The following is a 144,179-nucleotide window of genomic DNA, read 5'->3' on the forward strand; positions in this document are numbered from 1 at the left end:
ATTGAACTCAATAAACTTCTTCTGTTAATACAGCCCTGATAAATTCAAAGAGGAAATCTGGGGCACAAAATTATCTTGTACCCAAAATTCCTTGACCACTTCATGATTCATTCGTGCATAAGATTTGACCCCTTTCATGGGTTAATCAGAGCTTCAGAGGGCCTCTGACCTGGTTTCTTCTCCCTCCTCCTTCAGTCTCACTGAGTCACTCATCATTCAGTTGATACGAATTCAAATGTTTAATCAAGATTTCCTCTACCTCACCCATGAAGCATTGTCATGACTAAATATATTGGTTTAATCCTGAGACCATTTTGTCAGAACTTCAGCCTTCTATAACATTCTTCTCTTTCTCTATTCTCAGGGCACAACCTTCAGTGGCAGAACAAATCAGTCTAGCAAGCAAGCTGCCAAGTCTACTTGCTCCTTGTCAAGAAGAGCAGCTGGGTCCATTTTTAATCAGTACATCCCAGCCCGTGTCTCTGGGTCACTGAAGGAGACCAGGCCAGAGCTTGCAACTTTCTGAAGACCTCCAAATAGACACTGAATGCAAAATAACTCTTAGGTAATCTTTGCACAAACCTGATTGTCTTGAGAATCAAATAGGAAGAAAACAGGTGTGACTTTCACTCAAGAAGACACATGAACATATTCTATATTTAAATCCTACACACGGATGATGGTTATTGGAACAGCCCAAACCTCTACCACAGAGCAAGAAATATAGCTGAGAGATAACTAGGCAGCCCCAGAGTGAAGAGATGGATGACTACAAGTATCAGGACAATTATGAGGGATATGCCCCCAGTGATGGCTATTACCGGGGCAATGAATCCAACCCGGATGAAGATGCGCAGAGTGATGTTACAGAGGGCCATGATGAGGAGGATGAGATCTATGAGGGCGAGTACCAGGGCATCCCCCATCCAGATGATATCAAGGCCAAGCAGAACAAGATGGCGCCCTCCAGGGCAGATGGCCTTCGGGGCCAGGCAGATCTTATGGCTGAGAGAATGGAAGATGAGGAGCAGCTGGCCCACCAGTATGAGACCATCATTGATGAGTGTGGTCATGGGCGCTTCCAGTGGACCCTCTTTTTCGTCTTGGGTTTGGCCCTGATGGCTGATGGAGTGGAGGTATTTGTGGTGAGTTTTGCCCTGCCCAGCGCAGAGAAGGACATGTGTCTGTCCAGTTCCAAGAAAGGAATGCTTGGTAAGTAGAAATTTCTAAAGATCATTCTTCTTGTGCATTCAAAAATGTGAAGAGGCAAAAAGTAAAATACATGTAATGCCTGTCACTGGTAGACACCTTAAAATATACCAGAGTGTCCCTGCAAAGTTGTCATTTTATACTCATTTTGCAATTAAAATATTTTTATCTCAGGGAAATCAACTCATTGGCTCAACTTTACACAGCAAGTAAGTACCAGAGCTTGGTTTCCTATCCAGGTCTGTTAGACTTCTGAGCTCTTAATTTGTTCAAGTCTTGTTGCCTCCCTGAGAGTCAGATTTATCTCTAAATATTAACCATATTCCATGTCCAAATTACAAATACACTTTGGAAGTGGAAGACCAGAAATCTCTTCCATTCAGTCCTTCTTTCTGTGTCTTTCCAGAATCCAGTAGCATCTGCTCCTGGTTTCTCTTGTATCTAAGTATTAGTGGCTGAATGCCCATGTGCCTTGGGGATAAGTGACGGGCCTGAGCACACCAGCAGATCCCCTGAAGGCTGTTGGGCATCATTCTGTGAAGCACAGATGGATTCCAAAGATGGAGGACCAGCTTTGCAAGTTAATTATGAGACTAGCACCAGCGGTGCCAAACTTCAGAGAAAATTTTGTGAGGTTAAAGACAGGGTGGGCACAAATGGTGTGGTATAGAAGAGATTTATCATAATAATGACAAGGGTTTGTCTTGATCACCAATGTCCTGAAAAAACATGTCTACGTTCTACATTTAGAGTCCATGAGATTTAGAGTTCAGAAAATATGCTGATATTGAGAAGTTTCGATGGCTCGGGTTTTCTTTCAGGACCAAGAATATTTATAACACTCAAGAGCTCAAACCTATCTAAAAATGTAACTCATTCACACAACTAATAGATATTAATTTTTCATCTACATTGTGCTAGTTTCTGTGCTTAGGCCCTGGGAAGAAAATAGCTATTGTCTCTCAAAGGAACTTATAACAGGACAAGCAGGCACTCACAAACAGAGAATTATTTAATTACTGTAAGGATAAGTGCTATAAAATACCTTGTGTGATTCTGAACCTTACTACTTGCTTTAGAGAAAGAGTTGGCAAACATTGCTTCAAAGACCTGAATAGTAAATATTTTAGATTTTGCAGGCCCAGATGGCCTCTGTCACAACTACTCAGCTCTGCCACTATAGCACAAAAGCATCAATAGGCAAATGTAAACAAGTGGATGTGACTGTGTTCCAATAAAACTTTATTTACAAATACAGGCAGTGGGCCAGATTTAGTCTGTGGGCTGTAGTATGCTAGTCGCTGATTTAGAGCCACTATAAATAAGATTGGGCATAAAATAAGGAAATGTTCTCATAAAGAATTATCCTGGAGGCTTTAAAATTATTTTTTACATTCATATTTAACAAAAAGGCAATTTAAAATAATTAAAACTGTGTCAGACATGACCTTCAAGGAACCAAAAGAGACTAAATACATGTACACAAAAGCAATGACTTGAGAAGCAAGGGTATCAACCAGGGATTTTAAACACTAGCAAAATTTGAGTACAGTTTTAAAAATGATAGATATATAGATTCTGATCGCTGCCTTTATAATGTTGCAGGTTATTAAGGATGAATGCCTACAACAGTTTTATTTATTTATTTATTTTTAGTTGTAGGATACAATATCTTTATTTTATTTATTTATGTGGTACTGAGGATTGAACCCAGTGCCCCATGCATGCAAGGCAAGTATGCTACCACTGAGTCACAATCCCAGCCCTACAATAGTATTTTTTTTTAAGAGCAAACAAAATCCAAACCAAACCAAACCATTGTCAACTGATCTAAGCATTTCCAAGACATTAATTTCTTTTACATTATTGCCACCTGAAACCTGGATCCCTATAACACCAAGTTGGCAATGATCCAATAATGATTTCATGCCCTGCCAGATTCTCCAGCACCATGGTGCCTGGAAACCTCAGTAACAGGGCTGTAGTATGTTTGCAGCTCCTGCTGGCTCCCAGGGCAAATGCTAGTGGTGGAAGAAATGCAGTCCTGAACTGGAGAGCCCATGTGTGGGCAATTGTGCCCATAGTGTTTGCTAAGAAGATGCTATGACTTGGCCCAAGGAGGGTAGACAGTCCTCCTGAGCAGAGACGGACTTACTGTGCACTTGTTGAATTCTTTGTAGTCAAAAGATGTGTAAGTGGATCCAGGGAGGTAGATGGTTTGAGGGCCTCTGAGACCAGAATTTCCACATGCCATCACACATGACACTTAGAGTCACCTTGAGGATTAGACGTGAGGAAATAGATGCAAAGAGTCTTATTTAAGACTGCACAGACAGTAAATGCCAAGCAGGAGTTTGACCCCAGCTTTGGATGACTGCAGTCTGTGCTCATTCTGATACACCATACTGCCTTGCTCTCACACATGCTCTGTGGGAAAAAGACCATGCCATGCCCAGGCTCCTCTCCATGTCATCAAGCACGCACAGATTGCTGGGATACTGCAGATTGCTTGCAAGAAAGGGAGCGTGGTGCAGTGCATAATGATTTGGGTACTGGACTCTGACCTCCAGGGTTTGGTAACTGTCTATGCCATTGATCAGCTAGTGACCCTGGGCACATCATAACTTCTCTTGTTCTCAGTTTTCCCATCTATGGAATAAGGAAGGGTCATAATACATTTGGAATGAAGACTAAGTGAGATAACACAGATAAAGCAATCAGAACTTAATGCCTTCTAAACAGCTGTCAGTTTCCTTTCTACTTCTAGCATTTGCAGTGAATTATAGCTGCAGTCAAATAATGGGTCAATGTGGATGCTGGACCAGTTGCTTGGGTTTGAATTCTTGCTCTGCCAATTCTTAGTAGAGTGACTTTAGAAAAATTATGTAGTTTCTCTGTGCCCTAGTTTCCTCATCTGTAAAATGGGGATGATGAGGATGTCTGTTTCACAGGGTTATTATGAGAATCGATGGAGTTTAATATAGTAAACTTGGCTAAAATACTGGCCTGCATATAACAGGTACTCAAGATACCTTAGTTATTGTTATTGTTGATTGAAGTTGTTATTACTAACCTGACTGTTTAAAATGATGAGCCACCCAAGTTCAGGACCAGATTTTCTCAGATGATGTTGTGCATTTTTTCTCAGCCAAATCATGTAGTATAGATTTTGAGGTCAAGCTATTTGACCTTAGCTGATGAAAATACCTTTCCTGCTCAGGTGTTAATCCAGTGCTTTTTCTCTTTCCCTTTCCTTTCTCTTTGCTGGGGGTGGGGAGGACCCTCTGAAATAATGCCTCTAGGCTTGATTCCTAGTCAATGACCCAGGAAAAGAATGCTGTAAGAGAACTCCCTGCTCCCAGATTCAGGTCTCAAATCACAGGATATTTTGTTTTCTTCCTGGAAAGGAATGAATCAGTTCAGAAAATAAAAGAAATGCCCCTGGGCCAGGTAAAAGAGATATCTGGGCCACTTCTATGAGCTTTTTGGAGAGATGAAAGTTTCTTTCTCTCCAGCATTGTGTTTTAGTGAGTTCCTCACCTAGAACTGTCTCACCTGGGGAGGATAAAGGTCCATGGACATATTGGTAGCATCAGAGACTCAGCCCTGCTTAGCATCTAGTGGTTGGTCCCCTTCAAGACAAGGAGAATGCATTCATTTTTTAATCAAACCTTTCCTTCATTATTTAAAAAAAATTCTTGAGCATTACCATGCTTCTGGTCTGCCTCCAGTCTGTAGCAATACGAGGCAGACCAAGTCCTGGCATTCAGGGAGTTTTAATCTGCTGGCAGAAATAGAGCTCTTACAAGAAACAGAAAATACAGCATGGCTCAAGACAATTGTGCAGTGTATATCCACTCTTATCATTTTGATTAAGATAGGAAAGAAACAAAAACAGTATAAGAGATAGAGCCTGGGGAGTACCTAGAGTTACATGACTTGTTTTTGCATCATCTCTACTGTTGTGTGTGACCTTGGGATTATCTGAAGCTCCATGATTTCAGGTGGCTATGAATGAATCCATGTGTCTTTTGATTTCCCCTCAGGTGAAGTTTATGCATTTTCTGGATATTTGCTAAAAAAAAAAAAAAAAACAAAAAAAAAACACCCCCAAACGAACAAACAAACAAACGAAAACCCCAAGTCCAATCACCTAAAGAAATGACATGAAGGTAGGAAGTCAGTGATGCCTGGCTGACAAACCATCTGGTTCTTTCGAATGACCCTGAATTATTGGCAACCCATTTTTTCAGCTAGGACGACTTTTAGTATACGTGACATTTAAGACAAACCAACAGCATCTTTCTCTGGTTACATTTGATAAATTGACACCAAAGTTTTTTCAGAATTGCAAAAGTACTTCTTAACTATCGGATATTTTCCACCTTTATGCTGATCAAAAGAGAGCCCCACTGTTAGGCATGTGTTCTGTGTTTGCTTGAAAAGTTTTGATTTCTTGGAAGGGTCTAGTCCCTTGGGGTGTATTTTGTTGGCTGTTAGTTTTTCTTACCATCTGTAGTGGCTTCCCAAGACTCAGGGAGTCTTATGGTTCAGACAGTAATTTAGAGCCTAATAGGGGACTCCCTGGGGCTTGGGGTCTGTGCCAGCTATAAGGAGGACAGAGAGCAATGTCAGATAGGGTGAATCCATTAGCATAAATTATGAGTTGAATTTTCATAACATCTCAGAGATGGATATATTACTCTGCTGTCATGAAAATGATCTTTTAATTGTTTTATATGCAAATGCTAGCTGAGCCTCTGGGGAGAACATTTGATTGATGAGCTACTTTGTCCTTAGTCCTGAATTCAGTGAGTCGGTTCCTGAAAGAAGGGGCCATTCTATGTCACAAACCCTGACATGACATATGCACCTAATAAACAGCTACTCATGATAAGGAGACCTACAACTGGGAATTTTCATATATTCCTTTATGTGTTTATGTCTGTAATTTTTATTTATAGATCATAGGATGCTTTAGAATAGAATGAAAGCTCAGGGCTCCCTTACTGATTGCCACCTGAAGGAGTGTGGACTTGGTGCCACAGGCAATAGGGAGACACTGAATGTCTTCGTGGAAGGGAGTGACGTGGCAGGAACTGTGATGTCCACTCTCCCCCCAGTGATGTTGGTCCTGGGAGTGATTCCAGAGGAACAGAATCTTAAGGTTCAGGTTTCTGAATTGGATCTGGGGTTTCTGGAATTTTTTCTTTAATCTGATTAGATTTTTTCTCTCTCTCTCTCTCTTTTTTTTTTTTTCCAGGATTGGGGATCCAACCCAGGGTCTTGCACATGCTAGGCAAGCATTCTACCACTGAGGTCGAATGAAAAGGCCTATTTATCTATTTTTTTTTAAATTTATTTTGAGATCAAGTCTCATTAAGTTGCCCCAGCTGGCCTCAAACTTGCAATCCTCCTGCCTTAGCTTCCTGAATAGTTGAGATTACAGGCATGGTAATTTGAATAGATTTGAAATACTATGGATTCTATTTCTAGTGGTAATGAGAACACTGATAATCTCTTGTGTGATGTGCAGTAGAGATTATGTAAAATATTATCATTGAATACTCCTAATCAAACATTTATAAGAGGCAATGATCTGGTTGGCCATGTATATGATTCATTGCTGTGACCAAAAGACCTGACAGGAACAACATAGAGAAAAGGAAATTCATTTGGGTCTCACAGTTTCAGAGGTCTTAGTCCATAAACAGCCACTCCTTGGCTCTAGGCCCGAGGTGAGGCAGAACATTACAGTGGAAGGGCATGGTGGAGGAAAGCAGATCAGAACATGGCCCCAGGAAGCAGAGAGAAAGCTTCCCTTACTAGGGGCAAAATATAAACCCCAAAGGAACAATTCAGTATTGAAAAAATTAAATTATGAGAGCTGTAACCTTTTGGTAGATTAATCCAGTTGATGGATTAATAATTTGAATGTAGACAGGTTGGCATGTCTGAAGGAAGTAGGTCACTGGGGCTGTGGCCTTAGACTATATGGGTCCCTGGTCCCTTCCTCCTTCCCCTTCTCTCTCTCTCTGCCTCTTGGCAGCTTTTCTCCACTGGGTACTTCTGCTGTGGTGTTTTGCTTTATCGTGGGCCCAGAGCAATAGAATTGTCAGTCTAAGGACTGAGACCTCTGAAACCATGAGTCCCAAATAACTTTTCCTTCTCTCAGCTGTTCTTGTCAGATATCTTGGTCATAGTGACAAAAAGCTAACACCTACTCAATTCTTACTTGATCTGTGTAAGCAAAACCATTCTAGGCTAAGTGAACAAAAGTCTAAAATCATTCCCCAGATTGGAGCCAGTTTATAGACCCAGAACTCCTTGAATGAAGGGGATGCCGGGTTTGCTTGATAAAGAGCCCCAGTATACTACCACAGATTAATACTGCCAATCTTTCTCCCATGCTCTCCAAAGGGACCTACAAACTTTTACCAGGGTAACTATGCATTGGGGAAAGGAAATAAAGGGAACTTTTGGGAACTACTGGATATTGGTTCTGAACTGACTCTCATTTCAGGACTCCCCAAATTTCACTGTGTTCTGTGAGGTTGAATATGGGCTTATGGAGGTCAGATGATTGATGGAGGTTTGGTTTAGGTTCATCTCATCATAGGCCAGGGGGTTGGGGACCTGCCGTATTTCATCAGTTCTGTAATGTGTAAGCTGAATAGACAGACTTAGTGCTGGCAGAATCCCCTTATCAATGAAGAATGGATTACTGGGAACAGAGACTAAAGGTGGGAGACCTGATAGAAGGTTATCTGAGAAGCAAACTGAATGTTTTGAAAACTGAGATTTTAATATAGGGCTTAAAAATAGTTTGAAAATTAAGTACCATTATTTTCTTGTACAAGTCATGTAAATTTCTCTATATCTTAGAGAAATTTATGTTGTTAAGCCATGCATGGTGACACACACCTGTAATCCCAGCTACTCAGAAGGCTGAGGCAGCAAGTTCGTAAGTTCAAGGCCAGACTCTGTAATCTAGAGACATTCTGTCTCAAAATTAAAAAATAAAGTACTGGGTGTGTAGCTTAGGGGTAGAGGACCCCTGGGTTCAGTTTGCAGTATAAGGGTTAGGGCTGGGGATGTGGCTCAGTGGTAGAGCACTTGCCCAGCATGCATGAGGCTGATATTAATCCCCATACCTCCAGAACCCACCCCAAGAAATTTATATTTTTAGATTTATATAAATGTGTTTCTTACAAAATTGGAGAACTCATGTTCAGACAGTTGATTATTACAAGGTTTCTGAGTAAATTCATTTTTCTACAACTAACATAAAATGAATAAAAACAAATTCTAAACAACCTACCAACTAACCAAGAACCAAAAGACAAGCATGGTAGCTTCATGATTAAGAGCTATCATGAAATGAAAAAAACAAACAAACAAAAAAAACCCCCAAACAAAGCTCAATAGGAGATCTTATCAGCAACCCACTTTGATGATATAGATGTAGATTAAGTATGAATTTGGTTTAGAGTGGGATGCTTTTCCCACTTGTCTATAGCAATTTTGCTTTTATGCTTTTTGACTTACTCCTACATCAAAAGATTGAACCCCTGCCTCAGTCTCAAAAATGCTTGTGTTGACAATTTCCAGTGATTAATTTCTTGTTCAAATTTATAGTTTCTCAGTTGTTACGTAAATTTTGACCAAGATTGAATAAAAAATATTTGAAGCTTAAAGTGTGTGTATTTTAGTTTTGCTGGGAGTAAAGGGAAGTGTCTGAAGAGGGAGGATGTGGGGAGAGAAGAACAGGGTGCAAGGACAGTGGAGAATGGTAGGATGGTTCTTAGCTCTCAGGATTTTGGGAGAGTCAATGAAGTCATCCAGGCTAACTGTCCAGCCTTAGGGTCTGCACATGGTAGTTTCTCAGTCGATACTCATCCTGCTCTTTTGATCCAACTGCAATCCAATCCGATGCTTTAGTTTCTCCCTTGTATTAACTTTATGTAGGGCAAGGATGTACTAGTGATGGGACTTCAAAGACTTTAAGGAGTTTTTAAATTATGTTCTTCCCAGTTTGATGCATACTCCTAGAAGACCTAGTAAGTAAAAGATGTTTGGTAATTATCGATTTTCTATTTATGGAATAAGATATTATTTATTTAGATTGATTCCCTTTATTATGTCTATATTTGTTCCCATTCACTAAGAGTAAACCATATGCTTTAAAATATGACCTTCAGACCATGGAAAAAATAGCAGGTATGGATGGAAGAACCTTAAGTAAACTGTATTTACTGAGAATGGAGATAGAGGTTGCAGGATTGTGTGTGGGCTGGAAATATGTAAGTAGCTCACTCTCTATGTGAGTACATGCAAGCATTTAACTTTGGTGGCCTAAACAAGGGGGTGGATCTTTTATAGAATCATAACAGATTTTGTTTTGATTACCTATTGTTGCATATTAAACAAACAGACTCCCTGGAGAACCAAAACCTCCACACCATTCGCTTTGCTCGTTAAGTCTGCAGTCTGGGTGACACAAGGCCTCTGCTCTAGTTGCCATCACCTTGTGCAGCTGGAAGCGGGATGCTGGACTCCTCAGTAAGGCTCACTCACACTCTGGGCCCTCACTGGGAAGACAGACACTGGGGCTCCTTGTGGGCTTCTCTATGTGTGATCTTTCCAAGACGGTAGCCCATTGTAGCTGGGTTTTCCACTTGTCAGCTCAGGGCTTCCAAGGTGCCTACCCCAAGAGAAAAAGGCAAACCAAAGCCACATTGCCTTTTGTGACCTCACCTCAGAGGCTGAGAAGCGTTACTTCCTTTGTACAGTCATAAAGACTGTTTGGTTTCATGGACAGGGGAAGTACAGTCCACCTCTTGAGGTGGGGAGAGCAGATGGGAACAGAAATATTGCTGAGTCATTTTTGTATAGTACAATTAGCTACTGTTTTTTTTTTTTTAACCAGTCTTCTGATGCTTTGGGCTGGTTAATTCTTTGTTCTTGGATGGGGTTGTCTTGTGCATTGTAAGCTACTTAGCAGCATCCCTGGTTTCTACCCACCAGATAGATGCCCATAGCAACCTGCTCCCAGTTGTGACAACCAAAAATGTCAGACATTGCCAATGTCCCCTGGGGGGCAAGATCACTTTCATTTGTGAACTGCTGCTCTAGAAGAGTATTCTCAGCCCTGACTTTCCATTACAATCATCTGAGAAGCTGTTAAAAATACAGATCTGGCTCTGGAAAAATTAAGTCAGAATCTCTGTAGGTGAGTTATAGGCATATAGTGATTTTATTGTGCAGCCAGGATAGAGAGCCAGGTCGTTTTACACAGAAACTCTGTGTCAGTGGGAGCTACACAGATGCCAGGACTTTTTCTTTTTGTGCTATATAAGGTGTAGGCACTGACCCCACATGACTTCCTTTTTGTGTTTGCAGTGATGGTTTTTGTGTGTACATATGTCTTGTCCAGCATAGTGAAATGGAGTTGCACCTGAAAACCTTGTACGGTGCTTGACAGATTTTCAAGTTTCCCTGGACACTCTCATTTGATCTTTGAATGACCCTGTGAGATGGGAAGAATGCTAATCCCAGTTCCCACAGTAAGGGAAGTGCTGCTTTGAGATCTTAAGCAATGCATGGTGGACTCCAGTTCCTAACGAAGTTTTCTGGCCCTGTGATCCACTCGTTGCTATTCATCTTCGCTATGGGTTACTTTATACTAATGAAGTTGGAAGATTTATTCTATTATGTACAGAGTTCTTCCTAGAAAGCAAAAGGAACTGGTGGTAAAGAGTCAGTAATTTCCAAGTGCCTGGTTCAACCTCTATTACCTTTCTTCTACTTTAAAAGAAAATTATAATAATTATACCACCACCACCAAGAGTTATAATTTGATAAGCTCTTTCCTTGCATGCATTCTGTACTAGGTATTTTATATAGGGCATTTCTATTTCTTATTACAACCTGCAAGGTAAACATTATTTTCACCATTTTACAGATGAGGAAATGTAGGCACTAAGAGTTTAAAATAACTTGTCAAAACTAGTCAGTGCCAGAGCTAGGATTTGAAACTGTTATATTTGACTTTGTCCTCTTGCTTCCCCTGTACCTTGCTGAACCATCCATGGAAGATTTTTGCAGGTGCCCATGACATATATAACCTTCAGCAACCTTTCATGCAAAATACATCACTCCCATAAGTTACGAGTATGATTCAGGGCTGGGTCTCCAGCAGAGTGCTGAACAGCTCATCTCTCTAGACAAGAGGATGTCCCAGACAGCTAGATCACAATTCCCAGGGGAACTTCAAGGGTCTGCAATGATCCCTAAGGCATAGACTTTCTACCCAGAATAGGCTGTCCAGAGAGCTGTACAGAAACACTGCCATCATCCTGAGTCAGGCCATGAAAGGTGTCCCAAGGCACCATCTGTCACCAGGTATAGATCAGAAGCGCAGAAGCACAAATGACTCCTCCAATCCCCTTCTCCAGCAACCACATCAGACAGTGAATTTGCAAGTTCTCTGTGGATCTCATGATTGCACAGCCAAAATGGTCCTTTGTGGGTCAGTGGGTGTGAAATCTCTCTCTCTAAAATAAATCTTAAGCAGCACTAGCCCAGGTGAGCTGATTTTCACTTTGCAAAGTACTGATTTAGTTTCCAGAGAAGGAAGGTTGAAAGTCAGATGTTAGCAGGGGAAGAGGGAAAGGAGAGTAGCCTTTGGTGTGCCCCATGGGGTCCACTGAACAGACTGAGTGTAAACATGCTTCTCTCCCTGTGGGCTGCCCTGGGATGCTCAAAAGTGCAGAGTGAGCGTGTTGTGTTTCACTGCTGGAGCTTTTGCTGACTCAGAGCACACATTAATCTCTACTGGGGATGTGCAGAAAATAGCCCAAAGAAGTCTCTCTCATTCTTTCTTTGGCCTCCATGCCTCATCGCTCAGTGGGTCTTAGAAAGGGAACTTATCCTTGAAAGATGTGACAACAGATTATAAGGCAAACAGCATGGGGTTACAATATTATGAAACCACCTGATATTAGATGTGAAAGGGATCAAGATCTGGCATGTTCTTCATTTCTAATTCATGGGGAAACTGAGTCCCAGAGATGAAGTACCTTGGTCAAGTTCACATATTCAGAGACCAGGACCTGGGACTCCTGTCTGTTGCCACAGAGGTCTTTCCTATACTAAGTCATCTTGCCTTTCGCTATTAAGGAGTGACTATGTAAATCAATCAGATGATCTTTTATCTGGATGATTTCTTTTTTTTTAAAGGGTTGTATGCCTCAGTTGCATTTGGCTGTTGGTAACCATGACTGTGGATCCTAAAGCTCTTTATTATTTACTGAACAAGAATGTTCAAGTAGGTGTGGTTCCAGAGTTGGTTCAATGGCCCATTGATGTCAGTCCCCAAGGTTGGCATCATTGTGATTCTCTTTGCCTTTTTCTTCAAGTCATAAGATTGCCACCCTAGCCCTTAGCTTTACATCCTTTCATAACAGCTTTCTAAGTAGGGAAGAAGAGAGATGATGGTGAGAAAGTGCTTCCCCCATAATGCTCCTCTTTAGGCATGAAAATATTTCCCAGAAGCCTCTGGATGATGCCTTCACAAGGATGACTGCTTCCGTGGATTAATCACTGGCATGAGACTTGCTGAAGATGACCGTCTTAAATTACCCATGACTCTTCTCCCAGCATTGAGTCTGTATGGAGGTGATTCCTCTGAATACATTTTAAAACCTGGATAAAAAACAAGGTTCCCCTATGTTATGGTTTGCATCTAGAATGTCCCTCAAAGTCTTATGTGTTTAGAGGTGGGTTTTTTGGGGGGGAGGTGATTGGATCATGAGCACTCAGATCTCATCAATGGATTGATGGCTGAATGAAGTACGGGGAGGTAGAACCTGGTTGGAGGAAGTAGGTCATTGGTTGCATGCCTTGAAAGGGTTCATCTTCTTTCTTTCTGCTTCCTGGCTGTCATAAGCTGAGTAGTTCTCCTCTGCCACGCCTTTCTGCCATGATGTTCTGCCTCATCTCGGGCCCAGAGCCATGAAGCTGGCTGACTATGGACTGAATCCTCCCAAATGATGAACCAAAGCCAATCTTTTTCTCTTCTAAGTTGTTCTTGTCAAGCATTTTCATCACAGTGATGAAAAGATGACTATTGCCTTCCTTGGATTAATCACTCAGCATACTATAGTGATCCATCCACATCAATGTTCATAGAAGCTCAATTCACGAGAGCTAAACTGCGGAAGCAACCTAGATGCCCTTCAACAGATGGATGCATAAAGAAACTGTGGTATATGTACACAATGGAATGTTACTGAGCATTAAAAGAGCATACAGTTATGGCATTTGCAGGTAAATGGATGGAGTTGGAGAATATCATGCTAAGCAAAATAAGCCGATCCCAAAAAAACAAAGGCTGAATGTTTTCTTGGATAAGTAGATTCTGATCCATAACAGGGAGGGAGAGGCATGGGAAAAATGGAGCAACTTTGACTGGGCAAAGGGGAAGGAGGGTAGGGAGGGTGCATGGGGACAGGAAAGATGGTGGAATGAGATGGATATCATTATCCTAGGTACATGTATGGCTGCACATATGGTGAGATGCTACATTGTGTACACCATGGAAATGTAAAGTTGTGCTGAAATTGTGTACAATGAATCAAAATGCATTCTGCTGTCATTTATATAAATAAATTAATTCAAAAAAGGAAAATTAGTTGAAGATAAAGATGACCATCGTAAATTAACTACGACTCATCCCCAAGGTTTGAGTGTGTATGGTGAAAATGTCTCTAAAAAATATTTTAATACCTAAAAAAAAAAAAAGGTTCTCCTACCAAGAAAGAAGAGAGAAAAAGGCTGCTGGGAATGTGAGTAATGGAATGTACCACATACACAAGTTTTTAGAGATGGACTTGATTTCATAGCTTGGCTACATCACTAACCATTTTGACAAGTCACTTAAGGTCCCTGAAGCTGAACTCTTCTTTCCTTCCTTCCATCCTTCCTTCCTTCCTTCCTTCCTTTTTTCTTTCTTTCTTTCTCCCCACCAAGCCCACCTCTCTTTTTTGGTACCAGGGATTGAAACCATGGGCACTTGCTACTGAGCCACATCCTCAGGCCCTTTTTTATTTTTTATTTTGAGAAAGAGTCTCACTAAGTTGCTTGGGATCTTGCTAAATTGCTGAGGCTGGTCTCAGACTGTGATCCTCCTGCCTCAGTCTCCCAAGTCACTGAGATTACAGACTTATGCCACCACCCAGCTATTTCTTAATCTATAAAATCAAGATATTATTAGTATCTACCTCCTTAAACTATTATGAAGACCAAATAAGATAATGCACATGAAGTATTCATCAGAATCTCTGGAACAACATAAGGATCCAATACAAATGAATTTATAATATTAATTATAAATTAATATTATTAATTTATAATATTAATTTGATTTTTTTTACAGTCGTAGATGGACAGAATACCTTTATTTTATTTGTTATGTGATGCTGAAGATTGAACCTGGTGCCTCACATGTGCTAGGCAAGCACTCTGCCACTGAGCCATAACCCTAGTCCTATAGTTGCATATTTTTAATTTATTCACTTTATTCAATAACTGTTTAAGGAGTCAACTCTTTGTTCACTTGTTCCTTGATGACCAAGACACACAAGTCCCTCTTCTCATGAAACTGACATTTCAATGGAGAAACAGATCATAAACAAGCTGACTCCCCTGGACCTCTACTCTTCCACTGGCAGGAGTGAAGAGAATTCCAGAGCTCAATGCATTCTTGATAGGATCCCAAGCATTTTTTCCTTCACTACACTACCAGCCTTGCCATGGAAATCAAGATTAGTTTCATTATGCATTTTGTCCCTGTAAATGTCAGTCATCCTGAGAGGCCCTTGTCTCCCAAGACATCACTTATCACCCAGACTTATTCCTGTAGAACACTCTATAACCTTCAATCCTCAAACTTTTATGTCAAGCTTTTCTCCCAATGCTGTTGGTCATGGGACCTGGGTGACACCTCTGTGTGGGTGGTGAGAATTCACCAAGACAAAGAGAACAGTTAAGAGAGTTTTTTGGAGAAAGATAGTCTGTAAGAACACAATGGGGACAGAACAAAGACATTTGCTTGCAGGTTCACAGTGGGTCTGGGCTTATATGTGCTTCTGAGTCCTTTATTTGCCTTTGGCAGGCTTTTTGTTAGAGTGGATTGTGTTAAATGGGGGGTGATTGACAGATTACAATGCTTTGCCCACAATGCCTATTGCACATGCGCCAAATGCTCATTCCCCAGATGTTACATTAAATGCATGAGATGCAAGTAATATGTATGAGGTCGTATGTAGGGGATTCTGCTTCCTAGATTATAGGTCAAACTTGGGGTTTGTGTATACTCCTTGGGATGTTTGGACAATCTTTCTGAAAAACAGTGTCTTGCATTTTGGGAAAGTTAGCCCCTGTGATAGAAGCAAGGGGGCAAGGTGACAGGGAGATCCTTAGCCTTATGTCAGCTCTGCTGATGGAGGCAGGGTCCCTAGTCTGTCCTACCTCACCATTTACCATGTTGTTGTAACTGAAACATTTTCTCCTCTGAGGACATATGTAAGCTGTGAAGTCTTAGTCGTACCTCACACCCCATACCTTAGCACTGTTGTCTTCCTTGATATTCATTGACCTTTCTAGACAATTTTCTCTCTCCTCACTAAAAACCCCACAACTGAGTCTTTTGTCATCAAAGTGTATCACTTCTTATGCATTCTTGTAGTGATCATCTGCCGGCCACCCGACTCAGGCCCTCTCATATCTTAAGAATTTTAGTTCCAAATTCACTGTCACATTCCAACAGTATTTCTGTTATAATTCTTGGTGATTTCAATAGCTATTTCCCAATATCTTGTTCTCTAAATTCCTTCAAGTCTTCTCCAATGGACTTTTTTTTTCTTTGCAGTGCTGAGATGGAACCCAGGGCTTTGTACATGCTCGGCAAGTGCTCTACTACTGAGCTACACCTCCAGCCCGCTGTGTAAAACAATTTAAAAAAATTTTTTGAGACAGGTTCTCACTAAGTTGTCCAGGCTGTCCTCAAACTTATGGTCTTCCTTCCTCAGCCTCCTGAGTATCTGGAATTACAAGTGTGAGCCACCAGTCCTGGCCTTATAGCTTTTAATCAAACTGTCTCTTATTACCCTCTTGTCCTCACTGAACTTAATTTCAAGGCCCATTATCATAACCACTCTTTGTGTATGCCATCAATTTCCTTGTGCCTTTCTGACTTTGCTGTACTCTCCAAACCTAATTGCACCTAAGTTTTCATCAGTCTGTCCCTGTACCCTATACGTGGTGGCTGGTGAGAAACACACTGTGCTGACTGGCTTCAATAAATTCATTCACTAAGGTCATCCACAAAGGGGGCCCTTTGTGCTGCCAGCCAGCATACTTCTCTTCCCTGGACCATTCCCTCTCCCATTCTCCTCAATAACTATTTTGTGCATTATCTACTCTCCTCCATTTTCTAGCATCCCATCCCCATCCTCTCACTCAGGATGGTGACCTCAGTTTCTCTTTCACTAAGAACAATAGAAGCAACCAGAAAAGCACATCCTACCTCCACACCTACCTCCCTGATTGCCTCTGTGCTTCCATCTGTCCCTGTGGCCCAGGCGGAGGTATCCTGTCCATTTGCACACCAGGTCTCATTCTCTCTCACCTCCCTGGGACCTCACTTTTTAAGTTCTCACCTTCCACCTTGTCATCAGATTTTCTCTCTGCGTGGAACCATTCCCACCTGCACACAATGCGATCCTGACCCCACACATACCTTTCCTATTCTCTTTTTAGCAGAACTCACTGAATCTAATTCCTTAGTTCCCATCTGCACTTGAACCCACTTTGAGGAGGATTTGGTCCCTATCAATTTAGAAACATGCTCTTGGCTAGACAACTTGTGGCCCTCACTTACTCAACCCTGTGGTCAGATCTTAGTCCTCAGCTCTCCTGACCTGTTCACAGCCACTGTAGCCATTGACCACTTCCTTCTTCATGATGTACTTTTTTTTTGCGGGACTTCTAGGCTACCCTTATCTCCTAGCTTCCTGCTGCCTCACTGGCTGCTGGCCATTGTTGAGTTCCCCCCATTTCCCTGACCTTTGAACACTGGAATATTTTGATCCTGGGTGCTTGAATTTCTACTCTGTTGCCACCCACTCCTTTGGGGATCTCATTCAGTCCCAACTTTAAATACCATTCTTCTTTTTGATGTTACCCTTAACATGCATCCATTATCCAGCCACATCTTACCACTTGTACTGCTACCATCCTGGACCAAGTTGTCGATATCACTCACTTGGAATATATGTAACAGCTTCTACCTGGTCTTTGTGATTTCTTTCATTGGATGAAGTGGCTATTGAAGATGGAGGGTTAGGAAAGGCTCTCTGAACTTGGGCTTGAACCTGGGCCAGCTATGCAAAGATCTGAACAATCAGCATTGGCGAATCACTCGACTTGGATTCTTCCATCCATACTGGAAGCTTTACTTCAATATTCTAGTAACTGTGGACAGAAAGGAAAATTCCTAACCTCAGTTTCCTCATCTGTTAAATGAAGATATTAATATTCCTCATAAAGTTGGAATGGCAAACAGAAATTACTGTACGTATTATCTAGTAAAGTAACTAGCACATGGCAGAGACTTCCCAGATGCTAGTTCCTTTGTCCTTTCATTTCTCCTCTATACATTTGTTTCTGAATATTTTATGTGACATTTAGGAAAAAATTCCAATTTCCAATGGACTGGGAAAGTTAACCTACTCCCCAAAATTCATTCAGTTGAATGTGTTGGACACATAAAGGATTAGAAAAGTCTAGCATGGTGATTCCAGGTTGTTTTCTACTGGACAACAAGGTAAAGCCAAACGTTTTCTTGTGCCAAGAAATACTTAGCCCTCATAGAAAATGTTTACACAATTGGAGGTCTCCAAGCATCAAAATGTCATATAAATAATTTGCCCAAATCTCAATGCATTTGATTTCATAGGATGTGCAGACAGATATCCTGATGTTCTTCCATGATTTGATATCCAAGTGAGCCTTCCCTAGGGGATTCCCATGATTCCCTTATCACATTTACCGCTTGTGAGCCTGTGAATCCTAGACCCTAATCCAGGAGAGTATCATCTTTCAAGAAGATATATTTTATTAAATAATAAAGAAATGGAAAGGAGTTGTCAGGAATTTTCTGTTAGAAATTGTAAGTAGAATGGAATAGTCTAGTTGGGAGATGCTGATTTTTATCCCTGCAAAGCAAATGTATACAGTCAAATAAATATTTGAGTGGTTGCAGGAAAAGGGATCTCAGAATCCTCCCAGCATAATTAATGCATTTAATGTCTATGTATTGAAGCAAAGAAAGCTAGAAATGGCTTCTTTGTCCTTGGTTAATTGCTGAATAAAGATGATCATCCATGCAGGGGCCTCTTTTTTCACATTATCACTATAAGCCAGTGCAATCTGATTGTGTGCCTCCTCCTCCCACTGCCTCTGGTGCAGAGAGGAAATATCTTGTCTGTCTGAGGATAAAATCATCTGGAGCTGGCGATAGGTTTATGATATGTGTCAGCTCTCTGGAAGAAAATCGGTATTGCATCTCAGGAACCACAAAGCTGTTGATCCCTTTTTCACCTTATGATTCTGTTTCTATTTTGAGCAAATAACCAGAATTGCAGATGAGGATATTATGCACAAAGATGTCCTTTGCTGAGTTACTTATGAAGTGGAAAAAACAGAGTAGGTTTTTATATAGAATGGTCTCAACCAAGTCAATACAGTTTGATTTAAACATATAAATACAAAAATAAAACATGTGGCCTGGGATTGTGGCTCAGTGGTAGAGCACTTGCCTTGCACTTGTGAGGCACTGGGTTCTATCCTCAGCACTACATAAAAAAAATAAATAAATAAACAAAATAAAGTTATTGTGTTCATCTATAACTAAAAAACATTAAAAACAACAACACACAAACATGCAGGGCTAGGGATATTGCTCAGTTGTTAGAGTGCTTGCCTTCCATGTATAAGGCCCTGGGTTCAATCCCCAGCACCACAAAAAACAAACAAAAACAAACAAACATGCTAACAACAGCTGTCCTTCAATGGTGATGTGATGGATAGTTTTTGTTTTACCTTTTATTTGTTTCAGGGATATTTTCAGATTTTTCTATAGTTAATATGAATTTTTATATCATTTATTTGTCTCTTGAACAAATGTTAATGGTGCACCTACTATGTGCTTTGTATGTGCTAAATTCAAGACACAATAAGGAACTCAACTTAGAACTAACACTGTCCCCACCTCCAGTAATTGATAGTCAACAGACTTTGATAAGCATTGAACCAATAGATATCTACTAGCAAATAGAGATATATGATATGAAGAGATGGACCAATATATTATGGAAAGAGGAGCAGAGATGACTGAATTTTGTTTGGAACAAGGTTCAGCAAACTATGACCCACAAACCCATGATCTGCTTTTAGTTTTACATATTTAAAGGGTTGCAAATTTAAATTTTTTTTAAATGATCCACAATAATTGTACATATTTATGGGGTACACTGCGATAATTTGATGTACATACACACTACATAATGGAAATCGGGCTAACTAGCATTTTCATCTCCTTAATCATTGATCATTTTGCTGTGTTGAAAATCTTTGGCATCTTTTCTTCTAGTTCTTTATGAAACAAACAAAATGTTGCTGTGAAATGTAGTCACCCTTCAATGCTGTGGAACACTAGAATAGTATAAAGGGTTAGACATTTTATTTATTTTTGGTACCAAGGATTGAACCTAGGGGTGCTTTAACACTGAGTCACATTCCACCCCATGCTCTTTTTAAAAAAAAAAATTTTGAGAACAGGGTCTAAGTTGCTGAGTCTGGCCTCAAAATGTGCAATCCTCCTCCTTCAGCCTCCCGAGTTGCTGGGATAATAAGCATGCACCACCTCACCTGACAAGGGCTGTAAATTTTAAAAGAAAAGGTGACAGAGACTATCAGAGGTATACAAAATGATTATTTATGAGTAAAATATTTACTTTCTGGCCCTTTACAGAAAATGTTTGATGGAGGCCCAGTTTCTAACATCAGGGTTGCCTCTCTAAGTGAAGAGAACATTTAACCAGAGGATTTGACAAACACAGAGTTAGAAAGATAATTCCCTGAAAGTTCTGTTAGAGAAAACTTGAAAACTATTTTAGTCAAAGAAAGGTTTTTATTGGAATCTGGCTCCTTCTCCAGGTAGAGAGAAAGGGAAGTCTATTTAAAGGGCATGTTGCTAAAAATAAGTCTCATCTGCTCTTCTCGATCCTCTTTCTTCAGATTCCTGTAATATGTGGCTGGTTTGACTTTAACAGGCCACCATCTTATTTTCACTTTTCTGAGCCACACTACTGATAACAATAGCAGCTCTTATTGACTGTGGATGTACTTGGTGGCAGGCATCCTGCTGAGTACTTCCAACCCCTTCCTCTATGTGATCCTAACGACTCTGCAGAATGCAGGCTGTGGTCTGAGTCTTACAAAGGGCAATGGTGGCCAGGAGAACTGAGTGGGCTGCCTGTGGTTGTGCAGCTGGTGATCCTGGAACCCAGAACCCACCAGACACCATCTGTTTTACAACTGGGCTCTTCCTTTCATTGTTCCCATCAGCACAGGCTCCCCCTTCTTCCAAGGAGGGGTAGTCCTTTTCCTTTGTTGCTTTATCACCAATTAAAAACTTTCCCCAGGGGCTGGAGTTGGAGCTCAGTGATAGAGCACTTTCTTAGCACGTGTGAGGCAGTGGGTTCTATCCTCAGCACCACATAAAAATGAATAAGTTGGGCTGGGGATGTGGCTCAAGCGGTAGCGTGCTCGCCCGGCATGCGTGCGGCCCGGGTTCGATCCTCAGCACCACATACAAAAAAACAAAGATGTTGTGTCCGCCAAAAACTAAAAAATAAATATTAAAAAAATTCTCCCTCTCTCTCTAAAAAAATGAATAAGTAAAATAAAGGGATTGTGTCCATCTACTAAAATAAAAATATTTTTAAAAACTCTGTAATCCTAACTACTTTGGAGCCTGAGGCAGAAGGATCACAGCTTGGGCAATTTAGTGAGACCCTGTCTCAAAAATAAAAAAGGCTGAGGATGTAGCTTAGTGGTAGTAGAGTCCCCTTGGGCTCAATCTCTAGTACTGCAAAACAAACACAAAGCAAAAACAAAACAATACTAATATATTAAAAAGAAAATCTAGGGCTGGTGTTATGGCTCAGTGGTAGAGTGCCCCTAGGAGGAGGAAGAAGAAGAAGAAGGAGAAGGAGAAGGAGAAGGAGAAGAAGAGATTTTCCCATCTCTATATACCCTTTCCCTTTGATTTCATCCTCTCTGCTCTGCAAGTTACAACCATAGTTTTTAATTTCCTTAAAAATTCAGTGTATTGGGGACATTTCCCTAATATACCACTCAGCTTGTTGAGCAGAATTGAAGGATGATAGTTCCTAGCTTTCCCCTCATCTGCTTCATGTAATTTTTGATAACTCCATTGCACTCTAATTTTCTAAATTTATTGTCTTAATTTCTTCAGCTAAAGACAGATTTTAAATGAGTTTAATAGCACAGCCATTTCAGAGGCATCGTTAATTTCACATTTTCCTTCCCTGGTGGAAAGACTCATTTTTCTTCCATTCCTTCTTTCCCAGCCTCCAAAGACAGCATTCAAGAAGCTCGCCTTGTTCTCTCTGGTGCCTCTGTGCCTTGGACAGGGAGGTTTGCTAGCAAAACCACTAGGCTCAGAACCAGGAGACCAGGGATCAGTGACAGCAGATATTCATCCACTGTCAAGGTTCTGGGCGAGTCACTGACCTTTCTGGGGCTCAACCTCTTCTTCTGGTAAAGCTGAGGGATTGGATTCCATATCTGATTTCTAATATTTGTTAATCTGCCCCTGTGTCTGGATCAGCCATGGCATGGTTAGGAGACAGAACTCATGCTAGTGACTTTGGAATAAAATATTAATGGTGTAAGAGAAATATTTTTAGAAAGTATCACTAAGAAAGTGAAAGCAGCAAGCAGCTACCACCACTAGGGCTGCAGAAATCATGAGAAGGGATTGGAATTATTATAATTTGGCAGCTCAGAGAAGGTGCCCCAATGAGCGGCAGCTCAGATTGCAGAAGAGGGGCCCCAGCTGGCTGGTGCGGGAGAGGAGGGTGGGGCACACTGTGGCTTCTATTCATTGCATTCAGCTGCTGCCTTGGAAAGGCATTGCTGCTGCCAGGGTGAAGAAGTAATCTCTACAAGTCTTACCAGGAAAAGAAAGCACAGTTCCTTTCTTCCTCCTCCACCCTTGGAGCCTCTGTCTCATGTCCTATTGGCAGATCCTTGTGGGGAGCAGCAGGCAAAGTCAGAATCTAAAAGTAGGGTCTAGAAGGGTGCTTTTACTTCTCAGAGGTGCTGAAGATTGCCTTACTGGAGTAAAAGAAAAATGAATTTTTATTGGATAATAATGTTTTTCTCCAGGTTGGGGGCCAAGGTAGAGCAGGTATAGATTGGTTCTTAGCCAAGCTCTGGACTACACCTTTAATTTTTCCCTTTCTTTCCCTCCAATTTATGGACCTATGTAAGCATCCATTTGTGTACCCACACATGGCATACATCCATACATGGGCGTATTTTTTCTCCTCCTCCTCCTCCTCCTCCTCCTCCTCCTCCTCCTCTTCCTCTTCTTCTTCTTCTTCTTCTTCTTCTTCTTCTTCTTCTTCTTCTTCTTCTTCTTCTTCTCTCTCTCTCTCTCTCTCTCTCTCTCTCTCTCAGACACATACATATAGAGCCATTTATCATTTTTATGTTATGGCCTCTTTTCTACACTTCAGCCTCAATCCCTCATTGGGTTCTCCCACATGAACTATGCTTTGCTTACATTAGACTATACTAGTAGTTGCCCAAAGGTATCAGGCTTTCTTTGTGCCTTCCTGTCTTTGCACATGCCATCTGCCACTTCCCTGAGTGCACTCCCCCAATCACTGAATGGAAACTTAGGTTTTGTTTTTCCTTCAAGAATAACTCAATGACTCTCTTGGGAGCCTTCCCACATTGAGTGTGATATGTCTAAGTTCCGCTCCTTCTCTGTGTCTTAGTAACAATTGACACATACCTTTATTGGAGCATTTTTCTCACTTGGTGATAATCATACATTTAATTGTTTATCTCCTTGGAAGAAAGGAAGCCACTTAGAAAGCAGTCCTGAAGTTGAGCAAAGAAAGAATGAATTAATATAGAGCTGAGAAATCTGACCCATTAGTAGCTATAAAGATCAATAAAGTGTAATAGTTAAAGCATGGAGTTGGTTATTTGAAAAGACAAACAATGTTATTTGTTGACAATTTAGTTCAACTAAGAAAAAGAGAGAAGACTTAAATGAAATCAGAAATGAGAGAGGAGACATTATAAAAAATATGAAAGATCATGAGAGTAATGTGAACAATTTTACAGAAACAAATTGGATAACCCAGAAGAAATGGATGAATTCCCAGAAATATACAATCTGCCAAGTCAGAATCATAAAGAAATAAAAAATTGAAAGACCAAACATGAGTAAGAAGTTTGAGTCTGTATTCAAAGACATCTCAACGAAGAAAAAACCCAGGACCAGATGGCTCCATTGGCAAATTCTACCCAATATTTGAGGAAAAATTAATGCCAATCCTTCTCAAACTCTTTCAAAAAATTGAAGAGGAGGAAACACTTCCAAATTCATTTTACAAGGCCAGCATTACTCTGATACTAAAGCCAGACAAATACACTACAAGGAAAGAAAATTATAAGCCAATATTCCTGATAACATAGATGCAAAAATTCTCAACAAAATACTAGCAAGTCAAATTCAACATCACATTAAAAGGATCACACACCATGATCAATTGGGATTTATCCCTGAAATGCAAGGATGGTTCAACAAATGTGTGTCAATAAACACTGTATACCACATTAACAGAATGAAAAATAAAAATCATAAGATCATCTCAATAGCTGCAGAAAAAACACAAAATTAAACATCTTTTCATGATTAAAATCTTTCAGAAAATCAGGTATAGAAGGAACGTACCTCAAAATAATGAAGACCATATATAACAAACTCAGGGTTAATATCATACTTGATGGTGAAAAGTTGAAAATCTTTCTTCTAAGATCAAGATCAAGGTGAGAATGCCCATTCTTATCACTTCTGTCAAACACAGTATTGGGATTTCAAGCCAGAGCAATTAGACAAGAAAAAGAAATAAAAATTATCAAAATAAAAAAATAAAAAAGAGAATGTAAAATTGATTCTGTTTGCAGATGACATGATCTTACATACAGGAAACTCTTTGACTTCACCCAAAACTGTTAGGACTTATAAACAAATTCATTAAAGTTGCAGGATTGGAAACTAACAAGCAAAAATCAGTATAATTTCTATATACTAACAGTGAATTAACAAAGAACTATCTGAAAAAGAAACCAAGAAAACAATGCCATTTATAATATCCTCAAAATTACTTAGGAATAAATTTAACTAAGGAAATGAAAGATCTATACATTGAGAACTACAAAATATTGAAATACAAAATACTGAAGAAGAAGCATATAAATGGAAAAATACCCTGTATTTATGGATTAGAAGAATTAATGCTGTTAAATTAAAAAGACACCAAATAGACAAAGCAATGTTGAGCTAAAAGAACAAAGATGAGGACTGAGGGTGTAGCTCAGTGGTAGAGCTCTTGCTCAGCATGCAGAAGGCCCTGGGTTCAGTCCCCAGCACTGCAAAACAAAACAAAAAAACAAATCTTATGGCATCAACACTACCTTATTTCAAATATAGTTTGATTACTGTAGTAATCAAATAGCATAGGATTGACATAAAATATATATAGACCAATGGAACAAATTTATGGTTAATTGCTATATGATCAAATTTGCCAAGAAAACACAGCAAAAAGTACAACCTCTTCCAATCAATAGAATTGAGAACACTGGATATCCTCATGCAGAATTAAATTGGACACACCTCACATTATATTCAAATTATGTTACATTCCCCTAAGAAGTCTAAACATTGATTATAGCTCCCAGAAGCTTCTCTGTGGATGTGTAATATGATAGTTGACCCTGTAGGCAATTGCTCTTTTACACTTGTACCATATCCTTCCTTCCCAACCTTTCCCCTACCCACATTGCCACACTTTACGTTGAAAATTCTCTCTCCTTAAATATCACCCCTAAGGTGAGGACTTTTTTTTTGTACAAACATTTTTTCTTGATTCAAAGTAAAATTACAGCCTTTCCCTTATTTGAGAATTAGGCATTTAAAACAATTGTCTTTAAGAGGGGAACATCTGTCTTAGCTTCAGTTCATCTATGCTGGTATGTATACAGTTATTGTATTGGTGAGGTTATTGTTGTTGGACTAACATTTGTAAAAGGTCATATTTGTACAGAAATGTTAATTTTCCATGAATATCTTGTCACATTTCTTTTTTGTGTGTCTATGATGTAGAATTTCTAGGATGGATAAAAAGGGGCATTGGATTTTCTAAACATCAAATGGTCTCTAATGTCTTATCTTTTCTCTCCGTCTTCTCCCTTTCTTTCCCCTTCTTACAGGACTGATAGTCTACCTAGGAATGATGGCGGGGGCCTTCATACTGGGGGGTCTGGCTGATAAGCTAGGAAGGAAGAGAGTCCTCAGCATGTCTCTGGCCATCAATGCCTCCTTCGCCTCCCTCTCCTCCTTTGTGCAGGGATATGGAGCCTTCCTCTTCTGCCGACTCATCTCAGGCATAGGGTATGACTCAGAGACCTTGGGCTGGCCTCTCTGAGACCAAGGGTCTAGGCACTTTGGTACTCTAGCTATGTTTGCTAACTCCAGAAAGCTCTGGATTGTTTGTGATTGACTTTCAAGATACTATATTAAGGTTGAACATTAGAAAAAATAAGGGTTAGGGCTAGCAATTGTAAAGTCAGTGTATAAAGTCAAACGATTGCTTCCCATAGGTAGAGAGGAACTGCCTGGCTGGTCTGTCACATTCCTGGGTTATTTCACCACAGGGCCTAAGGGTGGGGTCTGAGGAACTTGGTTCCTGTTATGACCATTTTCAGTATATAACTTGATTCTCTCTTTCCTGGCATTTTCCTTTCTGCAGCATTGGAGGCTCTCTGCCGATTGTTTTTGCCTATTTTTCTGAATTCTTATCTCGAGAGAAGCGTGGAGAACATCTCAGTTGGCTGGGCATCTTCTGGATGACTGGGGGCATCTACGCATCTGCCATGGCCTGGAGCATCATTCCACACTATGGTGAGTCATTGGCTTAAAAAATGCCCAGGGGGCCCTGTTTCTATGGTACCTGCACCCAAACAACCTTTCCTGTTCTCAACTTTATTCCCAGTATTCACACAAGGTTCCTATATGTGACTTTGATCTTCCTAAGGAACATATTGTTAATTTCAACACCCATGACTTTTTACACATAGTATACTCTGTCCTCCCTCTTTACCTCTGTTCCTTTTTATCTCCCCTTTTTTATCCTTCTTTTTATCTGAAAGGATTTCACACTTCATGTCCTCCAGCCCTCCTCCCTCCAGGGTTAGGCATTGGTGACCCCATTTTATAGATGACAGATGTAACAAAAGCCAAGCAGCCCTTGTCCAAGGTCATGCCCCTGGCTTAAGGTGGGATGGGGGTTAGGATGCCAAGCCTCCTTCAGGTGCAGGACACTTGCACACTTTCCACTCTGGTATCTGCTGTCATTCTTGTTTGGCTGCACGGTGAAGCAGCCCTTGGAGACAAGGTCATGGTTTTAGCTGGGACAATTTTATTACCCTGGATAGTTGTAACAACTGTATTCTGTAAATAGAGATCTGCCAACATTAACATTTACGATTGGTTTTCTCAACAGTAAATTAGGGAGGAGGCAGCAGTTTTGAATTTTATTATGAATATAACTGGTCATGCCATCAGCATCCTTCAAAATCATTTTTGGTAAACCATGGATTATGAGTCTCGTCTTTGCCATGATTTAGAATCCTGAGGACCCTTAGCTAACCTTGTCCCTGAAGATAACCAACACTTACCTCCCATTCATTGTTTTATACCTGATCCTCTCAGCTAGGTGTTCTGAGATAATGGCGGCTCAGTTCTATATCTTTTTAGAAAGCTTTTAAAGTGAACAATATCTACTGTATTAGTTTAAGGTGATATTGGGTGCATTACTGCAATAAACTGATAGGCCCTGAAATCCCTGTGGTTTAATACAGTAAAAGTAAAGTCCAACTGGTGTTTCTATCCTGTGGATGGCTCTGCTCCATCAGTAATTCTGGGGCTCACGCTCTGCCATCATGTGATTCCACCTTCTTGGCTCACAAGGTCTCTGGTTTGGGAAGAGAATATGAGCAGTTATATGTTTGTATGTTGGTGTTTTAAAAGTTAGGCCAGGAAGTAGAGCACAGAGTCTCTGCTCATACTCTACTGGCCCCACATTTGTGGTATGACCACATGCTATTGTAATGACAGTGGGAAACAATCTAGCTGTGTGTGCAGAATGTGGGGGAAAAGGGTGTGAGAACATCATGTAGCCTTTGCTATATCTACTATTTGAGAACCTGTTGGGTTTTGTATCAGAAACAGAGAAGAAATATGAACAAGAATAGTGAAATAAAGTTGAAGAATTTCCAGCTAATTCTGGCACTAGGCAGTTCTCTATAATTTTAGGCACATAATTGTATACTCCTAATATCAGGTTCTGCATTCTACCCTTTACTCAAATGTACTGTTTAATTTTCCTTGTGAGAAATTGCCTTTTTTTTTTTTTTTGGTTACAATTCTTGACATAACATCACTTCCTCTGTTAACTGCTCCAAATGTGTTAAAACTAAGAAATGATTGCCACCTTTAAATGAAGTGATTGAAAAGCCTTTAGGGGGAGGGGAAAAATTGAATGAAAGTCAAATCAATATAGTGGTGTTATGTGATATGGGACAAGTCACTCCATCTTTTCAGCCTTTGTACCTTCACCTATAAAATAGAGAGGGGGAGAGAAGGGAAAAGAACTAACTGTAGTATCATTATAGGATCATGGAATCACATGTTGGAAGAATGTGAAGTTTCAGCAATTCCTGGGATGCAAAGGAGTGTTGAGAACATTTTCAATATGGTTCCAGTACTTGGCTAGCTTCCTTCCGGGAAGCAGTAGCTACTCCAGGCTTTCTGTTTGCATACTGTCCTTGCACAAAGGAAGCACGCCCTCGCCTTCAAGCAATGAGTGAAAGTCTTTGACTTCCCTTCAATTGGATCATGTGCCTACCTCAACCATCAATATACCACAGAGAATGCAGCTCTTGAATGGTTTAGATATAGTTTCCCATCCCTGGAATTGGGGGTGGGGTCAGTCTCATGTCCCGTAGTGGGAAAGGAAGGGCAGGGAGGGTGTTGTGAAGGCAGGCGACAATCCATGGTAGTCACTATAAACTAGAAATTATACTTACTCCAGTATCAAAGTGCCTTATTTCTAAGAAAGCATTGAAAGAATTCAGGTTGGATTGAATGAGAGCCCATGGTAGAGGGACCGCATGGTTGCTGGCTGACCACTGCTGCTTTGAGGGCAGAGCTTGTGGTTAAATATTTTACCTCAAGTGGACAGGACGTATCCCTGTTTGTATGCCTTATGAAATCTGTGACTTTGACACTGTATTTGAAAATAGAGGCTTAATCAAATAGCCATTAGCTTGGTGAAAAACTATTTTAGAAATATGATGGACTAGAATTACAATATAACAAGAGTGATTATTATTTATTTTAAGCCTCCTTTTACTAGGACCAGATGTTTTTGTCCACAGGGAACCAGACATGTGATGATATTTCTCAATATGCTTAAGTTATTAATCCTCTAACAAATGCAAGGGTGACTACAAAAAGGAGACTGATGTTTGTGTACAGCTTGTGTAACCCATATAATTGCTTTTGCAAGAATGAATGATGGGAGGTCTTGGCACCAGAAATTTGAGTGACTGACTCATTGAGTGAGAAAATTACGAAACTCAGAATGTTTTCCTGGGATCTCATGGGCATAGCCCAGAAAAAGATAGATATATTATGGAAGATTAATTCTCATTGTAGCCAGCATCACCAGATGTTTGTGAAATCCTGACAGAAAAGTAGGGCAAGCTAAAAGATCAGTGAACAGAACAATCCCTGCCTCCAAATGAATATTGTTCCAAATATTTGGAGGCAGTTCACCATTTAATTTTATTCAGTTTAAGGTCCCAAGGATGTGCCTAATGAATGCAATAAATGTAGATTACTGAAGTCACCCTAAAAACCACAGAGGCATGAGGGATAATGGATTTTGGATAATTTACACATATTATCATAAAGAAAAACAATTTCTGAGGCAGAATACTTGATAAGCATACCTGCTTCTGCTCCCTTTCCTGGTTTCCTAAGTTTGACTACCGTGCAGTTCTAATCAACATTACTTCTAATGATGCTAGAGCAGTTTTTGGACATGAGCTGAGAATGTGTCAATATTGCTATGGTTTTTATCTTCCTCTTTCTAGTGTTACTCCCAGGAGAATGGAAAGGCTTTTTAATTAAAATTAAAACAAATAAACAAAGCCCTGTGAGATGAAAAGCAACCAAGCTGTGCAAAATCTGATTGTGTTGGATGGGGTGTGTTCTCTGTTGCTGGGGCCAAATATGCTTGAGTGGCTACAGTCCCACATTTTGCTACCTGGTTTCTTTCTTCTTAGTCCTTTAATTGTGCAGAGTAGGAAATACTCGCAGGAGCACCCATATTGTTTAGGAGTAAACTGTGGCAAACAAGTAGAAGCCCCAGGGGGAGCCAATGAAAATTCAAGAGGTAAGCTTCCCCCACTGGAATAAGTCAGAAAGTATAGTTTTAAGTAAAAGAACTAGAACTTATATATCCAAATAATTATTACCTTCTAAAATTTAGGAATGGATGTATTTATGTGGTTTTGATTTACAAAAATACTTTTTGAATTGTCTTTGGAGATGCGTTGAGTGGGATCATTTTACTTTATAATCTCAGCCTTTTCTTTATAAAAAAAATTCTTTTGCTGATCTTTGCTGAAGTTCATCCATTTTGTCTATTTTATTCAACATATTTGATACTAAATGTCATTCAGCTATTTTGAAAACAGCAGTTGAATTTTCATGGGTTGCTAGGGGGTTTGCTCTTAGCAAATTTGTGGAAGTACTATTACCTGCCTTCTACAGTTGGGAAAACCCATCATTATCATTTGGTGTGATAAACTCAGGATCTGAACTCTGATCTAAATGGTTGTAAAAGTCCAGGGTCTTCCTATTGTGTTATGGCTTCTCAGAAAAGAAAAGTTAGCTACCCATGAGGTATTAAAAAATAATGCTTGAAAATAACTTCTGAGGGCTGGGGATGTGGCTCAAGCGGTAGCGCGCTCGCCTGGCATGCGTGCGGCCCGGGTTCGATCCTCAGCACCACATACAAAAAAAACAAAGATGTTGTGCCCGCCGATAACTAAAAAATAAATATTAAAAAAAAATAACTTCTGAATATGAATTTTAGCAATACTTTGTAGAATGATAGTTGCTTTTCCCTTTCAGTGCTGGTGAACTTTGAGTGAATCAGTCCACTTTATTATAAAAAGTGTATATATATATATATATATATATATATATATATATATATATTACAGTGTTTTTAAAAGTGTGGTACCTAATTCTTTGCATTGAAATCACCTGGAGCTGGTATTGTCTTTTTAAAAATTATATATATATATATATATATATATATATATATATATACACACACACACACACACACACTCAAACAAATATATATATGTTTACATACGAATATTACAAATATATATACGTATATATATATTTGTAGAATGGACACAATTACAATTTTATTTATTTTTATGTGGTGCTGAGGATTGAACCCAGTGCCTCACCTGTGCTCTACCACTGAGCTACAGCCCCAGCCCTGGCATTACCTTTTGACCTGGGTGAGAGGCATCCTTAAACCCTGGCCACATTAAGTCCCCTTTGGTCTTCCAATAAAATGAGGGGTTCCTTGGGCCTTGACTTCCTGCTTCTGATCAGATCATGCTATGGACAATCAGGATCCAGCCTTTCCACTGAATTCAAGGAATCAAGGCAAGAGTGTCCCCTCTTATCATGGTGATGTGTCCCTACATGTTGGCATGGGGCCCCTGTTCAGCAGAGGAGCTGGAGGAGAAAGAGAAGTTCTTCTGGCAAAAGTGGATGTAATTCTGGGCCCAGCCATCTTGTCAAAGCAGGTGGATAGAACATCTTTTATGTAAATTCTTTCACTTGAAATTAAGCACCCATATAGAAATATGGGGTTTTGTACTCTTATCCAAGGCTTTGTAAATGTCAGGCCATCTAGACCTAGGGATTTGTCCAAATGCAGAGGATTCCCAGGTTCTATCCCAGAATTAGGACTCATAAACTTTGGGGGTGCCGCTGGGGAGGTGGCATGTTAACCAGCTGCCCAGGCCATACTGTGGTACCCTCAAGTTGAGAGCTGGTGCTTCTGAGTTCAGTCTTCTGCAGTGGAAAGACTGCCGGAAATCCTCTGCTTCTTTACAGGCTGGGGGTTCAGCATGGGGACCAATTACCACTTCCACAGCTGGAGGGTATTTGTCATTGTGTGCGCTCTGCCTTGCACGGTGTCCATGGTGGCCCTGAAGTTCATGCCAGAGAGCCCCAGGTTTCTGCTAGAGGTGAGTCTGTGCTTCCTCATGGCACAAAAGCCACATCCTTGCTTCTTTCAGCCCTGGTTCTACTCCTCTCCTCAGTGCATGCTGCAAACCTACCCATGTCGGCCAACATTAGCCCATAACTGACAGTGGCTTCCCTCCTGTTGGTGATGGGGCATGCTGTGGGTTCATAGCCCATGGATACTTCAGGGCCCAGGAGGTCATGAAGTGCAGCTCAGGAACCCTATCTGAGGCTGGGCAGTGGTAAAGGGGCAGCTCCTGAGCTGTCTGGTGGTGCCCACTCCCCATAGAGGTCATGGTGAGGAGGCTCTTTAAAGCTGTGTGCTGTTTTTCCTATGTTGCTGCAGTGAACTCCGTGGGAAACCTCTTCACTGCTCCCAGGGCCTTCAGGACTCTTAGCTATGCAGGCCCCTCCCCACGGGAAAACTACCCTTTGGTCCTGAGAGATGACTGTAGGAGTCTTCCAAGTTTGGGGGGATTCTTTGTGCTTGCAGTGGTCAGATAGAGCAGGAGCTGTCAAAGGGGCAGAAGGACTCTGAGGCTTCCACAGAACAAGTCCTTTTATCTGCCTGCTTCTGGAGCTTTCTGCACAGTGATCCTCCACACTGAATTTCCTCCTGCCTCCCGTTGATCAGGCAGATGCAGTGGGGAATCATCTTGAAATTCACCCTTTCTTATGTATTTGTTTTTTGGGGGCAGCTATAATAAAATGCCACAAATGGAATGACTTAAAATAACAAACTTATTTCACAGATCTGGAAGCACAAGGTGCCAAATCAGGGTATCTGTAGGGCCAGGCTCTCTCTGAAATCTGCAAGGGAGCATCCTTCCAGATTCTAGTGGTCTACAGGCAATTTTGCTGTCCCTTGGTCTGTGGCTGCATCTCTGAAATTACAGCCTTTGTCACCACATGGCATTCTCCCTGTGTGTCTCTTGTCTTTACATGACTTTTTTTTTTAAAAGATTTTTTTGTAGTTGCAGATGGACAGAATGCCTTTATTTTTTTTTTTTTTTTATGTGATGTTGAGGATTGAACCCAGTGCCTCACACATGATGCTAGGCAAGTGCTCTACCACTGAGCCACAGCCTCAGTCCCTTCACGTGACTTTTTCTTATAAGGGTACCAGTTACTTTGGGTTAGCAGCCCACTTGCTCCTGGATGGTCTCGTCTTAACTAATCACATCTGCAGAAACCCTCTTTGCAAATGAGGCCACATTCTGAGGTACTGGGGATGAGGACTGCAACCCATAACATGCAGCTTCTTTGATTTATCTACTCAGTGAGGAACATGGTTCCTACCTCTTGGTCTAGTCAATGTTATAAAAAACTGCAAGTTTTACTCCTAGTAGGTGATGATGGTAATAATACCAGGGATCTGCACCTTGAAGCACAACTTTATTCTCTTCCAAGACGGGCCGGGAATGGAAACTTGTCCTAGTCTTTTCCAAGTTCTACCTAGTATAAAAAGTCAGTGTGCAGTCCCTCTGATCCAGGACTCAGTACCCTCTGTTACCCTCTATATACCTAATAAACAGAAAGCGTATTCAACGATGGATTTTCTTGTCTCTTTCCTTGGCTTTACCAGATGGGCAAACATGATGAAGCCTGGATGATTCTTAAGCAGGTCCATGACACCAACATGAGGGCCAAGGGGACCCCAGAGAAGGTGTTCACGGTGAGTGTGCAGTTCCTGAGCCAACATGGGGGTCACACTGCTTCTGTGAGGTTTGCTCATGACTAAAAATAATTTTATTATACAAGCACATAACTGAAATTTGTCAAAAGAAAAAACACCCTGATAGTCCTGTCACTTTGTCGTAATTATTCTTTATATTTTAATAGTATCTTTTTAGGTTTTTCCCTGGGTAGTGTTGTTTAAAAAAAAAAAAGATAATAACAAAAACTAGCTCTATTTGTGTGGGTGTAAGCATACATGTGCATATTTACATATGCATAGTTAGCAGCGCTCATAAGCATTTTATATGTTGCCTCATAGTATTCATAACGCTCATCTTAATGCATGTTAATGTTAGGAACGTTAGCACTATTTTCCTGAATGTCCCTAAAATGTTCGAGTTTTATTTACCCTTTTAATTACCTTGTTTCTGCAAATGTTATTGCAACGAAACTTCACAGGCACATAGTTCTCCCCTTCATTTTCTGAGTTTGCTTTCTAAGAGTAGATTCCTAGAAAGAAAATGACCGGTTCATAGTGCATGGGTATTTTTATAGCTTGTGAGTTATATCTCCAAGTTATATCCATTGGGTTTATGCAACTCTATGGTGCCACCAGAAACAGGGTATCCATTTCTCTACACCTTTACCAGCATTGGTCATTAGCCAGTGTTGTTTCTTGCTAAGATGTCGTGTTGCAGAGATGCTGTGCTCCTGCCTGCTATGCTCTGTGCTCTGTGGCCAACCACAAGGAATGCCTGTGCCAGGCAGCTCTGTGCACCTGTTCCTGTAGTTTCCTTTAAGCCCTACTTCAAACCTCTTTCCTCAGGAAGCCTTCCTGGATGAACTCCCACCTACTTCTGATTCAATGCTTTTGATTCTTTGGCTTCCATAATTTAAGTCTAGATTAAAATGTTTGTCCTTCCTTAAAACTCCTGATTCTCAGGTGGAATCCCAGGATGGCTAAGCATCTGCATCCGGAGCCAGGCAGTGTGGGTCCAAATCTTGGTTGGTTTTAATATTTTTTAGTTGTGTGGCCTTTGGCAAAGCACTCTCTGTACTTGTTTCATCATTGGGAAAAGCAAGAAAATAGTATCTGTAAACATGTAAAATAGTATCTGTCAACAATAGTATCTGTAAAAAAATGTTATTATTAAAAAGGTTATGAATGTTTTTCATAAATTAATTCAAGTTATAAACTATTAAAAATTGCTTGAAGGCATATTTCCCCAATTCCAGTGCTCCTAAAATATCTAAAATATGGGATTAATAGTTTTATCACAAATATTATTAAGATGTAGAATTAACAGAAATACCCCAAATGAAAGATGTTAATGGCTCTCCCAGACTTCCATCCCCCACTCCTCCCTCTCAGTGATGGATTTTACGTAATACCACAGCTGGGCTCCAGGTCACTGGGGGCTGGCCATACTTGGCTCATTCCTGCATCCTCCCACTGCCACCCCATCTCCCAGCCTGGGGAAGTCCAAAGTTTCTCTCCAAGCTCCTGATTATTCCTGGGAGATGTTTCCCTGGTCATTCATTTCTGCCTCCAGCCTCTGAGTCCACATCAGCTGGATTGATTTTGCATCATATCAACTGGGTATAAAACACAGACAGACAGACAGACACACATGCGCACACACACACCCCACTACCACCACCCACACCAAGCATCTGTGAATTTAATAGCCTTACTGAGAATTTAAGGATAACAGAAATTACAACAGAGGACACAGTCTTCTTCACCCCATCCTCTCTCTTCCTTTAATTTTTTTTGGGATGGGGGTCTCCCCTTTCCTTTCCCTTGCTCTCTTTTTCCTTGTGGATTCAAGCAACTTCTCCTAGCGCATGACTATAGTTGCTGGTCCTTCAAGTATGAGCCCATCTCTCTGATATTCCTTTTACCTCAAGAAGTACACTAACAGTTTTATTCCACGCATGGTCTCTCCTAAGAGGGGTTCTGATAGAAAAGTCCTGTCTGCCCCATTTTGCATGTTTACCCTTATCTTTCCCCTGTGAACTAGTGGCTCTTCCTGTCTCTTGTCTTACCCTTAGTCCCCTGGTATGGCAGCTACTCCATAGCAGAATACTCCCAGGGCCTTCTGCTTTTTGCTTCTGGAAGGACCCCTTCTAAACCAAACCAGCTCAGCTTGCCCTCCTGGAAACTCCTTATTAGAGAAGCGATCCTGTATTCTCTCTTGGCAACTTCTTCTAATGTCTTAAGAGATAAACTTTAGCATGTTGAAATCTTAAAGAGTTTATTTGAGCAGAATGTGATTTTTGAACTGGGCAGATCCAACCCAGAAGTGGTTTGGAGCTCCACGGGAGGAGCAAGGAGAAAAGCTATCACAGGTGAACTTGGAAGCAGATTAATTGAAGCTTGAGCAATTGCCTTATTTATTTGGACCTTCCTGGTGGGAAATTCGAGATAATGTAACTAAAGTCAGTTGAGTGCCTGTCATTGGCAGAGCTTAAGTATAATTTTCTCTTAAATTCTGAGTTAGGTTCAGTTTGCTTGTGTTGGAGCCCAGAGCATTAGCACTGCCTAATCCTAATGGCCTCCGATTTAATTATGTTAGCAAATATAAGCAGCCTAAGGTTGAAGCATGAGATCTTAGCCTGCAAATCAATAAAACTCCAATTTCCAAAGGCAAAAGTTAAGCCTTTTACTTCTGGACCAGAGTTCCTTATGTCAGGAATGGGATCTAGGGAAGAAAGCTCAGGAAGAAATCAGAGATGAGGGGTCCGGGATTGTGTTTTGTCCCAACAAGCATGTAAATTCCTAGGTCCTCAGAGAGCCCTGCTTTTAGTAGTTTGTGACTAATTGGAAAATGGAACTTTAAAAAGGTTGTTGTTCAATATTCCATCACTGTAAATTAGGATCGTATGAACCATTGAGAAGTGGATGAGTGCACAGACCACGGGGAGGGAGGGAAAGGAAGGAAGGAAAGAAGAGAGAGAAGGCTGACTTCAGATAGCTAGCCCATGCTTGGTTGTCAATCAGTGAGTATTCAACCTCCCTGATGGAGTTAACTGTTAGGTACCTGTGTGCCCCCCTCAGTAAATAAAAGACTCATAAATGTTCTCAGTAGCCTAAGAAGATGAAATGAGGGCTGGCTAGGATCCCAGTTAGGGGTGCTGAAGGCTGAGGCTAGGTGCCTCCCTCCTCACTTTCACCTTGCGCCCCAGGTTTTAATCAACTACTTCCTAAGCCTTACATGCTTCTGAATCACCTGGCAGTTGTCACCGGAGAAACCTTTGGAAGGTGGAGGGAGTTGAAGCATTTTGCTGAGGACCCATGTTCTGCAGGACTGGAAGGAACACAAGCCATTTGCTAATCTGTTTTTGTGTGATGCTGGGGATTGAACTCAGGGCATACCAGGCAGACACTATACCACTGAGCCACATCCCCAGCTCTTCCATCTGCTAATCTAGACTGAATCAAAGACGAGTATTCTAATTAATCACAAATTAGAGTAATTGTGCTTGAAGTTGTCAATACACCCACTCCCAAATCCCTAGGGAATGGGGTGTTATTTTCCTAAGGAGCAAAGCAAAGAAAAATTTACATTTGAGTGCAAGTCTTAATGCTTCTGAGAGTGTTTTCTAAGGTGCTTGCTGATTTGGTGTGAACCTTCCCCTCTGGCCTCCTTTGGAGGTCACTGGGGTTCACTGATGTCCATGGGGTATTGGATAACTTGAACTTGAAGCCCAGGTGCCACTGAGAGTTCTTCTGTGTAGCCTGCTGTGACAGTTCTCTCTCCCTGTGTGACCCCAGGCAAAGGAGGCTTTGCAACAGCTGCACACCTGGGAGGGTGGAGGAATCCAGGAGGCTCAGTGTGTTCAGGGAGGCCAACTCCAGGGAGAGCCTGTGCCTTATCAGATTCTCCAGTGGGCACCTGACCCTCTGTGGTGAGGCTTTTGAGAAGCCCTGCCAAGCTCTCTGGGTGCTCAAGCAGCAGGGAGCCAGCGTCTGTACCAGGCTCTGGCTTCTCCTTGCGGATCATCCTCCTACCTCATCTCCATTTCTCTTCCTTTAGGTCCTCACATTCTCAGTCCTTGGGCTGAAGAAAGAGCTGGAGACACTCATAGGACTCATTTTTTTTTGTACCTTAGGCTTATTGGGGGACATGATGGACACTGTTTTTTGAGTACCCTTTTCTAGTTGTTCTATGAATTAGGGGAGATTATCTGCAAACATGGACCTTGATAACTTGACTAAAAAATTTGTGGGGTCAGGAATCTCCTTAAAGTGGTGACTAGTTATATAATTTCATTGGTTGCTGTAAGTGAAAGAAAGTGACCAGGACATTCGGAGTGACTAAGAGGTCTTTATTGCAGCAGTGCAAAAGAGGAGAGAGAGAGAAAGAGAGAGAGAGAGAGAGAAGGGGAAAAGGGAGATTTTATAGCCCAAATCTAATGGGGTCTCTGGGTCTGCAAGCTGCCTTGTTGGCGTACAATGATTGGATCATACAGTACTTGCTAAGGGTGTCCTCTTCTGCCTTCAGGCAGATGGGGCAGGGGTCAGATGTGGGTTTCCGTTGCACCAGACGGGTGGGGGTGAGTGTTCAGCCTTGAGTGGGGTTGAGTGTTCAGCCTTGACGCAAACAGGTGATAAAGGACCAGACAGAGGGGGGTTTGAGTGCCTGGGTTATCCTGCAGCTACCATTCATTCAGCCTGCCCTGCAGACAACTTAGTTCAGCCTGCCCTGCACCTAACAGTAAGCATCTGATTGGCCTGAATGTCACTGTCATGGTGAAGAAGGGTGTGACTTTGGCACACCAACTTTCCAGGGCCCTTGAGGGAATGCTGAGCTATACTACTCTATCCCCTTCCTCTCTTTGATTTCTACCGGCAAACTCAGGGATTGCAGGGAGGCTGTGATTTCTCTGTTGTATTTTTGTTGTAGCAACATCCCTTCTCATCTGTCTGGGTTCTAGATTTCTGTGATGTTTATGTCCATTAAGGACAGAGTTGTAAATTTTAATGTGGGATCAACTTTACTGTGGGTAAAGCAGACATGAATGGGAAACCAGTATATTGTGGACCCACTAATACAAATCTCCTAAAGGTGTAAATTAGCAAAAATATTCTGAACATTTTGTTTCACTGAGATATATCCATCCAAGAAAGTTCCCTAAGAGACACTATGCACACTTTTGGCCCAAAATCACAAAACTAGAGGGTGACATTTATCTCGCCTACATAACTTAATCAAGTTAATTATGTAGACTTCGAAATGAAATTCTGAAGACAAAGTGAGGTAGAGATTCTCTACACTAGCTTTGCTTTTCAGGTTTCCCACATCAAAACTCCCAAGCAAATGGATGAATTCATTGAGATCCAAAGTTCAACAGGAACTTGGTACCAGCGCTGGCTGGTCAGATTCAGTACCACTTTCAAGCAGGTATGAACTGGGGACATATGTTGGGTGGGAGAATGTCTCTGTGGGAACCCATGACCTTAGTGGATGAAGAATAAAAACCCTGAACACTATCAACCAGAACAGGGAGCTGGAGAGGAAGCATCTTGTGGGGGATGTGGGGTTCCAGCCCCAGGGCTGCATTTAACTTGCCAAGTACCCTCAGGGTGCAAATTCTCTGAACCTCAGTCTTTTCCTTTGCTTATCTTTCTCAAGGCAAGAACTTGACCAGCCTGAGTATGCATCCTTCTCACTAGCAACTTCTCTTGCTAGATAGAGAAGTGAATGTAATAAATGGCTCCTTGGGGTTTTTAGTGACTTAGGGAAAAGATTCTCCATACATGGCAAAGCCATTTCTCTGGAACAGGTCAGCTATTGAGCATTGAGATGGCTGACCAGCCAGAGTCTGTAGAGGCTGGACGTTGCTCATATTGTGTGGTCACTAACCACGTGTTATATTGCCCCTGCCAGCAGCAGGGAGGGCTCACTGCTCCGGGTTGCTCAGGGCCCTGAAATCCTAATTTGGTGTGCTTTCTGTCACATGCATGTGTTCCCAGGAGAAGAGCGACGGGAAGCTCTCCTTGCCATGTGAACAGATCTACTGCCTCTGGGGGATAATGGATTGCTCATTCTCTACTTGGGGTTCTAGGTCATTGATCAGGCCATTTATTAGAAAATCTGGTACGTGGGCTTTTCCAAGTTTCTTCCTTTAACCATCCTTCTCTGGTATGGGTTTAGGTCTGGGATAACGCTCTGTACTGTGTGATGGGACCTTACAGAATGAACACGCTGATTTTGGCCGTGGTCTGGTTTACCATGGCTTTGAGGTAAGTTCTGTCTTACGTGAGCTCCTCCATTCCCCTGTGCCTCAGTTGCTTCCTTTGCACATGGAGGATAACGGGTTCTAACTTGGAGAGTTTGTATCAGAGCGGATGCTTTTGGCTGCAGGGAACAGGCAGCATATGCTAGTGGCTTCTGTTAGAGGAAATATCTAGTCCCAGCGAGGAGAAGTGGACTGCAGGAGGGGTTTCAGCTTCAGGCCGGCTCTCATGGTGACTGCAGGATGCCAGTGGAGGCATTCTGTTGATGGGGGAAAATGTCCTGACTCCCTCTCCCATCCATACTGAGGTATAATTGATGCATAATTATTGTGTCTATTTAAGGTGTACAAATTAATGTTTTCATAACACACACATTGTAAATTAGTGGCCTCAATCAAGCTAGTGAGTGTGCCCATCATATAGCTAACGTCTATGTATGTGTGTGTGTGTGTGTGTTAAGAACACTTATGATCTCTCCTTTTAGCAGATTTCAAATAAACAATATGATATTGTTAACTGATTGCTAATTGCTAATTGTTAGCTAATTGCTCATTACAAAGCTTCCTTTTTTAATGCCAGGGAACTTTTCTCTGAAGGTTCCCAGTCAATTTTCCCTCCTATTAGAGTAGGCAGAGGTGGTTCACAGGCTAAACTCATCATGATGAAGGGGATGGAATTTCCCAATGTTTTGAGCAAATCAGGATTTACCTACAAGCTCCATCCTTTCCTAAGAGTTGACACCTGAATGGAAAAAAGTTTCTGTTCACAGAGAGGTAGCAGGGAACAAGTGTGGAGAAGACAAATATATGTTGCTGAGAACATAGGAAAGATTGAACAGGGGACCCATGCAACACTGCCCTGCAACAAAGGGATGCTTAGCTGACTCCTTTGAGAAGTTGCAGGCTTACACCAAGTCACTCCAGTGGCCTCCAGCTAACATGACTTTACTCTTTATGCGTGTTTTGGGACCCACTTGGGGGCACTGTGGGAACATTTTACTGTATGTATCAAGTACTTGCAATAGTTTCTGGCACTTAATAAGTACTCAATAAATTGCTATTATCAACTTGGAAATATTAACAATATTTTAAACTTCCATCTGGGAAATTGCTTTGTTCACACCACCTGTATCCCCAAATACTCCTTCACCCCAGGAAAGCAAAGGGGCTCTCATGACCTCTGATTGTGGGAACAACATGGGGAGACTTAATGTCCTCCAGCACGTGTGTGTGTGTGTGTGTGTGGAGACCTGACCTTTGAGACGCAAACAAACAGCTAAAGGTATAGAAGAAGCCTGAACTAGCACCCCTCAAATTGTTCAATCCCAACTAGGAGTCAAAGGACAGACACTAGGATTAATTCACTGATGGTGTTAAAAATGTTTTATTCATATTTATTTATGTTTAATTTAATTTTTTGAATAGGTAATGCATTCAAATGTTGAAACAACACAGGAATCTTGAATCTGTTCCCTCTCCCTCCACCCACTCCCTTCTGCCTCCAGTATGTAATCACCTTCCATTTTTCTATTTATTATCCCAGTGATTCTTTTTGCAAATGTAAACAAATAATTGTATGTGTGTGTATACACACACGATACATATGTACATATATATACATGTACATGCATATATATTTCTTGTTTCTTCTTCCTTCTCTTATTCAAAGAAACACATTTTGCATTTGCTTTTTACACTCAATGATATATTCTGGAAATCTCTCTATGCCAGTAAATTAAGGTTTTCTTCATTCTTCTTTATAGCACATAGTTCCTCTGCCTAGCCCTCCACTGTAAATTATCACAGTTTATTCAACCAGGCCCTCATTGCAGGACTGGTGGGACAGTATTAGATTTTTGTTGTGTAAACAATGACAAAATGAGGAGCCATGTTTGTAAGATACTTTTTGTGGGGACTGGTTTATCAGTGGAATGGATTCCTGCAAGTGGAGCTAAAGGGTCAAAGGGTCCAGTTCATCTGTCATATTTTTAGGCATTGACAAGTCCTCCTCCACAAGGCATTGTTCAATTTTGTCTTTTTCCTCAGCATTTATGACAGCACCTGTTAACCTACAGAGTGATTTAGCAAACTTTGGTGTTTTGACAATCTGGTAGATGAGAACTAACAGTGTGATTTTAATTTGTATTTTTCTTTCTATCTATAGAGTTGAGCATCTGTTTTTCATATGTTTAATGCTCATTTTTTTTGAGTTGGTTATTTTGAGTTTTCCAGGCATAAAATCATATCATCTGCCTGTAGAGATAGTTTTACCTCTTGCTTTGCAATTTGTGACATTCCTAAGTTTTTTCCCTCATCTGAATTGGTGAAGACCTGCAGTGTACTGTTAAGTGATAGTGATGTTTTGTCCTGTTCCTATGGTTACTTGCAATGTCTTTAGTGTTTCGTGATTCACTAAGATTCTGGTGTTTGAACTGAAATGTGATTTTTATTCCCTATGTATTAAGGAAGTGTCCACCAAACCCTACTCCTTGGTGTTTCTAAAATCAAGACTGATTTTTTAAAATCAAATCCAAATCTGTGGAGATGGTCCTAAGTTTTCCTTATAATGAGGCATATCATTAGATTTTTTTATTGAACCAAATTCCTATGTCTGAAATGAGTCTGATCTCCCTCTAGTGAGGAATGCAGACTCTGATTCTGAGGAATTCAATCACACTGCTGTTCAGACTGTCTGTCTTCCTCATTACAGTTACTATGGCCTGACGGTTTGGTTTCCCGATATGATCCGGTATTTTCAAGATGAAGAATACAAGTCTAAAATGAAGGTATTCTTCGGTGAGCACGTGTATGGTGCCACAATCAACTTCACGATGGAAAATCAGATCCACCAACATGGGAAACTTGTGAATGATAAGTAAGTGTGAGACGATGGGCTTTCTTCAGTTCAGGGTGACGGTGTCCACTGGGATGTCATTGGGAAAGAGCCATTGGGAAGATAAGAGTTCAGTATGGCAGGGAATGAGCTCTGAGGATGCGACCATCATCACACCTCTTGTGGCTGCTAGAGACACAGTAATCCTGGTGGCTTGAGTCATATTGGGCTGACCTCTGTTACTCCTGTCTCTTGGCCATGGCTAATTCATCTGAGGATGAGGCACTGGGCTGAGGATGGTCAACCTGGCCATCTTTACTGAGAACTGGAGCTTATCCATGCTGGAACTGTTATGACACTACTTTTTAAAATTCTTTCACTTAACGTAACCTCATAGGGTGGGTCAGTATGTTCTGTTGTCAACCAGAGGTGTTGTTCTTCAGGGGAAAACATATCGATGTAGTATTAGCCTCTTTGAGACTACTCTCTGAAAATCTCATGATGGGTCAGGGCAGGACATTAGGAAAGTTTATCCCAGATCACACTCTTCTCTAAGCTGAGTATGGACCTGCTGCTATTTCTCTTCTCAAATTATACTTAGCAAGCTCCCTGGTTGTGAATGTGTTTGAGTGCTGCGGGTTTTGAGGTGGCATCAGAAACATCATGTCCCAGATGGTTCAGTGTCAAGGACATAAACTGCCCCTTCTTTATCATCACCACACACAATTAACAGCCCCAAATAGTAGACCTCCCCCCACCTGCTCTCAGCTGTGTCTGGCATCCAGGTAAAGTCCCCGCCTGTGGTGACTGTGGGAAAGGACCCTGTGGCGGGGGAGGTCTGGCAGATCCCTCTGGAGTCTAGTCCCCATTGCTCTTAATGACCTTAGCAAAGGTCGCTGTTACTTGGGATAAGAAAGTGGGAAGCCAAAGGGGGAATATGACTTCCACAAATATGTGACCTTTGGGTATGGTGTTGTATGTGTGTCTCTATATGTTTCTTGTTCCTTCCTCCTTCTCTTATTCATAGAAACACTTTTTGCATTTGCTTTAGGAAGCAGTAGGATGGAGTATCATTGGACATGGGGTTCAGATTTTCAGGTGGTTTTATAAAAAATGCTGGAGCTCCACACACCCACATGCCCAGGTAGCCACACACGCATAGACTGCTTGCTCAGAGTGACCTTAATCTGCTCCAGGGACAGCAGCTCCCACACGGATAATGTTTAAAGCTGTTCCCCCAAGATGTTTCACCTCCGAGATTTTGAATAAGAGCCTGGGCACCTAATGTTGGCATACCAAGGAAGAAATGTCACCCTTGCTTTCTGAGAACATGTTGAAAACTAAGGGATACCATGGATGATTAGCTGTCACCCATGATATGACACCACTCCTGCAGAGATGAACTCACTAAAGGAATCTCATTTGTGAATTCCATGTTCAATCACACCCTACTGTGATACAAGTGACAATGATAGGAGTTGAAATAATGCTGATATTAATAACTGTGGAAGCCAATGATATTGAGTACTTGTACTCCACGTGTCAGTTCCTGCTTTAAATGCCTTATGCAGATTATCTCATTTAATTCTCACAAAAACTCTGAGTTCAGAACTATGCTATTTTTCAGGTGGGAAACAGAAACTGAGAGAGGTTGAGTAACTTGCTCAAGGTCACACAGCTAATATAAATAGAAATGTCTGTCTCCCCACCCAGGATTCCAGATCTCATGTGAATACTGTCCACTACAAGTATCATTCCCTTTGGGAGACTCTTCATTTCCACAGAGGCCCTGATTGGCATGATGTTTTCTTCATTTAAAACTTAATTGAAATGCCAGAATCCTTGTAATTTATAATAGAGTTGAAAGACTTAGCTATGTAAAAAGTGGGGAATTTTAACCCACTCTGTCTTTTTAATTTTTATCAGTTTCTCCAAACTTTCAGCGGACTGCTGGGTGGGAGTGAGAAAGAAGAAAAGGCTAATGAGAATCCTGGTTTCCCCTCAAGGATCCAGGACCCCTGGGGACCACAGTGTTCTTGCCAAGGGTCAGGGAATGAGTAGGCATGTCAAGGATTGTTTGAGAGTACACGTGGACACTCTTCCTGTAAACACAGGTGTTCTTCCATGTTTCTGTTTCAAATGTGTATATAGAAGGGCATTCCTTCAAAAATTGCGAGAACTAACTACAACTTCTGTATCTATGAGTTTTAAGAAGTTGGGTTCTTTTCTTGAGTTATGTTGCCATCTGCAGGTCATCATGTGGATAACACCTTTCCTTTGAAAACCCCAAACTTGAGGAATTAGGCATGAATCTGTTCTACAGCTTGGTTGGGGGCATTTCTCCCCTGTGTGCCAGTATTTCATTTTCAACATTATCCACACTTTGCTGCTTTAAAATTCAGATAAAAATAACTTATTTATTTATTTACTATTACACTTGGGAGAAAATGACTTCTGTTTACACAGGCTTCAAACTTCATCCTATTGAAACCTAAAAGTTTTCCTGCTGTAAGACCAATCTCTTTGACCCCCAAAAGAAACAAAAAATGCTGACTAGTTTCAGTCAGTCCCAAAGCATTGTCTGCTGCCTCCTGATGCGTCATACAGGACCAGGTGGTTCTGAATTCCACACAGCCTTTGGTTTAGAATTTGTGACGTTTTGAAAAGTGCAAAAAAGACAAAAGAATAAGTTCATGTTTTATACCCTGAGACAAAATGTCAGGTTTTCCTTATTATCCATTGAAGACAGAATCAGTTTTCATTTCAGAATACATGTTAACTAATTAATTAACTCACTTGCCCTCTCCTCCCTGGAGGAGACCTCTGTTTGACAGGGCTGACTTCAGTCAGGGTGAGGATGGGGGAAGGGCATTCCTCAGCGATAGGTAATGATCCAGGAAGTAGGGTCCTGATCCCAGGTCTCCTCAGAGCTGCAAGGGAAACTTGCTTTGTGTTCTTCAGGTTCAGGATTGGAGTCTTAAATGGGAATGTCTAACCCTCTACACAGATGACTTACCCATGAAGAATCAAAGGTGAGGAGCTCAGAATGAAAGGGAAGTTTATAAGATTTAGCTCTAAAATGAAGTAGGAAGAGGAGAGAGAGTAGGCAAGCCATGCACAAGAAGAAAAGAGGAGATCATGTCACACTTCACACGGAAATGTTGGAGCCACTGATAGTCTCTTTTCAGTATGGAATAAATAAGATTTTTTTTTCAACTACTAAAATTACCAAATTTTAGTAAAAAGTCTTTGAAAATGCTGCTGGTGGGAAATGAGCAAACACACCTGCTGACTTCTAAGTCTGAGAAAACAGAGCTGAGTTCTTCCTTGACTGGTCAGCAACTAGGTGAGCCATCTTGGGAAAGCTCAGAACTGTCTCAGCTTTGGATTCCACATGGGAAGGGATAATACTAGTATGGAATGTCCATCGTATTTCAGAGTTAGTACAATTTCTCAGTAAAATTTGTAGCTTAATAAAGTTCCTACATGTTCTTGTTCGGAGTCTTCCTGGATATTTTATATTTTGGTCATTGAAAATGGGATGGCTCTCCCCCATCAATCATTTGCATATGTTATTGCCAATAATAACAGATTTTAAATTGTTATTTATTTATTCTTATTAGTTTATTTAATTCTATTGATTTTTAGATGTTTATTTTGTATCAGAGCTTTTATTCATTCTAACAGTTTTCCTCATTATTGTTATATAATCCCACCATCTGCAAATAACTATTGTTTGATGCCTTCTCTTTTTTTTATTGTGAAATATTTCAAATTTGCAGAGACTAGAGAGTGATACAAACAACTCTATTCAGAGCACCTTAGCTTTATAAAATCTATGATACATTTACTTCAGATTTTAAAATAGATTAAACTCACTGTGTGAATTTTCATTTCTTCCTTCCTTCCTTTCTTTTTTTGTTTGCTCTTGGTGCTGGGGATGGGACCCAGGGCTTCCACATTCAAGGCACGTGTTCTACTTCTGAGCAACATTCCCAGCCCACTGTGTGAACACCCTTGATACTATTCCTCTCCCTCTCCGGTCACTGTTGTCATGAATTGGTGCTTTACATTCATGCATGCTTTTGTACTTTTCTCAAATGCTTATATGATTGTAAAAGTTGTACTGTAGCCTTTCATATTTTTCAAATTTTAGATAAACACTATACTATTATATTACACATTCCTGTATTACTATTATATAAATTCTTCAACTTGTTTTTTTGCGTAAAATCAGGGTTTTGAAGTTTCTCTGTTAGCATAATTGCATAACTCATTTCATTAAATTTTAATTGCATTACATGCATATTCCATAGTGAATTTGTCTGTTCTTTTGAGGGGCATTGAAATAACTGACAACTTTTTTTTTCTATACAAATAGTACTGCAAAAAGTGTTCTTATGAAAGATGTTTTCTAGTCTATATACTTAGAAGTGGAATTACTGAGTAGAAGGAAATTTTGGATATTCTCACAAGAAGTCTGATAAGTTCTTTTTTTTTTTTTTTTTTGTGCTGCTGGGGATTGAACCTAGGGTTATGAGGCAAGCACTCTACAGCTGAGCCATAACCCCAGTGTGTTTGCTCATGCTCTCTCTCCTCTCTCTCTTTCTTCCCTCCCTCCCTTCCTTCTCCCTTCCTCCCCCTGCCTCTCTCTCTTTCTCTCTTGGTAAATTTTATTTTGAGATAGAGTCTCACTAAGTCGCTGAAGCTAACCTTGGATTTGCCGTGTTCTTGCCTCAGTATCCTAAGTAGCCGGGATTGTAGGCGTGCACCACTGGGCCCAATTTACTATATTCTTATCTTTGTGTTTTTCTCTTGCCCCTTTCAAGATTCCCCTTTTATATTTGATATTTAGTTGTTTGCACCTTGTAGGCTTGATCCTTCCCTTTCTCTTCTTCCTTCTTCTTCTGGTATTTACTCTGCTTGAGGTTTTCTCTTGACTTACTGTTGGCCTTATTTCATTACTTTAGGAGAACTCTTTGCAGTTGTCTATTCAAATATTTCTTCTGCCAAATTCCCTCTTTTCTCTCTTGAATTTCAAATGCACCTATGCTGGTCTGTTTGATATTTTCCCATAGCTCTTAGATACTCTTCTTTGTTCTGCCTTTATTTTTCCTCTTTGTGTTTCAGTTTTGGTAATTTTTCTGGGATTAAAATTTCAGTAATTCCTTTCTTAATTATGATGAATCTACTGATGAGTTCATCAAATGCATTCTTAATCTCGGTTACTGCATTTAAAATTTTTCCAGCATTTTTATTTTATCTCTTCTTAGAATTTGCATTACTCTGCTGTAAATCCCCAACAGTCATGCATGTTATCTACCTTTTCTTCTAAGAATTAACTATATCAGGAATAATTATATTAAATTCCCTGCCTGATAGTTCAAGTATTTGTGTCACGTGGCTTGTTTTTTCAATGACTGTGCCTTTATATCACGCTGTTTTATTCTTGCTGCTTTATGTGTTTATAATTTTTGGTTGCATTCTTCAATCAAGATGAATGCCCCTCCTCCTTTGCTAGGCTTTTGCAGTGTGTGGGGATGTTGAGTCCATCTAGTTGGTAGGTGAACATGGTTTGGATTTTGTTATGATTGTCTTAGAAATTTGTTGGGAGTTTCTTTTTTATTGAGATTTAATTTACAGACAATTAAATTCCTACTTTTTCGTACAGTTCTATGAGTTTTGACAAATGCATATGGTTGTGTAACCACCACCACAAGCAATGTACAGAATAAGGCCATTACTCCTCAGATTTTCTTGTGCCATTTTGTACTCGTTCCATCTTTAACCCCCAGCCCTTGGCAGCCAGTGACCTTCTGTATGCCATAGAAATGTAATCATACCCTATGAAGTCTTTGGAACTTGCTTCTTTTACTTTGCATAACACATTTGGAGTTTACCCATGTTGCTGCATGAATAGCAGTTTATTTATTTTTATTGTGGAGCAGTATTTCATGATACGTATGCACCCCTGAATGTTGATTTTCCATTCATCAGCTAAAGGGATTTGGAATTGTTTCCAGAATTTGGCAATAGTTAGTGTTTGACTTAGGATGTATATAACTATATATGTGAATTTGTTCTACTATTTTTTTCTAATGCTATTTTAGTCATTGTTTTCCTTTTTGCATTGTGTTCTGTTCTTGAAATTCTGTTTTGGTCATTATTTTCAAAAGCAGTAAATGTGTTAAGATCTTTGTAAAGAGAAAGCACGAGGTATCATGATTTCTGTACTTAATAGCCTTATGTGTAAGAGAAAGAGAGAGGAAGTAGGATTCACTGGTAGATCCATAAAAACACAAGAATGTATCTCCTTAGAGAGAGTATTTGATGGACACTGTTACTAGGATTTCCTATCATAGACATTTTCTGGGTTTTCATGAAATAATATTTCAGTATTGGGAAAGACAGCCATCTCCTAAGTCCATTCATATGCTTCTTCCCCAGGGTTCCTGAGGAAGTTAGGGTGCTCCTTATTTACAGAATCAGAAAATAAAGCTGGAAAAAGCCATCTCCATGCCCCTGTTTTATAGATTCTTAAGCGAAGTCCTAGGGAGTAGAGCTGACTTGCCCAAGATCTCTTAGTGGTCAAGTCCTAAAAGTTGGTCTCTTTAGTTTTTGGAGAATGTTACTAGACCTGGGGAAAATGCCTGATGCCTAATATGTGTGGAATATAACCAATTATACAAAGTATCAGGCAAGATTGCTTCCTCCAATCTCTAAGGAAATTAGATTCAAGCATGTATTTTCTGAAGTGAATGATCCTTTTGTTTTGCTTTAGGAGTTAACAAGCGAGAGACTGGGGCTCTACCTCTTTCCTGAAGGACTCTGTTTCATTTCACTGTGCCTGCAGGGCTTATTGTGGTAGAATATGAGTGGACGTGGACTTCTAGGAAACACATTCATTATTTTCTCCCTGAAAGTTGATGTAATGTATGTGAAAGTGAATTCTCTACTTAAAAAAGAAGCCAACTAAAGGGCACTGTGTTAGTCAGCTTTTCATAGCTGTGATACAAATACCCAATAAGAACAATTTAGAGGAGGAAATGTTTATTTTTTAGGCTCATGGTTTCAGAGGTCTCAGTCCATGGTCAGATGCGTTCATTTGTCTGGGGCTGAGGTGAGGCAGAACGTCATGGAGGAAGGGTGTGGTGGAGGAAAGCTATCAGCTCAGAGCAGCTGGGAAACAGAAAGAGTGAGAGAGAGAGCAAGAAGCCAGGGACAGATATAGTCCAAGATCATGCCACTAGTGACCTGCTTTCTGTAGCCATGTGCCATCTGGCCATGGTTAACACCCAGTAGCTCATTCAAATTATTACAACATCAAATGGATTAATTCACTGATGAGGTTCCAACTGTCATAATCCAGAACATTGCCTAACACAGGAACTTTTGAACTTTTGGGGAGAGGATATTAGTTTCTGGAGAGTGACTCCATCAAACCTGAAATATAGTGACTAGATAATTGGGACTTTGGCCAAATTCGGATCCTTTGTTGGACTAAGCATTGGATCTCCAATGCGGGTAACTGAATTAAGTTCTTGTAATCCTAATTCTGTTGTAGGCCCTGGACCCTCAAGGACTCTGAGTCCTTAAAAGAAAAGTTCCACAGGATACTTATCCTTTGGCTAACTTTTCCTTCAGCTTCTGAACTTTCCTGAATTAAGCATCTTGGGCCAGTTCACTACGTAAGATATCAGGAGAGATGATTCATATAAAGACTCATAAAGCATGTGCTGGCCCTTTCTCCGTTCATCTCTTTCATCCTTTCGGCTTTTAATAACCCACTTGGAGATACATTTTAAGATCTGCCTGCGTCAGACTCATTTATGATTTATGGCTCTGCTTTCTCAACCACCCTTGGAAGACTATTAAATTATCACCGAAGGCCACATCGCCAGCCTACTATTATATTAAACATTCGGATATATTAAGAAAGGCAAAGGCCAGAGACAGTCTCCAGGAATAGCTGTCCTGAGTAAATACATATGCCATGCAAATTTGAAGTCACAGGCATCTTCCTGAAATAAAAGGCTTACCAATTGGTTTTTCTTATGGAAATTGAAGAGTACATGACAATGTTTGGAAGCCCCTGTTTTTCAAACCCTGTAGCAAATTTGGCCTAAAGGAAAAAAAAATATTCAAAATAATTTGGTTTTCTAGACCAATGATTTTCATATCTTTGTGTAAGTACTATAATGGTCTGTTGCCTCTGATGATCATTATCATTTATAAGGTCAGGATGGAACCTAGGAAGCCATATCTTTAACAATGACCTCCTTCTTTATTCTGATGTGAGGGTCTGGGCATCTCCCTTTGACAAGTACTTACTCTTCTTATTGGGTGGGAGACCATTTTGCAGAAGCTAATTTTAGGTGGCAGGTTAGACCTCTGAGTAGAACACTATGTGGCAAGATAGACACTGGCCTTCATATGTGTTTGGGAGTGAATTATCTTGGAGCCTGAAGAACAGTGACCCCTCAGGTCTCTCTGCCCGCTCTGTCCCTGTGATTCACACTGTATCCTTGTTGTCTGATGCCTGTTCTTTTCACCAGTTAGACTAAAGGGCAGGGATGGTGGCTTCCACTCTATATTAAAAGCTCCCAGTCCCATGCTCAGCAATTTTTTGCTGAAGATGGGAAATATAAATGAGTGACTAGACAATGAATGAATGAATAGGTTGTGATCACTCACAAATGGAGATATAGCTAAAAGCAAGGCTGCAGCCTACAAAATTTGACCAAGCAACAGAAGGTGTCAATGAATGTGAGGTAGATTCTTAAATGTGATATTGTTCTTTGTAAGATGATGCAGAAATTGGAATAATGCAAGTGGATCCCAAAGGTGGCTGGACCTCATGATCATCTTTGTGACTTACCCCCTGATTAGCTGAGTTTTTTAAAGTGAGAAAGTAATATGATATAAAGTAAAAGTGAAGTTTATCTCGTTTCTATCCCCTTTTGCATCTCCTCAGATCCCAGCGCTTGTTTCCTGTGTAACTCCCTACATATATTTGGAGAGTATATATTGGAACCACACAGACCATCTTTTTTCTTACATGAATGGTCACCTTCTGTGAACTTTATATTGCATCTTGATGTTTTTCACTTAGCAATATATCTTTAAGATTATTCTGTATTAACACATGTAGATCAGCCTCATTGGCTATATCATACATGGTATTCCATTATATGGTGTCTGTCTATCCTCTATCTAGTATGTATGTTTGTTTGTATGTGTGCGATAATCCATTACGAATATTACCAATGTCACAATGAAGACCAGTGAATGTGTCTCTTCAATTGTATGAATAAATATATGTAAGACAAATTCCTAGAGATGGTATTCCTAGGTGAATGGAAATGTGAATTTTAAATTTTGCAAAATTGCTTCCCAAAGCGGCTGCCTTGATTAGATTCTACCACCAGGGTAAATGAAAATGCCTATTTCCTTACATCTTTGTTGGGGCAATTTTAAAAATAAAGATTATCAGGCCTTCACCATTATATTACTTCCAGACCTTATAGGACCAGCCAAGGTATCTGCATGTTTTTAAAGCCTTGGAGAAAGTGAACTGTTACCCATATTTTCATTGACACTGTTTCACACTTCTGTGATTCTGATGGGGGAAGGTCCATGGACTCTCATTTGGGAATACCTGATTTGTGTACAGTACCCCATACAGACCTGGACTGGACTCTGACTTCTGTAGTTCTGAAGGCCTTCCTCACTAATTAACTAAACAGCTAAGAAATGCAGAAACAATCTGGGTTGAAAGTAGTGTTCCAGCACCTTTTGTCATGCAGTTCTTATTTTGTCTTTCTGTGTTTTCCATTTTGGTCTCAAGTCTCTTTTCTTTTCCTGGATGAATCACTCAGAGGCTAACATCTCTCCCACAGGTTCACAAAGATGTACTTTAAACACGTACTCTTCGAGGACACATTCTTTGATGAATGTTATTTTGAAGATGTTACATCTACTGACACCTATTTCAAAAACTGCACCATTGAATCAACCGTCTTTTATAACACAGGTAAGAAGGTGGGTGGAGTGAGAGGAAGGCAGCAGGGGTGGATCAGTGTAGGCTAAGAACCAGCACGCTCAGTTGTAAGCTTCAGGAGGAGGGAAGTGTTTGTAGATACTAGTGCCAAGTCTTAGGGAGGAGAGATGGGCTCTAGCCCCAGGAATGGCACAAATTAGGTACACAGCCTTCACCAAACATTTAGTTTATCTGTGTCTGTTTTTATCACACAAAAAATTAGAAACCAAAGTTCTGGCCAAGTGTTCACATCTTCATGAGGCTGATGGTACACGCTAAGGCCCTTTGGTAGGAACAAAGTGTGATACCAGTAAAAACCAGCATTCCAGGGCACTGCATTTTATGCACAGAATACATTCTTAAAGACTTTGCCTAATATGAATCTTCCACAATTCAAAACTTATGCTTTCATGATTACAAAATGAAAAGGGAAAATTGCCTTTGTTCAAATTTTGTGCGTAAAACAAATGCTAATATTGTTTTAGGAGCATACCATTTTAAGTTTCCATGATTTAAAAAAAATCACGAAATTCTGCTCATCCACTGTTCCTCATTGTTCTTGTTATAGATTAATAAAATATCCAATAGAGTTGGAACATAAGGAAACTAACTGTGTGTTACCAGGGGCCTTACTTACCTTATCGCAGAAATATACTATTGTTATCCCCACTTTATAGTTAGGGTATCTCAGACTTTAGCAACTTGCTCAAAGCCACAGTTATTCAGATGGGGGATTTTGGATCCATTCTTCAATTATTTGTCTCTAAAGTCTGTAATCTTTCCACCAAACTACTTGCATCTTGTCCAGATGGATGCCTTCTCCCCAGCACCAGCATCAAAGTATAGTTTATGTAAGAACATCTTTCCCCTCCATGATACCAGTCTCAAACCATTCAATATCTGGTCTCCCAATATCCCTCAGTTTCTTAATATTCTTATGAGACTTACTTTCTGAATTTCCTGTTAGACTGAACTTAAAACAATGAGTTCCAGAAATTTACTATTTATCATTGAACTGTGCATGTCCTTTTATTCTTTCATGTTTTAATAATGCTTCTTCATTCGAATACTCTTAACACAGGGGTTTTTGCAAACACTTATAGTCAGAAAATGTCAGAGCTGGGAGAAGCACTGGAGATAATCCAATTTTATAGGTACAGGTTCAGGGAGGTTCCAGGGGTTAGGGGCAAGGCTGGCTCCTTAAATCCAGGTGTCCAGGGAGCCTATCTAACCCTCTTTCTGTTAGGACAGCTTGTCTTTGAAGGTGTCAGAAGATATGTGAATTGTTTCCAAAGGAAATGGTTTTTATTTGGAAGAACATGAAGTCTCTGCACAGACTACAGCAGAAGCTCTGGAGTGGATGATTCAATATGGACCCAACTCTCTTGTGTTCTGCTTGTCTAAGTCGGGTAGCCTCAGAGGAATGGGCCAGCCTCTGTGACCCTCAGAGTCACCCAGGGTATAAACTGGACTGTTATCCAGCTGGGGAGATGATGCATTTTAAAATGTTCCTCCCATTTACGTTGGTTTTATTTCTCCTCGTGGTGATTAGAACAGGTCATTGAATTTCTGAAAGTCAATTCAATGTAAAGCCTCTCTTCATCACACTTGGCTACACATCACCTTGACTCCGAGGTCACAGCCTGCTCACGGAAGGGGCATAGCTTCATCTCTGCCTCTCTTCCCCTCTCTCCAGCTCCTCTACACTCTCAAGAGCCAAAGGTTTCTTTCTCTTTCCAGACCTCTACAAGCACAAGTTCATCAACTGTCGGTTTATCAACTCCACCTTCCTGGAGCAGAAGGAGGGCTGCCACATGGACTTCGAAGAAGACAACGACTTCCTGATTTACCTCGTCAGCTTCCTTGGCAGCCTCTCTGTCTTGCCTGGGAACATCATTTCTGCCCTGCTCATGGATAGAATCGGAAGGCTCAAGATGATCGGTGAGTTGTTAGGGTGTCCCATCTGGACTCCCCTGGGCTGGGCCAGTCAGTGGCTTTCAAGCACCCTAGGGCCATGGGGTATTTCTTTAAATTAAAGAAAGCTTGCACAGGAAACCAAGCAGGTAAGATTGAATCTGGTGCAGTTGAACCGAGGAGGTGCATCTGCAGAAGCCCAGGGCCCTGGGGAAGGAGTCTGAGAGCTCTAGCACAGGGGAAGGACTCCCTTTCATTTCCAGGCTGAAAGTTTCTGTGGCCCTCACTCATTCTATTAGCACTTCAATATGAATATGAAATATATCTGCCCTTCCTGTGTCATAAGGGGATTTTAAACAAACATGCAAAATGCTCTTAAATGATAGCTTGATGATTTAACATAAATCAGATTATTTTTGTTGTTTAACTGTAATGACGGGGCTTTGGAGTTAGACAGACTCATGTTGAAATCTGAGCACCCCGGGACTGTTAGATGAGAACAGTCTTTTACTTCTCTGGGTTTCAGTTTCTTATTTATAAGATGAGGTACCTGTTGGGATGATGAGGATTGAACATAACGTACCCCAAGCATGTGCTACGTTTGGCACATGGGAGGCTCTCACAAATGGTAGCTATACACACACACACACACCTCAGTTCCACCAGGATTTGCAGCTGTGTGTTACAGCAATATAATGGCATGCATGGTGAGCAAGAAACAAAAAGTACACATCGAGGACCGCGGAAAATGTACATTAGAATACATCTTACATCCCAAGGCTGGGGAGACAGGAGACCCATTAATAAAAATGCCATTAAGGATCTGCCCTCAGGATATAGTTGGTCAGGAAAATTAATACCTAGATTCCTAGTACCAAAACTCAAAGGGAAACAAAATAAATCACCTAGTCATTATATCGGAGAAAATTGGTCAGGTGTTCATGAGAAGAAAATCTTTTCCTGGCGTTCGACTCATGTGGAATATTATTATGATAAATAGCAGCATGAATATTCCGAATGGTGAGCATAAGAAGTGCCTGTGACTTCAAGCTTTTAGTCTTACGGGCAGGCTGGAGAGTCCTCTCACAGATGTGGGACCCTGAGCTGTCCCTGCTACAGGCTGTGCCCTGGTCAGTTCTGACACCCCTGAGGGAAGGGACGAGGACTTACTCATTTCTGAAACCCCCATGCCTGGCAAGCACCTGCCGTGCATTGACACTTAGTCATGTGTCAATGAGGGAGGCCCCTTTCCTGCATTCTCCAGAGGCACCTTGCTCTCAGCAGAGGGTACCACGGGGTGGCTTCGTGTCAGCGCCAGGTGGCTATCTCTTTCAAAATTAGCTTTATGAGTCCGTAGACATTCTTTTACGATCCCGAGCTTCATTTTCATAATTGCTAAAATCATCTCTCTATTTGCTCCAATGAGATAATGAGAGCAGGCGTGTGACACTTCTGCCACTTGATGGCTGGACTTGAGTCCAGAGTCTGACCCTGTTGGCCAGGTCTTGAAGTAGCTGGGAAAAGTCTGGGGAAGGCAGGGACTGCAGGGACTGCAGGATGGGGTGGGTCCTGCTCTCCATGGAGGCAGGAGGAAGGCTGGGCTCAGGGGACAGGCTGGGCATCAGGACAGCCGATACCTTCTCCATGCCATCGAAGCCCCTTCTTATCATTCCAGGTCACAGTTGGGCTCCCAGTTAGAGATCTAGAACTGCCATTTAGAATCTCTCCATATTCTACTCCTATTAGAATTCTGTTTCTGAGCTAGATTGCAAGCTCATTTGGAGCTTGGGCAGTGCCTCCTCTAGAGGTCTCTGTACCCTGAGTCTTTAGGAAGAAGCCTGACTCCCAGTGGGTCAGTGCACAGTGAATTCTGGGTACTCAGTAAATATCCATTCCACAGCGTCACGATGGGACATGGTGAACTGCTTTGAAATAGCATTTCCCATGCCCCTCAGACCAAGGCCCCCATAGAATCTGCAGAGCAGCTCTGTCCTGCTCACTCTCCGGGGCTCTTGGCAGGGTGGAAGTTGCTTCTTGTGAACAGCAGAGGAGAAGTTTTCCTAATGAGGCTGTTACCCACTCATTCATTCAATAAACATTTATTTATGCAGTACTTATTCTCTGCCAGGCTGTGTGGGAAGCAATGAGACTGGAATGGTAATTGAGATAGTCAATATCTCCGTGCTTAAAGAGCAAATGATAGATTGGGAGAGACAGACATAAGCTAGAAATTTCATTTAACTAACACTATGAAATGCTTGTTATAGGTCAGGCTGTGTTCCAAGTATTTTATCATTATTAACACATCAAGCCCTTGTCATAACCCTTGGAGGCAGGCACTACTTTAATATACATTTTACAGACGGGGAAATGAGACAGCACAGAGAGGTTAAGTGACTCATTCAGGGTCACACAGGTTTCGAAGTGGTGAAGCTAGAATTGGATCTCAAACCTCTTAATTACAGGGGAATAAATTAGAGAGTGGGAGGACCGTGGGCTATAGGAACCTACAGCAGGAACAATTAACATGGTTTCTTTGAGGGCTGCTGTGTGTAGAGGGCACTGTTCTCATGGCACTTGTGGTCCCTGGGTGCCCGTCTCCTCCCCTTCTAGTTCTCTCCTAGCAATTGGGAAAGAGACCACGGACACCTACTTTCAGCCCTACCTTCCCAGTGTCTGCAGCATCCAGGCAGACAGTTAGCATTTCCAAGCTCATCAGCAAGCCGTGGTACTAGCCTTGCAGCCCTGGGTCTGAGGCCAGGCCTCTGGGTTCTTGGCAGCCAAAGCCTGTCTTTCTCTTCAGCCCGATGGCTGCTGGGAAAAGATGCCTGCTTTCCCACTGGCTGTTTGGGATCTGCTTTCCTGCCTCCTCTCCAGCTCTACTCCTGGGCTGCAACCTGTCCTGCCTCGCCCTGCCCCCACCTTGGGCTTCCCGAGCTCCCAGGGTGGACCCACCGAATTCGGCCCCGTCTTATTTTGAGGAGATCGCTCATCATTAGCTCGATCAGCTCGAGTCCTGGCTGAAGAGATTCATCCCCACTGGTTTCAAGGAAGAGACTGTATTGATGGGTGGCTTTAGAAATGTTGCCGGGGTTTTCAGAACAAATGAGGCAGGTAGGCAACCCTTTGGCAGCAAGGGCAAGGGGAGAAATCACCCTTGTCTGGCCTCCAGTTCCATCTGTATTGCTGTAAATGATAGGGTTTTCCTCTCCTGAATGATACTCCATGATGCATATGCATTATGTATATGTATTATCCACTCATCTGTTGATGGGTATTTAGATGGATTCTGTATCTTTTCTATTGTAAATAGAGCTGTGAGAACGTGGGCAGGTGTCTCTTTGACATATTGATTGCAAATTCAGAGTGCAGCTTCTTTTTTTTTTCTTTCCTTTTTTTAAACTGATCTTTATGTCTCTCAAGCACCTTGAACAGTGTCTGGCACTTAGTATATTCTCAACAAATACCTCCATCTCCACCACCCCCAGGTCTTTTGGACTGAACAGTACCATAGAGTGGCAATTTCAAAATCTTTCCTGGAGGTAAACTCTGGTGACCCATGCAGAAGCCTCTGATCCCATAGCTGGGGTACCATGGAGGGGGATTCAGGCTATATTCTCTCCATGTGGAGGATGAACCTAATATTTCAGGTAACCTGTCCCATTAGGTGTGCCTGTGAAGATGGGAGACAGGACAGAACCTGTGGGTGACAGTCTTGTTTAAGCCATGGGGTTTCATGTTTCTTTCTGCTCTTGACCTCTCTCCTCAGGTGGCTCCATGCTAATCTCAGCAGTCTGCTGCTTCTTCCTGTTTTTTGGCAATAGTGAGTCTGCAATGATTGGCTGGCAATGCCTGTTCTGCGGGACCAGCATTGCGGCCTGGAATGCTCTGGATGTGATTACAGTGGAGCTGTATCCCACCAACCAGAGGTCAGTCCTTCCTGGGATTTCCTTTGGACTTGTTGGACTTCTTTAGCTAGAAGTTCACGTGCCCACTAAATCTTGCAAAGTGCCTGGCCATCTTGGTCTTTCTCGTGCTCCATGCACCAAATATATTCTAAGTTATTGAGTTTCCCTGCATAAGGGTTGACAAGGCCCAGAAGTGGACAATCTGTGGCTCAATAGGATGGGGTGGGTGGTCAAAAGGTACAAGACAAGATCTAGCTACATCTAGGAGAGAGGATTAATATTGAACAATTAGCAAAACCTGTGTCATGCAATCCTCAAGGGAGTTGAGAACAAGCCTGCCCACGGGAGATAAAGGGAAAAGGTGAACTAGAAAACCAAGGGTGGGGGTGGGGCTGGGGAGTGAAATAAAGGTAGGGATGAAAGATGAAGTTCCAGGGCATTTGCAGAGAATATGTCAGAGAAGCCCAGGGTTTACTTTTATTTTGTACAAGCCACATGGGAAAAGGCCTAGTTTAAAGGCACAGGGTCAAGGCCATTACTTGGTAGCTGTTTCTCCACGTGGAGGGGGAATTGTGAATTTTAAGGTGAAGATAAGTGGCCCTGTGGCCAAAAAAGAATGTGAAGGAGTGTGGAAGGTAGGTAAATGGATTTCTAAAAACAAAACAAAACAAACAAACAAAACAAAACAAAATCTTAATAACATTCCCCAAATTAGTGACAGAGAAGATGGGATTTGTGTAGCTACACTAAGTCCCCCCTGGTCCAAAAGAAAAGAAGAAGAAAAAAATTGATCGTTATTTGAATGGGATATAATTTTACCTCTAGGAGACTGAAGAGAAACAACTAGAAACAAGAAAGTAATACTGGTCAGGTGGTCAGCAATAAAATTTTTAATGGCTTACAGGTTTTAAAATGTATCAAAACAAGTTAAAAATTTAACTGAAGCTGAGTGTGGTGGCTTACACCTGTAATCTCAGCAAGTTGGGAGACTGAGGCAGGAGGATGGCAAGTTCAAGGCCAGCCTGGACAACTAAGTAAGAACCTCAGCAACTTAGTGAGACCATCTCAATAAATAAATAAATAAAAAGGGCTGGGGATATAACTCAGTGGTTGAAGTACTAGGGTTTGTAATCCCCAGTACCAAAATAAATAAATAAATAAATAAATTAAATAAATAAATTAAAAAGGAATTAAAGTCCATTTGTAATAAAATACCTAGAAATCAATTTGAAACACTCATAGGGATAAAACTATAATAACCGTAAAACTTACAAAGAGATAAAAGGAGACTTAAATAAATGTCAAGATATAACTCATTATGTATGATTTAATCTCATGAAAATGTCAAATTTTATTTAGTTTTTCTCTAACTTATGAGAGTATTTCAGAATTCAATGAGATTTACTTCTCTGGGATCTTGAAAAAAATATTCTGAATTTTATTTAGAAAAGCACATGTGAAAATAAATATACAGGAAAATGCTGAAAACAAAAATACTGGGATTGGGTGCTAGTGATTATAAAGGTAAAGAGTTGTTCAATTATAGACAAATATAAAAAGGAATTGTGAGTACAAAAATATAATCACATTCTTAAATTCTGGTATAAGAATATTTTACTTCAGTTGGGGAGCAATGGTGTTGGGAACATTATGTCTGTGTATAGATGAGGTCATGGCAGGAAAAATGGTGAATAATAGTTATCATTTGGAAGTGTGATTGAGAGACAGTAACTAGGATTAGGTGATAAACCCCAAAACTTCATGGCCTTCTGAGGTAGGCATTTCATTTTTTTCTTTTGTAGAAATCTATAGCAGGCAGTTTAGGCTCTTTCTATGTTGTTCTTCCTTGTCTAGACTTAATCGTGGTCTATGATGAGACCATCTATGCTTTAGGAAGTAGGATAGAAGGAAACAGACAAAGAAAGCAGAAATCCTGATCACGAGCTTTCTTAAGGAAGTTTCTTAGTAGGTGCCATTTGTATTTACAACCCATTGGCTAGAACTAAGTCACATGACTACAGTCAGCACCAAGGGATTCTGGGAAATGTAGTCTTACATTTGAAGAAATTATATGGAGGGACAACTAGCAGTCTGCCACAAGGAGGTGTTACTGAGGGGGAACCGTTACACTTTCTGTTTTGCATATGTCTTTATTATTTTTGCAACAAGCAAGTACTAACTGTAAGTATTTTAAGAACAGATATATTTGAAAAGAGAAGGAAAAAAACTTGAAGGCAATAATTCAAAATATTAATCATTGTGATTGCCTTAAATATCCTCATATCTTTATATTCTGTATTTCTAAATTTGATTAAATGAGAATGCGCTAATTTTATATTTAGGAAAAAACTGCCCCCGTTCCCCCCCTCCTCCCAAGAAAAAGAACCCTGTCTCATTTATCTAAAAAGGTCCAGAATTTCAGAATTCTTTCCTTTCCTTTTCTTTTGCAGGGCAACAGCCTTTGGCATCCTCAATGGATTATGCAGATTTGGCGCCATCCTGGGAAACACCATCTTTGCTTCTTTTGTTGGGATAACCAAAGTGGTCCCCATCCTTCTGGCTGCTGCTTCTCTGGTTGGGGGTGGCCTGATTGCCCTTCGACTGCCAGAGACTCGAGAACAGGTCCTGATGTGAACAACCTATGGGGAAAGGAAAGATCAAAAAAATCTTGTCCAGGACACTAAAATGCAGCCACATCTCCTACCTGTCATTGTCCACAGGACACCTTGGATAGCGCAGGAGAAGTTGATTTTGAGATCCCTAGTTTAGGACCCACTTCAGTTGTCAATATGTTTGTTACTCAGGTGACTGATTTGGGGTGCCCTGAGCCACTCTTAGGATCCCAGAGCTGTGTACTTGGCCTTAGGTTTCCCCAGCCCAAGGTAGAGGGAGGACCCTTCAGTGAGTATATACCTAAGTAAAGATTGTGCATTTCCCTAAGCAAGGTGCAAGAACTTATTTGCATTTCAAAATGAATTTGAGGTTGAGAAACATAAAGCTCCCAGGAGATCAATGACCTAATGAATTAACTTGCCAAGAAGTTAGGGAGATCACATATTTTTACATTCAAAGTTATCACCGAACATATTTTCCATTTGAAAATTGGCACAATAGCATTGAAGATACTCTGATATACAAAACCAAATATTTAAGCACTATCTATAGAGATCGACTTTGCTAAGTGTCCTCAGCTTTCCATGATGACTAGGTGATACATTTAAGAATGACATTTATTGCTGTTTTGCTATTTGAAGAAACTTAATAGGATGAGTATTCTGTAAACTAAGTTTGTATATAACTGTCTTTGGGTTTATTTGCAAATATTGCCAGCATTTTAGCCATATTTTGGGAGAACTTGGTGTTTGAGGTCCCAGGAAATTGGGTGCAATCAAATAAAATGCAAGCACAATTTCTTATAGCCATTTAACCTGCTGTTCAGAGGATGCACTTAGCAAATCAAGTGCGGTTTCATTTAGTCCAGGCACTTTTCTTCCTGTGGGTAGAGAGGTTACATTTCTCTTCTACATAGATGACCTGTGAAGCTGAAGCTTACCGTCTTCAGTACTGGTCTTTGACTTTGCTTTTCAACCAGAAACAACACAAGATGCTTTCCTTGGCCTCTGGCACTTCCTTTATAGGCAAGAATCAAATAACATGGGGAGTTTAGGGATAAGGAAACATAGCCACAGTTCTCCCAAGTGTGAATTCTTTCTGTTTGCTTAGCAGTAAAACAGGATCCATATTTGTTACAGTGATCAGGTCCCATGAGACATACTACATGTTCTGGTTTGAGGCTTTTGAAACACAGGCCACTAGCCTGGGAATCAGGGAATATAGTGGAGTCCGATGTATTTTCCTTCAGTGCTCTAAGACGAAATTCCAGTTTGGGACATAAGAAGAGAGTGGGTGAAGTGAGGAACCCAGGACAAACCCCTCTGGCAAAGGTCAGCAATAGACTGAAGACTTGCCTCCAAGAAAAAGGAATAATTTTTTTTTTTAAATAGTCAGAACTGCCTAGCAGCAAAAGTGGCAGTGAGCCCCATAGGGAGTTTCTACCACTGAAGGTGAATGTGCCCAGGCTGGGTGAGTGGCGATCTGCAAGAACTAGTTCTCTGATTTGCTACAAAGGGCTTCACTTTGCCTATCAGAAAGCTCCAAAAATTAATACAGAATGATAATGGTGTTGAATGTTTCTTCCAAAAATGCTTACATCCTGCCCTAGCTTCAGGTTATCTTTCTGAAATTCTCTCCATTAAAAGGTCAACAGGGGGAAGGAATAAATTTTATGACCCTTTCCACCTTCAATTTGAGATCAGTTTTAATGGTTAAAATGTTTACTCTGCTTCTCTTATCCCCACCTCTTTATTTACTCCACCTTTGTGTGTGTGTCGGGGTAAGGAATACCAAGTCTGATTTGACATCCCAAAGCCCCCAACTGTACATATATATATGTAAATATACCATCATGTATTAACATTTCTCTCAGTGTTTTATAGGAGTTAACTAACGTAATGCTAAGTCGATAATGACAGACTCTATGTAATATAGCTGTAATATACTTTCCATATTCTTGTGATATGAAATACAGTGGCTAGGATCATAAAAGAGAATTGCATAGATCCAGGATTACCACATCCCTTGTAACATTGTTCTTCAATGGGTAGTACAATTCAATGAGCAGCAACCACTTAAGAAATGTACAAGACAGAGCTTGCTTTTCTAGTTAAGAGGGCTCTTGTAAATTTAAATTATGATTAACTTTTGAGTGCAGGGTGGCTGCAATAATTCATGGGTTAACTCCAGTTGGTTTCCTGGACTCAACTTCAGAATCATCTTTATGGCTCCTTAAACCAACTACCTAACCAACCAAGGGCGACTCCCATTCCATCCATCATGTGGGCATTGGTGAAGGGTATAGACACGGTGGGCAGCTTTCCCCCTGGAGAGTTTGCCTGGCACTGGGACCTGGCCACTTCTTACAAGCTGTCAGTACTGCTGAGATTAATGTGTCTTTAAAAATAGTCTCCGTGGCAGGACCTTGGGGGATAATGCACAGCTTTCCTGGCCATCCATTTCTTTTTCATTTTGTGTTTTACCCTGAGAAACTCCTGACGGCATCCATGGAGGGGCAAGAGGGACGATGTGTTCTTTCATTGAGCAAATCCCTTCATGGTTTGTGATGCATTTAATGATTCCCAGTTTGGGAGTAGTTTCTTTTAACAGTCTCAACTGTATTGTGACATCTCCTGATGTTGATTTTTGATCTTTTGTTTTATTAAAAATAATTAGTGAAAGAGGTGTGCCTATATGTGAAGTTTGTAGCGTCTTTACCTTGAGGTCATGTAATAAATAACTCCATTCCCGAGTTCCCTGGTATATGTTACTTCATGAAAAAAAATAATAAAAATAACTAATAAAATCTTTAAGAACTGGGGTTAGAGATTGTTTCCAGGCACTAAGGTCTTTTCTGTACTCCTAAATTAGCTGAATCATTTTCTTCAATTTTCTTATTTGTGCATAGGGAACTTGAGAGGTGAAATGGAGATACTGTGGCCACATGTGATGTGGGCTAGTAGTGGGCTACAAGGTCCTATGCTACTGCTTGCTTAGTTTCTGAACTAATCCCCCAGTCACCGATGTCTCACTATAGAGCCTCCCGCAGTGTTTTGATAGTGAGACAATGTGACCAACACTTACCCTCCACTCCTGAGACCATTGTTGACTATCCACTGGACTGTTTAAAATAGAAGATATGAAGGATCAGTATAAAAATGAAAAGGTTAGTATTTATCCATCTTCTTAGCCATTCCTTCCTTCCTTCACTCCCTCATTCACTCTCTCCGCAAATACTCCTGTGCCCATCTCTGTGCTAAGGCCTGAGGTTAGGGTAAAAACGCTGGTCACAATTCCTACCCTCTGATTTATTCTACTTACAGTGAGCAGGCACGATGGGTATTAAATATGTCTTAACACAAAGTGCAGGGATCGTATAGCTGGCAGGATGCACCTCTTGGTTGCAAGGGGATTCCTGCTGCCCTGCCAGACAGCTGTGGGCTTCTGAATGTGGTTCCTCTCCAGGCACTTTTCCCTGAAGGAATGTGCCAGTTTCTTATATTGATAAGGGAAGGTAAGGGAAATAGTGCATTTGTTCATTCCCTATTGATTTAATCAGTTTTTATGGAATGGATTTTGCAGAAAATTTGTCAGGGAAGAAAGAAGAGAGGCCAGGAATGCATGCAGGACATTGGTTTTTCTAGAAAGACTTTGTACTGAGATAAGATTGATGTAATAGTTGGGATTTGTAAGAATTAACTCAAAATTAGTTAATTAACTGAAAACCCAAATAAGCTAATTTATAGTAAGTTTATAATAAGTTAGTTTGTTTCTCTCATATAAAGGGAACTTGGAAAAAAGACAGCCATGGCTGTTATGGTTGCGCTGTGAGCTTATCATTGGGAATATACTCATTTTACCTTCAGACTTTTTGATCTTTCATTGAGGCTGCCTCATGGGCTGGGATGGCTATTGAAGTGACAATCTTCACACCCACAATGCAAGCAGGAAGCAGAAGGCAGGGCAAGGAACAAAGGGGCGACACCTCTCAGCTGAGCCAGTCTCTAAGAAAACTGCTCTCCACAAGCATGTCCTTGACCTCCCTTTGTTGAAGAGAAGGCAAGGGAATGTCGTACTTACTGGGAACATGGCCAACACATCTCCGAATTGAGGATCTTGGTACTAAAAGAGAAAGGATGGATGAACAAATGCTGAAATATTGCATACATCAGAATCACCTGGCAGGGTTTCAAACCAGAGACTCTGATTCAGTAAATCTGGGGTGGGGTCTGAGAATTTGAATTTTTAACAATCTCCCAGGTGGCATGGACCAGTTCAGCCAACATCCACATATTGAGTAGCACTGACAACCTGCCAAGAGGTGATACTGATTTGTTGGGTAAGTTTCATTGTCTTGATAACGTAATGTCAGCCCAACCAGAAACTCACAAAAACTAGCAGCCTGTGAAAAACGATAACCATCTTATTAGAGTTTGAAGACTATCAGCTAGTGGCAGTACATCAGCACATACACTGGAAGTGTCAGGGACAATATTTCCTTCCCTAGAGACTACTTGGTTTCTCTCAGGCCTTGTCCTTATGGGCCCATGTCTGCCTGAAGGGCTCTAATTATTGCAAGACTAAGCAGAGGGTGTGAGCCCTTTCACCTGGGTGCGGAGATCTCTGTTTTGGCTATTTCTACCTGGTAGTGAATTTCAGAGACAAATATATTTGTGGCAACTATGTTTATAGATTTTTGTAGATAAATATGCTTGTGGCATGTTGTAATTCACTGGGCCTTATAATGGAACTCTTTGATCCTAATAGTTTCCCCCTATCTGAGGAAGCACAGGGTGACTGAGGCATGGCTAGGGGTGAGCCTGTACCTTGCTTGGAAGTGTCTCTTGAATAGCATTCTCCTTTAGAGAAAGGCAGAGTGGGGCAAATTCTTCCACATGTACCCTGTTCTACACAGATTTACAGAATGGCTTCCGTATGGCCTGTACCGTGCTAGAAACCTAAGTGGATTTCCCCCTGTCCAAAACATGGTGCTACTGTGGCCCTCTCTGTCATGTTTAATCACAGCCCTAAGAGCCGTTGGGAAATCAATCACATAGAGCCTTGGAACTTGAGGCATACTGAAAGCCCATTTTGTTTAATTTGCAGAGGCGTGGCGGGGAATTCATGTGCATGACTTTTGGTGGCAGCACAAGATTCCCAAAGCATTGATAATAAAATGAACCAGACTAGAGCTAGCCACAGTGGAAAAATGAAAGTTGTTAAGAGTCAACACTATTTAGAGGTTGGGTGGGCGATTTGTTTATAAGGTCCTTCCCACACCTTCTGGAAGGTTCAGTTCCTAAGTGGAGAACAAGGACTCACTGTCATGTCACCTTGAAACACACATTTAGTTGTCCATTTGCCTTTCATCCTACAGGCTTAAAATATATTAAAATTTCAGAGACCATAAAGATGGGTTTTCAGAGCTGCCCTCTGCTAAAGGTTGCCTCATTTGATAATCACTGGTAGGGAGTTTTATTAAATCACAGTTACTGTCACTCAGGAGAGCAAGCCATTGAGGACCCTGAACTTCACCTCTTACAAATAAAAGAGAGCCTCAGTAATTCACCTTTCTCCAAATCGGCATTAGTGATTATTTCAATAGAGTCTGAACAACAACAACAAAAGGCTATAGAAAGATCTTTCCATCTCACCACAGAAGAAAAGGGGTAGTGAGGTAATGTGGATGTTAAGTGGCTTGACTTAGCCATTCCACAGTGTATACCTACAGTCACGTGCAGCTTCAGGACGGAGGCACATTCTGAGAGAGGTGTAGTTAGGCAGTTTCATGGTTGTGCAGACATCATGGGGTATATTTATACAAGCTAAAATGGCTAGGGTGATATAATTTTATTGGAGCCACCATGTTACATGTGGCCCATTTTTTATGTAGTGAATGACTGTATACCAAAATATCATGTTGTGTACCACAAGTATATGCGATTTTGACTTTTCAATTAATAAATAAATAAAATCGATTTCCAGGAAAATTAGATTTTTGACTGTATCACAAAGGAATTGCTTAAAAATATGGAGAAAAACAGCTAGTACAGTTAGTAAGCACTTGATGAACCAGTTATGACTCTTATCTATTGAAGAATTTCTCCCCAAGAATTACCAAAACAATTCTATAGACCCCTCCAAATACTCAAAGTGATAAAAGTATACTTCTTTAAATGTATTTTGTGATTACATTTGCCAGCAGCACAGGTACTAATGGTTTTAAGAAGGATACTTTTCAGAAATCTGTGTTTACATAATTTACAGTGGAAATAGCAACCTTATTATGAGTTCAAAATGTGCAGAAATTTTGATAGCACATTCCTAAGCTGTGATAAATAAGCTAGAAAAGAGAGTCATTTTAGAGGTAGCCCTGAATATATAGATGCTCATCCAGTAAGCTTAATAAATGATTTTGAAAGGAAGCACATTTTAAAATTACATTCTGTGGAAGTATATGAAGGTATTTATGACATAAAAAATAGAAATAAAGGCATAACTTATTCTCTCTCTGTGGGTCTCTCAAATTATTATTATTTTTAATATATAAGCCAGTTTGGACTATTACCTAAGATGTAAAAGATATCTTAAATAAGTTCAAAATATTTACTGAGTAGTTCAATGCAAATTGCCAATTTTGCTACATTTCAAAGGGGTAAAATATCAAAATGGCCAATACATGCATTTCAGATTTCAGGAATGGAGGTATATGAGGTTATTATTTTGCATGAGATTGTGTTCCACCTTTTTGGTCCATCTGAATCCTGAAGGCCCTGGCCCTATCAGATGAAGAGAGCAACCATATCTTCTATTGTTATTTCTCTGTTCATGATATGATGGATAACATAAATAAAACAGATTGAGGTATTAGAAGGTTTTTTTAAAAAAAGTTTATATAGTTTTTAAAAAGTCTATCCATAGTAATTCCTGTTTGTGAATCTTTTTTTCCCCCTTTTCTATTTCAAAGTAATAGCCTAAACTTGGAAAGTTCAAATTAATCTTTGGGCTCTCATAAGCAAATTTGGAAGATTAACAGGTTTCATTCTTTATGGTAGTGATGATTTCAGTAGAGTGGTCCTAGAGATGTGCCATTTTGGGAAGAGAAAAAAAAATGCCCAGATATGGGTGACTGTCTAAGTCTGTTTTTCATTACTATAACAGATTGCCTAATATCAGGTAATATATAAACAAAAGAGGGTTCAGTGGCTGAAAAGTTCAAACAGCGTGGTATAGGTACCTAGTGAGGGACCCTTGATTGTACCACAACATGGCGGATAGGAACATAGGGTGGAAGCACATGTGAGAGAAGTCACATAGTGACTTGGCAGGGAAAAACCCTATCCAAACCATAGCAGTGACTATTCTTGGGTATCCCTGAGTGACTGGCCAGTGGTTTTGAATCGTCTGTTTAGCAACTGCTACAAAAGCAACCATCTTCTTCATCCTTCAAGTAGGTGGGACATTACCTCCAGCCTTTCATTACCTTTCATTACCTTGGTAAGCTGTTAAGTACCAGTGTCCACTACAGAAATTTACTCCTGTGGATATTGCCTTTGGACTAAGGCAATAGTGGTGCCTGGTATCTACAAGTCTCTACAGGTGTCCAGGTATCTGGAGGTATATGGTCCTGTGAAGCGGGAAAAGAATAATTTGTAGGTACAGAAGGCATGTGACACACTTGCTATCATTGAGAGGTGCTGACTCACAGCCAGCTGAGGATGGAGAGGTTTCTTTGGAAGTCTGCCATCTTCCTGTAAAGCACCTTCAGGTTGACATGATTAAAACTGTCTGTTTTACTTTAGTCTGTGTCATGCTTACTTATCAGACCTGTGATTCCATGGCCAAGAGGGGGACACAGAGCCTCATGCTATGTGTCATGATGAAGTCTGCAAGTGACGGGCGAAGGGACCCATTAACCAGTTCACAATGATGTGACAGCTAACTGGACAGTTTTTACCATAAGTCCATCTAGAGCTCTTCACATTGCTCTATAAATATGCCACATGCTGTGAATGCAGCTACGGAACTCCGAAGCTGATGCTGTAGGTGCAACCAGAAGCAGGCTTGATTTCTCATCATGTTTTTTAATGCTCTGGATTCCCTCTCCCTTTGATTGTCTCTGGAAAGTAGAAGTGTTCCCATGATCTACACTTTTTTGTTCTTTGCTATGTTAAAGTAGTAGACATATTTGATTTGTTAATGGACAAATACATTTTTCATCTTGAGTAATTGCAATCCAGAGATTATCAAACACTTACTGAAAAATTACTTATCATACATAACAAGGACTATGATGAAGACGTTTGAAGCCCGTCTCCTTCAGTTCTTAATATAAACAATGATGTAAGTGCTATTTCCTCTCTTTAGAAATGGAGAAACTGAAACATAGATAAAGTAACTAACCAAAGAACAAATAGCTGTTATGAGTTAGAGGTGAGACCATTATGCTCATCACCGGGCGTAGAGTATGGTGATAAAACCCCACTGACCTTATCCCAGAGAAGCCTGAGCATAGGTTGGTCATTAGCTGCAGATGCTTCTGTGCCACCAGGCCAGTATCAGATGCCATCTGTAGTGTAGAGTACTCTACAAGATTGTGAGCTGATGTGACAGTCTTATGCATTTTCCTAGGCATTGTGACTAACACAGTGCTTGGTACCTAGGCATCAGTAAATGAGAAGGGGGGCAGGTGAATGAGCACACTGGGTGAATGCAGAAGAAAAATAAAAACATCAGTTTTCAAAATGACTGATTCAAACTGGATTGCTTCAAAGGCTGAGCTAACACATTGCAGCTGTAGCTTTGGGCAAGGATCTCGAATCTCCTGTTTTGCTGAGCTTTAAATCTCTTAGTTAGTGAATGGTGGAGAGGTTTGGGGTGGCTCAGAGGAGGGCCTTGTTCTGAGGAGTTGGTGTTGGTCCTCAGAGGGCTGAGGGTGGCATCCTTTGCTAACTGGCTAGGAAGCCTTTCAGTATTTTAACAAATACGGCTGTTTCAGCGTGAATTAGCTGAATGGGCCACTTGGAAGCCTGGAGTCAACTCCAGGGCAGTTTCCTTCTCTAGTACTGTTTTTCCAAGCTATCTACCACGGCCGCTGAGAAAAAACTGTGAAGTTGGATTTAGATTGTAAGGCATGCTTATTGCTTTGTTCCTGTACCAACGCTAGAGGGCAGTAGATACCTTGAGAATGCAAAACGGGCGCCTGCTCTGAGTCTCAGTCTCTGCCCAGTGGAAGGGTTCAGCTTTTCTGATACACCTAGGATTTCCCCCTCTGCTCTTTAGGATGTATCCAAATGTGAAAGTGGTTCCAGAAGACATTTGATGGAGGACCTGGGGTTTCCTTTAGGTACACAATAGGCTCAGGTCTGAAATCGAGACCATCCTTTTGACTTTGGGTGGTGGTGGGGAGATGTAGATTCAGCAATCATTTATTAAACATACCTGTATGAAAATATCCAGAACCATCTTTCTTTTAGCCTAGGTTTATTTAACCAGCCCTTCACCATTCCTTCACCTGGGTTAGGGCTAATGTTGCTGATTAATTTCCAACCACCTCTGGATGTGCCTGGGAGTATGTGAGGACAATGTAGTGTAATCAAGGATGTGGACAAGGAGGTGGTTTGTGTATTCATAAGGCATCTGCTCAAATACAGAACTCTTCCGCATGTGGGAAGAGGCTCCTGGCATTACCTATATTAAACACCAGCAGCCACTGAAGAGCTGAGCTCACACGTGTGGACCTTTTCAACACACCTGATTCATGCAAAGGCAATTGTGTACCCAGCTTACTTTTGGAGCCTTCTGGTGCCTGGCTGTACCCCTAACTTGTGTGATGTAAAGGAAGGCTTTGGGATCTTGGGTTGGTTGCTTAATTTCCATTTCCTTATCTTTAGCAAAGAAAAAGGCAGACAAAGTAGCTGCAGGGTCCCTCCAGGGTTTGACCATCTACAGTGAGAACATTATCCACTTGGGAATGCAAATGAAGCAAAATGCAGAAACAGAATTTCCTGTGTGAGTCTTGGTAGGATACAAGAAGGAGAATGCATGCAATATTAGCTGAATTTCATTGTGAGATGCTTGACAAGATATAATTTGCTTATTGCCCATGAGTAGCTTTTGCAGAAGGAGTAATAGGTGATCTTTAAGTGTAGTGTGCAGAGAAATGTGGGCTCAGGACTAAACATCCACAGAGAAAATGGAGTTTAGTTTTGTATTAAGATCTTGGCTGAGATACCAACAAGATAGTGATGAAAAACTGCATTTAGCTAATCAGTGAAGACTGACAGAAGGCAATCAGAAAGAACAGGAAATAGCCTGGAGAGAGAGAGAGAGAGAGAGAGAGAGAGAGAGAGAGAGAGATTGGAATTGATTTGTAGTTAGAAAGTCAGAAAGTCCAAGGTTCAAATCCTGGCAAGTGAGGGACCCATCTGAGACTCTTTTTCCATCTGATGGTCATAAATATTAGTTGCCTCTTCCTCTTTGTTGTGCTTTGAGTCTGTGAAGAGAGAGGGCACTTCATGTTTTATTCTCCCTGGAGTCAAACAAGTGAAAAGGACACTAGACAGTGTAGTGGAAGAGTCAGGATATGTTAAGTCTGGTCAGAAGAAGCCATGCCATTTCCAGAATGTCCCATAGCTAAAGATGAGCATGCAGTGAAAGGAGATCAGAAAAGACACATGGGAGAGGGAACTGTAAATTATCTGGGTGAGTCTTAGTGTGTTCTCTGAAATGGACCTTCTAGAGAGCATTCTCGTAGAATTCTTTTTGGCGGGTGAAAAACAGATCAAATAAGCACCCAGTACCCGGAGAAAGAAGGGTGGGAAAGACAGATTCATGGCAGAGATCAATCAGTTGCTGGGCCACTGTGTGAGAGGCAGTCACAGGCAGGCTGAGGACGGTGAGGCAGTGGTCTTGACAACAGTGAGAGTGGGGAAAGGCCACCTTCCCACAGCTGTGTGTGTCTCAGGGGCACTGATATTGATGTGGGGTTCAAAGAGGCAGAAGAATATGGAGAAAACATTTATATGTACACATGTGGCATCCCTTGTAGACTTCCAGAAATAACCAACAAAACTCTGAATGGGATCAGAAATTCTATACAGTTGCTTCCCAACTTATGATGGTTTGATTTACAATAGTTCAACTTATGATGGTCCAACTTACAATTTTTTGACTTTATGATGGTGCCAAAGCAACACCTGTTCACAAGTAACCCTACTTTGAAGTTTGAATTCTGATCTTTTCCCAGGCTGATAAGTGGTATGATCACTCTCTTGTGATGCTGGGCGTTGGCAGCAAGCCGCAGCTCCTGGTCAGCCATGATGTTCAGTAGGTTAGGTGTATTAAATGCATTTTTCACTTAGGATATTTTTATCCTGGATAGTCCCCTAAGAAACACAGCGATGACTGTAAATGTGGCCCAGTTTATAGGAGACCCAGAAATGCACAAGAAACAGTCATAGGCCCAAAGCCAAGTAAAGAATGATTGAAGGAAACCGGTGTTTCTTGCATGGAAAAGAGACCTAGGGAGCCTGAGTGAAGTTGAGCAGAGATTAGATAGTACCCACCATCGCGAAGTCAAGGTTTCATTGAATCTGAATGTTACATCCGACACATGAAGAGAATTGTTTAGACTCTCGCCTTCATGGTTCGGTCATTATGTATTTACTTCAGGTTGCCTTGTATTAAAGAGCTTCAATTTCATAATTTTCTTACAAGAATTTCAGCAAGCAAGAATAATAGATGGTCGGCAATTTACATAATCTTGCTTAAAAAATCAATAATACATTTGCATCAAATTCTCAAATCTAATTTACACTGCATATAGGATTTCCCTCAGGGAAGTGAAGCCTAAAGGAAAGATGGTAAGAGAAGAAAAGAGACGGGGGAGGTGGAGAGGGAGACCGACTTAAGTGGCAAAGACAGAAGAATGCAGAAGGTGAAAGAGCCAGAACATCCAACAAGGCTACATCAGGAGGGGATGGCGAGTGGTGCCTGCAAAGGCAAGAAAGAGGTCACCCTGAGACATTCTAGGTGTATAGGGGACTGTTTGGTGATTCTGATTCCTTCAGAGGAACTTGGGGCAGCACCACGCATTACAGTAGGTCAGAGGGAGACAGAATGTCTGAGGAGGCAGAGTTTCAGATGGAAGTAAATCAAACTGTTATAGTTTGGATTTGGAATTGTCCACCCCCACAAAGCTCATGGTTTGGAAGTATGATCCCCAATGCACCAAGGTTCAAAAGGTAGGGCTTTTAGGAAAATATCGGATAATGAGATCTGTAACCTCATCAGTGGATTAATCCACTTGCTGGATTAATCATTTGAATGGACTACTGGGTGGTAACTATAGATAGGTGGGGCATGACTGGAGAAAGTAGGTCACTGGGGGTGAGCCTTTGGGGGCTATATCTTGTCCCTGGATCCTTGCTCTTGCTGCTTTATGGCTGCCATGAGCTAAGCAGCTTTCAAGTACCACACTCTGCTGCCACTCTGTCCCATCTCACCTCAGGCCCAGAGCAATAGAGTCAGCCAACCATGGATTGAGATTTTTGAAATCCTGAGTCCAAAATAAATGTTTCCTCTTCTAAGTTGTTCTTGCCAGGTATTTGGGTCACGGTAACAAAAAGCTAACTAACACACACGCACAGAGCAATGGTTAGAGAAGATTCTGCAGAAGGAAATGGGAAATTGCATTGCTGGTCAGAACTGGACAGTCGGATTCTTACTACTCCCTATGTAAGAAATGACCAAGGATTCCAGGACAGTGTCTACCCACATGGGGTCCTGATGCATAGCTACTGTTCTTTGGGTGTAGTGGATGCCTCCTGGGTATCACCTCAACTCGGCTTGTATTTCAAGTCTGCCTGCACTTCAGTGGCTGCTGTGGTAACCAATTCACACAGGCTTTGACAAGCTCCTTCAGCATGGAGCCCTTGCTTCCTGCCTTGGGTGTTGGTGAACCACAGAACAGTACACCCAGAGGATTGCTCAGCCCTCACACATGTGAAATGGATGGGAGTTTAAAACCCGACCAATGGAGGACAAGAGCCCATGGATACACACCTTCCTCTTTCTTACCTGGGCAGGCATCTCAGAGCACACTTCATGACTTCTCAGGTGATTCTCTGCAGGGCAGTGACCCCAGAGTGAGGGCCGGTTGGTAATGCATGTGCATTCTGCAGCTGGTTTTTCTTCCTAGTATCCATGTCTTCTATATTTCCTGGTTCCTAGAATCACCCTCCCTAAGAAATTATACTAACATAAACGTTCATCTTGATCTTTACTCTCAGTAAGGCAGACTTGAAAAAAATAGACTAAAACTGAAGAGAGGTGGGACTTGCCTCCCCGGAGGGCATCTCAAACTCACCGCATCACTGTAGGGAGCACACGGAGAGCAAATAGCACAAGTGGCTGGGCACCGTGTATTCCCCATCCTTTGCTTTGCTTTGGAGGGTGGTAAATGCTCAGGGCAGGAATCTCCCTCATTAAGGACACTCCTTTTTGAGGAGTTCTTTTGCTCTCAGAGGTCATTTGATATAAAATGCAGGCTTTGGGATTTAAAAATCCCTCACACTCCTGCACACCAAAGATTTCCTGCTTCGAGAGCATTAAGACAAGGTTTGTAGATCTGCCCACTGACTTGATCTCCTGTCCCTGAATGTGGAGCTGTGTGCTAATGTTCCCCTGAAACTGGTCTCTTGGGAACTGGCCACCCCAACCCAGGTGTGACTGAACATGGCACACACAGGGGAATTCTTACCTCCTGTCTTTGAGATTCAGTTCTTGGTCAAATAAAAGGGACCAGGGTTGTAGAATGCAGGTCTTTGCTTTCAGGAAATTCAATTACTGTGTTGGAAGCACTAATTACCTGCCTTAAGAACCAACATTATTAGCCAAGAATCATTATTACTGCAAAGAAAGTGAAAACAATCTGGAAGGAGCACCTCTTTAAAAACACCTTCAGTTTCTGCTTTCCCTTTAGCACAGGGGAACACACGAATTCCCCATTCTCTATTAAGAAGGAAGTCCTCAACCACAAGCAATCTGCCATCAAATCCCATTTGTGTTTTTAACCTTTGGTGTGAATAGTTATTAGACACAGTGACAAAAACACAACATGTGGAGGTTCGTACAACTTTGTATTTGTTATTTTAAGCTTATTTTCAGGATAGAAATGATTATTACAGTTTGAGTTGTGAGTGAATGTGTGTGTGTGTGTGTGTGTGTGTGTGTGTAGCGTAGTGAGGCTTTGGGGTTACCATGACTACGCTACACAACTCCCCAGTTACTTGAACAGTGTGTAAGGCTAAAATAGGGGTGGGGGTTGGAAAATCATGCAAATGAAATCAGAGGGGGTTACACATTCCCAAATTGGAAAACTGTATTCCTTAAATACCTCTACCATCTGGGCACATTCTCTTTTAAGATTTTGTACTCCAGATGCATTTTTTTTTTTGTCCAACAAAGCAGAGTTATGTTTAGTAAAACCAGATTAAAGGAGCCACAACTTAATGAAACAGTTCTAATGAAAACTGGGCCCCCCTGGCTCTACAGGATGACATTTGATGGATCTGGCATTGTTGGGGTCTCTGTGCCACATAAACAAAACATCCCTCTAATGGGAGCTACCTGTTGAACTAGGGTGGATGCGTGGGGCAGTGGGGAGATTCTCATCCTTCTCCCTTCTGAGACCTGCACCTGCCATGTCTCTCCCAGGTCTGCAGGGCCCTCAAGTTCACCAAAGCTTTGCAGACAGAGAACAGAGGACGGAACATGAGAATGAAGGGTCCCCGTGGCCACTCCAGTTCTTTTACACTTTCCTTTCTCCTTCAGCACAGGCTTAGCCCTGAGATATCTAATGGAGGAGAGAAAGGAAGCAAATGAAATTTTTTTCTTTCCTTCAGGCTACAAAATCCAAACAACTTCTCACGCACATTTAATAGGGTTTTTGGTGAATTCACTGCCTTTCCCTCTTTCTCAATTGCTCCATCTTTCCCCCCTCAACTGAACCCCCTTCTTCCATTTTTAAAAACTTTTAATTGAAGTATAAATATATGCAGAAGAGTGTAGAATTACATGCATGCAGCTCAAAGACTTTCCATAAGGGGTCACCCTGGGGTCCCCAGAGCTCAGATCAAAATGGGATATTAGCACTTCTCCCTGGGGTTCCTCCCACTTCCAACCCCTTCCAGAGTAGGCACTCTGCTCGTCACAGACTTGCTCTATTTTTGAGCTTTATACATACGGAAGCCTACCATATGTTCTCCCTTTGGGTCTGGCTTCACATCCTTATCAGTATGTATGGCTATGGTTTGCTTGTTCTCATTATTATACTGGATTAACTTGTAGGAATTTACCTTGATTTGTTTATTGGGTGAACATACTTCACTTTATTTATCCTTGCTACTGTTTGCTCTACCTAGCATCCTAATTCAGGACTGAAGGACAAATTCCCCTGCTCTGTTGGCTAAAGAGAGCTGGCGTGTCCAGGGTTGCACACCTGTGCTGGGCAGACCATATCTAGCGCTAGTGATATAAGGAAACATGAAGGCCCGGTTCCCTCGCCCCAGCTTCGACCACTCTGAAGAGCTATCCTAGTCTCAGGGCTCCTTGTAGGGTTGACTGAACTCTTGTGTGAACTGCACAGCAGACTTCTCTCTGTCCAATCCTTCTACCCCCCTCCCCTATTGGTACAGTCCTGAGGGCTCTCTTAATAAATGGCCTGTACTCTAGTGCTGCTTCCTGGGGAGCAGTGGGTTTTGGCTCATTTCTAACTTTTGCAAGTGGTGCACTATGAACATTCGGGTACAGGTCTTCTGGTGAATAAGCATATGCATTTCCCTGGGGTGCATATCAAAGAGAGGAATTGCTGGGTTTTAGAATTAGCATGCCTTTGGGTTTAACAGATATTGCCAAACACTCTTCCAAAGTGGTTGTATCAGTTGATGCTCTCACCAGCAATTCTAGTTGCTCCACATCCTTTCCAACACCTGGTCTTGCTTCTCTTTCATATGTTCACTACTTTAATAGGGATGTTATGATATTTCAATGGGATTTTAACTTGCATTTATATTTCAGCTCATATACATTGAGGCATCTCTCCTGAGCTATTAGGAAGACACTCTTTTTTCTTTTTTTAAGATTTATTTTCTTTTAGGACAACTTTAGAGTCAGAGAAAAATTGAGTGTAAGGTGTAGAGATTTTTCCCTATGCACCTTGCCCCCATATGTGGGGGCAAAAGCTTCCTCTGTTATCAACCTCCCCTACCAGAGTGGCACATTGATGAACCTACACTGACACATTATTATCACCCAAAGACCATAATTTGTCTTAAGGTTTGTTCTGGATATTGCACATTCTATGGGTTTCACAACTACATAATTCTGTATATCTGCCATTATAATACCACACAGAGTATTTTCACTGCCCTAAGAATCCACTGTGCTCCATAATGATCACTTCCCCCTTTATCCAGGGTGGGCACAAGTTTTCTTATATACTATCAAGCTCCCAGTCAGGACTTTCCTCCTGAGGGGAGCAGGCCATCAGCATTTCTTATATTGTCCCTATCTGCCTTTTAGGGTCCCAGGCAACCAGTGGTGAGGGCTGAGGGCTCCCTTCTGCTCAGTCTGCACTGTGGGACAGGGCAGGTGGAGCATGCTGGGGTCATAACCACCCTTGCCCCAGCTTGTGAGGTGGTGGCTCCTTGCCAGGAGAAGTAAAACAAGAAGACCTCAGTCTACTTCCCCCTGCTTCATCAAGCACTCAGTTTCTAGAGCAGAGATGCTTGTCATGCCCTCAACTCATGCTCCAGAGCTGTGTCCTGGAGATTTTGCCTGGGAGAGCAACAGGCCTTCCTTAAAATAGACAATTCCTAATCTCTCTCCAAAGCAACTGACTTCATTTGCAAAGGAATGTGAAGTTCAAATCTACAGATCCTCTCAAGTACAGTGGAGGTTGTGGTGAAAGGAAATTGATTCCTAAATTTCATGATGATATAGCCTACCCTGTTGAACAGCTAGTTTGCAGAAGAGAACTGGGGAATGAGTAACAGATATTCTGAGCCCTCTGGGGTTAGAGTGATCTCTAACATGAACCTCAGCAATTGTTTCCCCCCAAGGAATCACAGTTGGATTGGATTAGTTATAAAGCAATATATGCTTTGGGGAGTTGTTGAAGATAATAGAACAATCAGCAAGCAACTAGTAGAGCTGAACAGCTGGGAGACGTCAGGGAAAGAAAGAGAACTCCTGTCATCCTAGGGTGACGGTGGACATACCCAAAACTGCACCTCCCAGAGGACCAACATCAGAGGCTTAAAACTGGCTTGGGAGGTAGGGAGAGGAGGAATAGATTCAGTAAAATCCAGTTGGCCACAAAACAATGGACAAGCAGATGCTAAAAACATGCCATGGAGGGGGATATCAGTACCCAGAGCTGCTACAGTTTTGCTGCCATCCTTGACCCATGGTTCTAAAATGTCCTGCTTCCAATGAGAGGTACATGGAGAAACAGCAAAGTATGACCCATACACTGGAATAAAACAGAAAGCAATAAAAACTGCTTGTGAGAATGAGCAGATGTCATATTTAACAGCAAAGACTTTGAAATAGACATTGTAGCCAAAGGACCTTTTTTTTTTTTTTTTTTTTTTTTAAGACAGGATCTCGCTATGTTGCTCAGGCTGGTTCCAAACTCCTGGATCTAAATAGTCTTCCTGCCTAAGCCCCCAAAGTAACTGGGAATGCAGAGATTGTCCATAGAATTAAAGGAAACCATGATTAAAGAAGTAAAAGAAGGCAAGAGGACAATGTACATCAAATAGAGGGTATGGATAAAGAAATAGAAATTGGAATACAGATTCAACTGGAAATTCCGGGGTTGAAAAGTGCATAACTGAAGTGAAATTTTTACCAGAGGGGCTCAATTTGAAATGGCAGAAAAAAAAAGAATTAGCAAAAATGAGGATAGGTCCATAGAGCTTATGTAAGATGAACAGTAGAGAGAAAAAAAAGGATAAAAAAATGAACATAATCCCAGAAAAAAATATGAGAGACCACCAAGAATATTAACATAATAGGGTATCAGAAGAAAAAGGAGGAGCTAGGGGAGAAGGGGGAGGGGAGGAGAAGAAGGAAAAGAAAGGAGTAGAAAAAAGTATTCATGAAAATAATGGCTGAAAAATGATATACGATTTTGAAACAAGTAAAACAATCTGAAGATGTATAAAGTAAATGCTGATAACCTTTCACCCATGTTCCAGAAAAAGCCAGTTCCAGTGTCTGAGAATTGTCTGCAAGATATCTTGAGACCAAAGAAAGAGACAGATTCAGAATTGTGCAGAGTGCATTTTGTTGGGGACTTATTGACAGAACGATGGTCAAGGGTGGCAGCAAAACCAGCAGATCTTCATGATTTGGGTCAGAGTGGGGGGCTTATCGAGTGGTCAGGACAGAAGTGATCTTCTCAGCTAGAATGTACCCAGTTTATCTGAAGGTAATATTAAGGATGCCAGCCATATTCCTGGCACCAATGACACCAGGGTGCAGTTGAAAAGCTTCACATACCACTCTATTGGTTCTGTTTATTCACAGTATGCTGAGAGACTATGTGGAGGAAACAGACCAGGCTTACTTGGAGCAATCATGGTAGTTACGGCCCAACATGGCTGTGGGCAGGTTAAGCTGGCTCTCCACACGGGACAGCTGTGCTCCCTCCCCGAGCTAATTAGCCCAACAGTGTAGTGTATATTCTTCTGTGCTTTGCTTTATGATTATGCAAAAATAAGCAAATAGACATATTTAGGTTTTTATGTATAAAATAGAGGGATAATATTCCATTGTTTGGATGTACAACAATTTATTAGCATTTTTTTCCTATTTACCACCTCCATGACAAGATCTGTAACAGCTATGATTCTGTTTATCTGATAGTGAACATTACTTTGTAAAATTTTTTCTTGACCACACTGAATCCAAATTCCGAAGTCCCAGGCAAAATCATATTGGAATAGGCTTAATAAACTTATTGTCATTTGAAGCATATGGACCAGCCTAATTTGGATATTTAGGCATGGGAGATTATAAGTGGGAAAAGAGAAAGGATGATAAAAGTTAACTTGTTCAATATCCTATTTGGTTCAGCACAATTTCCCATATATCAAGTGTGAATTTGAAAAAGTTTCAGACTCTATGGTAATATGGCACAGGATAACAAGTTCTAGTATTTCGCAGAAGATCAACAATTGTCAACAACTATTCACTGTGTGCTTCAAAATAGCTAGAAGGGTGGATTTTGAATATCCTTACCACGAGGATGTGCTAAATGTTTGAGGTGATAGATATACTAATTAGCATGATTTCAATTATGCAATGGATCCATGTATTGAAATATCACACTGTATGCCATATATAAACAATTACAGGTGTTAAGTAAAAATTAAAACTGAGCCTCTCTCCAAACACAATAAGGATTAGTTTAGCACATGTGTTTGTGGGACAGAAAGGCTGAGGTTGAGGTGTATAGACAGATCTAGACCTGACCCAGTTAAGGTGGTTCTGTTTCATATGTCCTTTTGGGACCAGAGAAGTAGTAGACTTGTGATGGCAAAGAGACAAGAAAGCAAGTCCTACTGCAAAAGCACATTCTGAGCTGCTAACATCCCAACAGCCAAAACAAGTCACCTCTCTAAAACCAGGATCTAAGGGGCACTGCCAATTTACAAGTCAAAGGTTGGCGTTCTCTCATTGGTGATGGAGTAAAGATGTGGAAATACAACTTGGTCTATTGCAGTTCACTTCTAGCAAGTTGCTTTGTGTTACCTGAAATAAGGAGGCAATGGCGTCTACCACATGTGATTTTGTTATGGGGATTAATTGTGATCCCTCAACATGTACATCCCTCAACATCTCATATGTTGTCATTGGCAGTTAACTTCCCTCCTTTACAAAAGCTATCATGGATAGTGTGAGTCTTTGATGTTCAAAATTTTAGACAATGTTGTGAAATTAATAAATTTTAAAAAACCATGAAATAATTTTAAAAAATCTTTACCTAACATGCTAGCCCATAATGGATTTTCCCCCGATGATGCCTGTCATGTTCCTATTATGCTGCCTATATGGTTTCACTTGCACAAATGCTTTTGCAGAGTTGTATTGGGAGTGGAGGGCCGTTCTGAATTTTGCTATCTTACATTTTCTTACACCAGAACATTGTCTTCTATGTTCACGTTGTTTTGTTTTTCATTAATTCCTTCTTGTATTTATGTAATAATCTGTCATCTGGATGGGCCATAATGAGGTTTTATAATTTCAGGGGGCGGTGTGGAGGCCTCCAGGCTGAGCGTCTGTTACCTGAGCTGATGTCCTTTTGGTTTCAGAGCGCTGACACCTGCTGAGCGATGGTAGGGAGGATCTTAGGGCATGGGGGCTCTCAAGCGCCTATAAATCCTTTCTTCTCTGAGAAGACAAGCGAGCATGCTGGAAAAGTAATCAAGTCCTCTTTGTTAGATTGGTGTAACTGCTGCCGGTGGGAGGAAAAACAAAGGCATCTGTAGGTGCTGTCAGCATCAATAACAACTGCACCAGGCTCCAACCCCACTGACCTGACTTTGTGGTCTAAAATATTTTAGCCACACAGAGAACTTAATCGGCAGCTTTGTAAATCTGGTGAAGGAGCCATATAAACTCATTTGCTAAATATAAAAATATTAAGCAAAGTGGAACTAAAATTGGCTTAACCAAGTGCTTAAACAAGGGCAATGAGCAGCAGGTGAACCCTGCTACCTGGGAAAGTTTAGTTCTTAATTTAGGGAAGGTTTGGGGCCCATCTTGTAAGAGACTATCTGCTGAGACTGGTTTCATGGCTAGAATGGTTTCATAGCTACGATGGTTTTATAGCTAGAATGGTTTCAAGATGATCCATCTCAAACTAGGAGTTGAGTTCAGGCAGGAAAAGAAAATTCTTTTTGTGGGGCTACCTAAATAATCTTCCTTTGTTACTTGCCCAGGGCCCTCTGTAGATGATACTGGTCCACTGTGGGCCCTTAACTCTCTACCACATAATAACCAACTATCCAGAAATAGTTATATCATGTCTTAGGTTTGCCTAGGAGTTTGTTTGGAAGAGTCTCAGAGGATGATCAGTATTCATCCAATTGTTTTTGTGAGCATCTTCCTATTTCTCTGTGACATGTCTCTCTCTTGACTTTTCATATGGATTCACTCTCATGCCCAGGAAGGATCCCTGAGGGGTGGACAAATGCTGTGTGCCTGGTCAGGACTCTGGAAGCACACTGCCTGGGCTCCACAGGTTTAGCTGCTTGGATTGTTGTCACCTTTGGAAGATCACTTACCGCTCTCTGTATTCAAATCTTTCACCTTTGATATGGTGATAATAAAGGCACCTACCTCAGAGGATTCTCTTAAGAATTGAGGGATTATGTAAAGCTCTTGGAATACTTCCCAGGGCAACAAAGCATTATATAAGAGTGGCTCTCATTATCTTAAGACCTTAATGAACATAAATTAAATGAGATTCTCATACAGACGACACTGAATTGTAGATATTTTTATCTCTACCACTATTGTTATCTCCTCTTGGACAAGATGTCTAAGTGGTAACAGAGGCTTTTTGCAGATAAAGCCCTATTCTGCCTTCTCCCAACTGAGATTGGGTCTGCAGAAAAAAAAGTGTTCTATGGTTAAATATGTTTGGAAAATGCTTCATAGCAGGTGCTGTTTGTATATGCATGCGTGTGTGTGTGTGTGTGTGTGTTTCTGAAACATATTTGGATCATAGAACTATTTTGCCTAAAAACTTACTTTAGGAGTTTTCCTATAACTCACCAAATGAGAGTGGGGATTTCAGATGGGGATTATTGCTGGAGGAGATAGAATTCTGAACCCTTCTCAAATAATGCTAAGCAAGAAACTGCCCTTGTCATCTCCAAAGTAAGTGACAGGATTTATTACATCTCCTGTATGCCAGACATTGATCTTGGCACTTCAGATGCATTATATCTAATAAAAATGTATTAATAGCTACCATTTATTGACACACCTGGACATGCTGGCATTTTGTATAAATTACCTCTAATTTTTATAAGGATTTTGCAGAGTAGGTCTGACTATTCCCAGCTTTGGGATGGCGAAATCAAGTGCTGTGATGATGGGTCATAATGTGAGAACATGGAGTCCAGGTTCAAGTTCAGGTCTGAAGGCTTCAGAGCACAACTTTGTGAAAATGTGATGGGGGAATTTGGCATTCTCAGCAGCACTTATGGAGATTAGGGAAGAAAAGAAGTAATAGTTAATGGCTGACATTCACATTCATGTTGCAGTTTAGAAAATGCTTCCCCATGCAATTTCTTATTTGATTCCAAATGTGCGTAACCTGGGCCCTCCAGTGTCTGCTCCTGTGGTTCTTCCCACCTCCTAGGTCTCCTTCTCCAAACTCACTTGGCTTTGGCAGTTTGCTGCCTTTCTCACGCTGGTCCCTTACATGGTTGACTTAATGGGCCTTCCAAGTTCCAATTTGTCTTCCCTGAGCAGCCCAGCCCAACTCCTCCTGACAGAATCCATTGCTCCTTCTTCATAGGCCACAGAATTTTATTCAGACTCATTTATTACAACCATCATGTTGAGTTATAATTGCTCATTGCAATATCAAATGAACACAGACGTGGTCTTTTAGGTGTGAATAAATTCTCTCTTGTCTTTTTTTTTTTTTTTAAGTGAGAAGAGTAGAGCTAAAGAGATCCAGAGACTTGTTCATGATCACATAAATGGTATACAATAGAGCTGGGGCTTCAGCCTTAATTTTAGGATCTAGAGACTTAAGAATGCTAGGTTGGAATTATAGTGAAATTCTGAAACATTCATAAACTCTTTTCACAGCCTCTTCCCTGAAGGATTCATCAGTTAAATAAGAAGACCATCATAGGATGAGTGAATAGAAAACATGACTATACCCACCCATTTACATGCGTTTAGTTTGCAAACCACTTCCTACACTACTTTCTTCAACAGGAATATAAAGAGGGTCTTGTGGTGAATTTTTTTTTCTAACTGATTGAGATAAGCATATATATCTTCGGTGGGGGAGGTCACTACGTTAAGGAGAGTTGCCACTGCAAACACCTCCTCTCCCTCTCTCTATCTCTATTCTGATGTTTGCTTCACACAGACCACCTCTCTCTCTCTCTCTCTCTCTCTCTCTCTCTCTCTCTCTCTCTCTTTCTCTCGGAAAGTTTACACTTTCACACACTACATAGGGCAATTAAAAGAAATCAATTAAAGTGAAACTTGTGAAGGCAGTGATCCAAAAAGAGGGAATAAATGAACAAGGGATGTTTATCATAATGGAAGCTGAAAGGCTAATATTGCAAAATAGTCATTTGCAGGCTGTGAGATTGACAAAATCTTGACTTAGAGGCCAAAGCTTTCTACTTCGCATTTCCTTGAAAGTTACCCTCTGCACTGTGGCTTAAGGCTCACATCTTCAATGGGTTGGGTCAGGGAGATGGAACAGATAAATCAGGAGATGGAACAGATGAGCTACCCTGATTTTCCTTTAGAAATTGGAGTCCAAAGCCAGATCTTTGCCAGCCATGACATTAATTATAACCATGACCTGTGTGGCCAACCTTCCTGATTATTTTTGGTAAATTTTCTTTGGAGATAAGGGGGTAAACCATTAAACCAGACTATGGTTTGCCAGTTCTAGGAAGTGTCTGCAGGCAGTATCTAACACTGTTCTAGACAAAGAAGAAAACAGTACAATGTTGGGCACTTTGAGGGATGACACACTGCCACCCTTGGAGCAACTCCAAGCTGGGCTCACAGAGCTTCCTCATCCCTCACTGTAGGTTCTTGCAGATTTGTCTTCTGATTGCATTGTTGAGATAGTGGGAATGTGGCTTATGACGTCTCAAGAACACCTCCAAAGAAGCTGTGTCTTTTTTATTCACCACTTCTCTTAGAGTTCTTCTCTCTCCCTTTTAGATCAAGGTTGTTTATTATAGTCTGGCTGCTCTAGTGTGATGGGACTGGCCTTGAATTTACAGAATTCATTGAAGGATGAGATTCTTTCTCCTAATGCTAAAACCAGAACCTCAGAGCTGAAGTGGTGAATGAGCCTGGTTCTGCTTGGGTTAAAACAGTCTCTTTTATTAATTCCTCTTCCTGCTGTAGTGGGCACTGGATTCGATTCAGACTTTGATCTCCTGTATTTTCTGGAAGTGTTTTTTTCTTTGGAAAATGAACAATCTTGGTTATTATATCTGAGATGAATATTATACGTGTGTATGTTTTGTTACTTGTCATTTTAAAATCTTAGCACAACAGAGTCATGGGTATCATTACAATTACACCTAAACAAACAATGACCTCAGCTGTCTTGCATGAATGTATCATTTGGGATAAGTTAGGTGCAAGTGGAAGAAACTAACACTAGCTAAATTAAACAAAAGGGAAACTTATTTTAAGAAAACTGCATGTTCTCATAGAAGCCATGGATACAAATATGATTAGGCCTCAGGACACCTGGGATCAGAAATTTGGTTGCTCTCAAAATTGACTTTGTTTTTCTTTTATCTCCAATTCTCTTTACATTGGAATGACTTTCTCTCTTTTTTATATATAAAGATTCCCTCTATTTTAAGTCTATGTCACAGAAGACAAGATTATAAATACAGTCTGTGCTCCCCATCCTACAGTAAACCCTCAAGTAATGGCTTTCTTACTTGGTCCTGGCTCCAAGAATCCCATGGCAGCACTGTGGTTGGCCTATCTTGGGACGGGGACCCAAGTCACAGGGCTCACATGCTATCAGGTCAGACCAAGTAGTCAGACATGGCTGGAGAGTCTCAGAATGCTGGGCTGTTCAGAAGATGAAACACAAGCATGAAAACAAGAAGCTTGTCAATATATTTAAGAGGCATTCCCTAAGCAAATACTGAATTCATTAGTTCTGCTGAGTTAAGTCAATTCATTTTCCTAAGAAGTGAGTTGTTGTAGACTTTTAGTCTATGAGCTATTAGCCTCTATTATTAATTGGATTAGTTACTTAGAGAAATCAATTTCTTTATCAGACAGGCACTCACTGAAAAACTATCAATTTACATTGTCCTTTTCTCTAAGCAGTGTACAACAATAGCAAACACATATAGAGGGCTTACTGTATATAATGGCACTCTTCTATGATGAGTGTGTGTGTGTGTGTGTGTGTGTGTAGTGTATTCATTTTAGTCCTCAAAGCCACCAAATGAGAAAAATGAGTCTGAAAATTTGCCCAAGGTCAAGAGATAATTAGTGGTGGAGCTCAGATTCTAACTCATATAATCAAATAGGGGAGAAGAGATACATTCAGATTAATAGATCATAATAATGCAGTGCAGAATGTCATATAATGACTGCTTTGTAATCCATATTAGAATTTGGAGAGCTTTAAGAACCACATGAACCAGTCTCATTACCTCATGCTTATTTTATTTTTTTTAAACAAAATTGCTATAATTAACATGGTCAATCACTATTTCTCCACAATACCAGAGAAAATAGTTAAAAATTTATCAAATAACTTTTTACAGTAGCTGGCTTAGATGTGACTATAAAGAGGTGGGGTAGGCAAGAAATTTATCTTTAAATGTTTGAAGGCAGCCAAGTAGAAGAAGGCAAACTTCTTCAGTATTATATGAGAAGGCAATAACAGCAAGGGTGCGTTTTGAAAAAAAGTCTAGATTAAAATCTGTTAGAAAAACTTGCTAACTATTAAGTCAGTCTGCCCTTGGAATAGTATCCCTTTCAGAGCAGTGGACATCCCAAAGTGTGACCCCTGGGTGAGCAGCATCTGCATCATCCTCTGGGATGCCTTGTGGAAGGGTGACATCCAGTTATTATAAATGTAGGACACCAAGAAAACCACTCTCCTGGTTGTGTTGCCTTATGAAACACAGGGAGGTGTGTCTGCAGTGCTGTAAGACCTTCTACAGTCCACACAATGTTTTAAGATTAAGAAACTAAGGTCTAGAGACCATGAGTTGGAATTAAAACATGGATCTCCACAGACTCAATTCAGAAGAGCGTCCACTATGTTGGTTGGTGGGGAATGTCCAAATAAGAGACTTCTAGATCATTTTCACATGCACTGAATGCTGAAGTGCATGAAGTTACCATCAATTAGGAAAAGGCCATTTTCATAATTAGGAGAACTGTGTTAGGTCCAAGCACCTCTATTTACTAGAGTGTGATTTTTTGTGGCCACATAAGAGAATTGTCATGGTTTAGATATGAGGTATCCCACAAAAGCTCATGTGTGAGACAATGCAAGAAGGCTCAGAGGAGAACTGATTAAATTATAAGAAGTGTAACCTAATTAGTGCATTAATCCACAAATGGATTAACTGGGTGGTGACCGTAGGCAGGTAGGTTGTAGCTGGTGGAGGTACACTGGATGGGGGCCTTTGGGGTTTATGATTGTCCCTGGTGAGCAGAGCACTCTCTCTGCTTCCTGTTTACCATGTCCCAAGCTGCTTTCCTCCACCATGCTCTTCTGTCATGATATTCTGCCTCACCTCTGGCCCAGAGACATGGATTTGACTGATTGTGGACCGAATCTCTGAAACCCTGAGCCAAAATGAACTTTGCCTCTTTTCACTTATTCTTGTCACGTCGTTTTTGGTCATAATAATGCCAGGCTAATAACTAAGATAGAAATCATAGATACCATCTCATCTAGTTTAACCAGCTAATTTTGCAGATGGGGAAAAACAAAAACAAGACTTTGAGAACCAAAATGCTCAAGAACACAGCTACATAATGCCAGGCCCTATCTTTCCAGAATAAATTGAAATTTGGCACTTTTTATTGCTTTATATCAATATCTACTTCATTTGTTTGCTCATTTCCATAATAGGTATAATGAAATTTTTATTCCTACTTACAAAAGAACTTGCTGAGTATGAAATGCATGCCGATTGAAAAAATTTTAAAATAGATTTTAAAATGTTATAGGATATTAATTTTATAGAATATTCAATGCTATGTTCTTATTCATTGATTTTATCATAAGAGCTGTGTATTAGAATAGGCTTCAGGTGTAGAATTTTAATGCTCGGAGGATACTTAGAGGTTATTTCTTCCAAACCCTCATTTTACAGATGAGGACACTGAGGTCCAGGGAGACCTATGCAACTTGCAGAAAGTCACAGGTACTCAAGCAAGTTCCTGAATATTGGACTTCTCTAAGGATAAACATCTCATGGAGTGGCTCCCTTGAAATGCCTGCAAAAAATCAGGCTGAGACTGTTGTCTATTTCATATGTAATTTCCCCTTTGGTATTTGACATCACCAAATGAAAGTACAAGGCCAGATGCTTAATTGCTTCTAAAGGGGGACTGTTAAATGATAAGCAACTTTTCCGTGGGTCATGGTGTCTTCTCCAAAGTCATTGCATTTTTGTTGTTTGCTAGCTTATTTCTAAACTGGGAATTATGAAAACAAATTTTAAAGCATCAGGATGACTTACAGAAAACTATAATATGACATTACTAGTTTTTTTTTTAGGTGTTATACTCTACCTTACATTTCCATTTGGTATGCAATTAAATGACCATAGCTGGTATATTTCTAGTCAACTTTTAGCAGAACATAAAGTTATAAAAGGAAAGAGAAATACTATTTTTAGGGAAAATTGTCTTTGTAAGTCTGCTTTCTTTCCTTCTTTAATAAGCAGAATATATTCTTTCCAGGTTATAAATAACACTTTTGTTCATAGCAGAAAAATTAGGAAATATTTAAAAAAGTAGGATAAAGGAAAAATATTCAGGCAGATGCTGCTGCCGCGAATGCCGCTGCCTGACCTGGAGGTCTCTTCTCTGGACATGGCCTCAGTTGCCTCGGTTACTACAGACACTACTTCCAAGGTTACCTCCATGGTCTCTGCTGCTAAACCTGAAATCTCCTGTCAATCAACTGATGCATGCACCATTACCATTGCTGCTGCCTCTGATTCTGCTGCTGCCAGCCTGAGCTTGCCTGGAGGTCTTCTTTTTGGGTGCTGATGCCACAGAAGACACTGCTGCCCGGGATGCAACTGAAGCTGACACTGCTGTTGACCTGCTACCTGCTGCCTTCTGCCAAAAACTACTGCTACTACCACTGCTACCACGGCCTAGAGGACTGCTTCAGGGGATACTTCAAGTTTGGTTGCACGTGGATGCACTCATTTTGGGACACCAGCCTGGACTTGGGGACTGGATGCCAGCAGGTTTACCACCACAAGAGCTTCTGTCAGGGGACTCCAGCAGGGACCTCAAAGTCCGGTATGGATGTGCCTATGGGTTTGGAGGAGCCTGAGATCTTCCTGCTGAGAGCGCTGGTGGCCCTTGTCTTGCTGCTGCATCTTGAGGTTGCTCCTTTGCATGAGTGTGTCCCTGGTGGTCTCTCTGCAATAGGAGCAGCATTGAAATCTTGGGACTACAGCGTGGCTGAGCCTGAGGTATCTGAAGCCCAGATTGGTGGGATAGAGACTGGGTTTGTGAGGGCTGATCTGGGTTTGGTGATCCCAAGAGACATCAGAGACAGGGCTGAGAAACTGTTGAACACTGACAGAGACAGTTCGACTTTCCAGCACATTTATTTTATTTTATTTTTTGATTTGCTAATCTCTCTACATATTTGGAACAGGATGTTTTTTATGCATCAGTGTGTGGAAAACAATGATATATGAGTGGTGTTTTTCATTTTTGTGGTATTCTTATGTCTTTTAAATTTTTTTCTCTTTGTTTATATTCTTCCTCTCATTTATCTATTTTCTCTCCAATTTTTCTCCAACCAACAGTTAATCTCTATTGGTTCCTCTTCCACTCTTCCTGTGAATTTTTACTTCTAGCTTCTCTTTTCCTTCCTTGCAAATATTGCAATATTACACTACCTCTGTTCTCTCATCCACCATTTGAAATTGTAAACCATTTTAACAAATTTTCTGTTTGTACTATAGTTATTGAACTCATCATTTTGGTTTAATATGAGAAAGCAGTAGATGCTTTAGGGGAAGCTATTAGGTTTAGGGCTATATATTGTGTACACTGGTGCTGTTGATATTGGTCTCATCAGTAAAGGCAAAGCACTGGAAACCTTCAGGGACACTATATAGGTAGAATTTATGGTGCCTTAGATCCACAATTATACATGGGAAAACACAATAACAACATGAAAAAACAAGGGTATAAAGTGCCCCAAATAAACCAAGATGCTTCAACAATAGAAGCCACTGATAACATAGCAGAAGAAATGTCCAAGAAGGAGTTCAGGTTGTACATAGTTAAATTGCTATGTGAAGTAAAGGATAATATAAAGAGTTAAATCAAAGAAAACATACAGGAGTGAAAAACCACTTCAATAAAGAGTTAGAGATTGTGAAAACAAAAACAAAAACAAAAAACAAGCAGAAATCCTCAAAATGAAGAAATCAGTAAACCAAATTACAAATTTAATAGAAAGCATCACCAACAGACTAGGTCACTTGGAAGATGGAACTTCAAACAATGAAGACAAAATATATAATCTTGAAAGCAGAGTTGACCATGCAGAGAATATGGTAAGAAACCAAGAACAGAACATCCAAGAATTATGGGATAACATGAAAAGACCAAATTTAAGAATTACTGGAATAGATGGAGCAGAGATACAAATCAAAGAAATGCACAATCTTTTCAATGATATAATAGCAGAAAAATTCCAAACCTAAAGAATAGAATGAAAGATCAAATATGAGAGGCTTACAGGACCCCAAATGTACAAAATTACAGCAGACCCACACCAAGACACATTATAATGAGAATGACTAACACACAGAATAAAGAGAAAATCTTAAAGGCTGTGAGAGAAAAAAAAATCAAATTACATATAGGGGAAACCTATTTGGATCTCAACTGATATCCCAGCCCAGACCCTCAAAGCTAGGAGGTCCTGGAATAATATATTTCAAGCTCTGAAAGAAAACAGATGCCATCCAAGAATTTTATATCCAGCAAAATTAAGTTTCAGATTTGAAGATGAAATTAAAACCTTCCACGATAAACAAAAATTAAAAGATTTTATAACTAGAAAAATCTAAACTACAGAGCATTCTAAACAAAATATTCCATGAGGATGAAGTGGGGAAAAAAAACCCCTGAAAACCAGCAAAGGGAGGATCTACACTAAAGGGACATTCAACCAAATGAGAAACTAAGACAAATCAAAAACCAGAAATAAATCTAAATACAGGAAATACAAATCATATTTCAATAATAATCCTGAATGTTAATGGCTTAAACTCATCAATCAAAAGACATGGACTAGAAGATTGGATTAAAAAGCAAGACCCAACAGTATGCTGTATTCAAGAGACTCACCTCATGGGCAAAGACATCGACAGGCTGAAGATGAAAGGATAGGAAAAAAACTTATCGCTCATATGGACTGTGTAAACAAACAGAGGTTTCTATTCTCATTTCAGATAAGTAGACTTCAAACCAAAGTTAATCAGAAGAGTCAAATAAGGACATTTCATACTTCTTAAGGGAAGTATATATAAGCAGGACATAACAATTATAAATATTTATGCCCCAAATAATGGAGCAACAATGTACATCAAACAAACCCTTCACAATTTCAAGAGTCAAATAGACCACAATACAATAATACTGGGTGACTTTAACACACCACTCTCACTACTGGATGGATCTTCCAAACAAAAACTAAATAAGAAAACTATAGAACTAAATAATACAATCAATAATTTAGACTTAACAGACATATGTAGAATATTTCATCCATTAATGAGCAAATATACTTTCTTCTCAGCAGCACATGGCTCCTTCTCTAAAATATACCATATTTTATGCCACAAAGCAACTCTTAGTAAATACAAAAAAACAAAAACAAAACAAAACAACAACAACAACAAAACCCAGAAATAATACCCTGCATTCTATCAGACCACAATGCAATGAAATTAGAAATCAATGATAAAATAAAAAAATACAAGCTACTGAAACAAATGGAGACTAAATTATACACTATTGAATGATGAATGGATAGTAAAAGAAATTGAGGATGATATAAAAAATTCTTAGAGGTAAATGAGAACACTGATAAAATATATCAAAATCTCTGGGACACTATGAAGGCAGTACTAAGAGGAAAGTTTATTGCATTGAGGGCATTCATTAAAAAAATCAAAATTCAACAAATAAATCACCTAAAACTTTATCTCAAAGCCCTAGAAAAAGAAGAAAAAATGAATACCAAAGGCAGAAGACAGGAAATAATTAAAATTAGAGCTGAAATCAATGAAATAAAAACAAAAGAAGCAATTGAAAAAATTGACAAAACAAAAGATTGGTTCTTTGAAAAAAATAAATAAAATAGATAAACCCCTGGACATGCTAATGAAGAGAAAAAGAGAGAAAACTCAAATTACTAAAATACAAGAGGAAGAAAGAAATATCACAACAGACACATCTGAAATACAGAAGATGATTAGAAACTATTTTGAAAATTTATACTCCAACAAAATAGGAAATATTGAAGAAATTTCTAGAGACATATGATCTACCCAAACTGAACGAGGAGGTCATACATGATTTAAACAGATAAATTTCAAGTAATGAAATAGAAACACATCAAAAGCCTAACAACCAAGAAAAGCCCAGGACCAGATGAATTCTCAGCCGAGTTTTACAAGACTTTCAAAGAAGAATTAACACCAATACTCTCAAAGTATTCCATGAAATAGAAAAAGAGGAAACCCTTTCAAACTCATTCTATGAGGCTAATATCACCCTGAACCAAAACAAGACAAAGACACATCAAGGAAAGAAAACTTCAGATCAATATCCCTGATGAACATAGATGCAAAAATTCTCAATAAAATTCTGGCAAATCACATACAAAAACATATTAAAAAGATAGTGCACCACGATCAAGTGGGGTTCATCCCAGGGATGCAGGGTTGGTTCAACATACAGAAATCAATAAATGTAATTCATCATATTAATAGTCTTAAAAACAAGAATCATGATCATGTCAATATATGCCGAAAAAGCATTTGACAAAATACAATACACTTTTATGTTCAAAACACTAGAAAAACTAGCAATAGTAGGAACATATGTCAACATTATAAAAGCAATACGTTAAACCCAAGGCTAGGATCATTCTAAATGGAGAAAAATTGAAAGCATTCCATCTAAAAACTGGAAGAAGATAAGGATGTCCTCTTTTACCACTTCTATTCAACATCATCCTTGAAACTCTAGATAAAAGAAAGAAATTAAAGGGATACAAATAGGTAAAGAAGAACTCAAATTGTCACTCTGTGCTGATGACATGATTCTATATCTAAAAGATCCAAAAAATTCCACCAGAAAACTTCCAGAACTAATAAATGAATTCAGCAAAGTAGCAGGATATAAAATCAACACCCATAAATCAAACACTTTCCTATACATCTGTGATGAATTCACTGAAAGAAATTAGGAAAACTACCCCATTCACGATAGCCACAAAAAAACAAAACAACAACAACAACAAAACAACTTGGAATCAATCTAACAAAAGAGGTAAAAGACCTCTACAATGAAAACTACAGAACACTAAAGAAAGAAATGAAGAAAACCTCAGAAGATGGAAAGATCTCCCGTGCTCCTCGATAGGCAGAATTAATATGTCAAAATGGCCATACTATCAAAAGTGTTATACAAATTTAATGCAATTACTATTAAAATCCCAATGACATTCTTCATAGAAATAGAAAAAACAATCATAAAATTTATTTGTAAAAATAAGAGACCCAGAATAGCTAAAGCAATCCTTAGCAAGGAAAGTGAAGCAGGAGGCATCATAATTCCAGACCTTAAATTATACTACAGAGCTATAGTAGCAAAAATGGCATGATATTGGCAACAGCATAGACTTGTATACTAATAGTATAGAATAGAGGACACAGAGACAAACACACATAAATGTGGTTATGGCATACTAGACAAAGTTGCCAAAAACATTCACTGGAGAAAAGATAGCCTATTCAACAAATGGTGCTGGCAAAACTGGAAATCCATATGTAGCAAAATGAAATTAAACCTCTATCTCTTACCCTGCACAAAAATCAACTCAAAGTGGATAAAAGACGGGCACTAGAACAGAGACCCTGTGTCTAATAAAAGAAAAAATAGGCTCAAATCTTCACCATGTCAGCCTAGGATCTGACTTCCTTAACAAGACTCCTAAAGTGCAAGAAGTAAAATGAAGAATTAATAAATGGGATGGATTCAAATTAAAAAGCTTCTTCTCAGCAAAGAAAACAATTGATACCATGAGGAGACAGTCTACAGATTGGGAGAAAATCTTTACCATATGTACCTCTGATAAAGCATTAATCTCTTTTTTTTAACTGATTTTAAAAAATGACAGTGGAATGAATTACAATTCTTATTACACATATATACCACAATTTTTCATATCTCTAATTGTATATAAAGTATGTTGACCCCCAATTTGTGTCTTCATACATGTACTTTGGATAATTATGTCTATCACATTCCACCATCCTTGCTAATTCCCTGCCTCCTTCTTTTCCCTCCCACCCCTCTTCCCTATCTAGCTAGAATTCATCTATGCTCCCCCTCCCTATCCCACTATGAGTCAGCTTCTGTATATCAGAGAAAACATTCAGCATTTGTTTTTTTGGAAGGCAGCTATGCTCACTATCAGCATTTGTTTTTTTGGGGATTGGCTAACTTCACTTAGCATTATCTTCTCTAAGGCCATCCATTTACCTGCAAATGCCATGATATCTTTTATTGCTGAGTGAAATTTCACCACTTTTATTCAACATAATTCTTGAAACAATGGCCAGAGCAATTAGACAGATGAAGGAAATTAAAGGGATATGTATAGGCAAAGAAGAACTTTAATCAGCTCTATTTGCTGATGATATGATTCTATACCTAGAAGACCCCCCGCCACCAAAAAAAAAAAAAACTCCACCAGAAAACTTCTAGAACTAGTAGATGAATTCAGCAAAGTGGCAGGATATAAAATCAACACCCATAAATCAAAAACATTTCTGTATATCAGTGACAAATCCTCTGAGAAGGAAATAAGGAAAACTACCCCATTCACAATTACCAAAAAAAAAGATACTTGGGAATCAACTTAACGAAAGAGGTGAAAGATCTATACAATGAAAACTACAGAACCCTAAAGACAGAAATCAAAGAAGACCTTAGAAGATGGAAAGATCTACCTTGCTCTTGGATAGGCAGAATTAATATTATCAAAATGACCATGCTCCCAAAAGCACTATACAGATTTAATGCAATACTGATCAAAATTCCAATAGCATTCCTCATAGAAATAAAAAAAGCAATCATGAAATTCATCTGGAAAAATAAGAGACCTAGAATAGCTAAAGCAATCCTTAGCAGAAAGAGTGAAGCAGGTGGCATCGCTATACTAGACCCTAAACTATGCTACAGAGCAATAGTAACAAATACAGCATGGTATTAACACCAAAACAGACTGGTAGACCAATGGTACAGAAGAAAGGACACAGAGACTAACCCACAAAATTACAATTATCTTATGTTAGACAAAGGTGCCAAAAACATGCCCTGGAGAAAAGATAGCACCTTCAACAAATGGTGCTTGGGAAACTGGAAACCCATATGCAACAAAATGAAATTAAACCCCAATCTCTCACCATGTACAAAACTTAACTCAAAATGGATCAAGGACCTAGGAATTAAACCAGAGACTCTGTGTCTAATAGAAGAAAAAGTAGGCCATAATCTTCATCATGTGGGATTTAAGCATTAATCGCTAGGATATATAAAGAACTCAAAAAACTTAACACCAATGTAACAAATAACCCAATCAATAAATGGGCTAAGGAACTGAACAGACTCTTCACAGAAGAAATACAATCGATCAACAAGTATATGAAAAAATGTTCAATATCTGTAGCAATTAGAGAAATGAAAATCAAAACTACACTAAGATTTCATCTCTCTCCTGTCAGAATAGCAATCATCAGGAATACAGGCAACAATAAATGTTGGTGAGGATGTGGAGAAAAAAGGTACACTTATACATGGCTGATGGGACTGCAAATTGGTGCAACCACTATGGAAAGCAGTATGGAGATTTCTCAGAAAACTGGGAATGGAACCACCATTTGACCCAGCTATCCCACTCCTTGATTATACCTAAAGGACTTAAAATCAGCATACTACAGTAATGTAGCCATGTCAATGTTTATAGCAGCTCAATTCACAATAACTAAACTATGAAACCAACCTAGGTGTCCCTCAATAGAATAAGATGAATGGATAAAGAAAATGTGGTATATATCCTCAATGGAACATTACTCAACTTTAAAGAAGAGTGAAATTATGGCATTTGAAGGTAAATGGATAGAATTGGAGAACATCATGCTAAGCAAAATAAGCCAATCCCATAAAACCAAAGGCAGAGTGTTTTCTCTAATATATGTATGCTAATTCACAAAAAGGCAGGGGGCACTAGAGCAAAATACTGTTACTTTAGATTAGGTACAGGGAAGTGATGGGAGGGGAGGGGGATGTAGGGATAGGAAAGATAGTAGAATGAAACAGACATTATTACTTTGTGTATATATGTGAGTATGACCAATATGATTCTGCAACATGTACACTCAGAAAAATGAGAATTTATATCCTATCTATCTATGATATATCAAAGTGCATAAATGCATTCTACTGTCATGTATAACTAACTCAATCAAATAAAAAATTAATAAAAAAGAAAAATATCCATAACCCCACCAACTCAGAGACAATCTTTATTATTTCAGTCTACTCTTCTTTCTTTGCATTTATAGGGCAATAAAAGAGACAGATATGGCTTAACATATAGTGATAAAACTTAAAGAATATTACTAAACCAAATACCTATTTAAACACTATTTTTTTCTTCATTCATGTCAGGAAATACAGTACTGTAGGAACCCTAAAAAACACCCATGTGCCCATTGTGATCTCAACCTCTTCCCTTCCTCTTGGGTAATCATCATCATCATCATTATCATCATTATTATTTAATTTTTCTATATAGTATTAAGTACCTTTACACACACAAATGCACACATACACATATCCGGTTACCTAGTATCTTAGCATTATATATTTCTTACAATTGTGAACTAATACCGCTACATTATTATTAACTAAAGTCCACAGTTGATTCAGATTTCCTACAGTTTTTATCTCAAATCTCTTTTTTGCTGCAGAATTCCATTCAGAACACCACATCGTATTTAAACATCATGTTTCCATCTCTCTTGGCTGAAACACTTTTTATAAGCTTACCTTGTTTGTGATGACCTTGACAGGGTTGAGGAGTACTGGTGAGGTATTTTGCAGGATATTCTTCTATTGGAATTTATTTGGTGTTTAGTGCCACTTTCTTCTAATCATCTAAAAGGTAAACACCATGAATGTGACTTGTGGATTTTGGTGTTGACCTTGATCACCAAGCTAAGGTGGCATCTATCAGGTTTTTCCATTGTACACTTACTCTTTTCTTTGGGGACATAATGTATTCTTTGGAAGAAAGACACTGTATATGCAGCCCACATTCAGCAGGTGAGGGGTCGGGCTGGGGGTATAGCTCAGTGGTAGAGCACTTGCTTAGCATGAGTGAGATCCTGGGTTGGATCCCCAGCACTGCAAGAGAAAACAAGAAAACAATGATGAGTATGCTGCGCCTCCTTTAGGAAAGATAATGTACATAAATTACTTACAGTTCTTCTCTATGTGAGATTTCTCCATTTATTAATTTTATTATGGATTTATATCCATATTGACTCATGGATATTTATTTTATATTTTGGGTTATAATCCAATATTAATTTTATTGCTCAAAATTTTTCACCTCTGGCCACTGAGAGCTCTTTCAATTGACTCTTGTGCCCTTTGACATAATCTTTCTAGTGTGTGAATATGTATGTGTGTGTGTGAACATACTCTTGAACACTTTCCTTTTTTTATTATTTTACTTCTTTTTCTTTTCTTCTTTTTCTTTTTATTTATAAATGACAGCGGAATGAATTATAATTCTTATTACACATATAGAGCACAATTTTTCAAATCTCTGGTTATATACATAATATATTCACACCAATTCATGTCTTCATATCTGTACTTTGGATAATAATGATCATCAAATTCCACCATCATTAATAATCCTGTACCCCCTCCTTTTCCCTCCAACCCTTCTGCCCTATCTAGAGTTCGTCTATTCCTCCCAAGCTCCCTCTCCTATCCCACTATGAATCAGCCTCCTTATATCAAAGAAAACATTTGGCGTTTGGTTTTTTGGGATTGGCTAACTTCACTTAGCATTATCTTTTCTAACTCCATCCATTTACTTAAATGCCGTGATTTTATCCTCTTTTATTGTTGAGTAATATTTCATTGTGTATATATGCCACATTTTTTTTATCCATTCATCTATTGAAGGGCACCTAGGTGGTTCCACAGTTTAGCTATTGTGAATTGTGCTGCTATAAACATCTATGTGGCTGTGTCCCTGTAGTATGCTGTTTTTAAGTCCTTTGGGTATAGACCAAGGAGAGGGATAGCTGGGTCAAAAGGTGGTTCCATTACCATATTGCTTTCCATATTGGCCGCACCAATTTGCAGTCCCACCAGCAGTGTGTGAGTGTACCTTTTCCCCCACATCCTTGCCAACACTTATTGTTGTTTGTATGCATAATAGCTGCCATTCTGATTGGAGTGAGATGAAATCTTAGAGTGGTTTTGATTTGCATCTCTCTAATTGCTAGTGGATGATTTTTTTTTCATTTACTTGTTGATTTATTGTCATCTTCTGAGAAGTGTCTGTTCAGGTCCTTGGCCCATTTACTGATTAGGTGTTTTAGGCCCTCTTAACTGACAGAACAAAGAAATGTATGTTTGTCTTCTGACTGGTAGGCATGTACATACAAATTATTATGCAACCATATGTATCAATATTAAGCTCAATGTGAGTTCTTAGTAAGTCTTCAACTTCAATTCATTACTATATGGATAGTTGTAGCCTTCTGTCTTGATTATCTTGAAATTCTTACTCCAAGAAGAAGAAACCATCTGCAAGCCATTTACTTAATTGCTCAGCTCCTGTTTATACATATAACAGTAGCAGAACTGTTAAGCTAGATAATATATTTTCATTATATTATTTTTCCTTGACTTGGACACTAGTTACCACAGAAATGACAACATGCATATCTAACTTGTTAAAAAATCAAAATTTAATAAAATTCTATAGCCCCCTTCTTGATAAATCTCTGAATATTTCAATTTGGTTATCCTTTCCCCATCTTATTGTTAAATAGTAATTTGGCTTTGTCTATGTATGTGCTTGTGTGTTTGCATAAGTGTGTATACATGTGCATATGTTGTTAGACATTATTTAGTTTACTTTTACTATCCTTTTATTATATATATTTAAATCTGGAAGTTCTGTTTGATTTTTTTCAGAACGACCATGTCATTTTTTAGATTTCATTAACACTGGATATCTTCTGCCTTTTATCTCTGTAGACATGGTAATCAAGGTTGTTTTATAGTTTGTAATTCAGCTGTCTATTATTTCTTACTGTTTTTTTGCTTCCTTGTACCTCTGGTTACTTTTGATAACGTGAATGTCATTGACTTGAAAAATTATTTGTTTAGATTTCCTGAAGGCAAGGATGAATGTATTTTCCTCCAGAATGCCTTAGAAAAATGGAGATTTCCTATCCTGTTTTAGGCTTTGCATGTGTGTGAATGGAAGGACCATTGATGGCTTTTGTCTCTGTCCGTAGGGGCCATGCTTACTGAGGAAAAGGATTCCTGTGATAATTCCAATCTGGGGCAGGCTTTGGGCCTGAAATTTTGCCCTCTTGGTTTTCAGAGACTTAGAATAGATTCTAATCAGGTGGCATTGGCAGATAGCTTCAGAGAAAAATGCCCCAGTCATTACAGTTTTGATTATGCATTACATAATATTCTTCATCCTAATACTATTCTCTTACAATTATAACATACTTGAGTCCCATTCTGATAAAAAAATTTATTTTCTTCATGTATTTTCAATCACATTCATAACTTGTACACATTGTTTTCAATACAATTCTCTACCACTAGTAAATTCTGATTACTCTTTTAGATATTTTATGATGAAGAAATGAAAATATTAAAAGTTTAAAAATTTCAATTTAGGAATGTAGAACTGATTTATTGAACTCAGTTGAACTTATTAAATATATCCAATGAACAACAAAAACAACAGAATGTCCATTACTGGTCATCAGTTAGTGAAGAAGTGAAATTGTGAGAAAGCATGTTAAAACCTGCTTATGTCAGTAGCTGGGTTTTTATTTTTGGACCACCTATTAGCATATAATTCCTGCACAAATAAAAAAAAATATTAAAGTACCCTGGCCAGTCTTCTTTCACTTCTAGGAGTGTAAATTGGTACAACTATTCTGCAGATCAACTCAAAAACATTTATTACAATTAAATGTGCAGATGCTCTGCAACCTAGCATTTTCACTTCTAAATGGTGTTTCCAGAGAAACTCTCACATAGGCAGATAAAGATATGTACATGGAATGTTTGTAGAGCAAAAATCTGGAGGCAGCCCAACTGTTCATCCCTAGAAGAATAGATAAGTAAAATATGACATGTGTATATGACAGAATGCCATATAGCAGCCAGGAGGAGTGAAACTGATCTATGAATAGTAACATCTCAAATCTATAATACTAGATGGAAAAAAATCAAGAAACCTAATGAGATCTATAGATTATTATCTACTGCTACAGAAAAAAAATCCCAAACTTATTGGCTTACAATAATTGTTTATTATCTCAACATTTTGTTCTGGGCTAAGCAGAGCAATTTTCTTGGTTTCTTCTGGACTCACATATGCCCTTGAAGTTGACTGACGGTGTGCCAACTCTTACAGGTTGTCTAAAATGACTTTACCCACTCATCTAGCCATCAGCATTGGCTCTTTATGGCCTCATGCCTGTAGCAACTGGCAGGAGGCTCTCTCAGGTTTTCTCACATTGTGGTGAAAAAGTTGCTAGTAGCAAGAGAGGGAAAGCCCCAGTGTACAAGATGTTATTAAGTCTTTCTTGGATCATGTTTGCTAATGTCCTACTGTCTAGAGCAAGTTATGTGCCAAGCTTGGAGTCTGTGACAGAGAGGAAAACATGATGCCAAGGTCCCAGGATGTGTGTGGTTCATTGGGTTCCATGATTACAACAATCTACAATAGTTGAATCGTGCTCCCATCCACCCAAATTCGTATGTCGCAACCCTAACCTCCAGTATCTCAGAACATAATTATATTTGGAGATAGGGGCTTTAAAAATTAAGCTAAAATGAGGACTTTAGGGTGGATTAAATATTAAGCTTTAATTCAGTGCAAAATAAGATACACAGAGAGACACTCAAGGATACACAGAGGGATACACAGAGAGACACCCAGGTTGTGCACACACGGAGGAAAGACCACGAGGATACAGGAAGAAGCCAGGGGAGAGGCCCCAGGGAAAATCAATCCTGCCAACACATTGATCTTGAACTTCAAGCTTCCATAATGAGAGAAAATAAAAGTATGTTGTTAAAGTATCAATATGTGACATTGTGCTAGAGAACTAATACAACACTACTTACATGAATTTAAAAAGTTCACTCAGAAGCCATAATGTGTATTTTCCATGATATAAAGGTGATTGAATAAACATGTAGTTTAGAAATGTGCCTACTAAACCCTGGAGAGAAAGTGCTTATGAGGGGAAAGAGAATAGTATTGTAGTGAGAAATAAAGTGGACAACAATTTAAAAAGAGTGGCACAGATAAATAGATGATCATAGCTTACTATGTGCCGAGGAAGGTGATCAACTTGAATCTATATGCCTAAGCTCTAACGGTAGGCTATGGTAAAATAAAAATTATCTTTCCTGATTGAGGAAGGGTTGTCTTTCCTACCAGTAATAAGACCAATTTTTAAAACCTATTATTACTAAATACTAGCAGTGATAGATTCTCATGTTATTTAATTATTCACATGAAGATACCATTGATCTAATTTATAGGAGAGGAAATTGAGGCAAAAAAAATGAAATAAACTTCCCAAAGGTGCCCAGTGAGGAAGGGGCTGGGAAGGGGATCGAACTACAACCTGCCTGCTTCCCAATCCTCACTTGGCAACTCCAGTCAATCATTCTTTGCTTGGCTGCTTTGTCTCTGCAGTTGCTTAGGTCTGCTCCCTTGGTTCTTGGCTACTGATTGGTCTTGTTTCTCCATCATGGTTTTTGTGGCTCTGCCTTGCTTTCTGCTGTTTCAGTTCTGATGCACAGTCTGGATCTTTTAGGTGGTGGTCTGGTACCTCCAACTTGCTCCTACATCGCTTGGTAGGCTCCCAGGTTGCATCCGCAAGGCCTGGGAAAGTCAAGGAGGCTGAGAGAAAAAGAGCAGAGTCAATAATAGGCAGAGAGAGGTGTAGGATCCAGTAAGTATAGGATCATTTCTTCAGTTGTGGGCCCTTGGAAATACGGGTAACCATATTTCAAGTATAAAGGCTAGTGAAAACTGATTGTTAAGTGTAGAAAACTTTTGCAAACCATTGTTTTAGCAGTTTGAAATCAGCCACGATGAGGGTATTTACACCACAGAAATTGGCAAATGTGACTAATATAAACTTGTTTCTTTGAAGAGTTAGCTTATCAGAATACCAATGGATGGATGATCCATGGGCTCTAACATTCAATATGTAAAAGGACAAAACATTGTATGATGTTGTGGAATCAGAAGACCTGGACTCAGGTAAAAATCTTCACAACTTTTTGCTCAGGTGATGGAGGGCACATTATTTTATTTTACTTTAACTTTGGTTTTCTCAGCTTTAAAATAGAAAGAATAATATTAACATCAGTGAAATGCTGTGAGGAATAAAAAGTGTTCATAAAGAATTTAGCATTGTGTTCAAAATAGATGCCTGAAAAATATTAGTTGAATTTTCCCAAAGAGCCGAGTCTAGCTAGCTAATCCATCTGTAATTCTTTCAGAAAATGCAAATAATAATAATAATAATATTCACCAATGTTCAAAGTATACCATATGTTATATTTTTCAATGGTCTCCTATAATAACTTGAGATAGATACTATTCTTTGTCACCATTTTGAAGATAATTAAAATCATGAGGCGATTTTTGACAGGGCTTGGGTCTGTTCATTTCAGGGCCAGCCCTCTTAACTGTAATACACTTCTGGTAAAGAATGATACACACTAAATAACAATAATGCATGCAATAAACATGACTACATATGGTATGTATGTCTGCTTCACTCAATTAGCTATGAGATCATCTGGAAAACAGCATCTTTGTACCAATTAATGTGGAATCACAGCTTGGTTGACCTCTTGGGGGCTGCCTCAGATCTTCACCAAAAAATGCGCCATAAATTGTGGGTTGTGCTTTATGCAGAGCGGTCTCTTCTTTCATCCAGTGGGGATTAGTGTCTTCCTGGAAGAGGTTCTTACAGTCTTACAGCTAAACCAACTCAAAAACCAATTCTCATTCCAAGATTCTATTAACAGACCTTTGATATGACACGGATAACTGCCTATCACTCTGCAATTAATCTCTTTGTTATCTTCCAAGAATGTCCGGTTCCTTTAAAGAATATAAAGTGAAGTTATTAATTTCATCCCAGTCTCTGCACTTAATCAATTATGCTGTATGTGAGCCATTAGAAGATCCTATCCACACTGCATTTCAAATAAGGATAAAAATATTTTTTCTCTTCTGGCATTTTCTCTCCTGTTTGGTATCCTGCAGAGCAGAGGCAATGCAAGAAGCTTCCTTTCTCCTTTATGTGGAGAAGAAATCTGGAAAATAAATTTTATTTTACTGTTGCTTACTTTATTTTTTCACCAACCACACTTATTACTGTTAGAAGAGAATAATATCCTCCCCATTTTCCTCCCTCCTCCCTTCCTCTCACCTTTATAAAATGACTTAAATAATAGGTCATGTTAAGATAGCGTTTGGCAAGCAAACTTCCCTAATTTCCTCTGAGGTAAGTTACCAAAGTAGTATTCTGACTCTACTGAGAATGAAACCAGGACAATCTGTTTCTATAGCAGAGTTTATCAGATTTTGAAAGCAAATTTGAAGTCTTGATTCAGAATTTTAGTCTTGAAATATTGCATTATCCTCTAATTTCTGAATAGTGTTCCAAATCACCCTTCACAGATATAACTCAGGTGATTGTTGGATAGCTTTCCTTGGAGCATCTTGCATGTGTGTGTGTATGTGTGTGTGTGTGTGTGTGAGTGTGTGTGTGTGTGTGTGTGTGTGTGTATGTTGTGCACAGTTACACTCTTGGGAGATTCTATGAACCGATTTGGAATGAATGACAAGTTCTTGAAGCAGTGCAAGGTGATTCTCAGTGGAACCACACTTTTTTTTTTTTTTTTTAAAGAAAGTTTGAAAGAATCAATGGAGAGTGAGAAAAGAAGCTGATGCACATCATTCTAAAAGAGAATATTATGGCTTAGATATGAAATGTCCCCCCAAAACTATTGCATTGCAAGACAATGCAAGAAATTTAGAGGTGAAGTGATTGGGTTGAGAGCTTTAACCTAATCAATGCATAATCCACTGGTAAAGATGAACTGGGTGCTAACTGTAGGCAGGTAGGGTGTGGCTGGAGGAGGTGGGTACCAAGGGCATGCTCTTGGGGTATATATTTTGTCCCTGGTGAGCAGAACTCTCTCTGCTTCCTAGTGGCTATGCTATAAGCTGCTTTTATCCACCACACCCTTATGCCATGATGTTCTGCCTCACCTTGGGCCCAGAGCTATGGAGTCAGCCATCTATGGACTGAGACCTCTGAAACTGCGAACCACAAATAAACTTTCCTTTCTCTTTGTTGTTCTTGTCAGGTCTTTTGGTCACAATGACAAAAAAGCTGACTGAAACAGAGGGAGATAGACCCTGCAACTCCCCGAATATAGAAGGAAAAATGGGAGTTTTGGGGTAAAGTGAGAAAGTGACTGGACTGGGACATGTGGTAGTGCTTGTCACTCCTCAAAGATGACGTCACATCTCTTTTCCTGAAGACTTCTTTGTCCTTGCTAGGGTTGTTTTCACAAGAGAATACATGGCATGTGGGGAATAATCCATGATTTGACTCTTTCCCACTATCACAGGAAGCTTTATTATTATAAATGCTTGGTTGAGTCTGGGAATTAGATAGCTGGAATCCTGGATTTGCCACTTGTTACTGTGCAAATTCTTATCTTCAGAAGCCTCAGTCTCTGCATCTGGAATATGAGACTCCTTGTTATCCACCTATGAAGACTACATGAAATGATGCCTAAAGAACCTTTTGTATAAGAAGCAGGCATAGATAGGTGTAATTCTTAAAATTTTAGTTATTTTTACTAATTCACATTTTAGAAAACGTTTAAGCCACACTATTTTTTCCCCAAACTTCTTGCTCAAGTCTCTTTTCTGAGAGCCTTTTCCTGGCCTGTTAAGGAAGGGGTCAGGCAATAATTACTTCATGTCTTCATTGAAGCAGAAACCTGTTGCCTTGCAATTTATCTGTTTTTTTTTTTGTCTGTCATAGAATCCTCTTGACCAATGGAGGTCTTGTGATTATTGTTCACCTTGGTATCTGTTATTGTTTGGATGTCAGGTATCACCTGAAAAGCTCATGTATTAAGCAATGCAGGAATGTATGCAAAATAGTTAGATTATGAGAGCTATAACCATATCAGTAGATTGACCCATTTGGGATTAATATTTTGAATTACTACCGGGTGGTAACTGTAGGCAGATTAAGGACACAGGTCACAGGGGTGCCCTTGAACATTATATTTTGTTTCTGGATCCTTGGTGGCTTTATCTCTCTGCTTCCTGATCTGATCGGCTTTTCTCCACCACACCCTTCTGCTATGATGTTCTGATTGAGGGCCTGGAACAATGGAATCAGCCAACCAAGGACTGAACCTCAAAAGAGTGAGCCCCAAATAAGCTTTTCCTCCTCTAAGTTGTTCTTGTCAGGTGTTTTATCACAGCTACAAAATGCTCATTAACATAGTATATGACCAATAAGTATCTATCTCAATATCTATAAATTACTGTTTTTATTTATTCATCAGATATTTATTGAGTGTCTGTTGTATGCTAGATATTGGGCTAAGGATGAAGCATAAACATACAGTAGCATGTAGCTTCTATCTTTCAGAAGTTTACTATTGAGTGAGGAATATGAATAAACAGCCAATTAAAATAATGTGACAATATTGAAGTCTGGATTCTATTTTTACACTCAGAAGAGGTCCAAAGAGGCTTCCTGAAGAAAGTTATATCTAAAATAATACATGGGTATGTATGAGAATTAAGGATTCTTATTTAAAATTTTCTCTAAAACAGAACCTGAATAAAGGACAGGGCATAAGTAATTTATTTGTGCAGTGTTCCCAGGAGGCAGGATTAAGAGAGTGGAAAGAGTGAGGGAGAGAGGAAGAAAATCTAAAAATGTGTGCATTGTTCAACTGGGTGTTGCTGTGGGCAAATGGGATGTAAAGTACCCTTTAGATTTTCCCTTTGAAGTGCTAGAGACTGGGGCATTTACCTATTGACTGACTCCTCTCTTGTATGTGGGTTGTCTCCAGGGGCATTGACTCGCCTGCGTTTCTGACTCTTCACAAAGGCCAAGCAAGCTGCCCTGGGTTCAGAATCAATGAAATGAAGAGGGTGGGAAAGGTGTGTGGGAATTGGGAGCTTGCAATGGGAACTGTCCAGCACAACTTTAGCTGAAATCATATTCAGGGTGTTGATGCACAACACAGAAGGCTTTGGTCATCTCCACACTGGAGTTAACAAAACCCCTCATGGGTGGATTAGCAGACTTCTAGGATTCAAGGCATCTTAAGGGCCATGCAAACTACTTCAGAAATCCCTGCAGGTCCCCACAACTGCATAATGTCAGTTCTCAGTTCGGCTTCTTTTTGTAATTACCCAAAATTATAGTCAGGAGATAAGCATTGTAAAACAAATAAGTAATATATTAAATGGGAATGTGCTTGATTTAAAAATTTCCAGGATAAATTCTAACATTTTTTAAAATTCTAACTTGTCCTATAGTCTCTCAAAGCCTTATTCATCTCTTATCCTTACCATGTCTTAGCAAATCATCAACCCCCTGAGGAAACAGCTGATATTACTTCCTGAAAAAGCAGACACTATTTTCTTAGCAGGAAGACAAGTAGTGGAAAGAGAAGAATAGAATGCATATCAATTCCACACAGCATGTGCAATATTTGAACAATAATGTGACGGCCAGTTTCCTCTTGAAGAGGAGAAAGTGTGCTTCTGAAGATCTCTAATGATTAGATTTCAGAAAAGATTGAGCATAATCTTTAGCTCCCCAAATAATTACCTCTGAAAGAATGGCCGCCATTCATTACTCTTAAGGTTTGTGAACTTCCCCAAATAGCAACCTTCTCCTTAAATGACTTTATCTTTGAGGATTATGATTCTCCTGTGTGGAGGAAAGTGCTTGTGCTTTGGGAGCAGACAGACCTCCAAATTCTGGCTCTGCCAATTATAGGTTCTATGATCTCAAACTAGACATTTAATCTCTCTGAGTCTCCATTTCCTTATCCTCAAAGGAGGAAATAATACTATTTCACAGTTTGGTTGCAAGGATTAGATGAGGTGATATCCATTAAACTCTGGGTGGAAGGTCAATGTTTAAGAATGCTAATTCCTTCTTTATTCCCTTAGCCACAGGGCATAAAGCAGTGTTGATTCCCTCAACAGGCAAAGAACCACATTCCTGAGGATATCTCTCATCTATAGTACAGCTGTCCTTGTTGATTTCCCAAAGCTCTGAGAAACAGACATGAATTAATTTAATTTCTTATCAGGCTTTTAAAATTATGTTATTTACTAGACTTATTTTATTTATTCTTTAGGTACTAGATTTTTATTTCAGCTTTCAATGAATGTCATTCTCTTTTAAAATGTATAGAATACACAGATTATTGGAAGCAGACTTTTTTAATGGCCACTCAGAAGAAAAGAAATCAAAGGATACAGAAATGACATTGCTAAGTGAAAAACAAATGGTCAACAAACAAAAGATGCTTAATCTTACAATAAACATTATGAGATGTCATGTCATTTCAATCTTTCAACTTGCAAAAACTTGAAAGATAGTACTAAAAGTGAGGTGGTAGATGTTCACCTTCAGTGCTGGTGGTTGTGCAAATGAATAAAGCTAAAGAGTAGGTTGGCAGAGTGTAGCAAAGTTGGAAGTATGCCCACCCTTTGATTAGGCCATTGTAGTTCTAGCTACATATTCTGGAGAAGTTCTCCCCATGTCCAAGAAGACATAAACACTACTATTAATAGCACAGAGCAAAGAGAGGGACAATATAAATGTCCAGTAACAACCTTGTTTCAATATATTTCAGTTCTTTCACATGTTAAAACACTACTCAAGTGTTAAAAGCACATTATAGCAACATGTAATAGCACAAAAAGTTATCTAACCATACAGTTTTATATATGTGCAAGAAGACAAGTCCATGGATGTCTGTAGGTATTTACTTCAGCAGTGTTATAATAATGCAAGGTATGAAATGACTTAAATATACACCACCAGGAGAACAGGTCAATAACTGTGGATTCATGTAATGAAGAATTAAATGGCAGCTACTTAAACTAGGCACTCATATCATATGGATAAATATCAAATGCAGAAGGATATATATGTATATGTATTATATATATAATATATATGGTTAAATATGTGTATATAGACATATATATGGATATATATGTATGTTTATACATATATATGTTGCTATTGTGACTAAACAGTTTTAGGGGAGGTAAAATTTATTGAGGGGCTCACAATTTCAGAGGACTCAGTCTATACCCAGCCATCTCCATTCCCAAGGCTGAACATCAGGGAGGAAGAGTGTGGCGGAGAGAAGTGGCTTACATGATTAGGAAGCAGAGAGAAAGAGAGAGAGATCTCCACTTGCCAGATACAAATATATACCCCCAAACCAAGCCCCCAATGACCCACCTCTTCTAGCCACATCTAACCCACCTTCAGTTATTACTCAGTTAATCCCACCAGGGGATTCATTCACTGGTTGAGTTAAGGCTGTCATAACCCAATCATTTCTCCTCTAAACATTTTTTACCTTGTCTCACATGAGCTTTTGGGGTATGCCTCATATCCAAGCCATAACAATGTATATATAGAGAAGGATTGAAAGCAAAATAATATGAGATGTTGCTTAGTAATATATGTGTGTGTGTGTGTGTGTGTGTGTGTGTGTGTATATATATATATATGTGTGTGTGTGTGTGTGTGTGTGTGTGTATATATATATATGTATATATATATATATATATATATATATATATATATATATAGAGAGAGAGAGAGAGAGAGAGAGAGAGAGAGAGAGAGAGAGGAGTTAAACACCAAACTTGTAGAAATTGTCATGGGGGGGAACATAGACAGGGAAGGGAATATAATGAGTTGGGGCAGGGGCACTTCACTATCTGAAATATTTCATAATGAAAAGTAGAAAAAGGACCTTAGAGGGAGAGAAATTTACCTTTTCCAATTTTGATAATATTTTATTTATAAAAGAAAACTAAACAATTAAAAAAATAACTTCTCCTATATTTTCCCTTCCATAAACCACAAGATCTAGGGAGGAAATGGCTAACTTGTTCTTCACTTGTTCATTTTCCAGCATCTCTGTCCCTGATTCAGCCACGGGCAAGCTTTAATGATAAGAAATAAGACAAGACTGGATGCTCAAAAAGAGAAAAAAATAAATAGAAATCAGCATAAACACCTCTCCTGTCTATCCTGATAATTCAATCCCCCCCTTCCCCATAAGACCTTTCCCCTCCTTCTGCATCCCCAGGACATCTCCTGGCTCCTCCATCTCCACACTTCCTACTGAGGCCTAGGAAATTGACAAATTTTGTCATCGTATTCAGCTCTTGGGATCAGAGCTTTATGGCACCCAACTCTGAAACTTTCCTGCAGTCCTTGTCATTGTGATGAATGAGCTCTCCTACCATGTGCTTTGTTTTAAACTATAGTGTATCCAAACACTGGTCTCCCTGGGTGGAAAAGGAAAGACATAAGCATTTACTTTATGGGTTGTTCACAGACCCTCATAAAACACCCATTGAAGAGGTATGTTTTCAATGGACAAAGTCTTGCTCATACCATGCTGAATCTTTGCTCCTAGAATGAGCCCTGACATGGGATCTTTTCTTTTTATCTTTAGGGATTTCTCGCCAGTGGAAAAGTATGCAGAATGCCAGCCAGGTCACTGGATGGGTTTGCAACTTGCTTTCTTGACAGTCTAAATTATGGTGGTTGCTTTGAGTTCATCCCACTGTGTTGACATCCTGTCCACGGCTAAGCACATGTTGAGGCCATGAGAGGGCAGCCACATAAATGGGTACAGGAGAATCCCATCCAGGATCTGAATAGCTTTTCCACCTTGATTTTCAGCCATGTTGTTTTTAAGAATGGGGTTTTGTCTGAGCCTCGTATGAGATTTAAAAGTATAGTGTGGCATTTTTGTGCTGGTGAGTTTTCCCCCTTGCCTTAAAGACAGAATGCAGGAGGTTAGTTGGGGAAGTTTGTTTTGGGTGGGTCTGGACATAGCTATTCATATTCTTGGTTCTCATAAGTGGGGAGTCCGGGCTTCAAATACTCTCTGTTCCTGCTGGTATAATTTTGTTTGAATATTAAAGCTCAGAGGAAAGCCATCAGGAAGAAGAAAAAACCCTGCTGAGTGTGATTTATCAGTTTGTTTGATGAAGTGATCCTGCTGTGGAATTAGTTTAACTCTGTGAGGTCTGGCCATTCATATGCCGGACCCTGGCTTTATAATTCAATCAACTTCTTAACCATCTAGAATAAAATGGAGATTGGAACAGAAAAAGAACCCAACCCTACTAATAACCTCATAATAAGCCTAATATATTGAATATATCCTTCCATGCACTCTTTGAATAAGCATTGACATTCTGTGCTACAGGAAGTCTGTGTTGTTCTCAGGGCAGAGGAATTTAGCCAGGGGAATTGAGGTCAAAGTGATCAAACTTTCAGCCTGAACTTTATAATAATTTTCTGAAGTCATGTTTATAAGTAGGAGCATCACTGTTCCTATGGAGAAGTCTCATTCTTTTTAGTTGCCCTGTGGTTTTCCATTCAAGACTGACATTCAGCCAGTATCCATCATTGTGGCCATGCTAGATGTTTTACAACTGGCTTCTGTTTTTCTCAGTTGTGTACATTCTATTTTGTGACGGTTTCATGTAGGTTGTTAAATATAGTTACTTGTCACCCTCATTCCATTGTTCCATGGATATGTCATTATTTGATGGTCCCACATTGGTTGACACTTGTTTTTTCTCTTCCAGTCGTTTACTATTATATTGATTGCTTTGATAAATATCATTGTCCATATAACATTTCACACGTGTGCAAAAAGTCTTTACACTGAACAAATCTCTGGAATTTGAACTTTTTGACCAAGTACATTTTTGATTTTGGAAAATATTTCTGAATTGCTCTCCATAGAGGTTGCATAAATTAGGAGGTGAAAACAGAAGAAGGAGGTTATGATATGTACCTCTGTATGGCAAATCCTTTTGTTGTTGTGGAACACATTCTTGAGGTCCACTCTAAATTTCAGCTATGGCTGTGTAAGGCAGTTGAACATCAGCTATTGCATCCGATTTTACAGGCACTAGATAACCTTTTTCATTTTCTGCTGCAGAGCTTTCTTCCAGGCTGCTGGAGTTGGCTCAACCTGTGCATGGTTAACAGGCTCAAAGTGGAGTTGGGAGCAGCTACCACTCCAGGACAGCCCTTTCCTTGAGGGGAGAGGAGCAGTGCTTATTCAAAAGAGTGCATGGAGGATATATTCAATATATTAGGCTTATTATGAAGTTATTAGTAGAGTTGGGTTCTTTTTCTGTTCCAATCTCCATTTTAATCTAGATAGTTAAGAAGTTGGTTGAATTACATATATCCCAGCGTTCAGTAGTGGGGGGATTAGGTACATACCTAGAGCAACGCATAGAGCCCAGCCCTGCTGCTTTCTGCAGCAACTTTGCAAACACACCCTTTGTTGGCTTTCCTTTTTCCTGTGTCACTTCCTCTATTTCCTCATTTGTGTATACTGTCATCACTTTCTGTCAGTCAGCTTTTCATCACTGTATCAAAATACACAAGATAATCAATTTATGAAGAGAAAAGGTTTATTTTGGCTCATAGTTTTGTAGTTTTCTGTCCATGATAGATAGCTACACTGCTTTCAGGTCTGTGGAAGGTAGCACTTTGTGGAGGTAGTTATGTGTTGGGGTACAAAATCACCTCATGGCCAAGAAGGAAAAGAGAGAAAGAGGAAGAGCCAGGGTCCCACAATCCCCTTCACAGGCACACTTCTCTCCCCAATGACCTAAAGACCTCCCAATAGGCCCCTCCTCAATTTTCCACCATGTCCAATAGCACCACCCTGGGGGGCCAAACTTTAAATTGTGGGCCTTTGGAAGACATTCACATTCCAAACTAGAGCATTTTCCAAGAATTTCACTCTGATTTTGTTTTGGGGAAAATCCAAAATAAGACACTGAATAAAATGCTAACCACTTGGTTACATGAAGAAAGAAATGATAGATGTTTTTAAATTTAAAATTTCAAAATTATGTTAGGCTAGTAAATAAAAACCACTGGCAAATCCATACTATTGTTCTATACTTTGAATTCTTGCTTCATTGACCTCTGTGACCCAGGACCTTGCCTGTCATTAATCAGCATTCGTACTTCATGGAGTAAAGATTCATTTAAGGATAATGAAAGATCCATCCTTTTCCCATCATAGGCTCTCAGTTTGGGATAGATTAGGGGAGGTACTTGAAGTGGAGGAGAAAGTCTCCACACACAATAATTCAGAAGAGAGATTTAATCAGTTACTTTACTAGGCCTCCTCCATTAGCCCCTTTTCTGGTTTGGATCTGGAATGTGGTGAGGCTGGGTCCGTTGTGCAACAATGTTCAGAGGTGGTGCCTGTGGAAAGTGATTGGATCACGAGGACTCTGCCCTCACCAGTGGGTTAATCCATTGACAAATTCATAGCTTGATGAGCTGTTGGGAGGTGGTGGAAAATTTAGAGGTGGGTTCTAGTTGGAAGAAGTAGGTCACTAGGGGCACACCCTTGAAGGGGACATTTTGTCCCCAGCCCCTTCCTCTGTCATTGCTCTCTGGATGAATTGAGGTGAGCAACTTTGCTCATGCTCCCTGTCATGATGTGCTGCCTTGCCACAGGCCCAAAGGCAGTGGGTCCAAGTGCCCATAGACTCATATCTCTGAAACCCTGAGCCAAAATCGACCCTTTCTTCTTGAAGTTAGTTTGTCTCAGATATTTTTTACATAGAGACGGGAAAACTGACTAACAAAGCTCCTCTCTTGCCTTTTCTCTCAGGAATCTTCAGTTATCTGTACATATTTGAAACTTTGGGATTGATCCTCAGTTTTCAACATGGCCATAAACCAAAAAACAAAAAGCAAAACCAAACCAAACCAAAACAAAACAAAACAAAAACAGGACAACCTTTCCAAAGCAGTGACAAACTGTACATTTGTCAAGTTGCACATTTCCTTTTGGATATTCTACTCTGGGAAGTTGTGGACCTGGAGGCTGTTCCCTGTGAGAAAGAACACTCTGTAATATGTAGTATTAACATATTCAAGACACATTTTTAATTCCTTGGCAAGGAAATGGATGTTAGGTTGAAAAATAACTTCCATTCAAAATTTATGGCAGCAAAGGAGCATGAGAGGTCTGGTATAGTCTTCAAAGAATTTCCCGCAATAAGAATTTAGGATTCAAAAAATTATGCCTCTGGTGTTTTTCAAAATAGTGGATGTATTTTTCTGAAATCATTATCACCAATTTAGTTTACACACACACACACACACACACGAATTCAAAAGAATGGAAGGAAAAAGGAAGAAGGAGAGGAAATAAGGATGGCAAGAGACAAGAAAATCAACTGGGAGAGAACAGAAACCATGTGCAGAATCAAGTTTCATGTTTTCCTTTCTGCTGGGGGAAACAAGATAAATGTTGGAAGGTTCTGGAGAATTCATCCAGAAGTGATGATTCCCATTGCTGTGGGAATGTCCCTATCAGTTGACTTTCCTCCTACTCCTGAATACATCCAGGAGCACGGAGCTCAATACTTACAGAAGGAGGACCACGTTAACATGAGGCAAGGGCCACACTGTTTCCGTCCTGCTCCAATAGTGAAAAGGCTTCGGCCTGTTCTGGCTTCTGTTTTTGCTCTGTTGATCAGGGCTTGGTTCTATGACCCTTGGTAAGACCCTGCCTCACTTTCTGCTGCCAGCTCTGGTCCTCCAGCTATTAGTAACAGTTGGTGGACACTGTTTTGATAAGAGGCAGGAGGTTGGGCAGGAGTTTCTCATCTTTCTGAGGATGTGTATCTTAGGTGTGTGCAAGAACGTGTGCTTGGGTTCACTCCTGAGATTCTATAATCTAAAGGCAGACAAAAAAAGGTGCCACAGGGGTTGCCTGTGATTTAGGATTACCCTCATTCAGGCTCCCTCTCTCATGTTTCACAGCTCCCTATGGAGAACTTCTCGTTTGGGCCTGGAGGGATGGGCCAACCAGTCAGGGCACAGCCACACTTCAAAGTCCTCTTTTCCAGTTGAGAAAAGAGAAAGGGAAAAATGGCTCTGTAGAAAGCAAAGGCAATGCTCTGATGATTCATGCATCCCTAGCAATCCCCTTCAAATGAGAACAAGGAACTAAAGAATGATGGAGGCTGACTATTTCTCTTGGGAATTAACAGAGAGCAATTTCCCTCTAAGAATAATATTTAACATGGTCAAATAATTTTCATAAGTATTATTTTGTTTGTTCAACTCAATGGTCATGAAAAGTAAGTAGCATTAACCCCATTTTACAGATGAAGATGCATGATTAGAAAAGCTAATTAGGCTTGCTGCCGGGTGCACATGGAAGCCAGTATTATGGCACTGGGTTTTGCAAAAAGAGCTTTATTGAGGACACTGGCAAGGAGATAGAAGGTATGCTGATTCAAATCTGTTTCCCCTAGAAGGAATGTAAGTGGCCCAGATTAAAGACAAGTAGAGGACTTGTTGGCTGTTGTTATGGTTTAGATGTGGTGTTCCCCAAAAGCTCAGGTGTGAGAGAATGCAAGAAGGTTTGGATATAGCCTTAACCTAATCAGTGAATTAATTCCTGATGGGATTAATTAAGTGGTAACTGGAGGCAGGTGGGGTGTGGCTCGAGGGAGTGGTTTATTGGGCACGTGGCTATGGGGTATATATTTTGTATCTGGAATGTGAAGTCTCTCTCTCACTCTCTCTCATTCTCTCTCACTCTCTATCCCTCTCTCTCTCCCTCTCCCTCTCTCCCTCTCTCCCTAATCATCATGTCAGCTGCTTCCCTCTGCCACCCTCTTACTCCATAATGTGCCTAATCTGGAGCCCTGAGGAACGGAGCCTGATGTCTATGGATTGACACCTCTGAAACTGTGAGTCCCTGAATGGATTTTCTTCCCCTAAAATTGTTCTGGTTGGGTTCTTTAGTAACAGTAGTGAAAAAGCTGACTAAAAACAGCTGTATGAGTCTCAGTGGAATACTCTGCACCTAGCAGGAGGGTCCAGGTGGAGATGTCGAATCATTCTGGCCCATTTTGCAAGAGTTGATGGGACCCCTTACTTCTAATCTAGGTCTGACAACCACAGCTCTCATTTTGTAGATTCTGCTTATTGAAGACTTCTGTTTGCACCAGGCTTTCAAGGTTATCTTAGGTCAGGTCTCAGGATTCTGCACCTGTGTTCTAAAAAACAGTTTGAACAGTTTTTAGGAGCAGGGTAGCTGCCATTTTGTAGTTTGGTTTCAGTAGCTTTTCCCAAGATGCCAGAGTGCATTTGTGATTTGGGTGCAAATTTAGGCTATGTGATAAAGATTACGGAGGATTTTGGAAGATTTCATCAGATTATCAGCACCTTCCCCAGGGGGCGTGGCTATGATCGGAGGCCGGAGGGACCCTTAAGGAACTACAGTTACTTTAAGAATTAGCTTAGGGACTGCAGGGGTAGCTCTGTAGTACAGCACTTGCCTAGCCTGTGAGAGGTCTTGGTATTCTATCCCTAGCATTGAAAAAGGAATTAAAAAAAGAAAAGAAAAAGAAAACTCTCATGACCTTCCCCATGCTGCTCATGAGTATTCTGTTGAACCATCTGTACAAGTTAAAATGACTGGGTGATAGGGCTTATATTTTAGACAATAACAACACAACTTTCTCATCCTCACTTTCTCTTTTCCACCATCTTTTTTCAAATTTTGTGCTCTGATTGGTGCTGAATCTCTTCCTTCTACCAAAGGATTCACATTGATACAAAAATGTAGGTTTGTACTTTTGCCTCTGCCTTGGAAACTGACAAGCCGTGTCACTTCAGTTCTGGGTCCAATAGGGATTCACAGTTCTATCCTCCATAAGAGAACTGGAGAGACAACTGTGCTCATGCATTTAGAGTTCTCAGCACAGCGCCTGGGACAAAACAGTAGTTGCTATTAGTCATAAGTGTTATCAGTGCAATTTTAAACTAGCTATGATTACAAACGCATCACCTGGTCTTAAACATCACAACTGGTTGCCAATATACCTACACCAATCCCAGCTCCAAAGCTCATTATTTCTAAAGCATCTGATGTCAAGGTTTTACAATGTGAGGATTGCTCATTTCTTCCTCTGAATTTGTCTCTGCTTCCTTTTCCCAGACTGCTGATACATTTAAAATAAACTAATATAAAAATGCAAAGCACTCTTGCCTCAAAAGTGCTGTAAGTGTAAAATAATCTTGCCAGGGTCATCTCAGAAGTCTCACTGTACTCTCTTTAAAGTCAAATATCTGCTTATTCAGGTCCAACCCTCTACAGTGATGCAATGAAAGTTAAGCCCTGTGCCCATGTTTGGAGCCTGTTCAATCTTGGAGGAGAAACTTATTCCTGGGATTCCTGTGGTGGACAGTGCTTAATTAATTCTAATGAACATGGAACCATCAGCCCTTGCTCTTCCTGAGATGCAGCCCAGGGGGTTAATCTCCCATCTCCAGGTTAATGGGTTTCATTCTCGGGCTGAATTAAGACTCAATTTTCAGTTTTGATTGAATCTGTCTTTGCTGACAGAAGTTTTCTGGGTGACCCGGAAAGTCCTCAGCATGAACAAATGTGATGGAAGCTGCAGTGAATCTACAACACCTCTGCTGGAATTGTCTTCCAGAGCCTTTGAGATGCTGGTGTTGAAATGTCACTCAGGAAGTCACTGGACTGGTAGACAACTGGAGCGATGACCGTGAAGGTGGTGCCTAGCTGGCTCCAAGAGTGTCCTGACCCTTTTAAGAGGTAATTTAGGGAAGGGGAGCCTTAGGCCTGAATTTGCATTCTGAATTCACCTACCAGCTCCACTACTCTTGCTATGGAGATTATATTAACATATTAGTATCCATAATAGTCATGATTTTTTTTTTGTATCAGGGATTGAATCCAGGGGTGCTTAACCACTGAGCCACATCCCCAGCCCATTTTAGTTTTCATTTTGAGACAGGGTCTTGCTAAGTTGCTGAGTCTGACTTTGAACTTGCGATCCTCCTACCTTACCCCCTAAGTCACTGGGATTATAGGTGAGTGACACCATGCCAGCCACAAATGGTTTCTGTCTTTCATATCTTCACTACCATAAGTATGATCCTTGGGCATCAGCATTTCCTGGAAGCTTGCTAGAAATGCAGACTGTCAGGCTATACCCCAGTCTTAGGAAACAAAATCTATATTTCATCAAAATCTCTTAATAATTTGTATACTCAGGAAAGTCTGAAAAGTACTTGCAAGGATTTTACGTCTTCATTATGATACTGCAGAATACTCATTATGTCTGTTTCACCTCCTGATTATACTGACAGCTACCCTGATTCACATCAGGGGAAACTGAGGCTCAGAAAGTCAAACAGCTCACTCAGCATCAAATGAACAGAAGTGGGATTGTTGAACATAGGCTTTCAAAGGAGCAGATGCTCTTAATCACTGTGCAATTGGGAGGCTTAAATGAGATACCAAGTACCAGCCATTCAGCACGGCACATGGCCTGTAAGAGATGGACAATACAGCAGGCCTTCTATAACCACAGGTTCTGCATCCTTGGATTCAACCAATCATGGAGCAAATATATTTGGAAAAAACACTGAGCTTGTACAGACTTTTCTTTCCATTATTCCCCACATGATGCAGTGTGACAGTTATTTATGTACTGTTTACATTGTATTAGGGATTATAAATCATCTAGAGATAATTGAACTTATGTGAGAGCATTGCGTGGGCTCTATGGAGCCAATCTCTGTGGATATTGAGGAACTACTGTATGTGCTGGAAATCTTCTTTGCTCCTTGAATTCTCTTTATCTGTTCTTGTTATTTCCAGATTGTCCCTTGCTATAACATTTTTGTTGGGTGGGTCCATCCCAAATTCCTGACTCTCCTTTGCAACTGTACCTTGGAGGAAGTGATGTTCATTGTACCCAGGGCATCCTGAAGCTTATTCTGGAGTGTTACTGGAATTGCTTCACCCTCATCTCCTCTGCAAAGGACTTGATGCAGCCATGTTGGGGCCATCACAATAGGACAGCATCTTATTCTCTTCTTGATGAGTGTCACACATTTTCCTAGGGCAGAGATGAAGTGAGTTTAGAATTTTCATCCTTATTTCCTTTTTACAAGGGTATTGCATGCATGAAACAGTCTGTGTGGGGAAGTCTTTTTCTTTGGAAAAACATGTGTCCCTGTTTTATAAATACTTTAAAAAATAGGATAAGCATGTTTGTAGCTAACAACTAGCTTCTATGGTTTTAGTTTCTCAGTAATAAGGATGATAAATCATAAAAGATAAGAGGATGATAGAAGGGTTTAAAAAAGAGAGAGACATGGAACCTGGATTAAATAAACAAGAATATGCTTGAGTACTATGAGCCCATCATTTCTGGATCCAATTTTTTAACCAGATGCATCTCAGATTCTATTAGGTGATGTTCAGAGGAGAGATCAGATAGAGAACATGTGACATTCATGTACCTTGTCAACCTTATCTCAGGTGTTAGACATGAGTATTCCTTAAGGAAATTGTTTGGGGACAATAGAAAATTTCTGGGGTCACTGGGTGAGGGCCATACAGAATCATATTATTAAAGTAATTTTTCTCCTTTGGTTCTTGTCCCTTGAATATGAATTTAGGAAACTGCTAAAAAGTGGATTTATGACTGTATTAGGAAGAGAAGCCTGAAATTCAGGAGGAGAAAGGAAAATGTGTCTAAACCTAGGAATACCAGTCTACTGACCAGACTGGAAAGTATATTAGTTCTTTGTTGCTACATAACAATTATCTCAAAGCTAAGTGACTTAAACCGCAAAAAAGTGTTTGTTATAGCACATAATCTTTGTGTGTCAGGAAGTTAGGAGTGAGTTAGCTGGGTGGTCTGGCTCAGGGTCTGTTACGAGGTTATGGTCAAGGCTTTGGCAGAGGCTTTCGTCATCTGAAGGCTTTATTTCCATAAAGGCCCACTCACATAGCTAGAGAGTTGACATGCTGTCTCTGTTCCCTGCCATGTGGAATGTGAGTGGCTTCACAATGTGGTGGTGGGCTGTCTTTAGAACCTGTGATCTAAGAAAATGAGACAAAAGCCATGATGTCTCTTAAGACCGAGCCTCAGAAGTCATCTATTGTCATTTCCACAGTTTCCTGTTGGTGTACAAGCCAACACTTTTCAGTGTGGAGCAGGCTACACAAGACTGTGAATACCAGTAGGCAGGATCATTGAGGTGCCACCTCTGAGGTTGAATATCACAGGAGATAAAATATAAGTGTCCATCAATCAGGGGGTACAATTGAGTTCTGAGTTCTGGTCCTGGCTAGATTCCTAACTTTCTTTTAAATTTTTGTGGTTCTGGGGAGTGAACCCAGGGCTTCAATCATGCCAGGCAAATGCTATGACACGGCCATATCCAGCCCTTACCTTTCTTCTTAATTGTGTTACCTTACATTGGTCATTTGTAATCTCTTGGTCTCAGTTTTATAATCTCTAAAGATGTCAGAAGAGATCATCTCAAATGTCCTAATGAAATGGGCTCTGCTAAGAAGGAAAGATTAGGAATCGAGGATTTCAGTTCAAAGTCTAATTTCCTCTCAATTTGCTGGAAGGTCTGAGGCAAGTCATTTCCACTTCTGAAGAATGGACGCCAGAATTGCTAAGTGGAGGAAGTCCTGAGTATTAAAAGAGAGAGTGGGTATGGAAGTGTTTTGCAAATCTAAAATGCACTTGTAAAATGTTATTTTATTTCCCTATAAAGAAATTGAAGTGGAGGAAGCCAGAAGGCTTCATTATCATGAAAATAGAATTACCTGCTACTCTTCAATGCACTACGAGCCCTCAAACAGGTTTTTCTATCCACAAGGACAGGTTGTGATATTTTGAGCTTTGCCAGCTGGTTATTATAATAGAAACGAAAAGCCATATTATTTCCCATGTATGCTTTGAAATTTATAAAGAGGTTTTTACTGAAATTATGTTATTTGGGCCTCATCTTTTTTGCTAGTATAAAATATCTTATTTATGAAAGTGCTTTTTAAACTAGTACTTCTTAGAAACGTGGCTGTATATAATTCATGATGGTTATTTTTATGATTACTTATCACCCCCTCCTATGAAGTAAAGTCAGTCAGTTAGCTCTCATCCTTATCTTCTAATATGAGGAATTTGCATCTCAGAAAATTAACTAAGTGGCTTAACTCAGGGCACAGAGCTAACTAAGGATGAATCTGAAAAGGCATATCTTATGCCAATGGCTACCACTGAGATAAAGGAACAAGAAAACTAAACTATTGTCATTCAATGCTATACACTTACATTATGTTCTTTCCTTGTGCCAAGTACTGGAGTCATTAAGATGAAGAAAATGTGGTTCTTATCTTTGTGCCATTCACTCACTTATGGAGGTGGTGGGTCAGACTAGAGTACAGGTAAACAAGTTCAAGGTAGTAAGACATGTTTCACTGCAGAAGTTTGTGAAAGTTTGTGCTTTGGGAGCACTTGATGACTAGGACATAGTTTTCTGACTGAAGCTGTGGGAAAAGGGGAGAGGCCCTTGGGCTGGATGTCAGACGCTTCAGGGAGATGTGAAGAATGTAGGCCTTGCTGCAGTATGGGGGCTGGAGAACAGGATGCTCTCTCAGAAGTGATGGGGAGGCAGAGGCTCGATTTGAAAGGATGGGACTGGAGAACATTATGCCAAGTGAGGTAAGCCAGACTCAAAAAGTCAAGGGTTCTATGTTTACTTTCATATGCAGAAGTGAGACAGAAACAAGGAAAGAAATAGAAAGTTTAGTGGTCCATTTTCAGAATACAGTATTTAGTCTTAAGTGTAAAATTGCTTGGGATGTAAGTAATTTTACTTACAGCTGGAGAGGCAAACAGAATGAAAAGTTACAAGCAGTTAACACCAGAGTATAAAAATTCACAGCCCCTTGATAAACAGGAGGTGAGAGGGAAGGGGCCTGACCTGACCAATAGACATAAACTGAGTCCATGCCAAAATGCACCCACAACCCAAGAAGGCCTTTCTGCCACAAGAGAACAAAGGAAGGTGGGGACAACTAAAGGTCCCTTTCTTTCAATAACCCTATGGGAGATAGTAAAACCTAGGCAGTGTTCATAAAGACTGTATACCTTGTGGTATTCAGCCAAGGAGGAACCAGGAGAGGGACCTTGCTCACTAGGGAATAAAATGAAGATTGTAACTGCTCTGGGTGTACCTGCTCACCCAGACACACCATCTGGCAAGACTGTCATTAAAAGCCTCACTTTCTCTGTACCTTTTATTGCTCAGTCCATTCTTTGGGTTTGGACAGGTGAGGTTGCTTTTTGCAAAGGGACCTCATGAAAATATAAGAGACCAGTGCAGTAGAGAAAGGATATCAGGGGGGACAAAGGAAAGGGGAGGTATCGAGGAATGAAATAGACAAATTTATGCTATGTACATGTACAAATATATCATGAAGAACCCCACTATTATGTATAATTATAATTTTCAATACAAATTTTTAAAAATATATTTCATAAGCACCTAGGAAAGAAGAGCTCAAGGGGGCCAAACACAAGAAATGAGAGAAGGATTTGCTAATTGTTCTGATTTGACTACTATACATTGTGTACATGTATTGAGATATCACACTGTAAATATATACAATTATTATATGTTAATTAAAAAGAAAAAATAAAAATAGAAAGGTACTGTTTTTGATCATGAAGGTTTAAAGTTTTTCAATAGAGATGGTATGAAGGGAGTCATGAAAAATGTGTTTAAAAAATAGGCAGCAATGAGACAGTGCACTCCCAGAAGAGTAAGGAGATAGGAATGAATGAAAGGTTAGGTTTGTTCCACAATGAGGGATAAGGAGTCCTGTAGCCTTTGCACAGTCATGTCAGTAAACATTTTCTGCAAAGAGCCAGACTGTATATATCTCAGGCTTTGTGGTTGATATGGTCCCTATTGCAACTATTCATCTCTGCTGTTGGAGCAAGAAGACAGCCACAGACAAATGACTGTCCATGGATGACTGGGGCCACGTTTCAATAACACTATAGACACTATATTTCACCTTCATATTAGTTTCATATATCATAAAATGTTATCCTTCTTTTGAATTTTTTGAACTTTTTAAAAGTGGAAATATTTTCCATTCATGAACCTTCTAAAACTAGGTTGTGGGGCACTTTTGATATACAACCCTAGTTTGTTGATCCTCATGGGGGCTCCACTGCCATGTCTGACTTGACAAGTTTTACATCTCTCTGTAGCAAATGGAAACATCACAGAGTAGTCTCTGCTCCATAGCATTGTTCTCCAGACCATCTCTGGAGTGGAAACACACTTAAAAGTAGTACAACTTAAGCATTATCTGGGGTAGGCAGGCATGCCTTCTCACACTATGTGTTTTAGTCATCTTTTTTGCTGCTGTGACCCAAATATCTTGACAAAAAAATTTTTAGAGGAGGACAAGTTTATTTGGGGGCTCATGGCTTCAGAGGGATCATCAGTTCATAGATGACCGACTTCATTGCTCTGGGCCAAAGGTGAGGCAGAACATCATGCAGAAGAGTGTGGTAGAGAAAAGTGGCTCAGGACATGGCCACCAGGAAGCAGAGAGAGAGAGAGAGAGAGAGAGAGAGAGTGTGTAATCTTAGCTCACAGAATATATACCCCAAAGGCACAGCCCAATTACCCCCCTCCCTACCTGCCTACAGTTACCACCCAATTAATCCCTACTAGGGGGATTAATGCACTGATTAGATTCAAATTCTCATAACCCAATCATTTCACCTCTAAACTTTCTTGCATCATCTCACACATGGGCTTTTGGGGGACACCTAACATATAAACCATGACACCATCTTTCCCCAACAGGTTGCTGAGGGAGTCTGCAGACCCGTGAGGGCCTCTCTCAATTCCTGACTCAGACTCTGTTCTTGAGCCTCTGCACTGGCTGCCCAAGACAGGGCTTGTGACTACAGTCAAGACAGTGGCTGGAATTACTTGGCTCAGAAGGAAGACAAACATGCCTGCTTGTTAAGTGGTAATAGAAAAGCCAAATCAAAGGAAAAACATGGGAATCTGGCATGGGGAGTCAAGCAGTTTGAAATAATATCTTTTAAATTATGCTTCCAGGACTCTTGTTTATGCAGGTTAATGAGTCTTCACAGAAATGTACAGAGTATTTGCATTATCTTGTTGGCTCATAATCTTATTGCATACATGAAAAACAGGGTTGCCAATTATCAAGAACACAAGCATAATAAGTGTTGGCAAGGATGTGGAGAAAAAGGTACACTCATACATTGCTGGTTTCTCAAATTGGTACAATCACTATGGAAAGCAGTATGGAAATTCCTTAGAAGACTTGGGAAATGGAACCACCATTTGACCCAGTTATCCCACTCCTTGGTCTATACCCAAAGGACTTAAAATCAGCATACTATAGTGATGCAGCCACATCAGTGTTTATAGCAGCTCAATTCACAATAGTTAAACTGTGGAATCAACCTGGATGCTCTTCTACAGATGAGTGAATAAAGAAACTGTGGTATATATACATAATGGATTACTCATCATTAAAAGAGACAAATTATGGCATTTTCAAATAAATGGATGGAGTTGGAGAATATCATGCTAAGCAAAGTAAGCCAGTCCCAAAAAAACAAAGGCTGAATGTTCTCTCTGATAAGTGGATGCTGATCCATAAGTGGTGGGGTGGGGCGAATGGAAGAACTTCGATTGGCCAAAGGGGAGGGAGGGATGGGGGGGCATGCGAGCAGGAACAATGGTGGAATGAGATGAAAACATATGACTGCACATCTGGTGCTACTCTATGTCATGTACATTCAAGAAATGAAAAATTGTGCTCTATTTGTGTACAATGAATGGAAATGCATTCTGCTATCATGTATAACTAATTAGAACAAATGAAAAAATAAAAAAAAGAAGCAGGGATGCTAAAAGGGATAGGCTTCCATCTAGAATCCTACAGCCAATGGCAAAATTTAGGGAATCACAATAGGTCTGTTGATTTCAAATGCCTTTCTCTCTCTCCCACTCACCTGGCCTGTTATTTGGTACATTTTGAATGGGAGTGTGGGAGACACAGGGAGGAATGCAAGGGTGAATGAATCCTCTAGGAGACATCTCCGTCAAAGGAGGCATGGCATAGACACATTTATTCAGTCTCCTAAGGAGAGAAATCAACATCCTTGATCTGTTTTCACTCCCTGTTCTCCTCTGCCTTCCTCTTGACCCTTGCTTCTCCCTTCCATCTCTCTCATACTAGCAGGTATAAGCAATTATTGCTATGTCCAGGCCAAGAGACATAAAAGCAAATAATATCTTAGCAAATATGATCTTAAGACACAACAATTCAAGTATTTGAACTCTAGTAGACAGGTGTTAATACAGACTCAGTCTCTTAACTGTTATATTTTTGGCAAATAGAGAAGGACAGTTAAGGGAACTTCATGATTTTTCAGTGTGCTCTAAGGAAACCCCTGGTTTCTCTGAAATTAGAATGGTAAAACCAAACAAAACATGAACAATAAGGAAAATTGTCCAGTTTACTTCTTGCCTCTTCCTTTCTCAGTTATCCATGTCCCTTCAAGGTTACCAGAAGCTGCATCTGTATGTGATCCTCTTCTAGGCTTTGTGACAGGATGCCTGGCTGGCTGGCTCTCTGAATGAAGGATGTGGGTCCCCACCTAAGTCAGACAAAGAATGGCATCTTGGAAGACAAAGCCGCTTGCTATGTTTTCTCAGAATGTGTAGAATTTTGTCTGAGCTGATTGTATCAGAACTGCTAAGTCACCTGTGCAGAGTTATTGAGCCAACAGGGGACAGAGTAACGATCTGAATTTGAGAAGGGAATGTTCTATGCACAAAAGGACCCATTACAGGTGGTATCTGGCCCAGGTAAAAGCTCGTACCTGTTTGCTCATGGATTGAGTGCAGTTAGATTAAATGCTTTCTTTTAGCCTAATGAGAGGTATTGTGTGAATTTCTCCAAAACCCAAGAGAACTAAAACACACTCGTTATTTTGACCTCATTGGTATTTGTGCTATGAATTAAATATATCCATGGAATCATGAATGTCAGGGTAGTGGCTTTGTAAAGAGGCCAGATTTAGGAGCCGGGCAAGCCACTTAAGCTTTGTGATCCTCCATTTTCCCACAGGTATTTTTGTAATTTAGATGTGTAAGAGAACCTATGTTGGAAGCAGGGCTCCAATGGGATGGCATATATAAAGTATTTAACAGATGGCCTGGCATGTAGCAGTCATTCAACACATCTTTTCCATTAATGACAACCATGATAATAATGAAATAACAATGATTTGATAAAAACATTACTCTGAAAATCCAAGTAAGTTTTGATCCTGCCTCTCTCTACCATTTAGGGGCTGCTTGATTTTTATGGTCTCTATAGATTGTGGTTTAGTGTTGGCAGATAGGAATTTTGATATACATGTTATAGAATGGGGAGACATGAGACTTGGATTTCGTCATGGTTGTGTAAACTTCTTTGTTTTGTGAGCTTGTGCAATTTACTTTTTCTATGTTAATATCACATTTGTAAAAATAATAATGAAAATACCTGCCCTTCCTCCCATGCCTTGTAGATAAGGTATAGCATTTTGTGATGGGGTTTTATAAACTCTGAAGTACTTCATGCATGTTGGTTTGGTCTCCTTTCCTTTGGGAGTAGTGTTTTCTGCTCTCTTTCAATGACCCAACACTGTACTTCTGGTTAATAAATACATTTGTGCATGAATGTTTAGCTAATGATGGGAACTGTATTTACAATCGATGTTTCCCCTTGAACAGCAAAGTAAGCCACTGTGAGCTAAACTGTAGCAGTGACATTTACAATAATAAGTTTATAAGAACAATTGCTACCTTTCCTACTCTGCTAGTATGGTGTAATAGAGACTATTTAGGGTGATTACATCAGTAAACTGGCAATTCAATAGAGCAGTTGGGGAAAAGAGCAAAAAGAAACAAAGGCCTGGGCTTCTGAATTCACAGTTTGAGAGTACACCATACACCAGTCACTTGCTAGGAGCCTTTTCTAATGCTTTCAACAATGTTGTGATATAGGTATTTTTATCCTCTATTTTACAGATAATTAATGAGTCACAGAGGTTTACGTCAGCAGATTTGAGTTCTGTCTTTCAGAGGCTGAACCAATCCAATTATATAAGCCCAAACCCTACCAGTTAGCTTTGATATATCCCCGTTCCCCCCACTTCCCATGTCAATGTATCATTCAGGCTTGTTGATTTTAGATGTCAAATATCCTCTAGATTCTGTTTATCCATTCCAGCTACATGAGCACTGTGGATTTTGTGTGGATCACCATTCTGGCTTTCTATCTGTAACCTGTGTCCACATGGCCTCCTAGTCTATTTTCCACATTCTGCTCTGCATGCCTTGTAGCTCACAACCCACCTTGGAATGAGGGCAAATTCCTTATTGTGGCCATGAGGCTTTCTCCGTTTCTCTGACCTCACCCTTTCTCAGCTCCACACTGCACAAACTCAGTTCCTTGAGTCCCTTGGATTGGACATGGTCCCACAGCACTGCATCTTTGCCCGGGGATACTGACTTCTCCTCATTTTACCTACTTATAGCACATCATTCTTCTGATCTCAAATCCAGTTATCCTTTTGGGGAAGCCATTCCTGACCTCTGTACCTCAGGCAAACCCTCCTTCTGCACTCATAGTTCCAGGGACTTCCTCCACAGCACTCATAACAGTTATGACTTGGGTAATAGATGTGTTAGAGTCTGGTGCTTCCTCTGAGGAGTGAAATGAGGACAAACAGAGCCTTGGGCCTAGAATACTAAGTAAGAGAGCCCTTAATGCATGAATGAATTGGGCAAGGCATCATGGCTAGAAAGATGGATTTGGGATTTAAATTAATTTCTTTCTGGTTCTAAAAGCTTTGCTCTTAACACCATTCACTTTTGGACAGTACCATTTTAGCAGTAGGACTTATAAGTCTGCTTTTTGCTAAGATCAAACATATTTTGGTTTCATCAGATGAAGATGAATAAAAATGGGTTATTATGAACAGATTTGTTAAGCAGAGCTGCCTGAACAAGGTTTCTGGATTATGCATCAAAGAGATACGTATGAACATGGATTTACCTGGGCTAATGGAGGAGACCAGGGGCTGGAGAGTGGGAGAGGGGCTCCTTCTATAGGGATCTGGACCTAGCCTCTATTTATCCCTCTGGCTGCAGGGCATGAGATGTGTGTGTGTGTGTGTGTGTGTGTGTGTGTGTGTGCGCATGTTGGGCTATGTATGAGTGGGATAGCTTCTGTGAATGAATGAAGCTGTGTGGTTAATGAATTTGCAGGGAATTACAAGTGTGCTTCGGGTACTTCTCTACAAAGCCACATTTTCCTGAAGTTACTGGCAGCAGGATGGAGGGGAGAAAGACTTAGATTTAGCCTCTGCTCCAAACCACTAAACTCACTTTGGTCAAACTTCTTAACTTCTCTGGAAAAAAAAAATCAGTTTCCTTCTCTGACACAATCAGGGTGATGCCCCGAATTCCTTTTACATCTTGACATTCCATTCTCTCTCTCCTCCCACTGATAAAGCACTGGAAGCCATTGTTCTCTCTTTCCTGGACTTTTTGGCTTTTGAATTACAAAGGTGCCATCTCCAACCTAAATAACCCTTGGAGGAAATTAAGTCTTTAATCATTTCCACCTGGTAAGTGAAAAAGCAAGCGGAAGAAGCTAGTCGTCAAAAGCTCTGTGGATGGCGTATTAATTCAGCAGAATGGGATTCATGCAAACACGTGCTTACCCAGCCATCATTGCCTTTCATTTTCTTTTGCAACTCAGAAGAAAGTGAGTAATTTCCGATGAACCTCTCATTTGAACATATTGAAAAAACATGTCATTATCAAAAGGGGCATTCATTTGCTTGATTACCGTATATCACTGTGTATACGGAGACATCATTTTTTTCAGTTGTGTTTAATTTGCTGAGTAGAAAGCCGCACATCTTAGGGGCAGAAGAATTCATTAAGCCTTCTGTGGTTATTGAGAAAGAGAAGTGAAAGGGAGCATCTAAGATCATTAAATTACTAAAGGGTCAGCTGTATTTCCACTTGTTTGTTACCCAGATGTGAATTCTTAAAACTGTGGAGGAAAAATTATGGTGAGAATGTGTTTGTTGGGTCTAATTATTCTACCCAAGAAAAGTGCAAAAGAGAAAGGGCTAAACAAAGTGTTAAGTAAGATTCATTATTTTATTTGCTTTTCTGCCCTTGAATTCTTCTTGCCACCACTTTGATATTTTCTCACCCTGCCTAAGGCCAACCTGGCTTACCATCTACAAGGATGACCTTGGTAACTTGTTTAAACTCTTCTCCTCATTTTCTGCTCTTGTGGAAATAATCCCTGATTTTTCTGCCTTGTGCCATTGCTGTTCATATCTCATGAGATAATTGGTCGCATATATGCTTTATAAAGTGTTACTCAACATACATCAGAGACAACCTCAGCTGTGGGAGTTACAGCATCTGTTTCTTTGAATTTGGCTATTACTAACAGGGGTAAAGAAGAGACAAGTGTAAAATTTCTTTAGATCTTTTTTTTTCCCCTCAAGGAAATGACATTGCTTTTATATTTAAGGACACCTATTGGCCTAGGATAGTGGAAATGGTAAAGTCGTCGGGGCTTTGCAGAGCTTCAAGATTGCTTGTATAGAGCCATTATTTTATGTCATAGAGTTAAACCAGGGGGCTGGCCATGCCTCCCTGATATGTACGGATCTTGCAGAGGGTGGGCATCAGCAGTTTGGAGTCGCTTCTTCCATCTTTTAGACTGGACAGTCTCATGAGAGCAATGTTGAAGATTTAATTGGAACGTATATCAGAAGTAATAAGGAATCCATCTCCTTAAAGGCTTTCTAGGAGATTTCCTGAAGATTTATAAAAGATGCTTCATTGATTAACTGACTCCGATGGTTCCCAGTCCACTCCATGGCAACAATTCAGATCCCTGGGCCACTCCCAACCATTGTTTCCCCATTTCTCAATAATCTTCACTCATAGAATTTATTTATGGAACTGCTTATGCTATTGAACTTCATATTCTGATCAGCAGAGACAGCATGCACAAAATATCAATAAAATTGCAATATCATGAGACTTCATTTAAAAATTGACTAAACTTTGTTTAAAAATACAGATATTGTTGGTAGCAGTTTATTATTAAGAAAACCAACATTTTAAAATGCTGCAAAATTATTTGAATTTCTTTTCATTTAAAACCTATGAACTTTTATTTAACCCAACTTTCACAAATACTTCATTTTCCCACCATAGAAGGATTGGTGTTTAGATTTATAAACATCGTATATAAAGACAAATCACCCATAAGCTCAATTGCAAAAGTCAACAACTATTAATATCTTGGTCTATTTCTTCTTGCTTTTTCTATATTTCATGTAGTTTCATCTTATATGAAGTATATATATTAATTTTTACATAACATTTTATTGCTGTAAATGAAATATATTCAATATAGAACAATTAGAACATACAAAAGTGTGAAAAGGAAGATTAAAGTCACTTAGAATCTTAACAGTTAGAAACATTAAATATTAAAATTTGGTGTCTTTTTTTCAGAGTACTCTTTCCTATGACTTTTCTTATAATTAACTACATATAGAAAGACAGAGAATACTATAACAAACATATATGTACCTACTACAGAAAAATTTAAAATGTTGATTTTTTTCTACATATTCTTCAGATTCTTTAATTTTTTTATTCTTTGTCTCCTCTTCCTCCTCCTCATCCTCATCCTCATACTCCTCATCTTTCTTCTCTTCTTCCTCCTTGTCCTCCTCCTTCTCTTCTTTCTTTCCTTCTCCTTGGTTTTCTTTTCTTTTTTTGTATTGGGAATTGAACCCATCAGCTCTTAACCACTGAGCCACATCTCCAGCCCTTTTTTTATATTTTATTTAGAGACAGGGTCTTGTTGAGTTGCTTAGGGCCTCACTAGGTTGCTGAGGCTAAACTTGCACTTTAAATTATCCTGCCTCCTCTTTCTGAGCTGCTGGGATTGCAGGTGTATACCACCACACCTGACTCTCCTTCTTCTTAATAAAAACAAAACATTACAGATATGGTTGACATTCCTTAAGCTCAATTTCATCTTTTCAAGATTCATCCATATTGAGTCATGCATCTCTGGTCTACTTAATTTGCCTGCTGAATAAATTTAATATTGCCCTATACCTTGCTGTATGCTATCCCCATCCCCCTCTTATCTTCAGGGGATACTTTCCAACACCCCTGTGGAGAGAAAACCTGGGTAGTCACTGTGTATACTATGCTTTTTCCAGTGCATACAAATCTATAGTAAATCTTTTTTAAAAATTTTTAATTGATTTTTAAAAAATAAGTGACAGTGGAATACATTATAATTCTTATTACACATATACAGCACAATTTTTCATATCTCTGGTTGTATATAATCTTAATTGTAAATTAGACACAGTAAGAGATGAACAATAATTAATAAGACAAAACAATTGTAACATCTACAATAAAAGTTACTTAAAAGTTATAAATCGAAATCTTCCATTTCGATTTTTGGATGGCTGTGAACTGAAACATGGAAGGTGATCATGAATAAGCAAGGACTGGTGCACAGGTGAAGAACCTCTCTTACTATGGCCCTCAAAGCAGGATTCCTAAATTGTAGGGAAGGCTTGTCTTCAATTTTCCTAGGATCTGACAGATTGCTTAAAGTAATAAAAATTTGTATTCCCACAAGTAATACTGAAAGACTTGTTTTTAAAAATATATATATTAAAAAGTGCAGCTCTATACAGAAGCCTGATATGAGAGGAAGTGTTGTTCCATTTCCACACACACACAGACACACACACATACATCTATGTCAGACACACACACATACATCTATGTATATAAATATATATATATAATTTTTTGGTAACCTTATTTTGCAAAGCTAGGTTTTATTTTTGCTGATTTTATGAATATAAAACAGCATCTTTTATATTTTGCATTTACTTATTAGCAATAAATGCACATTTTATTTCTAATGCACAATTGTCATGGATTTGCTTTCAGCTCCACTTATTTATTAGGCACTTAAAAATGCAAGGTTTCCTGAGGTTGCCTCCAATTCTAGTGTTTTCCTTTGTCAGCATCTGGACAGATTATGGTTGTAGAAGTCCTTTGCTGTAATGGGAAGGATTTTATCAAGGCAACCCTATCATCTTCTTACCTTCCTTCCATGTGTGAATAACACAAAGCATAATTATGAGCAATATTGACATACCCCCCCTTATTTTCAGGGGTTACTTTCCAAGACCCCCATGGAGGGAAACCTTGGGTAGTAACACATTCTATGCATATGATGTTTTTTCCAATGCATACAAATATATAGTCAATCTTAATTTGTAAATTAAACACAATAAGAACTGTATTTAAAATGTATTTGTGAAAATTATCAAGTTATACATACAATACCAAAGTGTATAAGAAGTTCAAGTCTCCCTTTATTCTTTTCCTCCTCTCCTAATATATGACCATTTGTACATAATCTCTACATTTTACTTAATATTTGTGTTTATGCAAAAATGCACTGAACATTCTTGAACATGTCTCCTTGGGCTGTGAGCAGAAGTTGCGTGTTATTTTTTTAAAATTCTGTTATTTGTCAACATTAGCTGTTTTCTATACAATGAAAGTATCATAACTAATCTAACTTGTATAATTATAGACATTTAGGTTGCTTCTAATTTTCTTTTTTTTTATTGGTTGTTCAAAACATTACAAAGCTCATGATATATCATCTTTCATGTTGCTTCTAATTTTCTATTATGCTCAACAACATTGTGAAAAACATTCTTGTAAATCTCTTTGGACATCAGGGTGAGAATGGCCTTAGGATTTATTACTAAAAGTGTTATTTACTTGCTAATTTTTATGTTCCTCAGGGAGTAGTAAATTCCATGGGGTGTAAGATACAGTACCTCGGTTCTCTAAGTTTTAAGTCTGTATAACATGGGGGAATTAATAACTACCTGAAAAAGTGGTTTTGAGAAATAAATGAGGTAATGTGTATAAAGTCTATAGCATGGAGTTTGGATCACAGCAGAGATTAGAAAGTTCAATTGTGTTCCTTTCCAGTCAATCTTTGCTCTTATACCCTAGGATATTTTTCCAGCATAGATTTTAGAATACTGCATAAATAGGACCATATTGTGATCACTCTTTGTTATAGGGCTTCTTTCAGTCAGCACAACGTTTTCAGTATTCAACATGTTGTTGCACATATCAATAGTTCTTCAGCTTTTTTCTTCCTATCTCACCTCCTAGAAAAGGAAGCTAGGAAAAAAGGGAAATGGAACAACACTTCTTCTCATATCAGGCTTCTGTATAGAGCTGCACTTGTTATCAAATAGCTCTAATATATTCCCATGGTGAGAAAAATCTAATTCTCTATAGAACATAACAGGAAACATAACAGAGGCAAGAAAAACCCTCCCAATTTTCTTTGCAAAAAGCTGTCATGTTGACTACATTTCTCAAATGGTAAACTGAGGCATAGAAACAGCTTTCCATCTTTATTTTTCTCTTTACTTTTTCACCTTGGAATAAAACAATGGTTGCAGTAATACTGAGAACAATCAACAAGAACAGAATAAAAATTTTATTGCATGTGCTGGATGTGGTAGACAGGCGCAATCAAAAACGGATTGTTTTTTCTCAAGTTTCTGTGGACTCATTCTTACCCATACACTGGATGAAGTCTTTCTCGTTCCATATTTCTCAGAGCCACTTGAATTGTTATGAAATCTTGTCCAGTTTAATTTCAAAATCCAAAAATATCATCCAATTTAAAACTTCATCCTTATTTGTATACTTTCATACATAATAGAACTATCAATGAGAAATAATGAAAGGAGGTATCTCTAAAAAGTCAATGGATTAATCAGTGGAGAGAGGAATAGATATATGAATAATATGTGATAAAGCAAACATCTATTTGGTGGGTGGTACACAGATGTTCACTGTAAAAATTTTCAATTTTGCTGTATGTTTGAAAATTTTCATAATAAAATACAGACAAGTCCCTGAACTTAAAATTTTTTTTTAGCTTTACCATGGTGTTTTTTATGCATCCCGCAGAAACCATATTTGGCATTTTGAACTTTGATCTCTTCCTAGGCTGTCAGTATAAGGTGTGGTCCTTTCTCAGGATGCTGGGCAGTGACAGAGAGCACAGCTCCTAGTCACGAGTGGCAACACGTACTCTTCTGTGAGGCTAAGCTGAGACGTTTGTTTGGTAGGTATGTGTTGTAAATGCATTTTTGATTTATGGTGTTTTCCACTTACAATGAATTTATCAGGACATGACCCCTTGTAGTCAAGGAACATCTGTGTCAGCAAAATAGTCTCTTCATCTCCCTGACAGCCTCAGCCTGGGAAGCCTGCGGTGGGAAAGGGAGAGGTGGGAAGTGGGTTTGGCATTTTTCTCTACTCTTTCTTCTTAGTAGTCATTTCTAGTCTCTCTAGTGCTGGTAGGAGGAGGGAAGAGAGAGAAGGGGATAGCCATGGTATTCTTGAATGGATCAGCCATATTTTGGCCTTGTGTTCTGGGTGCAGGGTGCTTTGCTGGCGCTTTCTTATGGGGACCATTTGTGGGATCCTCAGAGATTTCCCTGACAGGGTTTTGTAACTGCAGTCCACTAGCTCAGGCAATACATTTTCTAGATGTCCATTCGCCACTGCCTCTGAGGGCCCAGGGTAGCCTCTCCCTGTTGAAGTTGGGTTGCCTGAGGCAGGAAATTTATTAGGGCAGAATCTTCTTCAAGATCCATAGCTGGTTCCCTGTTGTGGAGTCCACGTTTGGTTCATAGAAAACACACAATACTTTGCCCAGCTTAACTTGAAATATGGGTCATTCTCAATTTAAATATTTCTATTTTTTCTCTGCCCTCTTATTGCAGTTCAGCCACAGACTGTTGTCTTTGGGCTTTATTCAGGTGTGAAGAGTGAATGGCATTTCCAGAGCTCTTCAGACTTCTGAAGCACCTGCTAATTTGTCTGGCGATGTTTGAAGTTCCTCTTCATGCAGTTCACTTGCCTTAAGAGAAAGCATGGGTTGGGAATATGGATCAGTGGTAGATTGTTTGCCCAGCATATATGAGACCCTGGGTTCCACCCCCAGCATTGCAAAGCAAACAAACAAATATCCATGAGGGGGCTGAGAGGTAGCTCAATGGTAAAATGCTTGCCTCAAATGTGCCAAGCCCTGGCTTGTTCTTCAGTTAATAAAAAATAAAACACACACACAAAAACTATGAGGGTGAAGCCTTTTCCCACCCATGAGAAGGAGGTAAGGAGAGGGTATGTAATAGCATGTAGACCTTTCAAAGAAGTCCTTAGTGTGAGCCGCCAGTGAAACTTTGTTATGTTCTCTCAAGTTTGGAGGTAGATAACAGTCTGACCTGGCAAAATTTATTTTTGACTGTGCCTTTTACACGTCTTGCATAGCAGCTCTAGAATCTGACTTTGCATGACAGGATTTTTGATAACTGTTGTTTGGCATTTAATGTCTGGCTCCAAAGACAAACTTGGACAAGATAGCATTTCCATTATCCTGAAACAACAGCTAATCTGTGTTTCCTTTTGCTGTTTCTCCTAGTGTGGCATATTTATGAGATACAGATGTTTGCAGAGAAGAGGTTTTGCAAGTAGCAGTTAGAACCCTACCATAGAAAGGGGCCTTGGAGACCCACTAATCCTACTTTTTCTCTTCACAGAGGAGACTTAGATATGCTAGGTGTTTTCTCTGGGGGAACATGAGTAAGTATCAGAAGAGATTAACTAATTTTTGGTTCACTGCTCAGAAATCAGCTTTTTATAACCTCCCCTCTGCCAGAAAGATAAGAATTAAAGCAGCAATTTTCCTCCCACTTCTCTGCTGTGACTGGGACTATACTTCACTGTTCCACATGTTGAGCCTGTGAGTTGTGAATGACTGAGAGCAGAGTGCTTTCTCTGAGTAACCTCATAGGACCCCTGGGCCACCTGAAATGGATTGTGCTGCCTTTTCTTTGAGCAACAACCTCAGTAAAAGAGGATGTGGTCTGGAGGGCTTTATTGAGCTTTGTGAGTTAGCTGGAAGGATATGAGGCCAACTCTGAATCAGGGTTGTAGCGCACAGGGGCCATTTGTCTGATGGCCTGGAGAAGAAGAGCCATGGAGTTTTAGTTACTAGTTGAGTAACTGCGTATGGCTGATCACAAAGTTTGTCTCCATTAAATGTGGGAATGCTTTTATTTTCTATATTTCAGGGAAAGTATCTTTGCCACTTGTTCTTCTGAAGGGGAGGATGGACACTGCATGTAGACTCTTTGCTGTTCAGGAGTAGGTATTATTGGTAGAGTTAGGTGGTAGTGAGTGACCCAAAGTCAGAGCTGCCATTGGCAAAGACTCCATTTGTGTGAAATGCACCTTGTGTTTGTCCTGCTGACCAGGTCTGTGGTGGTCTTTGGGTCTGTCATGTGTTATTTATGACAGAGAAATAATTAGGTTATTTATTCAATGCCTCTGTGAGTATAGCGCTCACTTTAGGATCCTTATGTTTATTAATTCATTCAGTTTCACGGTAGCCTTCCGACACTGTAGTTCTGTTCACAGATGAGAGTGGTGAGTAACTTGCCCAGCATCATGCATCCGAGGTAGAGGGGCCCAGTTTTTGAAGCAATCTATGAGAGGATCTCCCCCCACAAACCTACTGGTAAAGGGAATAGTGTTGTCTTCATGGAGAAACTTATCAAATTGATGTTAATGAAAAGCAGTAGTTACCTCCTGTAGCTCCAGGAAGAGCCACTTGACTGTAGCTAATCAGTGACACAAATGCTTCTATCAAAGGAATATGTGACTAGTTTCACATGCAGCAATGGAACACAGGAATGTGTAAAAGAGGAGAGAGCTCCTGGGATATTGGAGGGGCCTTGTCCTCCCAGTGCACCCATCCTTGTTCAATAGGGATGCAAGCCCACTCTGTCGGGTTTTGCTGCTCTGCCCTAGAAAGGTCATCACATCTTGTGCTTTCTGGTTTTTGTATACTCATCAGTGTCCAAACCTTTAATGAAGGACAGAACAGAAGTCAGATTGTCTTCTCATGACAGATTCGTTGAAATGTGGGAGAGAGAAATCCAGTTTATAGTGTTTTGGAGTGAAAAGGCTTTGGCTGTGAAGGAGTGCTGGGGTGGAGTTGGGATGGTCCCAAATACACTTTCCTGTGGCCACACCCTCCTGCCAGACAAGGGTATTGGGTGAGAAGGGCAGAGCAGTGTGGTGACAAGTGCCTCATCAATGGCAGTCGGTCATTTCCAGTTTCTAGGGTTAGTAGCCCTGTACCTGTCAATCATGTAGTCTACTAGTCGGCCATGTGGCCTTTGTGGTATGAATTGCACAAGAGATGAACATCCTCTCTTCCTTCACAGTGACCTTCAGTGTCAGGACTCTTCCTTCTTCTACAGAGCATTAATCAAGTAAGCAGGTGAACACTGACTGAAATGAGACTCACAATAGAAATGGTTGGGAAACAGATAGAGCACTAATTTCCAGGATATATAAAAAACTCAAAAAACTTAACACCAAAAACCCAAATAACCCAATTAATAAATGGGCTAAGGAACTGAATAAACACCTCTAAGAAGAAGAAATATAATTGATCAAGAAATATATGAAGAGTGTTCAACATCTCTAGCAATTAGAGAAGTGCAAATCAAAACTACTCCAACATTTCATCTCACTCTAGTCAGAATGGCAGCTATCAAGAATACAAGCAACAATAAGTGTTGGTGAGGGTGTGAGGGAAAAAGATACACTCAAACATTACTGGTGGCACTGCAAATTAGTGCAACCACTCTGGAAAGCAGTATGGAGATTCCTTAGAAAATTTGAAATGGAACTACCATTCAACCCAGCTATCTCACTCCTCGGTCTATACCCAAAGGACTTAAAATCAACATACTACATACTACAGTGATGCAGCCACATCAATGTTTATAGCAGCTCAGTTCATAATAGCTAAACTGTGGAAGCAACCTAGATGCCATTCAATAGATGAATGAATAAAGAAACTGTAGTACATATACACAATGGAATATTACTTAGCATTAAAAGAGAATAAAATTACAGCATTTGCCAGTAAATGGATGGAGTTGGAGAATATTATGCTAAGCAAAGTAAGCCAATCCCCCCAAAACAAAGGTCAAATGTTCTCTTGGATAAGTGGATGCTGGTCCATAATGATGGGAAGAATGGAGGAATTTGATTGGGCAAAGGGGAGGGAGGGGGCATAGGGTAGGTTAGATGGTGGAGTGAGATGGACATCGTTACCCTAGGTACATGTACAATTGCACAAATTATGTGACTACATTGTGTACAACCAGAGAAATGAGAAGTTTTGCTCCATTTGTGTACAATGAAATGAAATGCATTCTGCTATCATGTATAACTAATTACAAAATATAAAAAATTAATATGAAAGACATTGATTCTTTGACATTTCCTTCTCATTTGTGAGTTCAATCACTCATCGTTCCCTAAAACTTTCTTATTTTTAGCTAATTCTTTCATTTTCCCCATCTCTCTCTGTCTTTGCTTTGTCTTGTGTCATGTATGTACATGATGTGGTGATTTTGAAACATTGACTTTTAAGTCCAGAAATTCCACATATGCTTATTATGAAGCCTAGCACTTTCTTGTCTCTAGTTCTCCTTTTTTTCTGCCCTTTAGAGGCAATTACTTTCAGTGCTTACAGTTGCTTCTTTGAGCAGTTCCCTTCATACCTCTGGATAATGTGCTTATCCAGTAGCTTCTCCATTTGGAGGGATGTGAGTGTTCTCTGATTTCTCCTTTCACCACTTCTCTGTGCAGAGGCATGCTTCCCATCCTCCTCTCCACCTTCAGCTTCCCCCAGAGCTGGATCATTTTGATCAGTCAATATTCAGTATTTGCATTTTTATGACTATATAAAATGCTATTTATAGCAGAGCCATATATGTATATGATGATACATTTTCCCTTTGGCACAATATTTGCTTTCTCTGGAATTAGTAATTTTTTTCTAAATTGTTTTCACTTTATATATAGCTATTATTTTGGTAGATCCTGGGGATTAAATCCACAGGTGCTCTAGTATGGAGTTATATCCAAAGTCCTTTAAATTTTTTATTTCCAGACAGGGCTTTTCTAAGTTGTCCAGTCTGGCCTCAAACTTGTGATCCTTCTCCCCCAGACTCCCAAGTCATTGGGATTACAAGCATGCACCATGGTGTTCAGTCTCTATATAGTTTTTACTACTCTATGCTCAACCTCTCCCTGTTATTGTTCCTCTAATGTTAGGGCATGGCAAATATTCTATAAATTCCATCTGTGTGGAGATCTCTCTTCTAGAGCTTTTTTCCTTGCCCCAATATGAAGGATGTTCCCTAGATACCTGCACTCCTGTCATACTGTGGTCCCCTTTGACTGTCAGCTTGGGGTTTACTTTGCCTCTTTCTATTTCTTAGAGCTTCTGTTTTTAAATTTCTTCTTTTATTCTCATTTTGCTGGAGTATATCCTCTAGTAACTTCCTAAAGAAAGGATAAATTGAAACAAAATTTTCCGAAAAGGGACTTTATTCATTATTACTCAAATGACAGGTTGGTTATGAATTTCTTGGTGGGAAATAATTTCCCTTTCAAATTGTGAAATTATTACTTCATTATTATTTCACTTCTGGTGCTGCTGATGTGAACCCTGAAAACATTCCAGTTCTTGATTCTTTGTTAAGAATATTTTATTTTTGGTTTCTAGAAATTTTGTGATCTTCTCTTCATCCAGTCTTCTAAATTTTTTAAAAGACAGTGTGCAAATATGTAACAAAAAATTCCACCATTATGTACAACTATTATGTACCGATAAATTAAAAAAAAATACAAATTGTGCCTTTCAACTTTAGGAAACTATTTTCTTTCTCTTTGTTTGTTCTTTTCTCTCTCTCTCTTTCTCTAATTCTGATCATTTAGATATTGAATTTCTTTCAGTTTTCTTATCTATTTTCTACTGTGTTGGAACCCTTTAGTTTCAGCTTTATTTCTAGAGGAAATAAGGGGCATGCACCATGGTGCATGGTGCAAAGTTGAGTAGAAACTCAACTTTGTCTCCCTACCCTCCTAATAAGAATAGTCTTAGAATATCTGGGGTCATATTTTCAATTTTTAAGAGCTTTCTTATTTTTTGAGTTGGGTCTTTGTTTCATGGAATGGACGTCTACCTTTGTTTCTTTGAGGACACACAGGATATGGTTGTGAAGGCTTTATCTCCTAGCAAGTCCTTTTCCATACAGGTTGTTCTTGTCTATTTGCTCAGGCCTGAGCCATTCATGTTAGAAGATTTGCTCAGCAGTCTGATGACCTTTAGCTGCAGGTTTCTGTTGAAAAGATGGAGCACTGAAAAGCTAAAATGGATGAAAGCTCTGCTTGTTGTCTTCCTTGAAAAGTGATCTGGCTGGGCCAGGTTTTGGAAACTGTCCTCCTTCCTTCCTACCATGTCTTCCGACCTTTTCACTTGACCTGGTGGGATTCTCTCTAGAAGAATGTCAGTCAATTTTCTGTCATGGTGACCAAAATACCCGACAAGAACAACTTAGAGGAGAAAAGGTTTTATTTTGGCTCATGGTTTCAGAGACTCATCCCATGATCAACCAGCTCTGAGGAGAAATATGGTGGAAAGGTTCGATTGAGGAAAAGCTACTCAGCTCATGGCATTCAGAAAACAGAGAGAAAGAGAGAGGAGAGGGAGGATGAGAGAGAGAAAGCGACAGGGACAGAAATAGTCCAGGCCAGGCCCCCAGTGACTGACCTTCTCTAGCCTACAGTTGCCACCCAGTGTTCCATTCAGATTGTTAGTCCATCAAATGGATTAATCCACTGATGAAGTTATACCCCTAATCACTGCCTAAAAGCCCCGCCTCTTAACCTTGCTGTATTGGGGATCATCAGCTTTTGGAAGGACATTTCTACATCTAAACCACACAGCAGAGTTCTTTCTTCCTGCCTGTGTGCTTATTGCCCTCCTTGGAACCAAGTGGAAAGAATCCTGGAGGGCCTCATTATTCAGTACATACATATTTACGTGTGCTTCCTGCTTTCAGCACCCTGTGTATGGAGAGGTCCAGCCCAGGGATGCCACATTTTACTCTGCAAGGAGGAAACCTCCAGGCTGTCACCATTTGGGTGGTACAGTCACCTGGCTCAGGGAAAGTATCTGGGATCCACCTGTTATTTAGAATACAACCCCGTTTTCATTCTTACTTTTGCCTCTGCCTCCAGAGGTCAATTATGCTGCCCACTCCTGAATTCTTAGGAATCCTTATTGCTTTCCCATCGATGTCTTAGGATTCAGCATTCCTGGGTCCCTTATGCCAGGTACCACTCTACATTCTACTTTCCACCCAATTAATTGCTACAGATATTGTCTTTTATCTCTTCTTACTCTTATGAGTTTATTTATTTTACAAAAGTGTACTCCTGTTACTTTGATGTAGTTAAATGAAGGATTGGCATATATGTATTTATTTGATCATTCTTCCAAACTGAAGTCTATATATTTCTCCTTGAGGAAAATCTTAATCATTCAATGCTTTAGTTAATCAGAAATTTACATATTTATTTTGCTTTGGAGAGAGGGGAAAAGGGGGAAGCATGTTATTGTGACAAATTAATCCACTAGTCTATGTGTTTGGAAGTCAGTAGCAATTCAACCCCATTTTCTGTTTAAAAAGAAGTGATGTTCAGAAAATGATCCTGAATCAATCTAAGAATCCGTGGGACAGTGGGGTAAATTCAGTTGTGTTCAGTCCTTAGGTTGAAAGGGAGCATATTACAAAACATCTTTGGCAAAGTCAGAGTTCTTAAAGATTTTCTGTGCCATTCACATTCTTTCTCTTCAGCTCAAATCAAAGAGAGAAACAAGGAAGGCAGGATAGGTGAAATAAAAGGAATGGATCACTCCCTCTCCTTCCCACCCAAAGACAATCAGAGTTAACAGCTTGCTATATTCTCTTTCTGTACTTTATTATAAACAGTTTTTTCAAAGATATTCTTGACCAACAATTGTCTTAGTAAATAAGGTGTCAGAGAGAACCACCCATGGTCCTCTCTTTATACTTCAGTTTCTGCAGCATGAAGGCAGTTGACTTGGGAATCCCACATCTTAACTTTATAATGTCAATATTATGTCTTTTTGGTGTGGCTATTTTGTGGTATTCTCTCCTGATCATCCTCTCCTTTGTTCCCTCTATCCCTGATCCATACACCCATACAGATGCATGCACACACAGACACAACGGGTCAGAGCAGGTCATGAAGAAAAATAGTGCTATCCAGAAGGAGGGGCAGCCACACTTTTGCAATGGATACAACCATCTCTATTCATAAAAAGGATTTTCTCTTAGGCTCGGCAAGAAGCAGAAAGGTTTTTCTCCCTCTGTCCAACTAGGGTGTGTGTGTGTGTGTGTGTGTGTGTGTGTGTGTGTGTGAGAGAGAGAGAGAGAGAGAGAGAGAGAGAGAGAGAGAGATTGATTAAAGAACAAATGCATTGTGGGAAGCTCATCCTGGCTGAACCAGGAGCAGGCAGCTGCAGGGCTGCGATAGGAGCTTGGAATGCTTCATGGTGCCAAGACTGTCAGAAACTGCTCCTGGGGTCTGAAAGACGACAGCAGGATTCAGCGTTCCTCTGACAACCACTCAGAAAATAGAATGTGAAGAAATAGGAGGAAGGGAAGATGTGCAGGCAAGCCATCAACACAAGCCCTGCTTCCCCATGCCTAGGAAATGCTGGCCTCATAAAGGGCACAGGTGAGGGGATTTGGACAGGTGGTAACAGTGTTGCTGCCAAGACACGTGACCTGCTCTTCCAACAGAGTGGATTTTCTTAGGTTAAGTAGTTGGGGGGATTGCTCCCTCACTGATGTAGGCTGTGCTCATCCTGGATTCATGTTTCTGTTTTCTCAAGTCATCACTTGCTTGACTGTCTAGGTCATGGGTCAGCAGTCGTTCTCCTGTGCAGGTCTAGATAGTAAACACTTTAGGCTTGGTGGCACATATGGTCTCTGTCACAACCACTCCATTCTGCTGTTGCAGTGTGAAAGCAGCCTGGAAATACATATTAAGTGAGTGTAGCTGAATCCCAGTGTAACTTTATTTATGGACACTAAAAATTGACTTTAAGATAATTTTGACATGTCAAGAAATATTATTTTGAATTTTCCCAACCATTTTGAAATGTGGAAGCCGTTCTTAGATTATACAAGTTATACAAAAACAGACCACAGGCAGCCTTTGGCCCAGGGGCCATAATTGCCAAACCCTGATCTACATTCCAATCACAGGACTGTAGAGGGAGAAGAGATTCCTGGCCCCTCCTTTTATCCTTCCTCTTCCTTTCTCTTCTGCCTTCCACTGTGCTTATTTGAAAATCAGAAATCAAAGCAGGGAAGTAAAGCATTTCTTATTTAATGCATTAGCAGCATATCAGTATAAAACCCCCCAGATCTCAAAGAAAAGTCTTTATAGCTCAGGCCAACTGGTCTGTTTGTGTTAGTCCAATGGGCAGACCAGCGATGGTACATGATCTCTTTGGGGTTGAACTGCATCTGAAACTTGCTTCGTTATTATCTTCTATGATTATTACTGTTATTATGATTATATTCTATGATTCTTTAACACATGATTTGTTTATTCATCAGTTACTGTGCTTAACAGGGTATGGATATAAATGAGGTCCACCCCTCTTTCCAGGCGCTTACTTCTTCAGGGCACCATTTTGAATAATCCAAACTTATATAATTGTATATAAGTAATATACAATTACTGGTAACATACAAGAAATTAAAGAACAAATGCATTGTGGGTAACTCATTTTATACAATATAATTGTAATCATCTGTTTTTGAATTCTGCTTTTGAAACAAGAAAACAAAGGGAATAAAAA

General features: G+C 39.9%; 1 protein-coding gene across 3 annotated transcripts; it reads left to right on the forward strand.

Moving 5' to 3' along the window:
- The first annotated feature begins 678 nt into the window (after positions 1 to 678).
- Sv2b (synaptic vesicle glycoprotein 2B) lies at positions 679 to 62,096 on the forward strand. Of its 3 annotated transcripts, XM_027920382.2 has the most exons (12): positions 679 to 1,212; positions 25,876 to 26,056; positions 26,415 to 26,566; positions 31,883 to 32,016; positions 33,600 to 33,689; positions 38,989 to 39,099; positions 39,853 to 39,941; positions 42,645 to 42,809; positions 52,667 to 52,800; positions 54,547 to 54,747; positions 58,490 to 58,649; positions 61,079 to 62,096. In XM_027920382.2, exons 1-12 carry the CDS (start codon positions 762 to 764, stop codon positions 61,260 to 61,262), a joined length of 2,052 nt encoding a protein of 683 aa, XP_027776183.1. In that variant the 5' UTR covers positions 679 to 761; the 3' UTR covers positions 61,263 to 62,096. The 3 variants fall into 3 exon arrangements, with proteins under 3 accessions (XP_027776183.1, XP_027776201.1, XP_027776209.1); XM_027920400.2 differs by lacking the exon at positions 54,547 to 54,747; XM_027920408.2 differs by lacking the exons at positions 25,876 to 26,056; positions 26,415 to 26,566.
- Positions 62,097 to 144,179: the final 82,083 nt, after the last annotated feature.

This window comes from Marmota flaviventris, chromosome 2 (genome assembly GCF_047511675.1).
Source record: "Marmota flaviventris isolate mMarFla1 chromosome 2, mMarFla1.hap1, whole genome shotgun sequence".
Lineage (NCBI taxonomy): Eukaryota > Metazoa > Chordata > Mammalia > Rodentia > Sciuridae > Marmota > Marmota flaviventris.

What these genes read in the sequence shown, in the direction of transcription:
- Sv2b (XM_027920382.2), top strand. Translation starts at nt 762, where the DNA reads ATGGATGACTACAAGTATCAGGACAATTATGAGGGATATGCCCCCAGT. An exon ending in CCCCAGAGAAGGTGTTCACG is followed by an intron (nt 33,690 to 38,988) that starts GTGAGTGTGCAG and finishes TTTGCTTTTCAG; the next exon opens with GTTTCCCACATCAAAACTCC. An exon ending in TCAGTACCACTTTCAAGCAG is followed by an intron (nt 39,100 to 39,852) that starts GTATGAACTGGG and finishes GTATGGGTTTAG; the next exon opens with GTCTGGGATAACGCTCTGTA.